At 36.7% G+C, this 144,179-nt stretch overlaps 1 protein-coding gene across 13 annotated transcripts; it reads right to left on the minus strand.

Annotated features, from left to right (window-relative positions):
- Nucleotides 1–10,944: 10,944 nt before the first annotated feature.
- Nucleotides 10,945–106,356, minus strand: C2CD5 (C2 calcium dependent domain containing 5). 13 transcript variants are annotated; one of them, XM_036250515.1, is made up of 28 exons: nucleotides 106,146–106,281; nucleotides 105,886–106,004; nucleotides 95,134–95,220; nucleotides 91,616–91,787; nucleotides 89,363–89,458; nucleotides 86,468–86,623; nucleotides 84,931–85,129; nucleotides 80,298–80,422; nucleotides 74,391–74,476; nucleotides 73,738–73,773; nucleotides 68,566–68,674; nucleotides 56,444–56,558; nucleotides 52,978–53,073; nucleotides 49,356–49,547; nucleotides 47,364–47,550; nucleotides 43,411–43,575; nucleotides 39,080–39,220; nucleotides 37,060–37,123; nucleotides 36,615–36,676; nucleotides 36,306–36,404; nucleotides 35,729–35,818; nucleotides 35,159–35,246; nucleotides 26,391–26,477; nucleotides 16,582–16,632; nucleotides 15,563–15,664; nucleotides 14,059–14,249; nucleotides 12,944–13,090; nucleotides 11,021–12,217 (listed from the first exon to the last, which is right to left on the minus strand). In XM_036250515.1, the coding sequence occupies exons 2-28, from the start codon at nucleotides 105,973–105,975 to the stop codon at nucleotides 12,089–12,091; spliced, it is 3,162 nt and encodes a 1,053-aa protein (XP_036106408.1). In that variant the 5' UTR covers nucleotides 105,976–106,004; nucleotides 106,146–106,281; the 3' UTR covers nucleotides 11,021–12,088. The 13 variants fall into 13 exon arrangements, with proteins under 13 accessions (XP_036106318.1, XP_036106346.1, XP_036106403.1 ...); XM_036250425.1 differs by lacking the exons at nucleotides 73,738–73,773; nucleotides 80,298–80,422 and adding an exon at nucleotides 79,174–79,325 and having other exon boundaries at nucleotides 10,945–12,217; nucleotides 106,146–106,356; XM_036250475.1 differs by lacking the exons at nucleotides 11,021–12,217; nucleotides 73,738–73,773; nucleotides 80,298–80,422 and adding exons at nucleotides 12,267–12,293; nucleotides 79,174–79,325 and having other exon boundaries at nucleotides 106,146–106,269.
- Nucleotides 106,357–144,179: the final 37,823 nt, after the last annotated feature.

The following is a 144,179-nucleotide window of genomic DNA, read 5'->3' on the forward strand; positions in this document are numbered from 1 at the left end:
TGGAAACGTGTGAGACTGAAATGGTACCGAGCTGTTAGAGACACACAAGCACTAACAGAATTAACTGGCTTTTAGCTTTATGCCTAAAAGCTTGTCTTGGGGCTTCCGGTCAAGATGGTGGCGTAGGTAAACGCAGTATCGCGTCCTCCCACAACCACATCCAAGTTACAACAAAACTACAGAACAACCATCATCCAAAACCGCCTGAAATCAAGCTGAATGGAAGTCCTACAACTACGGAATTTAAAAAAAAAAAAAAAGCAGCTACATCCAGACCGGTAGGAGGGGCGGCGGCAGCGGCGCGACGGGCTGGTCCCACACCCAAGTGTGGCGGATAAAAATCAGGAGGCTCCCGCGGCTGGGAAGGTCCTTCCTGAGGACTGAGGGGTCCCCGTCCCACACCAGGTGCCCCGCTCAGGGTTCCAGTGCCAGGAAGAGAATCCCCATAACTTCTGGCTGGAAAAACCAGCGGGAACTGAGGCTCAGGGAAGCTGAGGCGGCTGGAGCCCCAGGCAGCTCCCTAAAGGGCCCGCGCACGGACTTATCGGACTCTCTCCCTCTAAGCTCGGAGGGGAGGCAGCTCGAGGGGCACCAGAGACATACAGGGAAGAACTGAGCTGTTTGGCACTGGAGCGAGGGCTGGAGAGGGGGCTTCCTCGGGGACAAACGTGCTGTAAGAGGCCTTTGTTCCTTTGGTGAGCCCTTCACTGGGGCGGCAGACAGCCGCCATATCTGGGACTTCAGCAACCTGGCTCACACTGGTAGCTCCGCCCTGGTGACTCCCTGAGGCCCCGCCCCACCCCACCCAACTTTCAGGCCCACCCAACTTTCAGGCCCACCCAAGCTGTTGCCAGTTGCTTAACCATAGGATTGGCCTGTCTTGGATCCTGCTTCAGGTTTTTCCTAAATTCTTTCAAACGAGCAGCATCGGGTCTCAGCGAGCCCCATACCTCTCATTAAGTAATACACAGAAACAAACACAGGGAGGCAGCCAAAATGAGGATACAAAGAAACAGGTCCCAAATGAAAGAACAGAACAAAACCCCAAGAAAAGAACTAAGCGAAATGGAGATAAGCAACCTAACAGATGCTGAGTTCAAAATACTGCTTATAAGGATGCTCAATGAACTCAGTGAGGGCCTCAAGAGCATAAAAAAGGACCAGTCAGAAATGATCGCTGCACAGTTAGAAACGAAGGAGGCTTTAACTGAAATAAAGAATAATTTACATAGCTTCAATAATAGAGTACGTAAATCCAAGGAGCAAACCATCGATCTGGAATATAAGGAAGCAAAAAACGCCCAATCAGAACAGCAAAAAGAAAAAAGAATCCAAAAAAATGAGGATAGTGTAAGGAGCCTCTGGGACAACTTCAAGCGTGCTAACATTCGCATCTTGGGGGTGCCGGAAGGAGAAGAGAGAGAACAAGAAATCGAAAACCTGTTTGAAACAATAATGGCAGAAAACTTTCCTAACTTGGTGAAGGAAACAGACATACAAGTCCAGGAAGCACAGAGTCCCAAACAAGATGAACCCCAAGAGGCCCACACCAAGACACATCATCATCAAAATGCAAAAGGTTCAAGACAAAGAGAGAATCTTAAAAGCAGCAAGAGAAAGGCAGCTAGTTACCTACAAGGGAGTTCCCATTAGGCTGTCAGCTGATTTCTCAAAAGAAACTTTGCAGGCCAGAAGGGAGTGGCAAGAAATATTCAGGGTGATGAAAAGCAAGAACCTACAACCAAAATTACTCTATCCTGCAAAGCTGTCATTTAGAATCGATGGACATATAAAAACTTTCCCAGACAAGAAAAAGTTAAAGGAGTACATCACTACCAAACCGTTATTATATGAAATGACGAAGGGTCTTTTTAAAGAAAAAGATAAAATGTATGAACAAACAAAATGGCAATGAATACATATCTATCAACAATGGAATCTACAAACAAAATGAACAGGAAGAACAGAAACATTCTCATAGATACAGAGAACATTTTGTTGGTTGCCAGTTGGGAAGGGGGTTGGGGGAATGGGTGTAAAAGGTGAAGGGATTAAGAAGCACAAATTCATTGCTAGACTGACAAACCTCAAAGGGAAAGGGGTTGGGGGGGTGGGAAGAGATAAACCAAAGAACTTATATGCATAACCAATGGACATGGACAATAGTTTGGGAAAAGGTGGGAGGGGGGCGGGAGTGGGGAGGAGGGGGTTAATGGGGGAAAAATGTGGAACATCTGTAATACATTTTACATCCAACAATAAAGATGTGGGAAAAAAATAAATAAATAAAATAAAAATAAAAAATAAAATTAAATTTAAAAAAAAAAAAAAAAGCTTGTCTTGGACCCTGACCATAGCAGTTTAATTTTTTTAAAGGAAGAAATAAAAGCTTTTATTCATTTTACATGTAATAAATATTTATTCTGTCATTGTATACTGATTACTGTTCTAGTGGTGGTAGATCACTTCTTAACATGCCTAGATCAGCTGCAGCAATATAAAAGCATTATACACAGGTTATTAATAGTTTAAGACCTAACATTTGAGAGGTAATGTTCATCCCATTGAGTATCAGAGGAAATTGGTCTCTAGTTGAGACCGTTAAGTGGAACTCCCTTGCTTAGGTTCGTACCTCTGGAACATGATGAGAAGAAATACAAAGGGCCTTTCTGGAAAATGCCCATGAGGACGAATAGCAATCAGTCTGCAGAACCCAGCTGCCCTCCTCCTCCTTCCACCGTTAGGAATGGACGCTTCCGTTTTTAGTTCCACCATTATAATCACTTTGGTAAATGAGGTGTCTGTGTCAATGTGTGGAGGAAAACCTTACAGACCAATAAATATTTCTAATATATATACCTGGAGCCTATCATGGCTGAGTACTTTATTTCAAAGTAGAGAATTAGGAGACTGATCAATTTCAATTCTGAGGAGGCCCATCAAACGTAACTGAGTATGGCCAGGCAAAAGTAGAGATCATTTTCCCTCAGTTTCAGAGAGAGAAAGAGATGGGAATGACATCTGCAAATAGGTCAGCTTCTCTAAATAAGTCAACCAAGTACCACCCAAGGCAGGCAAGAATCATCTAACTAGATAAGTCTGCTTTTAAAACATGTATGTGTGCCTGGCTGGTGTGGCTCAGTGGTTGACCCATGCACCAAGAGGTCACCGGTTCGATTCCTTTTCTGGGCACATGCCCAGGTTGTGGGCCAAATCCCCAGTGGGGGGCATGCGGGAGGCAGCCAATCTATGTTCTCTCTCATCAATGTTCCTGTCTCTCTCTCCCTATCCCTTCCTCTCTCTCTAAAAACAGACAAACTATATATATATATATATATATATATATATATATATATATATTAAACATGTATGTGTGTGTTTGTATGTTGTAAGTATAGAAGAGTTGCCTTCATTTTTATGCCAAAAATAATCTATCTTGTTCCATCAACTTGACCTCTAGTAGTTTCTTTGAACATCTTATCTGTGAGAGTAAAATGTTGTGTGCGACTAATTGCAAAGCAGCAGGAGAAAAACTTTTCTAACCATTATAAATGCTGGGTCATTATTCATTTTAAGCTCTGTCATCTTCTCTACAGATCTAATCAATTACCTTAAACACTCTCAAATAAATAATTTCCTTTCAAGAAAACATTACTGCTAGAAATAACAAGTTTTCCAATTAATCATTTATACTTAAAGGTACTCCAAAAACCATCACAAGAAAGTACTATATTGCTACATTGGAGGAGAGCCTTCAAATATACAATATCTATTCTTGCTGCGGCAGTATTCCTTTTACTAATTAATATAATGAAATCCTACAAGAGTTACATCTGTGAAACAATTAAATAATTCTGTTTTTCAACACTGAAAAGCAAACCTTATCAAATATTCTGAATCATTTGCAAGACACATTATCAAACTCAATATGTGTATGTAGATTTAAATCAGTATTTTGGAAATGTTTCTCAGTTGATAATTATTTTACAATAATTAATTGATCTCTCAGAAATTACAAAATTTTACAATTAAAGAATTTTCTAATTCATTACTTCTTTTCATTTTTATTTTGAAACTCACAAGGGTGTTGTGAATTAGGGGGCAGATTATTATTTCTGTTTTCAAATAAGATCGTGTTAACTGGCTTTGTCAATGCAAACCTGTAATAAGTAGGAGATCTGGCATTTAAGGGCCATTCTCTGACCCCTAGTCCAGGATGATTTTCATTATTCTGTCCTTCTAATATCTGTAAGTCTCATTCATTCATTCATCCCTAGATGTCTGCTGCTGGACTTGGAACTGTGGCACAGATCTGAGGGGGGAAAAAGTATTGTGAACCAAGAATATACAATTACCTAGAGTGAAGGTGAAAGAAAGAAAGAAAGAAAGAAAGAAAGAAAGAAAGAAAGAAAGAAAGAAAGAAAGAAAGAAAGAAAGACCAATTTTAGACACATTCAGAACCTGAGTGATCTAACTTCTAATAAATATCCTTGAGATTCAAGAAGGAAAATGATCCTAAAAGAAAGAAATGGTTTGCAAAAAGTAATAAGTAGACATCAGGAAAGCACACTAGTGATCTAAATAAGTATTTACAATATAAAAACAATCACACAATTTGTGTATGTTTAAAAATGTTAGAATTGAAGATCATAGACAGAAACATAAAGTCTTTGTTTATTTGGAAGAACGATAGAGACACTCTAAGTTTAGACTTGTTAGAGATATGTTAAGAATATATAGTAGTCTGAATAATGGTCCCCAGTGATAGCCATGTCCTCATCCCCAGAACCTCTTTATAGTCTTTTACATGGCAAAGGAATATTGCAGAAGTGATTAAGGATCTTGAGATGGAAAGATTATCCTGGATTATCCAGGTGGGTTCTAACTAATCACAAGTGTTCTTATAAGAGACATGATCACAGCAGAGACAGAAGGCAAAGCAATGAGTGAAAAAGATGCTAAAACTTCCAGCTTTGAAGATGGAGAAAGGGACCAGCAGCCAAGCAATGTACAGAATGCGGTTCTAGAAGCTGGAAAAGAAAAGGAAACAGGTTCACGCCTGTTGTGAAAGGTCATCAAGAAGACAGGCCACCCTCTGTGTAATCAATATACTACATTCACCTCAGAAATGTTGTGCAAAGGAACAGATATAGTGGTAGAGATAGAGAAGACTTAATAATTTACTTAACAAGCTTGATTTTATAGATACATGATTATGGATGATAGATCACACAGCAATGTATAACATTGCATGTAACAAGTGAACAACACATTTCCTTTTAAAGTGGATATGAAATAGTTACACAAATTGAACAGAAAAGCAATCAGGAAATTTTCAGCAAATTCCAAAGTCTTTGATTTATTTATTTGTTTATTTTTGATCAAGATTCATGTACTGAAAACTATAAAATATTGATGAAATAAATCAAGCAAGACTAAATAGAGAAGCATATTTATGGATTATAAGACTCATTTTAAGTTGTAAATGCTCCCTGAAAGTATCTACAGATTCAACCTCAATTTTAAAAAATAATACGAGCAGATTTTCATATAAAAATTAACAAGCTATTCTAAAATTTATATTTAAAAAACTAGAATTTGTGTGTGTATCACGATTCAATTGACAGTCAAGTTGAATACTAGGACCCAAAACTTACCAGACTTTCTTGGATGGAATAGGCACGGTAAAAATAAGACTAACTGCTGGAGAATCCTGGAAATCTGTGTAGAGTCTTGGCCAGTTTTGGGTCATCACTGCCGAGGACCAGCATCTTCTGTTCTACTGTGTGGAACCCATTCCAACAGCGACGCCATGTGGCAATGAGAAGCAAATGCAACAGTGCACTAAAGAGATTCCTGTTGTCACAGGTTGGGTGTGGAAGCTGAACTGACCTTCTAGGGATTGCATCGAGCCCCTAGAGTTCTTGGACAATCAAAGTGAAGACGACCTCAAAGGCGGGAATTATGAATTTCTGCTAAGTAGCAGGTGTGTATTTAAAAAATTGAAAAAATAAAAGAGATAAGACTTCACTTGTACCCCGAGTTTATGGAACCATTTCGTATTCAGTGTCATCATAAATAGCACAACAATATGGTAACTTTATATATCTCTAGAATTTAAATTTTTAAGAATTTTATGTAGTATCCTTCTTTGTCTCTTACTATAGCTTTTGTTTTAAAATCTATTTTGCCAGATATAAGTATTGCTACCCCAGCTTTTTTTTCACTTCCATTTGCATGAAATATCTTTTTCAATACCTTTTTTTAATCCTCACCTCCTGAGGATATGTTTATTGATTTCAGAGAGAGGGGGAGGGAGGGAAAGAGAGAGAGAAAGTGAGAGAGAGAGAGAAACATTGATGTGAGACAGAAACACTGATTGGTTGCCTATACGCACCCCAACCAGGCATCTAACCTACAGTCTAGGTATGTACCCTGACCAAGAATTGAACCTGCAACCTTTTGGTGTATTTTCGGTGTATGGGATAATGCTGCAATCAACTGAGCTACTCAGCCAGGGCCATCTCTTTACTTGAAGTCTGTGTGATTTTTTGTTCTGAGGTGAGTCTCTTATAGACAGCATATATATGGGTCTTGTTTTCTTATCCATTCAGTTGCCCTATGTCTTTCTATTGGAGCATTTAAACCATTTACAGTCAAAGTGACTATTGATAGGAGGTATTTATTGCCATTTTATTATTTATAACTATGTTCTGTTTTCTCCTCCTCCTCCTTCTTTAGGAAGACCCTTTAACTTAATTTCTTGTAATACTGGTTTTGTGGTAATGTACTCCTTTAAGCTTTTCATTTTCTGGAAAGCTCTTTTATTTCCCCCTTTAAATGATAGCTTTGCTAGGTAAAGTAGTCTTGGTTGTAGGTCCTTGCTTTTCATCACTTGAAAATTCTTGCCAACCCCTTCTGGCCTGAAATGTTTCTTTGAGAAATCAGCTGACAGTCTTATGGAAGCTCCCTTGTATGTACCTGTCTTTCTCTTGCTGCTCTAAGATTCTCTTTATCATTAACCTTTGCCATTTTCATTATGATGTGTCTTGGTATGGGCCTCTTTAGGTTCATCTTGTTTGGGACTCTCTGCACTTCCTAAATTTGTGTGCCTTTTTTCTTCACCAGGTTAGGGAAGTTTTCAGACATTATGTCTTCAAATAGGTTCTTGACCCCTTGCTATCGCTCTTTTTCTGGTACCCCTATGATGCAGATATTGTTACACTTCATATTGTCCCAAAGATCCCTTAAACTATTCTCTTTTAATTCTTCTTGCTTCTTTGATTGGGTATTTTCTGCTATGTTGTCTTCCAAATCACTGATTCAGTCCTCTGCTTCATTCAACTTACTGTTTATTTCTTCTAGTGTATTTTGTTGTTGTTAATCCTCATCTGAGGATATTTTTTTCATTGCTTTTTGAAAGAGTAAATGGAGGAAGAGAGAGAGAGAGAAACATCCATGTGAGACACATCAATTGGCTGCCTCTTGCATGATCCCTGACCAGGGCTGAGGATCAAACCTGCAACCTAAGTACATGTCCTTGACCAGGAATCAAACCTGTGACCCTTTGGTGTATAGGCCAATGCTCTAACCACTGACCCACACTTGCCAGGGCCTTCTAGTATATTCTTCATTTCTGACTTATTCTTTTTTTTTTATGGTTTGTATGTCCCTTTTCATTCTGTTGAAATTCTCATTAAGTTTCCTTTAGCATTCTTACAAACTTTTTTTTTTTTTTTTAAACTCTATGCTAGTAAATTGCTTGCCGCCATTTCATTTAGCTCTTTTTCTCAGAGATTTCTCCTTTCCTTTCGTTTGGAGCATGTCTCTTTGTCTTCCCATTTTGGCTGCCGTTGTGTTTGTTTCTATGTATTAGGTAGATATAACAGTTTTGGTAGGGTGGCCTTATGTGGGAACCCAGTAGTATAGTCTCCTTGATCACCTGAGCTAGGTGCTCCAGGAATGTCCCTTGTGTGACTTATGTGAGCCCTCCTGTTGTAATTGAGTCTTGATTGTTATTGGTCCATTTGTGTGTGGCCGTCTGACAGTTTGGATTGACACTGACCATAGTGAATGAACTGCTGTGTAGGTGCTGACCACATAAAACAGAAATCTGCTTCAGCTGGCTCTGTTGCCTGCCTAGGTATCCCTTTGGATATGCTGCTTGTGAAGCTAATTGGATCCTTCTCTGATATTGTTTGAAGCTGACCACTGGGTGTGTCTGTTCTGGGGCCTTTTGGGAGAGACTCTGGTGCGGATCAATGTTAGATGCTTCCTGTGACTGGCCCTGGGCAACCTGTTTGGATCTACAAAGCAATTCAGTTTTTGGCTGTCTCCGCTGGGCTTTGGGGGGGGTGTGTGGTGGGGGAGGGGCGGGACCAAGTTATGCACCAAGCCTGGGGGACAGTGTAGTAAAAGGTGCCAGGCACCCGGAGATCCTCCTCCTCCTGCCTCTGCCTGGTGGCTGCCTGATAGGCCCAGTCATTGAAAGAGTCACCCAATCTTAACATTTTTGGCCTGGTTCCTTATTCCTCTTTATTGATCTTATACTAGATTTAGCCTGAGGTCAATGAAGGGGTTTCAGTAAACCTTCTGAAGTAGTGTGCAAAATTGTGTGTGTATGCTGTTCGTGGGGGAAGCTCCCGAGCTTAGGTGAGGTTCTCAAAGTAGTCTGTGAAGAGACTCCACCCTGAAGGGAAAAAACTACAAGTCTTTGTAAATAATTTCTTTGCTTTTAGACAACACACATTCTCATACTTCCACATTTTTATGCATTTGTTCTGTGAGACTGAGTGTGTCGTGGAAAGAGTATATGTAGGTTTTTTGTTTTCCCTCAGGTATCTGACTCAAGCTAATGCTGGCTAAGGAGTGATGGGATTTATCTAATAAGAAATAATGAAGTGTAGCAAATTTGATGGGGAGCCACTGAGATGAGAGTAATATAGGACATGTTATTGATGAACCTTCAAGATAGTAAAACAAATGAAGGGGAGAACAACTTAACTATGAGTAAGAAAGATTGTCCATAATAAAATTAAAAGCTTGGATATAATAAAAGCTACATAAAGTATTTGGATGGACAACAGAATAAGGGAAAATGGTCACACACATGGTACATTATTAACAAAAATTCAACCCCATAGAATAGAAATTCAATTTTCACAAAAAAATGCAAACTCAAAAAATAGCCTTATTTATAATAGCCCATATGCTGTTCATATGTGGATGTACCTAGAAAGCATCACACTAAGTGACAGTTACAAGCACACAATCCCATTTACACAGCAGTGTAGGTGGACCAAGTACAAACAGATACAAAGGTAATGGAATGTTACCTTGGTTACATGGCAGAATCTATTTATCAAAATTTCTTGAGGTGTACACTTAAGATACATTAATTTTATTGAATGAACATTATACCTCGTTAGAGGATTTTTTTTATATGCAAGGATACATACTAGGTTACAAACATTGGATTAGGAGGCATATGATGGGGAAGGACAAAAGGTAAAAAATAGAACTATTTAAAAATGTATGCATGGTCCTATTCATGCTGTCCAATACTGCAGTTCAACACTTGTGTCCTTGGCAGCTCAAATTCGGGGGCTGATCAGGAGATGGAAGCCTGAGGGTGCTGGACTATGAACGAGGAGGAGACGGAACAAGTGGGACAGTGAGTGCAGCAAACCTGACAAAGCACTGGTTACATCGTGTAGTTTACCTTTGGAGCAGCAATGAAGAATGAATGAGATGAGGCGTGATATAAATTAAGTTGCCTCAGTATTTCCAAAAGAGTAAGTCCCAGCACATCTGTTCACAATGATCACGTCTCTGAGAGAAGCCATCCTTGGGGAAACGGCAGCAGCTCTTGAGACACAGGGTGCAGTGGGTTTTCCAGAAGGAGCCAACCCTGTGAGCTGCTTTTGCTTCCAAGGCAGGCCTCCTGAGCGAACTCATGTGAGCAGTCAGACAGCAAACCTTGAGTGGTTAAGGAAACCCTAGCTTTCCTAGAAATCAGCCTGGGCCTCTGCTCAGTATACAGTTGTTCCTGCCAAAATGGAGATAATGCCACCCAGCTAGTTTTATATTTTAAGAATTAGTAATAATGTATATGCACAGGATATGACAGGATATGACACAAACAGGTATTCAACTAGTGACAGCTCTCTTATTCCCCTGCCTAGAGAGGGCTCTTGAACATATTGGCCAATCATAAAATAGCAGGTGGATGGATGAATGAAGAAATAAAACTATGAACACATAGTCAATTTCAGTGAACTGCCTATTTTTCCAGACAGAGCTTAACTATTATTATTTCCTTTGGGAAGCTACCAAGCTACCCTCATCCCAAGCTACAGACATTTTCTCACTGAACAGTGTAGGCATCAGAGCCACATGCCGGTGCTTGAGTCTTGGTTCCACTACTTACTGTGTCTTTGGGTGAACCACATACACTCTCCGCTGCCTCAGCTCTAAAATGGGCTTTAACAATAGTATCAACCTCATAGGGTTTCTGTAAAGGGTTAACACAAAAATGCATTTATTAGATTGTCTGGCACATAGTAAGCATTCAGTAAACAGCCATCGTTACATTGCTTTATACCACGTTTTACAAATTATTTTCTTGCATAGCTCATGAAAATAAACTCCACAAGAATAGGAACTTGGTTGTTTTGATCACTGTTTAAAATTCTGCCCTGGGATCTATAGGCCTCCAATAAATAGTGGTTGAATGAATACCTACCTACCAAAGACACAGAGTTCCACAGTTACATATATATATTTTCCCCAAAATTAAGATCAGTACTTTGCATATAGTAGGAACAAAATAGATGTTTGTTGACTGAACGAATGAATGGAAATGATGAAATGTAAAATGATTCCAGACCACTGATAGTACTGTAGCAATGCAAAAAAAGAGATTAAGGAATATTCCAGTTTATCTTTATAAACTTTTTATTTAAAAAATAAAATTATAAACAAAATACAGAAAAAATATTGACACCTGTGATAACAAGAAAATGACTCCTAATCTTTAGGGCAGTTTGTTATCCTGGGAAAGCAAAATCATGAGTTTTATAATGAAATTTCATTGTGCAAAGGAAGGATGTACTTTTTAAGATTCATCTCTAACAAGTATTTGGCATTGACAGAAAAAGTATTCCTATGTATACATTCAACATTTTGCAGCATATTTACGTTCAAGTTACATTTCCAAATTCTTTGCCAAATACAGTCTAACCTGCGATCAAAAATCCCTAAGATATTACTAAAATTCTATAAGGTAGAAGTGCATTATTATTTTATTAGAAAATAATCTTATGTTCCTATTAGATCAATTATATTTTAACTATTTCAAGAAAATTCTCTGACCTTTCTTTCCTATTGAAGCCAAGCCTCTTCTAGGAAATTAAGCACCAACTGAAATTGGACACTAATGATGTTATATAATAATTTACTTTCCTCCTTTCTTAGAGATATCATTAAAACTTTCAGTAAAAGGACACTGGCAATGATCATCTGTCTTCTTGTAAAGTAGCTTAGACAGATCGTGGACACAGGCTGCAGCATTTTAACTTCCTTTTCAAAGGTGGCTGAAACGCTGCTCCTTTTCAGCTGTGAACAAATTCCTCATCAAAATAAAACATATTAAGAAACCCACATCGTTTTCCGAAAACTTTTCTCCATTTTCCCACACATCCCTTGAATCAGACTATTTCTTCATTAACAATTTGTGAATACATTGCTTAGCTTTTCTAAGGTACACTAGGGTAGCTATCTTACTTTCATGATGATCTTTCAATTTCATTTTGTAAATTATGATTTTATTAAAATCAACATAAATTACAAATCTCTTCCACCTTTGCTGTAGTTCTCTGGGGCCTATCGAGGCTTGGCAAACAAAATGTCAAGATTAGAAAATTCTCATGCCTCCAAGAGATTCTAGACAAATCAAATCTACTCATAATGTATCAATTAGTTTTTAATTATCTCAAATTAAGTTCCACTTTTGTTTAAGTCTAGGAAGATAATGACAAAACAATGGAGACAGGTACATTTCATTGAGCTGAGCTCTTCCTGATTTACTTCAGGTTGTAACTTCTCCAGGACATGACGACTGGCAGTTGGCAGTAGGTTGCTGAGTTGATACCACTTCTAACTCAGATTCACGGACAAAAACCACTGCATCACCACTTACATTTATAAGACACTGTGCCTATAAGAACAATAGGACATGTTCAGTCACAAATTCAACAGTATGCTCATACTCTTCTGCTACATTAGGGGCACCACTGTCATAAGAGAAAAGATAGACAACAAAGAAAAATGAACAAAGGATACAAAGGCAATTCACAGGAAAGAAAACTAAAAAGAAAACAAAACAATTATTATTACAGTCATTTAATTTTAAAAAGAATCTTTAACAATTTTAACTGAGTTATAGCAACAAAAATGATAAATTTATTCTAAAATATACCCTAAGCAATACATCTTAGCCCCCCTTAACAGAATTTCATTACTTATTAAAAAAAAAAACAAAAAACCTAGTGTGGCCCCATTATAATGTACTCTTCACCAGAGTGGCAGTCAGAACCTGATGGCATAGTCCAACTAGACTACTAGAGGGTGCTTTTAACTCTCCTCAGTCAGCCATCACTGTATTCCAAAAACCCACCAAGAAGATGATGGAGAGAGTAGTAAATTAGGAGCAAAACTTGCAGAAGTATTTAGGAATAATAACCAGTCAGCTGGGATGTGCGAGCAGCATCTGAGCTATGTGTGGCCATGGTTATTAATAACACACTCTTTAGAACGTGTTCTAAGCACCGAGACTCGAGGAGCTCTATAAAGAGCAAACCTCTTTTGCAGGGGAGGGTGGCAGGTGAGGAGGCCATGAAGGAAGTTCGCAGGTTCCCAGTCAGGATCTTTACCTGCCACTTACCTGGTTCTTATTTGGATTCTCCATGAAGACACACTGCTTCATTATGTAGGAGACAACAGCATTCCCTCCTAACGCAGCAACGTGAGCTCTCACCATTGCGAACACTTCGGCGATAAAGGCATGGAGAAAACCACTGACTCCTCCTTCCTACACAATAATGCACAGGAAAATCAAAGGATAGACTTGCATACATAAATGCACATAAAATGTCAAAGAAGGTATTTAAACATCTTAAGTAATCAATGATGGACAATTTTAATGTCCTTTGTGAGGATCTGTTGCATGAATGAACAAACAAACCTTTATTGAACAGACTTCTATAATAGGGATTACCATCCTTACTTTACAGATGACACCGGAGCTCAGAGAATTTGTAACATGCCCACAACTAGCTATGATCACATGACTAGTAAGTAAATGGCAGAGAAGAATTTGAATTGTTCTTCCATCTTCAACAACTCCCTCTATCAAATTGCTCCCATCCTTATTTAAATAAATTGATGATACCTATAAACAATAAAACCTCCTTGCTATCCATATCTCCCCTTCTGAGCCATGTTCCAGTCACACTTGCCTTTTATCAGTTTCTCAAAAGTGTCAAGCACTTTTCCTGCCTCAAGGTTTTTGCATGGGCTATTCTGAAGGCCCCAAGGATAGTCATCACCCAATTTTCTACGAGAATAACTCTTATCCGGTTCTTTAAGTCCTGGCTGACATGGCACTTCCTCAGAGAGACCTTCCCTGACTGTCAAATCTAAAGCAAGTTCCCCATTATTTCTTCTGATGGCCTCTACTGCATTTCTTATATTACTTACTATCACTCACAAATACATAATTATTTGTTTAATGTCCACCTCACTCCCGTTCCACTAGCCTGTAAATTCCATCAGGTCAGGGGCTCCATCTGTTTTGTATAAGTCTTGTGATAATACTAGCTACTATATAAAATTTGGTAAATCTGATATAGAATATATTCAGACAGGTTATTGGGAGGAAAACAAAGATGTGTATGTGTGTTACTTTTTTGCAAAAAAAAATGAAACTTGTTTGGTTTTGTCACTAATATCTTCTATCACAGAAAATTCACAACAATGAAATAACATCTATAAAGTTACCTCACGTAAAGAAGTGGTTTCCCGAATAAAAAACATGTTAATTATCCCAAGATATTTAGTTATTTTTGCTCCAGGAATGAAAGAAAGAGGTGTCATCTTAACAACCCCAACTGTAGAATTTGCGCAAGGTGGAGCAGATCGATTCCGGAAATTTCCTTCACTCACTGGACTTGCTTTTTCAACTGTCACAGCTAAAATTGGAAAAAAAAAGAGAAAGTATCAAGATCAGATGCTAGCAACTCAATTATTCCCCAAGGTTTCCGAGTAAGTGGTGACAACATTCAGCTGTCTGTGAGGCTAAGCCATGTCATGAAAGAAAAGAAATTATCATGCACTGCATGCAATTAAAAAGAGAAAGAAAAACATAAGAGAAAAATGCTGGAATGGAATTCTTTTGGAAGAAAAATGGCATTCCTGCAAAAGAAAATGTTGATGCGGTGTAGCTACACATACAATGATCGTTATAAAGTGAAGAAAAAGAAAAAGCGGCAGAGCAATTAAAAATTATCTGCTGTAGGAACAAATTATTACAAAGAGAGTGTGAAAGTTGTATTTCCCAGTTTTTACCATCTTTTTTCACATGACTTCATCATTGTCAACTTGTAGATGAACCTTATGTTAACTAGTTATAATAGGTTTCTTTTCCAAACCATTTTGATCAAACTCATAATTTTAAACACGTATGACTGTTTAAAAGTTGACTATTTATAAAATAACATAAATAATAATCTACCACTAAATAAATAATTACTATAAGCCAGACATATATCTATATCTAATCCCTACAACAACCCAACAAGATAGGTATTATCATCCCCCATTTTCAACATGAGGAAACTGAGGCTCAGAGAAGTAACTTGCCCAAGGTCACACAGCTATTAAAATGGCACTTCTAGGATTCAAAACCAGCTCTGACTGGTTCCATATCCTGTGATCTTTCCTCTAAAACATAGTTTCTTCCCTTTTAATGCACTATGAACTCTGACACTCAAATACATTTACCCCAAATCTACCAAAACACATGGAATATAAAGAACATCTGATGATCTTGATTCTATCAGAATCAAGAGTTAAGTTATGAGTTAAGAGTTGCGATGAGTTAACTACTTTCTCTCCAGAAACAGCTCATTCTTTAAGCTCTCTGAATATCACACTTGGTAAACTGACACATGCCATATTCTCGATAGTACCTTGGGTTCTGGAAGAGTGTCTCTTCAATAAGAGAGTAGACAATTTCCTTCCACTAGAAGACTATATCTATCTACGTACTTTTAAGAATACCTTCACAAAAAGTGTGAAATTTTAAAAACAATTCTACAGTTAAAATGAACAAATCTACAGGCCCTTCAATAACTTCCACTAAACAACCGTTAGTCTGCAGCTTTCACACTCCAACGCAGGATTGATTGGCAATGTTGTTACTGGGTGGAAAAGTCTAGCCTTCACCATCGGGAAATCAGGGATAAGCTTCTCAGATCATAATGTGGTAGAAACATCCGCCTACTTGTCTTAATTGATCCGCGCCTTATGGTCTGAGCTTTCAGTTTAATGAGCTCTATCCAGCTGCTGCATCTGTCTGCAAAGGAACTGTAATCAACTGACGTTGCTGGAAACATAGACAGAAAACAAAAGAAAAAATATGTATGACGTCTCTTACTCGTCATAACACTCCTTCCGATGACATAATTTAACTGTAATACAGAAAAAGAATGGTCCTTTCAAGTTAGATAAAAGAGACAGTAAAGAGTCAAGCTTTAGACACTGATTTGTCCAAAACCAATTTCAGTGAGCTGGCTGAGCGTTTTTGGTGATGTCATAGTTGTGTGGACTCTTAGGGAAAACGGAAGTGGGGTTTCAGAGAAATATCAGTGAAAGGACCATATACTGTGTTTTAACTAACTTTCCCCCCATTCTTTTTACTTTACAATGTTTTAGCTGTTTACATTTTAGGACTTTAATTTACAATCCAAACTGTGTGAACTAGTTTCTACCCTAAAATCCCTATTTCTACCCTAAAATCAAAACTAGAAATAATGAGAATCAAAATGTTGAAGAACAGATGAAAAATATCACTAGTTGACTTATCTTTTATTAAAATATCTTCTTTCCACCATGAGCAACAGGAAAGCCAAAGGTCGCTTCTGTTCATATTTTCTTTCCACGTATAATTTTGGCAACAAAGTTTCTGATAACATAGGGTAGGATGGCAGGTGTGAGCCTAATAAGTTCGCCTTTAAAAGAATAACTTAAAACTACTACTGAGCTAGAAAAAAACAAAACAAAAAAACAAACCTACAAAAAAGCTAAAATTTATTTTTAGAAACTGGGAAACTATGAAAATGCTTTAAAATTTTTAAATATTAGTTTTATTAATATTTTTGAGTCACGTTCTAACTACAGTAAAGCCACATTTTGGTGTCCATTCCACTGTCCAGTGCATTTCTCCAATGTCTGTACGTTTATGCACCACCACACTAGAATTTCACACCTTTGGTGACTGTTTGCTTAATTAGATGAACTCACCTCTCTGTGCAGCTGGTATACCTGAGTTAGAACTTGCACTCTCCAGGTGTTCTAATAAGACAATATGAACAACATTAGCTGGAATGCTAAGTACAAGCCAGTTTCTCTTCTTTGCTGCTTGTAAATGCTGTCTATAAGCCAGATGAATAGGAGGAAATCTTTATAGCTTCATTGTAAAAGCAAACCAAATAGAAGTATTTAGGTTTAAAATGCAATTTCCATTGACATATGAAAACTAGTTCAGTTAATAAACACCATGTCAAGGAAGACTACTTGTTACTAGAACACAAAAAGAGTTTCAGAAACTTTAGAGGCATGAGAAAATATGAACACAGTAACAAATGTTAGTAGGATGAAAGCAGGATGTGAGAAAACTGAGCAGAGAAAAGGGTCAATGAATTGGTAAGAAAATCTGAAATGAAACATGGAAAGGAAATATTTGTGGGGGGAAGAACAGTAAGATTAAAAATTACAGACAAGGCAATGACCGCTGTCTCACAGATAAACACAAGCTCCTTGCCAGCCATAACTCTCCCCCTCACCACCAAGCCTTTCATTCAAGGTCTTCATTATCAACAACTTCCTCTGGTGGTATCAAGACTTTGCAGAGTGAGAAACTGACTGTTCTCTGTAGAAATAATCAGGAATATCAGTCACTTCCTTCTCATACCTCATAAAATTAGCATCCAGAATTTCCTCTATTTTATATTTTTATTATAGATATTTAAGGTAATGTAAAAATTTAAACAGTACTATAACAAATCATCTATTTCGAATGTTCAGACTCTATCCACCCTAGCATAATTGGATTTTATAAGTGAAGGAATAGTGTTGTCAATTTAGAAATAATAGGAAACTGAGAATTATTTGGGTCTGCCACTTTTTAAAAAAAAACTTAGGAACTAATTATATATTTTTGTCTCTGCCTAATATGTAGATCTTTTGATAATATTCTTAAATTAATAAAAGTTATACTTTTCAAAAGTAAGGTTTGTACAGAATGTTTCTGATAATTGGGTACAACGAAAGTATCTCTGTCACCCTCCTCCCCCATTTTGAGAGCTCAGGTGAGCACTAGCTAATACTGAGGATGTACAGTGACTGACAGTCCTACAATACAGGGTTGGTGAATAAACAGGGTCACTAGGTAGGGTACTATGCTGTGGACAGGCCCTGATAATCATGGTCTCAGACTGGAGACACAGGCAGGGAGAGTCCTCTGGATTTAGGACCCTGAGGGACACTGAAAGCCCAGACAGAACTGACATTCTGAGGCTGACCAAATCTCTAGGGACAGCTCAGCACAGAAACCGACCCAGTGCTGGGACAGCCGGAGGCCTCTATATCCCAGGAGGGTCGCAGGGCTTGCATATGCCCTTGACAAGTGCAGAATTATAGAAAATACAGTCAGCAAAAGGAATTCTGTGCAAGTTTTTTTTTCTTTATCCTCACCCGAGGACATTTTCTTTCATTTATCTTCAGATAGAGTGGGAGGGAGAAAGGGAGGAAGAGAGAGAGAGAAACATCGATGTGAGAGAGACACCCACACAACCCCAACTGGGGCTGGGGACAAACTGCAACCAAGGTACGTGCCCTTAGTGGGAGCTGAACCCGGGACTCTCTGGTCCGTGGGCCGACGCTCTAACCGCCGAGCCAAACCAGCCAGGGCTTTGTGCAAGTTTTTAAAATGTGGAGGCAGCAGGAGAAGCTACAAAATGTGAAAATCACTAAAATAAAATTATCTTCTATAACGTAATATTATCTGGGTAAAATGGGATTCCAGTAGCAATTATGTATAAGTTAATGGCAAATGCCCACAAAAAGAGCTCAAATGTAGAAAGTATATGTTCCCACCTCTAACTATATCAAATGAAAAGAACAAAGGTACACCATGTAAAATGTTAGTGCTTAAAACAAAGAAAAATATATGCCCTGGCTGGTGCCGCTCAGTGGTTAGAGCATCGAACCACACAGAGAAGGGTCGCAGGTTTGATTCCTGGTCAAGGGCACATACCTGGGTTGGTGGTTCAAGCCCCAGCTCCAGTCAGTGCAGGTGTGGGAGGCAACCAATTAATGTGTCTTTCTCACATCAATGTTTCTCTCTCGCTCTCCCTCCCTTCCTCCTTTCCTTCCTTTTGCTAAAAATCAGTGTTAAAAATATCCTTAGGTGAAGATTAACCAAAAAAAGAAAGAAAGAAAATTCTAGAGTGTCTTTGCAAAGACAGATAATGAGCTATTAAAAAGTAGTTCCCTCTTGGGAAGGAAAATGAAGGGAGAAGAATGCTTTATTGGACTATATGATTTTCTGGTAGGATTTGAATTTTTCACCATGTGCATTTACTACCTTTTCCACAAAATTTTAGGAAGGATGGGAAAGAGAAAAATAAAAGCAAGGGAAAATATTTATTCCTGGCCCTCAAGTGTGACTGTGTTGGAATTAAATCGGAAAAGAAAATGTTTTAAAATTGGAGACATTCTTAAGGGAAAGGGTGAGTGAGAAGATTTATTTTACTTAAGGAGAACAGGTTCTGTTAATATGCTTGCTATGTTCTCAACTTTTTTCTCTGAGAAAAGGTACAAGGTGAGCTGGTGCTGGTATCAGGTGAACATCGGCACCTCGGACTGGTGTGACCACCTCAAAGATCTCATGACCTCAGGCCCTCAGTCACACTGCTCCTTCTGACCACAATTTGCCTTCCCAAGGAATAGGCTTCTCAGAAGAGAAGGTACTATGAATATAAGCTGTCTGACTCCCTGACAAACTAGTAATTCTGGTTAAAAAGAAATAAAGTACATATGTAATCTCTACGCCAATACTAAAAAAAAAAAAAATAAGACAACGCTTCATATATAGGGAAAGAAATCTTATTAAAGTCTTTTGGGCTTTGTTTTTTTGTTTTTTGTTTTTTAATCCTCACCCGAGGACATTTTTCCATCGATGTGAAAAGGACACATCGAGTGGTTGCCACCCACACAACCCAACCAGGGCCGGGTACAAACTGCAACCGAGGTACCTGCCCTCAGCAGGAGTTGAACCCCAGTCTCTCTGGACCGCAGGCTGACGCTCTAACCAATGAGCCAAATGGGTCAGAGTTCTTTTGGGCTTTGTTAAGGGCAAATGCTTAGTTGTGGGCAATTTGCATATCTACATGGAAGAGTTTGAGACAAACACTTCTTATGTTAAGTCTCCATCTAGCTGCAGAGGTCTCAATCAAACCACATGGCAGCCTACTTCTTTTATGATTTTCTTTCCCACTAAATACAAGAAGATTACTTTGCTTTAAAAAAAAAAAAGCATGAACAGCCCTGGCCCGTTTGGCTCAGCAGTGGGAGTGTCGGCCCACAGACCTGAGTCTCAGGTCTGATTCTGGCCAGGGGCACGTACCTCGGTCTGATCCCCAGGCCTGGTTGGGGTCATGCGGGAGGAACCAATCGATGTGTCTTTCTCACATTGATGTTTCTCTCTCTCTCCCTCCCTCCCACTTTATCTGAAGATAAATGAAAAATATCCTCGGGTCAGGATTTTAAAAAAAGAAAGCAGCATGAATAAGTGATAACCCTGTTATCCCCAAATAAACAAGCCCGAAAGTTAGCATGGCACACAATACATGCGGTCTTCTTATTCTCTTAGTATATTCTAGCAATACTTAACAAGCCCTAATGGTGTGGGGAGGAAAAAAGCAGTTTAGTGAAAATGAGCAAATTGAAGACAGAAAGAAAAAAATGTGGCCAGGATTCTTCCTTCCTCAATTATACATGTTCCAATGCTTCTACAGTTTGAGGCTTCCCTATTCTCCTGAATAATTTTCATACCAATGACCAAAGTATTGATTACCTATGATAAAGTTCTACAGTGACCACTACCTCTTCCAACCACTTACTCACTTTATATCATTAGAATTTACAGCTCATCTTTGCCTTAATAATTTTAAAATATTTGTGACAATCTTATCTGGTCATCCTAAGAAAATTACTAAAATTGAAAAAAATCCCTACAAATTATGAAAAGATTCTCTGGCAGATTAAAATATATGCGATCTAGTTTTAAAATTCATGCTATATTTTCCTATTTAAACATTTTTAGTTTTAAGTTATTAAGACCAAAATTTGGATTTATGTTCCTTTAAGCATTTCCATCAATCTATAATGCACCAATTAGCTAAGTCTTATAACTATAAAATCTGGCTTAATGACCTAGTTAGATAAAGGATGTATCTGAACATTCAGTATAAATTCTGTCCATAATGATTTTCAAATATTGATGGATTGATAATAAAACTGCCATATTATAGTTAAAAATTATTAAGGCATAGAGAAAGATATAAATAGCTTCAATTTGGATAGTCCAGAAGGGAAACAAATTCAACTACAAAGGTAATACATACATTAGAGGACAAAGACGATTAATTCGTTTCTGTCTGGGTCATTAAAGCTTCCAACTAAAGGTATACAACGTCCTAAATCACTTGCCTTTTTTCTTCAATCCCCTTCTACTGCTTTCCAGCCTCCATTACCAGGTCTCCACTCCTCCACTCACAAGCATCCTGTATATTGTCTCCTCCAAAGAGTCCTGGTTGTCCATCAGTAGCTCAATTCCATTTTTCTTTGCTTTTTACCCTGATTCTAGATTTCACTATCCTCAATTTGCCTTCAAGAAGTTAAGATTCCTTAACCCTACTTCTCCATCAATTCTCTTTTCTTCCTTCTTTCCCATTTAATGGGTAAGTTTTGCACACATTTTCCTCTCTTCCGTTTCTATTTTCCTCTCATTCTCCTTTCCCTCAGCATCTCCCGCTTTCAGAATCTCCCATGAATTGTGGCATCAATAACATGGAGAACTCTTTATTGTTGATACCATTTGGTCATTGTGACAAAATATATTTTAAAATGAGAGAGAGAGAGAGAAAACAGACATGCAATGAATTGTTAATAAAGATATTTTAGTTAGTATAAAGAATTATATATACTTGTAAGAATTAAAAACCATTAGTTGGCAGGAAAAAAATAAAAGCTAAATGTAAAGTTTTTAGAGATTTCTATTTCTAATTGCTAGTTGAAAATAATGTGAGGCTAGTCATTAAATTTTAAAAGTTAAGCTACCTTTTAAAATCAAATTTGATTTAGCAAAAAGAAAAACTAATTCTTATAAGCCTACATAAAAACAAAGATTAAAAGAAAACTTCAGATGTGGATACCTAACTATGGAGTACAGCATTAAGGGAATAAACCAACTTGTTTTCTTTTAGACTGCAATCCAGATTTTGTCCTCTGCTCGTCACATTAGTCAGAAGCTGCTTGACGAAAAGAGGCATCTTGCCGGTGTACAGCTTATGCCACTGAGCATGAGTAATCACCCCAGCATAAAGCAAAATGAAAGCAGGAACAAGGTGGGTATAAAATTTTTTTCTTCTATACAGTTTTATCCAACAGTATATAAAAACTAATACTGACACCTGGCCAGTGTGGCTGGACGGATTGAGCCTCGTCCCTATTTGATTCCCAGTCAGGACACATGACCAGGTTGCAGGCTCAATCCCCAGTTGGGGGCATGCAGGAGGCAGCCAATCGATGTTTATATCTCTCTCTCCCTCTCCCTTCCTCTCTATCTAAAAATGAAAACATATTTTTTTAAGAAAATGAATATTGATAAACCTTTAAAGTCTTAAAAATATCAGAATTTTAATGAAAATAACTATCCTATTATAGATTAGATTTATAAAGCATTTGAGATTTATAATAGTATATAATTCATACACTTTCGTCACTTATGTAAGTTCTTAAAGTCCTACAATATGGTATCTAACATCTTAAGATTCATGTCTTTAGAAATGTATCTAAAGTAAAATGCTAACCTTTGATGAAAATTACATATATGAAATTCTTGAGATTAACTACTGTCTATGAGAAAAATTTTATTGACTTTTTACTCTTCACCCAGATTATATTCAATCAGATTCCTCATTTTTACTATATTTGATCTATTTTTTCTGTATATATAATTTTTAAAGTCTCTGGAAACTATTTCAGAGAAAAACTGAAGTGTAGATAGTAGTAGTTAGGAAAAACGCTGTGAAAGTGGTATAAAAATCTGCAGTAGGCATCTTTTTTTCCTCGTAACACTGCCTTATATGAAAATAAGTCATTTATGTCAATGCCACATCACCTATGATTCACAGTATTCATCAAAATATTTTGATGACCTTCACATGATAATGTCCTTTAAGAAATTACTTTAGCTCAGCACCTTTTAATATTTCAAATCAGAAAAATAAAGATAACTAGCAAGGTAACACCAAGTCAACCATAAATTTGAGAGATACCTCAAACTATTTTGTTACCTTGAGAAACAAAACCAAATATAACAAAAGATGAAAGGAAAATTGAACATGGATGGACAATTCAGGCCCAGGCTCACTCTATACACAGAATTAGGATACATATAATTGAAGCATCTTTTCTTCACATAATATTCACTCATTTCCAATAACACAAAAAGATAAGAAAAGATTTATCTACAAGTGAAAAGATGGAAGTATTAATAAACATACTGTACTTAACTTAGCTCTTGAAACTACTCTGTCAACATAAAAGAAAATGAAAATTTTAACAAATCATCCTATTTGTGATAAGAACATGAAAAATAAATTAGAATCCAAAATTTTCAGAATTAAAAAAAGAAAAAGCTCGCCCTGGCCGGTGTGACACAGTGGTTAGAGCATTGGCCTACACATGAAAAGGTTTCGGGTTCGATTCTTGGTCAAGGGCACATACCCGGGTTGCAGGTTCAATCCCTGGCCCTGGTCAAGGCGCATGCGGGAGGCAACCAATCGATGTCTCTCTCTTATATCAATGTTTCTCTTTTTCTCTCTTTCTCTCTCCCTCCCTCCCTCCCTCTCTCTCTTCCACTCTCTCTAAAAATCAATGTAAAAAATATCCTCAGGTGAGGATCAACACACACACACACACACACACACACACACACACACACTCACATATACACGAAAAAGCTCCATCGGCTTAGTTAACTAAACTAACAAAACTATAAAAACAATACATTTATTTACTTCTCAGTATCAGTAGTTGACTTTTAAGCCTCTTCTGGTTGCATGTAAGGAAGTAGAGACATCTTGCGCATCTATTCCTAGCACTCTTACCTTTCCCTCTCCTGCCTGTTTCCTCTAAATTGTTAAGCTTAACTTCCTAGATATTCCTATTCTCTGTTCAAAGCCTTTCTGCATGTTACAATGCCCAGTTACTACATTCACGTTGTAACACTCTAACATTTTTCGGACCTTTTCAAAACTCATCCTATCCTCAAATCTTCAAAAATATTTTCTTTAAGATAACTTTTTCAGGTATATTTGGTACAGCCCATGTCCTCCTAAAAAGACTTTGAGGGAGCGAAGACAATACATAAACATGCAACATAAGCACAACTTATAAAACTATTCTTAACAGGTACAGATAAACTTTTTAGTGTTTTCTGATGATTTTGAAATGTAGTACTAAAGGAAAAGCACATAGATTTTTCAGTTAAGCATTTAGCATAAAAAATTTCATATACACCGGTATTGGTTGTGATAATATTGATTATTATGAAGAGATGATGGTGATGGTGATGATAATAAAGGTGAAATGATCTGATTCAGTTCTTTTCCAACTTTGAAACCTTTCTTCAAATAAAATCTCACGTAGAAAACAGATCCATAAAAGCACACTGAATCAAAGCTGCTCTAGTTCAGAGGTAGGGTGGGAGGTCTAAAGACCTATCTGTTCCCCCTACTCCCGCCCTTAGCTCCCGCCCTTCCCACCCTCCCGGGAAGTTATAAGACACCTCTGAAGAAACACTATGGTTTAATAATTATTGGTTTAACTGAAAATTTTAAGCTTAGTGTGACCTTAGGCATAATTTAGTTTTTGATTTGTTTTTAGTAATAGGAGTATGTTAATAATTGAAGAACCACAAACTACAGAAATCCAGGGAATCAGAGAATTTTAAAGGCCAGAGGGAACCTTAATCCTTTCATTTTACAGATGAGGAACTGAGGTTTAAACTGGCCTACAGCTTCATACTTATCAGTAGGAGAACTGAGAAGAGATTCTAGGTCTGTTGCTTTATTACTCCACCCCATGGTCCCTTCTCTACACTCCTTAAATTGAATTGCAAATACTTTAGGTATTGTTCAGATATTACTTATTCCACTCAAATTCTTCTTTCCTTGTTCTTCAGTTCACACAGTATTTTGTACAAAATATACTAGTGACAAGAAATACTAGTTATAATTACCTTTGAAAACATCTGAAAGCTACAGCAGAGACTGTAAGTTATTACTACAGATAAGGCAAACTTACAGAGTTTAAATCTAATCTGTAGAACTCAGTAGCTATTAACAACATGGTAAAATATAGCTAACAGGAACCCCAAGTACACATATGTATTTCTACAGATTAGCAATTAATCAAATCTTTTTTTGTTGATTGCTTTATTTTGTCTCCCTCCTCCCCCCATTTCAGGGAAAGGATAAATAAAATGATTCCTACAAGTGGTTTGGAACTAACCTTGTGTTAAATACAAGTTTCTGTATAAAGTAAGTATTTTTTAAAAATCCAGTCTAGTCAGTTCAAGGGAGATTTTCAACAGTCCTACTTTTATTCTGGAAACTATATTTAATTTATAAAGTTGAACTCAGATTATATTTGGATTTTATTTTTCTTCTCTATTCTTTCTAGGAAGTTGAGGTATGCAAAAGTTCTCCATGGAGTTCTAAATTAGAATTTTAATTTTTTAGACAAAAAGAAAAAAGGACCACAGTTACCATGTTAGAAAGTTCAGAATGTGAAAGTAGCTCATTTTTTGTCTTCAAAATATGGGACAGGATCTATTTATCTACATGGACAGGATTTATACTGATTTGGTAAAGACTCTATTGAAATACATGCAATGTAAGTATAAAACTATTTTGTATTACATCTAATTTGGTATCAGATAATATAATTTACAAGTAGAAATCATGAAATAATTTCACTTCTATAAAATATAAAAATTAGAAAAGCTAATATGGTTTTAAATAACAAGTGCATCACTTCTCAGAATAAAACATTTAAAAATAAACATAAACTACATTTATCATATGTACAATGCTATGAAATAAAGTACAATAGTTCTGTAAATTTTATAATAAAAATTGCACTGAAATCAGAAGAAAAATGGAAAAAAAACTACCTTTTTCTCCAGAGTGTTATATCTAATAAGTAGATTTACTGTTACTAAGTTAAGAGACAATCATTTTATATTTGAAAAAATTGTAGCATCTTGTAAGTACCTAAAAATGTTCCTCAGTTGTACCCAAGGTACCTAAAAGACAAAAAACATATCCCTTTCTCGTGTGACTACTGCCATCCCAAACCTCTCTAAATACCTTCCAAAAAAGATAAGTAGTTTGTTGTCATTTTAAAAATAAAAATTTTTATAAAGGTTCAATTGTTGCTGAAAAAACTTACCAAATATAACATAAAGTTCAAAATATCATGTATAAATAATTACTTTGGGAAATCCAAATCTCTGAAAATAAAACTTTAATACATTTGATATATAAAAATAGAGTCTCATATGAAAAATTACCTTAATAATATAAGCTGAGATTACTTAAAAAATTAAAATAAGAACATTACTTTCTCCCCTTTATGAACATGAACATACAATGAGGAAATGAGGACTAAACCTTCATCTCAAGAATAAGATGACCTACAATAACAAAGCAAGTAAAAACAACTGGGATTTGTGTTTGCATCTCCCTTATTTAACCAACCTTTAGCTGGTGGAAAAGGATGAGAGGGAAGTGAATCTGAACAGAGTTCCAGTGGAAACTGCAGAAGTTCTTCATTATCTGTAGAGGCTTAAGAAGCAAGAAAAACACTCATTATTTAGTAATAATCTACTATCAATTTTTAAAAATTAAGACTCTGGGATAACATATATAATTCCCCCACCCCAATTTATTTGGTTATATTCTCTTTGGTTGCCACTTCCCTGATAGGACTGTTGTGAGATTAAGAAAGGATAATGTTAGTGAATCTCTCAGCACAGTGCCTTGTAAATAATAACTAGCGCTAAATGATTATTATTATCCTACTCTTTGTACCTTTTTCATTCTATGATGCTTAAACCAGTTATCTACCTTCTTTGATAAATACCTGAACACATCATTTTTCATAATTAAATATTATATATGTAGAATATAATCAACTTAAAAAATTTTAGATGAATCATTCTCTGACAGGCTTATATCAGAACAAAATAAACTAACAAAATAGGTCCAGAAGCAAGGAATCATGGAACAGACTGATGAATCTCAGAAGGAAGGGGGGAGGGGAGTTGGAAGAGATTAATCAAAGAACTCATGCATATATGTGTTGAGGTTGGTAAAGGCTAGGGGTGGGGTGGGAACTGGGTGGAAGGGAAAAAAGGTGTAACATCTGTAATATGCTCAACAATAAAGGTAAAAAAAAAACAAAAAAACAAAAACAACCCAGTAACCCCATTTCTAGTAAGAGAAAATTTTCTGTCATTTTGAGACTACATTATTAATGTGCTCTCCCAACTTGTTCCCATGCCTGTGGTCTCAACCTGACTTAGTCTTTATTTATTTATTTATTTTTTATCCTCACCCAAAAACATTTTTGCATTTATCTTCAGATAGAGCGGGAGGGAGAGAGAGAGGAAGAGAGAGAGAGAAAGATTGATGTGAGACAGATACATCGAGTGGTTCCCATCCACGACCCCAACAGGGGCCAGGGACAAACTGAAACCGAGGTACGTGCCCTTAGCGGAAACCGCACTCAGGACTCTCTGGTCCACGGGCCGAAGCTCCAACAGCTGAACCAAACCAAACAGGGCCTGACTTAGCCTTTAAATAAAATGATGCCAGAATAATTTTTGTAAAAACAAAAAACACTTTTTAGATGAATCATGAATATTTCATTCAGCCAATGAGTCACTGAACTTTAGAAAGTGTGCTACATCCTGCATCTTGACACTTGCAGAGGAGACAGCAGCAGAAGCCAAGCCTGTGGGTTTGAACAGGTTCAGGGAGCATCTATGACTGGCTTGGGGCTGGGGCCATTCCCCCCACTGTCCCAGGAACCTAATTGGTGCTCCCCACACACAGGAGAGCTGACAGAAACTCCTGGTTTCCAGCAGATCCCACTGGATTGCATACGAGGATTTCCACCTTGCCAAGGACAAGGAAATATTCTGAGACACTCTCAGAGGAATGGCTCTAGAACAGGGAAACACACACCATTTTCCCTGAGATCTGGATGGCAACTCCCCCTCATGGGAGAACCAGGTCTTACACTCCCAATTCCACCACAAGCCCTTTCAGAAACAGGCTTTTCAATGATTAAGACAGACAGCTGGCTGAAGGCGAAGGTGGCGGAGGTGGAGCCCAAGAAACCTGGGAAAGTTTGCTGACCTGTCCCTGGGCCCCCTGCGGCTAACAAACCAGCCTTAGAATGCAGCTTGGCCACTCCCACATGCAGCCAAGCCCTGTGGAGACATACATAAAGTGTGGATAACCTGAAGCTTCGAACAGGTTGCTGAAAGCCAAACATGGACAGCTTCTGACAGTGGCTAGCAACAAAGTACCTCCCAGGAGGCCCAGAATTGGAAGACAAAACAGTCAGCTCAGTCAACAGAAGAGCAGAATCCCAAGGGAGCTCCCAGGAAGCACTAAACTCTGCTGAGAGGAACTCTACTTCACTTTTTTTCATTATCTTCTTTATTTTTCTTCTTAATTGCTTTGTTGTTATTTTTGTCTCCCTCTTTTTCTTTCATATCTCTAATTTTCCTCTTCCCTTTTCCTACCCTATTTTTTTCTTCTTTCTCCTGCTTTCGCTTTTTTCCTTTTTAAATCTTTTGTCTTTCTTCTTTCTCATCTTTTTTCCTTTACATATATTTTCTTCCTTTTTTCTTTTATACTGTTTTCCTTCCCCTATTCTTTTTTAAAAAACATTTTTTTTATTGATTTTTTAGAGAGAAAGAGGAAGAAACAGAGAGATAGAAACATCAATGTGAGAGAGAAATATTAATAGGCCACCTCCTGCACACCTCCTTCTGGGCACTGAGTCCACAACCTGGGCATGTGCCCTGACCAGGAATCAAACTGGGACCTCTCAGTCCATGGACAACGCTCAATCCACTGAGCCACACCGGCTGGGCTCCCTCCTCTATTCTTTATTCTGCCCTTTCATATTCCTTTATATTCCCCTTTTTTTCCCTCTTGTTATTTTACTTTTCTTTTATTATTCCCATTATCTTTTCTCTTTCCTAATTCTCTTTTCTTTTGTGGTTGTTTTTGTTGTTGTAGGGGTCTTTTGTTGCTTCTTGTTTTGTTGTGTTGTGTTGTGTTTTGTTTTATTCTGACAGTACCTGCACAAAGCCTCATGTGACATGGTAGGGGGTAAGCCTCACAGTCAGCTAGCCTGAGAGGAAATACCACCCATGCACACGACTTCAACAATCAACACAATCACAACAGGACAGCCCAAATAACCTACACAAAGGACATTCCTAGAGCATCTGCACCACTGGGTCCCACAGAACACTTACTACGTAAGGCCACCCCATGAAGACTAGGAGGTATAGCAGTTTAATCTAATATATAGAAACAAATACAAAGGGACAGCAAAAATGGGGAGGCAAAGAAACAACCCCAAAATGAAAAAAACAAAACAAAAAAACTCCAGAAAAGAGCTAAATAAAATAGAGGTAAGAAATTTATCAGATATAGAGTTCACAGTAATGGTTACAAGGGTGCTCAAGACACATAGAATTACAAGGAACTTAGTAGGAACTACAACAGCATGAAACAAGAAATAGAAACCATGAACAAGAACTAGTTGGAAATGAAGGATAACATATCTGACACCAAGAATACACTGGAAGGAATCAAAGGTAGACTGAATAAGGCAGAAGACAGAATCAGTGATTTGGAAAACAAGGTAGTAAAAAACATTCAACCAGAGTAGCAAAAGGAACAATTAGTTAAAAAGCAGTTTGATAGTTTAAGGAAAATTTGGGATGACATGAAATGTAACAACATTTGCATCACAGGGGTAGCAGAAGGAGAAGACAGTGAGCAAGACATAGAGAACCTGTTTAAAGAAATAATGACTGAAACCTTCTCTCACCTGGTGAAGAAAACAGTCACACAAGTTCAGGAATCACAGAGAATTCCAATCAAGATGAACCCAAAGAGACCCACTCCAAGACACATCATAATTAAATGATAAATGTTAAAGGCCAAAAAAAAAGAGGAATCTTAAAGGATTCAAGAGAGACACTGAAAGTTATCTACAGGGGAGTACCCCATTAGACTGTCAGCTGATTTCTCAACAGTAAACTTCAGGCCAGAAAGGTCTGGCATGAAGCATTCAAAGTAATGGAAAGCAAGAACTTGAACCCAAGACTACTCTATCCAGTAAGGCTATCACTCAAATTGAAGGAAAAATAAAGAGCTTCCAGACAACAAAAACCTAAAGGAATCATTACCACAAATCAGTACTATAAGAAATGTTAAAGAGAGTGCTTTAAGAAGAAGAACCAGAGAGAGGAACATAGGTATAAAGAGAAAAAAAAGGCAATATAGAAGTACCTATCAATAATAACCTTAAATGTAAATGGACTAAATGCTCCAATCATAAGACACAGGGTAGATGAATAGATAAGGAAACATGACCCGTATATATGCTGTCTACAAGAGACCCACCCCAGAACAAAACATTCTCACAGACTGAAAGTGAAGGGATAAAAAAAAAAATATCCATGCAAATGGAAATGGAAAAAAAAGTTGGGATTGCAATACTCATAAATGACAAAATGGACTTCAAAACAAAGACCATAACAAGAAACAGGAAGGATACTATATAATACTAAAGCATTGTTCTAACAAGAAGATATAAACCTGGCAAACATATATGCACCAAATATAGGAGCAATTAAATATATTAAAAAGCTCTTAGAAGACTTTAAGGGAGAGATTGATAGCAATATAGTCACAGTATGGGACTTTAACACCCCACTGACATCACTGGATAGATCTTCCAGACAAAAAAAAAAATCACCAAGAAAACATTGGCCTTAAATGATACACTAGATCAGATGGATTTAATTGATATTTACAGAACATTTCATACCAAAGCAGCAAAATACACATTCTTCTGAAGTGCACGTGGATCATTCTCAAAGTTAGATCACATGTTAGTACACAAAATAAGTCTTAATAAATTCAAGAAGATTGAAATCATATAAAGGGTCACAATGTAATAAAACCAGAAATCATCTACAATTAAAAAAACACTCAAAAACATTCAAACATATGGAGACTAAATAGCTTGTTATTAAACAATGAATGGATTACCAATGAGATCAAGGCAGAAATAAAAAACATCCTAGAAACAAATGAAAATGAACATACAACAACCCAAAAATCTATGGGACATGGCAAAAACAGTCCTGAGAGGGGAGTTCATAGCATTACAGGCCTATAAGGAAAAGCTCAAATAAACAATCTAATCCTACACTAAAAGAATTAGAAAGAAAAAACAAAACAAGAAAAGACCATGGTAAGTAGAAGGAAGGAAATAATAAAGATCAGAGCAGAAATAAATGCATAGAGACTAAAAAATCAATACAAAAGATCAATAAAACCAAGACCTGGTTATCTGAAAAGATAAACAAGATTGATGAACCTTTAGCCAGAATCATTAAGAAATAAAGAGAGAGTACCCAAATAAATAAAATCAGAAATGAAAGAGGTGAAGTAACAACTGACATCACAGAAATACAAAGGATTGCAAGAAAATACTTTGACAACCAACAAACTGGATAACCTGGGCAAATGGACAAATCCTAGAAACATACAATCTGCCAAATCTCAATCAGAAAGAATCAAGAAACCTGAATAGGTTGATAATAACTAATGAAATTAAAGCAGTGATAAAAAAATTCTTATCAAACAAAGGCCTTGGACTGGATGGCTTTACAGGTAAGTTTTACCAAACATTCAAAGAATAATGAACAATCATCTTCCTTAAACTATTCTAAAAAATTCAAGAGGAAAGATTTCCAAGCTCTTTTTATGAAGCCTGCTTTATCCTAATTCCTAAACAAGATAAAGTCTCTACAAAGAAAGAAAATCACAGGCCAATATCCTTGATGAACATGGATGCTAAAATCCTTGACAAAATATTAGCAAATATGATCCAATAATACATTAAAAAGATCACACACCATGGCCAAATGGGATTTATTCCTGGAATGCAGGGATGGTTCAATATTCTCAAATCAATAAATATAATAAACCACACAAACAAAATGAAGGATAAAAATCATATTATCATATCAGTAGACACAGAAAACACATTCAACAAAATCCAGCACCCATTATTATTTTTCTTTCTTTCTTTTCTTTAATCCTCACCCAAGGACATTTTTCACTCTGTTCAGACAGAGTGAGAAGGGGAGAGAGCGAGAGAAACATCGACGTGAAAGGGACACATTGAGTGGCTGCCTCCTGCACAACCCCAACCAGGGCTGGGGACGAACTGCAACAAAGGTACATGCCCTTGACCGGAATCGAATCCGTAACTCATGGGTCTGCAGGCCAACGCTCTAACCCCTGAGCCAAACCAGCCAGGACCAGCACCCATTATTGATAAAAACTCTCAGCAAAGTGGGAATAGAGGGATCATAACTCAACATAATAAAGGCCATATATGGCAAACCTACAGTCAATATCATACTCAATCAGCAAAAACTAAAAGCATTTCCCTTAAGATCAGGAATAAGACAGGAATATCCACTTTCACCACTCTTATTCAATACAGTACTGGAAGTCCTAGCCACAGTAGTCAGACAAGAAGAAGAAATAAAAGGCATCCAAATTGGAAAGGAAGAAGTAAAACTGTCATTATTCACAGATGTCATGATATTGTACACAGAAAACCCTAAAGACTCTTCCCAAACCTGTTAGATTTAATAAATAAATTTGGCAAAACAGCAAGATACAAAATTAGCACCCAGAAATTGATGGCATTTTTATACACCAATAATGAACTCTCAGGAACAGAAAGTAAAAAATAAAAATTTCATTTCCCATTGCAACAACAAACATAAGAACCTGAGAATGAACTTAACCAAGGAGGTAAAATACATGTACTCAGAAAACTATAGGACATTGAAAAAAGAAATAGAGGAAGATACAAACAAGTGGAAGCATATATCATGTTTATGGATTAGAAGAATAAACATCATTAAAATGTCCATACTACCCAAAGCAATCTACAGATTCAACACAATCCTTATTAAAATACCAACTATATATTTCACAGATCTAGAACAAGTATTCCAAAAATTTATACGGGACCAAAAAAGACCCTGAATAGCCACAGCAGTCTTGAGAAATAAGAACAAAGTTGGAGGGATCACAATATCAGCTATCAAACTATACTACAAAGCCACTGTAATCAAAACAGCCTGGTACTGGCACCAGAACAGGCATATAAACCAATGGAACTGAACAGAGACTCCAGAAATCGACCCATACCAATATGGTCAATTAATATTTGACAAAGGAGGTAAGAACATACAATGGAGTAAAGACAGTATCTTCTATAAATGGTGTTGGGAAAATCAGACAGGTACATGCCAAAAAATGAAACTAGACCACCAACTTACACCATATGCAAGAATAAATTCAAAATGGATAAAAGACTTAAATGTAAGTCATGAAACCATAAAAATCTTAGGCAGTAAAATCTCAAATATCTCATGTAGCAGTATTTTCACTGATACATTGCCTAAGGCAAGGGAAACAAAGGAAAAAATAAATGAATGAGACTATATCAAACTAAAAAGTTTCTGCACAGCGAAAAGAACCATCCACAAAATGAAAGGAGAACCTACTGTAGAGAAAAATATATTCACCAATGACACATCTAAGAAGTGGTTAATTTCCAAAATATACAAACAATTCATACAATGCAACATCAGAAAACAAACAATCTAATTAAAAAATGGGCAGCCCAGCTGGTGTGGCTCAGCTGTTGAGCAGTGACCCACGTACCAAGAGGTCGCCGGTTCGATTCCCAGTCAGTGCACATGCCCAGGTTGTGGGCCTAGTCCCCAGCGGACTAGGAGGAGGCGGCCAGTTGATATTCTCTCTCATTGATGTTTCTGTCTCTCCCTCTCTAAAATCAATAAACTAAAAATATTAAAAAAAAAAAAAAAAAAAGGGCAAAGGACTTAAACAGACACTTCCTAAAGAGGACAATCATATGGCCAATAAACATAGAAAAAATGCTCAACGTCCCTAATCATCAGAGAGATGCAAATTAAAACGACAATGAGATATTACCTCACGCCTGCCAGAATGGCTAACATTAATAAATCAACAAACAACAAGTGCTGGCAAGGATGTAAAGAAAAGAGAACCCTAGTACACTGCTGGTGGGAATGCAGACTGGTGCAGCCACTGTGGAAACAGTTTGGAGATTCCTCAAAAAATTAAAGATGGAACTGCCATTTGACCCAGTGATCCCACTGTTAGGAATATATCCTAAGAATCCAGAAAGACCAATCAGAAAGAATGTACGCACCTCTACGTTCATAGCAGCATTATTTACAATTGCTAAGTTCTGAAAGCAGCCATGTGCCCATCAGTAGATGAGTAGAAAAGAAAGCTGTGGTACATTTACACAATGGAATACTATGTGGCTATAAAAAAGAAGGAACTCTTACCCTTCGGGACAGCATGGATGGACCTGGAGAGTATTATGCTAAGTGAAATAAGTCAGCTAGAGAAAGGCAAATAGTACATGGTCTCACTTATAGGTGGAATCTAATGAACAAAACAAATCTAATGACAAACAAAATAGGTCCAGAGGTATGGATGCATGGAACAGAATAACAGATCTTGGGGCTGGGGGTGGCAGACAGAAAGAGATTAACCAAAGAACATATATAAATATATGCATAACCCATGGACACAAACAATAGTATGGGGAAGGCCTGGTGTAGGGGTTAGATAGAGAGGGGGCAAAAAAGAAGAAAATGGGAGATATTTGAAATACTGTCAACAATTTTAAAATCCTACTTTTTACACCTAAAAAAAAATGATATTTCCTAAATTGTATTGGATAAATGACAACTCTGAGAATCTGTTGAATACCATGGAACCTTTCCTGAGAAAAACACATGATGCTTATATTAATAGTTTCTCCAATGCCTTGAGGACTTCCTTAGAGATACTGTAAATTATTGCAGAATTAATATGCTACAATTTAAGTCTATAAAACAACAGTATCTCTATGTAAATACCAACTGCCTATTCCTGTGTAAAAAGTATCAAGTCAGTCATATGCTTATCAACACCGTTACCCTGATAAAGATAACCAAAAAGTGGCAGATTCTTTTCAAGAAACAACTCATTTATTTAATCTACTTATTCTCTATATGTTATCACTGAATTATAATGTAGATAAACATGAACTATGATACCATGCATCATAGATTTACCTCTTTGCAATGACTTTTCAACATGTGCTTTTGTGGTGTGTAAAGCCTGATTTTTGTCAAAAGTTATTGCAACTGCTGTGACTGTAACCTAGAATCACAAAAATAATAATTAGCAAAATAATCATTGCCAAAATAAGTTTCTTACACATATTATTCAGTACCATAGAACAACTTATACTAATTGGCTAACCTGCCTTTCCTGGTTAAGATTCTCAGTTAGAATTATACATCAGCTCAGAAATTCAGACTACATACAACTAAACCTATCATGTATGCTTAAACAGATATTTCAGAAAGAGCTCAAGAACCTTGTCTAAAGGATAGATAGCAAATGGAGAAATCCCACATAAGTACAAATCCTACTGTATGTATGCTGGAGCACAAATGTGATTCCACCTTCAGCTAACTAGAGTTCAGAAAAATGAAATATGCACAGTCTGCTTCATACTAATGTTTCAAAATATTTTGAAGTAAAACAGTGTACACTTATTTAATTGTGGCATATTTATAATATAACAGATCAGATAAAAGCTAGAACTCATTTTTAGTAATAGACTGAATCTTAATTACCTGAATTAATTCATCTTCAGGCAGAGATACTGTAAAATTTACATGGCAAAGGCAGCAGGGAATCATAGACCGTAGTTTAAAATACAGGCTCTATATAATAGAAATATTAGTAATATCATTTCTTTTAATTTAAAAATCTACAAAAACTGATATTTTAATGTACATTATAGTATGGCAAATGGAAAGTTTAACGGATTAAAAGAAAGTTGGTCCACTTCTGTTTTGTCTATCTTTACATTAAGAATACATTTTTAATATTATGGCAGGTTTAATCATATTTATCAATGTCATAAAAATAATAAAAAAAGATATTTTAAATTTACGCATACTCAATAGATTTTTACGAAGTTTAAAGCTATGAGATAATTTAAAATGTCTTTATTTTATAGTATGGTAGATTAAGATGGAGAGGACAACCAGCATTTTACCTGATGGCAGAGTTAAGGTTGATATGTAAATAAAAATAATTCAGCCCATAACTATGTAAGGTTTTCCAGATAATAGATACACTTTTCATTTTTAATTTCATGACTATAAGGAGTTTTAACTAAAATATAGTTATTCAGAAGGTTCCTACCTTGAGTAAATTTTCACAGAGATCATTAAAGTTCTTATTGAGCGCTTGATTAGTCAGGTTAAGGCTGCTTAATCGGATTACTCTTACTGATGTGAACATCTAAATATGGGGAGATAGGACAGCATGTCATTTTATTATTTTGACCAATAACTAACAGTTAATAAACCTGCCAAATAATGAACAATAATGTGGTATGAAAAAGGGAAACATTTTCATTGCAATAAGGAGATAAAAAAGAAAACATAAAAGAAGGAACTTGCTAAAATCACTTATGTCATATTTGCTTAAAATTAAAAATGAAAGGTTCACCTGTATTTCAGATGTCCAATTATTTATGCCAGGCATAATTTCTGTATTGCAACTATAAAAGCCTGTCAAAAGAAATTATAGTTAAAATATATAATATTTCATTTCTTTTTGTGTTAAAAATAAGTTTTGTATTATTACATCAAGTTCTAACTGTAAGAACCATTCATTCTTTCTAAAACTTTATACCTTCAGAAAACTTCAGGCCATCTTAATAAATTATCAGTTTTTAAAAAAATGCATAACTATAATAGGATTAAAATCAGTTCGCCTACGTTCTAACGTAAGTATCTTAAAACTATGTTTTCAGCCTTGGAGCAGCAAAGCACATGACAGGATGTGACACTGATAAAGCCTTTAAAATAAAGTTAGTAACATAATTATGGACTAAAATACTGATGTGCAAAAAAGTGATAGTGTTATCTCAAAGATAATTTTTTCTATTTACCTGAAGGAGGAGGAACATCGGTAAGGAGAGAATGTACATCTTCCATAGCATCTGTGTCATCAATCTGAAAATAGAAAGATTAAAACTATTACATAAATAATATATAATCATTTTGAATTTTTAAAAGCAATTTATTTACTAAATGGTAAAAAACATAAGAGTCAGAAAAGTAGGGCCATTTTTCCCTAAGTTAAATACAAAACTTGTAATTTTTTTCAAATATCTGTATATTTCTCCACAGCAATAATTATAAATACGCCTAAGTGAAATATTTTATAAGTATATTTAGCTTCTTTTTAAATTAGCCTTTTCTCAATCCTTTATGAGGGCCTATTTCAAAAGAAGATGCCATAAGCAACCATTATCTCTATTTGTTTAAAAAACTATAGTGCAATTTAAAAAAAACAAAATCTTTTGACTAAATATCCAATTGCTTTAAAATAAAACTATGGCGGGATAAATTTAAAGGCATGTTTAATAAATATAAGTCCAAATCCTATATTTCTGATATTACAATATTCTATTGTGAATAATAAAGAGTGAAACTATCCAACAGGACATATATTGACCTTCATCTGTATATCAGGGGCCTAAGTCCTGACTCACACATTCAGCTTCCACTACTCACATCACCCCTGCAACTTCCAGAACCACCTTCATGTCCACTTGACCTTAGCTACCCAGTCATTCCCCAAACCATTCCACACCCAAATCTCAAGCACTCTCCCACCACAACCCCATCCTTTAGTCCTTTCTCCTACTGAATCTGTACCTTGCCCCCCCCCCAACCCCCCGCCTTCTGCCTACGTTTGAAGCACTTCTGTTCACTACTTAGCCAGGATCCCAGGATCAGAAATATCAATGGTGCTCTCCCTCAAACTTCAGGTAATGCTAAGAATCACCTGGACAGTTTGTTAAACAGATTCCTGGGTCCCACCATGAATTTTTCATTTACTAAGTCTGAAGCAAGGGCCCCAGAATTTGCATGTCTCACAAACTCCCAGAGAGAGCCGACAATACTGGTGCTCACTTCGAGTAGCACTGCTCTAAACAGTACCCTGGGTCCTTTCACCTCTTTAGCCTGACATATTCTTTACCAACTCACATTATTTTTCCCTTCTTCTCAAACTATAAAAAAAAAAAAATGAGAGAAAGCACAAATCCATATAGTTTTAGTTTTCTACAAATTAATACTCTTACCGCAGTTAAGCCTTATGCATCTCCCACGGCTAACATCCTGATCACATTCACAGAGACTGTTCTAGACTCTTCAGAACTCCAATCCCATTCCAACACAACAATTCTACCATCAGCTGCCTGCTTCACTGAGATCAAGGCATCTCACTTTTTCTCTCGACGGAACCTTACCAAAACATTTCTGAGCATCCTCATTTATTTTCCTTTCCTTCAATATCAAAGGAATCTACCTTTTTCAAAGCTAGCTGTTCTAGAGAAGAGGGCAGGGGAGCAGATTTGTGAGGAAGTAGGCTCCCTGAAACTTTTGTACCACATTTACTCTCTAGAAAAGCTAGTTCTGAGTGTATTTTTATAACGGAAGTTCAATGATATCCTCTGAATTCAGTAAGGAAACACTACATTCAGAATTCACAGTGCCTATATTATTACATGTAAAAAATGTTATAATTACAGTAAAATGTTATAACATGTAAAGGAGGGAATTATATAGTAAGTAAAAGAATAGCACTTTCATTTCTTATATAAATTCATCCAAGTTTACAAAAAATAGCTCCAAGAGTTTAATATTATTTTAATTTTATTTCAACCCATACATTAATTTTTCCAGAACCACCTGCATTATTGCTATCAGTCTTCTGGTGTTGAACAAAAAATATATTACTAAGTTCTGATATTTTCAAGTTAATTGTAATTTCTACAATATTATATTTTTTATATTTATAACAGCTGTAATGATACAAAAGAATCACATCAAATTAGAATTTGATTTGTAAAAATGCACATTTTCTAAAAACTTTAAGAGATTACTCCAATGTAATAATACCTCCAAAACAAAAGCATCTTTTTTCCCATGTGAAAGGTCCAATTCTGTAACTTCATCAGAGCTTTCTGATTGAGATCTTAAAAGCCTCGAGCGTTGTCGAGGTTCTGGGATGGGCGATCCTATAATCTCTTCAGATATCTCCTAAAAGAAATATAATTCTTTATATTATAGAAGACCATATTTTTTCAGTTTTTAAAAAATATGTATTTTTATTGATTTGAGAGAGAGAGAAAGGGAGAGGGGGAGAGAGAGAGAAACATCAATGTGAGAGAGAAACATCAATTGGCTGCCTCCTGCATGGCCCCTACCAGGGATCAGGGATTGGAGTCTGAAACCTGGGCATGTACCCTGACCGGTAACCAAACCAGCAACCTTGTGGTGCATGGAACCATGCTCAACAAACTGAGCCATACTGGCCAGGGTCAGTTTGTGTGGTTTTTTTGTAAACTGAAATCTTTTCTTTTTTTAAATTGAGGTATAATTGACATAAAACATTATATTAGTTTCAGGGGTACACATGATTTGATATTGCATACTTCAAATTGGTTTTAAATTTTATAACAAACATCTACCTGCAGGGTAGGGGGAAGTCTATAAAAATATTTAAAGTCTGTATTTAATTATAAACTTTATGACTAACCTTTTATAGAGTATGTATATGGATATTTCCTTTAACTGATAGCAGCAGCCTTGACATACTAATTCAAAAACATATATATGTCAAGACATAGCATGGCATTAGTGACATCTACTGTACAGAGAGGAAACTACGAGTAGGGAACAGGCAGTCCTACCTCATAAGGTATTTTCTGCTCAGCATGTAAAAGCCTTAATAGGCCATGGCGGTTAGGCTCAGAGGTTCAAGCATCAGCTTGCGGATGAAAGGGTCATGGGTTTGACTCCTGGTCAAGGGCACGTGCCTGGGCTGAGGGTTCAGTCCGTGGCCCCAGTCAGGGTGGTGAGGGAGGCAACCAATCGATATGTCTCTCTCACATCACTGTTTCTCTCTCCCTCTTTCACTTCCACTTTGTCTAAAACAGCGGTTCTCAACCTTCCTAGTGCCATGACCCTTTAATACAGTTCCTCATGCTGTGGTGACCCCCAACCATAAAATTATTTTTGTTGCTACTTCATAACTGTAATTTTTCTACTGTTACATCTTAGGTGACCCACAGGTTGAGAACCACTGGTCTAAAACATCAGTGGAAAAGTATCCTCAGGTGAGGATTAACCAAAAAAAATTAAAGAATTAAAAAATAAAAGTCCTAATTGTCCACAAAGAATTAAAGATTTATGTCTCCAAATATGATTCTACTCTTATATATCCTTTCTTATCCCGTAGTAGTTCTTCAAAGTTCCCCATAGTAAAATGAGGAATACGAATATATGTGTGTATGTATAAATAATACATATATTACCTATGTATTTGCTCTGTAACTTATTAAGCTATAGAAACTTTGGTAATTACAATAATGATCTTTTTGAGGTCAGTGTATGGTGCAATCCTATATGGGTTCATCAAACTTTTCCTATTACACAGCCAAAGATCAGAGCTAACTAGAGGTTCTAAATATCAGTTGGAAAAAAGGAATATTGGGAGAATGTGGATATGTGAGCACAAATGCAAAAGGCATCGCTTATTGTTAGTGTAGCATACTTACCCTTTTAAAAAACAAGTTATAGGAAAAAGCTTTTCCACAATGTAGCTTTAAATGTTCCTTGCTAGCACATACCTTACATAAGACTATCACCAGTTTCGTAACACAGCTATCTATAGAGTACTTTCGCAACCATTTATCTTGTTTGCACTCCAAATTAACCTGCCCTACATAGATTTGACAGGGTGCCTATCACAATGAATACAAATTGAGAAAGAGCTGCAGTTCAGAGGTAAAGCAGTTACCTAGGCTTGAAAACTATTCAGTGAAGAACTTGTCTGGATCAGTTTTTTGACTCCAGTGCAATGTTCTTCCCAACAGAAACCATCCTTTTAAAAATAATTTTATAGTAGTTTAAAATTCAGTTATGCCTCTGTTCATTGCATCATGGACCTAATAAATGTAACTATCTGAAATTGAATATAGCTTATAGCCATAATGAAGTTTCACCACTGGTACTGTTATTCCAAATAAAAGTTTTACACCTCATTTTGATACCTTTGATTGACTATCTCCAGTTAAGTGGGACTGCACCTCTGCATTAGAAATGTTGTTCAATGTGTTAAGAAAATCAAACAACAGTATTTACTTCAGCTGGGGCTACCTTCCTAAGATAAGGAACACTAATCCACATTTTCAGGGTGGCCATACATATTTTAGAAAATTGAAAACTCAAAACTGTAATATGAGTAGTGGCCTGGTACACTGACTTTTTCAAACAAATTCTGAGATGTTATACTAAAAGACTGTAATGTATTCAGTATCTGAAATTAGAAAAAACCATAGTAGAATACTAATAAATTGATTAGTCCTCTTGTAGAAATAGTCATATTCAACATATGAAATCCATATATGCTGATATTTTTAAACTCATAAAAGATGTATTCCTTCCTCTAAAATGTAACACTAAAATAGTAGCTCAATAAATATGTACTGAGTACATGAAGTAACTTAATTCACATTCTCTTAATATGTCTCCGTCTTCAAGGGGCTTGTCTTATAGTAAAGGAAGAGGGACATGTAAAAACTAAGTGCAATAATATGTAACAGGCACTATGACAAAAGCAAATACTGGTCCAAGAGAACCACAATGGAAGAGGCAGGTTCTGTGGGAGGTCAGGATAAGTACAGAACCGATAAACACTGATATACAAAAGTTCAGCTCATATCATTAGAACTGACACATGGAATCCTGAAGTATAGCTTTGCAAATCATTCTCCCCAACAGGAATAAACACTATTAATAAATGTTTAAATATTAAATATAATTATAAAAGAAAAATACTTATAGCAAACAAGCAGTCAATAAAGTGTTGTGCAGAAAACTTTTACAAAGCTTATATAAGTAATTATATTAACACATTCACATTTTCAATGAATTTAAAGAAGCTCTGTATCAAGCTGTAGCAAGCTTCATAGGTAATAATATAAAAAGATACAAATGTAACATGTAATCAATATAAAACATATCCAGAAGATAGTTTACATTCTTTTCCATTTACTAAGTCTTCAGAATCCAGTGTGTATTTTACACCTACAGTACTTCTCAGTTCAGACAAGCCACACATCAAGTGCTTAAGAGCCACATGTGACCAGTGCCTACCAAACTGAACTGTGTAGCTCCAGTCATATCCATAAAATTCCTTCCAGCTTAATAACTGCTAGAAAGCTCTAAGTTTGAAGCTGGAATTCAGGTGCACTGTTCCAGAAGAGCAACCAAAATTCAATAGCATATATGAAATAAAAGAATAAAAAAAACAACAATAATGTTATCCAAACACTTTCCTTTAACAGAAGTATTTCATTATCAGAGATTCATAAAAACAAGTAGTTTCATTCTAACTCCAACGCATCTTTCTTCCAATTCAGATTGAAGCATCTGTAGAGTAGGAGCGTTGTGATACCGAATGAAAAGTTGGAGAAGACTGACTATGGAAATGACTGGTATGAAAATTGTAAGAAAAATGCCAAAATTAAAAACTAAAACTCCATTCTTTACATTTTTACCACAGATAAACAATCTTTTTTTTTTTACTAAAAAAGAACATTTTAAGCCACTTATTGAGTCATTCAATAAGTACTTATCAAAAATACCAGAAGGAACTGTTTTAGGCATTAGGGTTACAGTCCTGATGGAACTTCATTCTACTGGGTGCAACACGCAATTGACAAAAAAGAAGGATAGGAAATAGTAAAAACTAATGAGAGAGTTACAATTTTTTTTTTTTTTTTATCCTTACCCGAGGACATTTTTCGATATTTTGTTCAGATAGAGTGGGAAGAAGAGAGAGAGAGAGAAACATCAACGTGAAAGGGAAACATCGAGTGGCTGCCACCCACACGACCCAACCAGGGCCGGGGACAAACTGCAACCGAGGTACGTGCCCTTAGCAGGAACCGAACCCGGGTCTCTCTGGACCGCAGGCCGACGCTCTAACCGCTGAGCCAAACCAGCCAGGGTGAGAGTTACAATTCTTAAATAAGGTGGTCAGAGTCAGCCTATCTAAAAATAAGACATTTGAGCACAGATGTAAAGGGAGGTAAAAGAATGAGTAATGAAGAGAACGTATGTAAACAGTGAAAAAAAATCTTTAATGTCTAAAGATAACCTAAAAATATACTAACATGTAAACAATAACTTATGTATTCAAAATGTAGATTTAGTTTACTTACTGGAGGATTGATTTCATATAACTCCTTATTCTTAGCAATTGTGTCATTTATCTTCTTTTGCATATGAGATATGTGCTGTTCGTAGGAGCCATCATTAGGAGTCTTCCCAGCAATCTGAATTCCACCAGGCATTGGTAATGCTGCTAAATATACACCTGTGGCCGACTTGTAAAAATAATGGGGAAATAATTTTTTAAAAATCAAAATAACAATCACCCTTAAGTTTTCATATTTAGGAATGTAGTCTTTGCTCTGTAGGAAAAAGGTCATTAACATTAGTGGATGCACAGGCCATATGTGAATGGGCACAGCAAAACCTAACTGCTAACAGCGGTTGGTTGCTTCGGGTGAGACCTAGGGTAAGTGGCAACAGCAGGGGAAGGAGGATTTACTTTCCACTGCATACCCAAGTGTACTATAACATTTTTATCTTATGGTTGAAAAAAAATAAATTGCATTGAAAAAGTTTAGGAAAGATAAAAAGTTGTTTAAAGTAGCCCTGGCCAGTGTGGCTCAGTTGGTTGAGCATCATCCCATGCACCGAAAGGTCACCAGTTCGATTCCCTGTCAGGGCACATACCCAGGTTGCGGGTTCCATCCCTGGTCAAGGGGCATATGGGAAGCAACCAATCAATGTTTCGCTTTCACATCGATGTTTCTCTCTCTCGCCCTCTCCCTTCCTCTCTCTCTCTCTCAAATATATATATATATTTGTATTACATGTATTAGAATTTGTTGAAAGTTAAGTTTTTCATCAATGAGTGGACAATTTACCTTTTCTGGGACAAAAGTAAAAGGGAAACTTTTGCAAAGCAAATGAAGATACTTAAGTGCAGAAAGAACAGGGAACTTACTCAAGATCACACTGTCAATAAATGTGGAGAAGAAACTTGAATCTATTTCTCACTCCAAAACCCAAGAACTTTTCACTATACCATGCTACCTCCATAACAGCCAAGAAAGAAAACTTTACCCGATACAGATTTATTTTATTTTATTTTATTGGTATGTGCCCCTAGCGGGAACCGAACCCAGGACTCTCTGGTCCACAGGCCAACGCTCCAACTGCTGAACCAAACCGGCCAGGGCCAGATTTATTTTAATTGTTTAATTAAAGAACTATTAATTTCTGACTCTGTAACAGTACTATATGCCATTGATACTAGAAAACTATTAGGGGAAATACAAAACAATACACACACACACACACACTACACACCTATGTGAATTTATGTTTACATATGCTTATATAAACAAAGCAAAAAAGATACATAGATGTATAAACATCAAATTGTTAACATCAAAGGAGTGAGTTAAGAGAAGACAATTTTTTAAACTCTGGATATTTGTGACCAGCCTGTGTGGCTTAGTGGATTGAGTATTGTCCCATGGACTGACTGAGAGGTTGGATTCCTAGTCAGGGCACATGCCCGGGTTGCAGGCTCAATCCTCAGTTGAGGGGGAGGATAGGTGGCAGATGATCGATGTTTCTCTCTCACATCAATGTTTCTATCTCTCCCTTCCTCTCTCTCTCTCTCTCTCCAAAAAACAAAAAAAAACAATAAAAATATATTTTTTTCTTTATTAATTTTAGAGAAAGGAAAGGAGATGGATAGAGAGATAGAAACATCAATGAGAGGGAACATCGACTGGCTGCCTCCTGCATGCTCTTCACTGGGGATCGGGCCCACAACCTGGGCATGTGCCCTGACTGAGAATCAAATCAGCAACCTCTAGGTGCATGGGTCAATGCTCAACCACTGAGCCATACCAGCTGGGCAATAAAAATATATTTTTAAACTCTGGATATTTGTGTATTTTGGATTGAGTTATTATTATGATTTCAAAATTAATCAATTGTCAATATTATAAAAGTCCATCCTCAAAAGTGTGTGCTATTCTATGATGAAATCTGGGAAGTAGATGAAATTGATCCTCAGAAGCTCTCCCTCCTGGTTTGTTTATTAGTGTCGATGACTGCACCTATGATCCAATTTCTGATGCTCAACCTCAGAATACCCTCTGTGCCATGTGACACCTTAGTGTACCATCTCTAACACTTTTGAACTACAGTGGCTAATAAGGCAACAGCCCACAATAGTTGAGAACACAGACTCGAACTAGACAGTCCTGGGCTTGAAACCCAGTTTCAGTACCTGTAACCATATCACTTTGGACAAGTCTCAACCTATCACAGCATATATTTTCTCCTCTTGTAAAGTAAAGATACTATTATAGTTCTTCTGGAGTAGCACAGTGCCAGACACTTAGTAGCACTCATCAGAGATGAACTATCATTGAAGCTACTCTTGGGACGTTGAGTGCACAAGCTAAAAACACACACAAATATCAAAATCTCAAACAGCTATAATTAGTGTCACTAATGATCAAGAAAAAAAAAGATTAGTAAGAATCAGAAAAGCAATATTCGAGTCAGGTATTAAAGAATTATACCAGGATCACACAATCGTTTCCTAGGGTTCAACCATCAAAAGTGTTTGACAGAGTTGGCACAATGTTTCTTAAACTTCTGACTATGAATCAAGCTTTTAGTTCCTACAGAAACCCACCAGTAACCACAGTTTTGTATTTAGCCTAATTTACACATTTATGTTAAGTCCTCACTAAGCATGTGAGTTTTTAGATGAATGAATTATAATGAATAATTTTTTCCTCAAGTTAATCTAAATAGCAAATATTTGAATATAAATCAGATTACTTTCATTAATCATTAAAAATTCCTCTAGGTAAAAAACTGCAATTACATAATTAATCATCATACAATTATCCTCTACAAACAGAAATTTCCATATTTGCTCTTATAGAAAAAAATGGATGAAGCAAGAAACAACGTGGCATTTTATGTACAAATGCATACTGAGAAAAAGGACCCAAATTCCATCAATTTCTTAAGTTAAATTTCTATGCATGTTCAAAAAGACAGCAGAGAATCCCAAATTAAAAAGTTCCAGTGACATAAAAATTCTGGCTAGCAAAAGTTATCTAGACTATGAGAGGATTTCCATAAGTACGTTGCTCAGATTCCATCTGATCAATATATATATTGCAGGCATCTCGTTCTCTGGGTTTCAGGCTATTTATAAAGGTAGCCCATGCTTTCCCATCAACAACTTTCTAGTCAGAACTTGTTTTCTAACAAGCAAAGGTAAACATTAGGCTGAGATAAAGAGCTTTCCACTGCCTCAGAATTTATCAGCACTTAAGAAACATTTTATTGCATATTCTACTGTCTTCTGACCATAGACGTACATTTACAATGAAACTTAATTCTCTGTCCAAAAGCAGGCAGTGCCTCACAGGTATTGTTTTACTTTCTCCATTAAAACTAAAGATTATTTTAGTCCTTTCCGACTCAGGAGTGATTTTGCCCCATAAAGGACATCTGGTAATATCTGAAGACACTTTTTGTTGTCACACTGGAGGGACATTAGCATCTAGTGGGCAGAGGTCAAGGATGCTGCTAAATATCCTACAATGAATGAGACAACCTGCTACAAGAAAGAGTTATCCGGCTCCAATTCTCAACAGTTCCAAGAAGGAAAAGCCCAGTTTTAGAAATGTATAAACAACAATCAAGTTCAGTACAAGGGGGGTCAACTTACTAAGCAAGCTGCACATGATAATTTTTAGAAATCGGACTACTGAAGTTATGGTCAGAATAAAAAAATATAATGACAACATAAATACCAATCAATCAATCAATAAATATTTTATATGATGATTAATTTAATTTAAAATAATATAGAATTTTATAATTACATATTTTAAAAAATATTTGAAAGCCTATGACCAGATTTGTTACTTCTTATATCTCCAACCCTTAAAACTCTTGATGCCAGTTTCTTTAGATAAGTCTTTTGAAAAGACTCTGAATCACATAAAAAAATCTGCTACAACTACAGGAATCACAAAAACAAAACATGCAAACTTACCGCTAAGCCCATCAACATGTTCTCACCCACTGTGATCTGTATTCTCAGTCCAAATAAAGCATTCATCCCTGTGAGTTTTAGTTTATTCATCAGCTGAGTATGCACTTCATATTCCATGAATGGCAACAGATTACTGATAGCAGTGGCGTTTGCTTCTGCCTGTGCCTTCTTTTTTAAGCGACATAACCTGTTAACAATGAATTTAGTCAGCGGATGGTATTCTTTTTTTGAAAAGTGTTATTCTTTTTTTAATCTTCACTCAAGGATATTTTTCCATTTATTTTTAGACAGAGTAGGAGGGAGAGGTAGAGAGAGAGAGAAGGAGAGAAACAGAGAAACACCGATGTGAGAGAGACACATCGCGGACCAGGGCCGGGAACCAAACTGCAACCGAGGTATGGCATTGAACCCATGACTCTAGTCCATGGGCCCATGCTCTAACTACCAAGTCAAACCAGCCAGGGCAGTGGATAGTATTCTTAGTACCATCTTAAGAAATGTCCAATTTTTTTTTTCATTGATTTTTAGACAGAGTAGAAGGAGGGAGGGAGTAGGAGAGACAAGGGAAGAGAGAGAGAGAGAGAGAGAAACACTGATGTGAGAGAGACATGTGAATGGTTGTCTCCTGCATGGTCCCTGACCAGAGCCTGGGATCAAACCTGAAACTCAGGTAGGTGCCCTTGACCAGGAATTGAACCCAAGACCTTTCCATGCACAGGCCGATGCTCTAATCACTGAACCACATCAGCCAGGGCAAAAAATGTCCAATTTTTAAGACTTTCTAAGAGTGTGTTTGAGAAATATTTACTTGTTTCAAATAGGCTTAATTAAGTTATATCAATAATCATTCTGTCATTTTTTTCACTGTATATGTTTTTGCTAAAAATCTATTTCGACAACAAAAAAAAAATCTCAAAATCTCTAGAAATGAAATAAATACTAATCACGGATATAATTTAAAATCTTAGTTTCATAACTCCATGTGATCATATGATGAATGGATAGCACAGAAAAATAGTTAATTTAGTCATTAAAAAAAATAAACTTATAAAAGTGTAAAACTTGAATATCAACCATGTGTCAGGCACTTTCCTAGGTGTTGAGCACGAATCAATGAAAACAATACAAAGTAAAGTCAATCAACAATTCATTTTGGAACAAGCATGAAATGTCTACGACACATCAAAATGAAACGTGAAACAGCAGGTAAGTATATGGGTCTGAAGCTCAGAAGTTCCAGACTGAAATGATAAACTTGGGAGTCACAGACATAGATAGCATATGAGTTCAACTACAGAGAATGTTCTGAGAAGAGGGTCTAGAGACCCATGGCTCTGAAGGATCAAGAAAGGAAGCAGAATCAATAAGAAGACTAGACACTATTCATAAAGATAGAAAAAAGCAGAAGGTATGGAGTTGTGACATTAAAGAAGTTTCTAAAAGGAGAAAAGGATCCACTGTATGACTCTGCTGAGATGTCAGGTAAGGTGAGGACAGAAATGCTCAATGGACTTGGTAACCTGGAAGTTGTTAGTAACCTAGACAATTAGAGCTGTTTCCTATATGCCTACCACAAGTTAGTATCTCCTACTCCATTACATTTTCAAAGGAACTCTTAACAGCTAAGTGACATAATAAGAGAAACAATACATAGCACTAAAGAAAAATGTCAACTTCCAAAATGTATTATATATTTAATGTCATTAAAGCATACTGAGTCACATCCCTAGCCTTCAACAGGTTAATAATCCTCATAATAATAAAAATATATATGGAATTTAAATGTTTAAAACTAATATAAACCTACTTAAGTTTTATAATGAGGGGATTTTCCTCCCAATTTTCCATAGGATAAAATACAAGGTTCAGCTGGAACTGCCCAGGCTGTCCAGGATTCCAGGTAGGAAAAGAGCAGATATCTGAAAATAGGTCTGTTTGGCTCCATACCCCATACTCTTTCAGGGACCCCAAATATTGTTTTCACAAACATACCTTGCTTGAATAAGACAACCTTTTCCAATAACTGTTGCATCTATTGGGAGGTCTATAGTTGTAAAGAGAACATCAGGAACTTTTTGTTTCCTGCAGTTATAGCAGTATGTGAGATGAGCTGGAAATGGCATATTCAGTTCATCATATGGTATATGGCAAAATCCACAGCCTGCAGGCAAGTTTTCTTCTAGCCTATATGAATACATTAAGAAAAATAAGGCATTCTTGAAAATTCTGCACTTTTCAAAAACAATTTTTATATTCATAGTACTTGTGTACAAACTATACCACAATTTTACTACAGTAGACTTTAAGAGTACCATTATAACTGATGAGAATTACAAATGACTATGAAATGAGAACCATATGAGAGAAAGCAGAACATCATTTTTCATCTATTTGTATCTGTGATGACTTACCACATGACTAAAACCACTATTATTCCAAAGTTTTTTCTTTGGGATACAACATAAAAACAAACAGTTAGACAATGAGGATGACATTTTCTTACTGTATGATAAATACAAATGTAATTTAAGAATTTCTAATAAAAACATCTTAACCAGAAAACCTAACAATATGAAAAAATCATGCTTAAAAGTGAAATAATTTAAGAAAAAAAATGAAAGTAAAAAATAGGCATACTTTAAATTTTCTAATTTCCAATGATTGTTTTTAATACCAATTTCATTAACAATATACATGTTACACATAAACCACAAATGAACAACCCACAACCTTCCCATTCATTGTAAAATGTTGTTGTAATATGTGGTTTACGAATTCATTTTAGAATGATTAAGTATTTTTTCACTCATTAAACCTGAGGAAATCAGGAGAATGAATACGGAAACAGAGAAAGCTCCACCGAGAACCCCAGAATTTCACCTAGACTTATCTTCTAAGGTTCTGGAAAGATATGGGTTATTAATTCTCCATAATCTAAAGCAACCCTTTAGCAGTTGAAACTTGGCAAGTAGACAAATTTTTAAAAGAAAAGGAAACTCATACTATACCTACAAGAAGTCAGGCTTTCTACAAAACCACTGTATATGTTATTTCACTGAATTTTCACAAAAACCCTCTAAATCAAATTAAATTACTTCCAGATATTATTCTTTTATTACTGAGATACCATTCTGGTATATTAGTGATAACAGGAAAATCAGCTATATCTGAGTGAAGCTGTGTTACCCTGAACAAGTTATTTCAGCTCTCAGAGCCTCCTCTATAAAACGGGAATAACAATATCTACCTAGAAAGGCTCTTTACATTTTTTTAAAGAGTAAGAAGAAAGCTGTAGGTAAACACACACACACACACACACACACACCCCCCCAAATAGTAATACCCAGGAGACAACAACAAAACTAGTTCCATCTGGCCTGAAACCAACATGAGATACTAAGTAACTTGCTCTGTCACACTAAGTAATCTGAAGCAGAGCTCAAAGTTTAGTGCCCATTAGTTTGAATCAAAAGCCCATGTGTTAATGGGGTGGGGTGGGGTGGGGGGACATATAAACTAGGGCAATTTTTAAATACCTTACGGAAATAGAAACATATATGGCACAACATCATAAGGCAAAAAAAAAATATATATATATATATATATATATATATATATATATATTAAAATTTAACAAAATAGGTCCAGAGGCATGGAACAGAATTACAGATCTCGATGGGGAGAGGGTTGGAGGAGACTGGAAGAGGTTAATCAAAGAATGTATATGCATAAATGCATAGCCCATGGGCACAGACAATAGTGTGGGAAAGGTTGGGTGTGGAGGGGGGTGAGTGGAAGGGGACAAAGGGGGCGAAAATGGGGAACATCTGTAATAATGCCAATAATAAATAAAAATTTATGAAAGCATTTAAAATATGAAATGTACAAAAGAGACTGTCCCTGAATATTGAGATCACAGGGAATTCTTTCCTCCTTCTACTCGATTTTTCAAATATTCTCTAGAAAGCAATAATAATTTTATATCAGAAGAAAAGAACATTTTTCTCTTTTACAAATAAAAGTATCTGTTGCATTGGACTGCCCTACACGAGAATTCACTGTATCCATCTAAGCCACACTACTGAAATAACCTACCTGCATGGGGAAGGTCATTTGTTATATTAGGTTTCTATCTACTCAAGAATAAAATCTACTGACGTGTAAGAACTATATTGTAGCACTGAGAGAACTCACTGGCAAAATTAATTTTCTCAACAGAACATTCCAATTGTTTAATATATTTCAAATGTCCCACCTTCACTTTCCTACTTATGATTTTTTTTTATTGTTGACAGTATTACAGATGTCCCCCATTCCCTGCCCCCGGCCACCTTCCACCCTACTACTGTCTGTGTCCATGGGCTGTTAATACTAAATCCATTTTAATACTAACCAAAAGACACTGACCAAGGTATTCTGTGTGCCTACCAGAGCTAGAATATTCTTTGTTACATAGACACTTAGAAAATTTATACTAAATTTGATCACATATAGGATTTTTTTATTTTTATTTTTTTGCTTACTTCCTTAACATGTACTAATACAGGGTGGGGCAAAGGTATATCTACAGTTGTTTGTATAGAAAATACAATAATGAATAAACACTGTGTTTCATATACTCACAACTGTAAATATACTTTTGCCCCACCCTTATTAATGCTGAAAAAAGTTTTGAAAAGCAAATACACATACTGTGGGGAAAGGGTTAATTAAAATTTATATTATCCAAGCAAACTCTGGTACCAAACTAACAGTCTTCTTGCATATATATTTGATGATTTCATCTGTTTATGAAAAATATTTCTGACATTTATGGAAGCTAACAGATTACAGGGACTGATAATCAAATAACCCAGAAAGTAATCTTATTTTACCTAATGCTTTCACTTATGCTTTCTCTTTTACATATACTAATAAGTTATATTTCACTTTCCATGAAGCTGTTATATATAATTTTGGTATAATATAGTGTTTTTATGGTTTTATAAATAAATAATTGTCATTATGAAAATTGTTTCATGACTTTTTTTCTGTTTTAGAGGTTAGACAATTTTAAAAAGAAAAAAATCAAATAAAATAAATTATTTCTACAATGTAACAAACAAAAAATTGTCTCTCTGAAATTTCTCAATTGGTAGTCATACATGTCACTCATCAAGATACTAGAAATAGCCCTGGCCAATTTGGCTCCGTGGTTAGAGCGTAGGCCCGCTGCAGTCCAGAGAGACCAGGTTCGGTTCCCGCCAAGGGCACGTACCTCGGTTGCAGTTTTTCCCGGCCCTGGTTGGAGTCGTGTGGGTGGCAACCAGCTGATGTGTCTCTTTCACATCGATGTTTCTCTCTCTCTTTCCCGCTCTGTCTGAAGATAAATGCAAAAAATGTCCTTAGGTGAGGATAAAAAAAACATACTAGAAATGTATAATGTGTCACACAGTGCAGATCCCAATACTTGTTGTTTGAGTTGGGTGAAAATCAGTGAAGTGCCTGGTCCTGATTTCAACACTGTCCCACTACAATCCACCCTCATAGAGAAGCCCTATCCCAGCTTTGACAGAAAAAAGTCAACCTCTCCCTTCTTTGCCCTTATGGAAAATAAGCCAGCTGCCATGACAACCTCTGTTCCAAACAGCTCTCCACGGTGCCATCCTGCAGAAATCTAGGGTTCAGTACAGCTGCCGTGCCAGATGCAGATAAAATACAGACCTCTTCACTATAAAAAAAGAAGGAAAACAAAAACAAGTTAATATTTTCAGGCAATCTAAGTTTGGAAAATGTTAAATATCAGAGCGATTACAAGACAATTTAAATTCAGGTTAGACTCTACTAAATATTAATAATATCACAGGATTACCTCCTAAACCTAGGAGAGAAAATAGAGGTAATGTAATGTTACTAAAATGGAGAGGGCAAGAATTCTTTATAAGTTAAAAATTGTAAAAGATAAAGTATAATATTAATGATAGTAGATTCCTTTAAAATATGGTAAAGCGCCCTAACCGGTTTGGGTCAGTGGTTAGAGCATTGGTCTGTAGATCAAAGAGTCACGGGTTCGATTCTGGTCAAGGGCATGTACCTCAGTTGCAGTTCGGTCCCTAGGCTTGGTTGGGGTCATGTGGGAAGCAGCCAATTGATTTGTCTCTCTCATATCGATGTCTCTCTCTTTCTCTATCTCTCCCTCCCACTCTGTCTGAAAATAAATGAAAAAATATCCTCAGGTAAGGATTTAAAATAAAATAAAATAAAATGTGCCCTGGCAAGTTTTGCTCAGTGGTTAGAGCATCGGCCCACAGTCTAGAGAGACCTGGGTTCAGTTTCTGCCGGGGCACATACCTCGGCAGCAGTTTGTCCCCAGCCCCAGCTGGGGTTGTGTGGGTGGCAGCCAATCGATGTGTCTCTCTCACATTGATGTTTCTCTCTCACTCTTCCTCTCTCTCTCTTGCTCTATCTGAAGATGAATGCAAAAAGTGTCCTCAGATGAGGATAAAAAATAAATAAATAAATAAATAAATAAATAAATGTGGTAAAGCTGATGAAGACTGAACTGTTTCAAAATAAAACTAGTAACAAACTATATTGTTGAATCAGACAATAACTCATTAAAATATATTAAAATCCTCTTTAACTTTTATTTAAACTTTTCTAAAAGCAAACTATTTAAATATCTGACACAAACTGTAGTTTAATATAAACTTAATAATAAAAAGGTGTCTGAAAAAAATACTAAATGGAGCTTAAACAACATGATTTTATATATCTGCTAAAAATTGATATTCAAAAGAATTCTTTGAATGTCTTTACTACATATTGCCAATTTGAAAGCCAAAAAAGTAAACAATCAACAGAATTATTGAAAGAGTTCACAAAGCAAATGAGAAAAATAGCAGCCTAGGGACAAAAGGCTGGAAACAAAGTGTAAATGAACCGGAAGCCTAAAAGGACATGAAAGAAATGGTCACTGGAGGAGAGAAAGACCAGGCTTAAAATGTTTACGTGGGTACTGGGAATGTCAAAAAGAATAACACAGAGTCACTAGCAGGCACTGGATCAAGGAGCTACAAGAGAAGTGATATTTCAAGGAGTTTAACACAGTAATAGTAAGTTGGATGGGTTAAAACAGAATAAATTAGTAAAGATGGGATTTAATACAAAGACTTTTTGAGGTCTAGAGGAATAGAGAAGTTTGTGTCAGATGAATTCAAGCTCTAAGTAAATAAATTGGACTCATGTCTGTGGATCTTGCATCTGTGACCTATCTCCAGCCACAATGAATCCACACCTCTGGCCTTCTCCACATGTTCTTATTTTAGCCTTGAACACCTCCCCATGCTTCTTCTCTTCATTTATATATTTTATACTCATCCCCTGAGATTCAGTTCAATCTTCAAGGTTCAGTTACTTCACTGACACTTCCTTCCAATCATACCTCTAGTCTCCAACCCTATGGGATCCCAAAGCATCCTGGGACATCTCTGTTATAAAATATATACTAATCATAATTCTCTAGTAGAATGTGAATCTGATAACAAGAACTATGTCTTTTAAAACCATATCCTTACGACTGTGACACTAAATCCATGAATGAAGCAAGACTATATATTGGGGAGTAAGGCAGGATAAGCATAATAAAGTTAGTAGTTTAACAAGAGTAGGACAACTACAATGAAAACAGAACAGTTCAAGAGAAGAATACATGGACTGCAAAAGATAAAATAGGCATGGCTCTTTAATGTCCACATTTACTACAATCTAATAATTTTTCTCTAACAATAATAATCACCACAACTGCAAGAGAATTATCCATGTAATAATTCCAGTAAGAATTATTTAAGAACAGAAGGTAGAAAATAAATAGCAAAAGGTCAAACCATTTCTAGATGATATCTATTATGAAACTTTTGAAGGAGCTGACAGTAGGGTTCAAAGATGGCAGATAATAAGTAAAGTCAGAACCTAAAGAACTAGAAAAATTCTTGGTTAAGATACAGGCCCAAACAAACCAGGGGTACATGAGCAAATGGTGTGAATGGGAAAATATTGTGATCCAAGAATGAAATCTTACAGTTTCAAATTTTTAAGAGGCAACAGTTTTGAGTGACAATGAAGTCAAAGTATGGATAAAAGTCAAGAGGGGATAGAAGACTTAATAATGAGAAAGTACAATGCTAGGGTGATTGAAGGGAGATAATCACATTTAACTGGAGGAGATGGCAGAGGAATTAAGACTGGCAGAAGATTGTTTTGGAGATAGAAAAGTCTATTATTATTATTATTTTTTTAATCCTCACCTGAGGACATTTCTCCATTTTTTGTACAGATAGAGTGGGAGGAAGAGAGAGGAAGAGAGAGAGAGAGAGAAACATCGATGTGAAGGGACACATCGAGTGGCTGCCACCCGCAGGACCAACCAGGGCCGGGGACAAACTGCAACCGAAGTACGTGCCCTTAGCGGGAACCGAACCCGGGTCTCTCCGGACCGCAGGCTGACGCTCTAACCGCTGAGCCAAACCGGCCAGGGCGAGATAGAAAAGTCTAAACTGGAGCAGCATGGACTTTAAAAGAGAAGAGGTTGTTCAAATGAAAGGCGGGAAAAAATGGTTTTGAGAATTAAGGGTATAGAAGTCCCTTAATTACCTGGCAGAGTTAGGGAGGATGATTTGTTAGCAGGAGAAAGTTAAGTAACACTTAGTAAAAAGAAAGTAAAAAGAGTTTCGAGATAAGCTTTAAAGACTCAAGGCAGTTCATTTACAATAGGTCAAGGGCTCCAAAGATCCCAGAGGAAGAAGTTAGCAGAGTCACAAAATGGAATAAAATTAGTCTAGAGTTAATACTTGCTATGTGCCAGTATTATATTCTCAGTCAATGTACAAGTTGAGGCTCAGAGCAGAAGAGTAACTTTCTCAAAGTTTCACAGCAATTCAGTGGCAAGATGGCATTTGATCCTCAGGCTGACGTACGCTAAAGCCCAAGCTCCTGGATCACTCTGCTATTCTTCTCTCTATATTTGAATGAAGCTTTTCCCCTTTGTGATGACAATCTGTAACTTACAGCATCTAGAAAAGCAAGTTGTTGTTATCATTTACCAGATGCTAGTTGATTCACTGTAGCCCACTACAGCATGACAGCCTAATGCTTTAGCATGTGATTTTATTTCTTGTCTGATTTCTGCCCACCACGCATCGCGAGTTTCTGGTTCATCTGAAAAATAAATTTTAAATCAGTTTACTACTCAACAGCACATTGTCTATATGAACAAGGAATGTTTAAAATAAACATACTCTGGAAAGCAAGAAAGTACCATTCCATAATAGATTTTAAAACTTCACATTTTTAAAATACTACTTCTCAAAAGCTTACCATTATAATTTAATGTTACTTCTCAAAAAGTTTAACATTTTAAACTTGATTGCTAGAAAATAAACCACCTAGTTCTATTTGCTTTATTACTTTAAGGGACATCTACAGGGATATATTTTATTAGATACAACTTAAAATGTAGACCAGACTTTTCAGATTCAAATCTTAAACTGAGAGGATATCCTATATCACACCTCACTGGGAGAATACATCATGAGTCATATCCATAAATTTAATTTACATTCAGATTTCATTTCCTGGAACCTATTTTTTATAACCCACTATATTCTGGATTCTCTCCAAGGCAAAGATTTGTCAATGTTAAAAAAAGAGGGATAGAAAACCATCTCTAGCTATGCTTCTAAAGAGACTTGGGTCCTAAAGCAGAGACCAAAATATAAGGGGACTAGCCAACTCAAAATTGAGGGGGGTGGGGAACATTTAAAAGATTAATACAAATAATTTGGTCGCTGTATATAGGGACAAATTTCAGACAGAACATTAAAATTTCACATATGGTTCTGTAATTAAGAAAATGCCGTAAAATCACAGAACTGCATTTTATTACCATAGAGGAATGGAATATTGCTTTGTAATGGAGCATTATAAATGGAGCATCTGTCACACATACTTCCTAATCACTTGCACTGAGCTGCAAACTACTGGTGAACAGCAGCTGCAAATTATAGTAACTTTTTATGTATAAAGATGTTAAAAACAGAAACAATCTATAAAATTTGTTTCTTTTTGTTGCCAATTCTGTTGGGATAGAAAAAAACTTAACCAACTCTAAATAGGAAGCTAAGCTCTTATTGTAAATTTTCTAAATATAAGGCACTATTAAAACTGAAAATAAAACAATCCCCCAAATTTCTGCTTTGAATTTCAGTACATAACCATTTTCAAAGTATGTTTTGCAAAATAAGAATAAGTAGAATTATACTCACTAGTGAAACGCTGAAGACAGCAAAGTAAAGGAAGGTTAAAAGGCTTACTGTGGCCCACACTCCTATGGTGTAATTTTGTTTCCTCCACCGGGAGGAAGGAGATCAACAAAAGGGAGAAATGAGGAGATAAAGGCCAGAACTACCTACCAATGATGCCAGCCACTTCTTGAATTAAAGTTTTGGCTCCAAGACAAAGCTACCCTAAAACTTTCTTTCAGAGGAAAAGGAAAAAAAAAAAAAAAATGCAGACTCCAGGAAACTGAGAAAAAGATCAAAGTATGAGAAAAATAAAGAAGGAAAAGAAATAGAAAAGACTACAGTATGGTGTTAGCAACCAATATTATGAATATTAGAAATGTGTCTGAGAAAATTAGGAGGCCCTATTTTGCACATATGCTATTATGTTTAAGAATTTCTTCATATTTCTAACTGAACTGCAGACATAAACGGCACAAAACACTTTCAAATACATTCTCTTTTTCTTTTTAAGACATACATGTTTCCAGACCAATTTGGACTTCTATTTAACATCCTCCTTTCCTAATAGGGAATTTTTATATTGTAAGACAAACTTAAACACTCAAGTAATTGCACAATCTATCAAATTATTTATTCTCTGAAAACAGATATCATAAATAATAATATAAATATTTCTGTTTAGAAAATAATTTTTCTGAAAAATTGTATAAAGTAAAAAGTCTAACTTTTCTTAAATGCACTAGTAGGGCCTGCTATTTACTTTTTATATCTTTCTGCAAATTTAAACTATTATTTGCTAAAACAAATTATACACTATGTTTTTATAAACATATATTTTGTCACATTAGGTGTGCCTATATCTGTGCCACAAGTAATACATGGTAGCTTTTCTATTTTTAAATGAATTTTACAAGTAATCCATAACATTGTTTTTTAATTAATGAAAATGGAGGAAGCCACTTAAAGTCCAAGATATATTTATTGAGAAATAGGCAGCATATCTAAATGGAAAAGTATGCAATAATAATTACTATGAGATACATGTAATCACATAGAATACAAAGTTTATTTACATCAAACTTACCTTGGTATAACACATGAAATAATCAGATAATTAAACCAAACACTATGAGAGAATAGGTGGCTGATTAAAAAAAAAAAAAAAAAAAAAAAAAGCTGAATGCAGCACAAGTGGAGCATTCATATTCTTCTGACAAGTTCACAAGCAGCCTTTATTTTGACACACGAGCCACACAGTTGCACATGGGGATGCCACTGTTGTAATTATTTACAAGTTCAATAAAAGCTAACAAGTTACATAACATGGGAGCTAAGGAAGCAAATGGCATATGTCCACACTCCAAAGAATTTCTTAAATTTGGTTTTTGGCTAAAGCAAAAGCTCAAAGAACAAAGGGTTTTGCAAAGCGGATTCAGCCGACAGGAGCCAGAAACAGTGGATATTTTGGCGCATGCTTGGATCAGGTGACAGTACAGACCGAAAACTATGGCAGCTCACTGAAATGGTTACAGAAAGTAATGGCCCTAGACTCTCGGTGAAAGCAAGGCAAGCATACAGTAGGGAGCACTTAATCACAAACTAGTCGTTGAAGTAACAATAATTATCTACAACTGTAAGCAAAAAGCCAAAGGATGATTTTTTTTTTTTGGCTATTAAATTTAGGGGTTGCTTAATTAAAATAAAACTAAGGTTAATCAATTTATTTAATATTAAAGAAAAATTAATCTTCAACACCTACATCATACTTATACCAGAGAAGAGCCAGAGAATATTGAGAAGTAGTAATTATGATTCAGCCTAACTTATTACAACTAAAAATTCACAAATTATAGTATTTAACTGCTACAATGGAATTTTGAAAGCTTAAAAACTACTAGCTAACATTCTTATAGAAAACACATTAGTGAATTTCAATTGTTTTATTCATCCTTCATAACTCAAAAATTAAGGATCTACTATATTTATATAAACAGCAGAACAAAGCGTCTGGCTTAAAAATTTATGGCAACTATATATGCCATACATAAAACTAAATACAATTTAGTCATCTGAGGATGTACACCTGAGATGTTAAATTGATGACATTTCAAAGATGTTAAGAAAAACATATCTTCACTAGAAATACCATGTTCCTCTCAATAATCTATATAATTATTTATAATTATAAAGATATCATTTTAGGAGATAAAAATTTATTTATTATACAAGTTATATTTCATACTATTTTGTTTGTCTTCTATTAGTCAAACTTCATAGATAATATCATAAATCTTTTACTATATCTTTTTAATTGTAGGCACAAACTCAGCTCTAGATTAGTATCTCACTGATCCCTTTTTTAAAAGTAATGTCTGCACACTTGGGTTGACATCGCAATGATTTCATTTTGCTGCTGTTACTTTCTAGAGTATACCAATAGCTTGATATCTTGCCATCTTTTTTGCATTTTATCTTGTTTCTGAAGTGTAGGTGAAACTGGTGAAGGTTCCTAATATTACAGCAATAGTTTGTATCTTAGGAAGTAAAAAGGTAAACAACTCAACACAACATGCCTTTGTAAAACTTAATCCCTTTGAGATTTTAGGCAATCATGCACTTGCAACTAAGAAATCAATAACTACCTAAACAGTTAAATTTAGTTCTATTTTTACATAGCTCTGGAAAAATTCTGCCCTTAAGAATCTTTTCATCTGGTTGAAAGAATAAAGAAAATGGACAGTTATTCAATCTAGTTTTTAAATGAACAAACAAATTGTTAGGTAGGATCAAATATAAGTTTGTAATGCATTTATGTTCTATCTTGTAAGTGGACAGCATAAAATGCTACATTCTCAAATACCTGAAAGAAATATTCTAACCCAAAACAATCTTTGAAGAGGATAGATTTTCCCTAATGAAACAGCAAAGAGAGTTGAGGTTCAAGGGAGTATACAACCTCAAATTGGGTAGGGATTCAGTTCCAGACCAGGAAGAAGTGTCTTACTATAAAGAGAGTGATGTGCAAATTCAGAACAAACATCAAGATGTAGTAATTTAGGATGTTAGGAGGTAAAATTAAACTGGAGTTCCTTATTATTTGTAAAAGAACAAGTCATAAATGTAATCTTCTCTTTAATTGTGAAATTAAACTCTTCATATATAAAGACCAATTATATTATATATAGAAAGAGAAGATCATACTAATGTAATGAATATCCAGTTGTATTATTATACATATAAAAAGTGAAATTTCACAATTAAGATTACCTAATTTTTATAGACAATAAAAAATGGATAGTAATAAATATTGAGTGACATTATATATAGAGAAAATTACATATACATTTATATGCTACTTTATATATGAAGAAAAGTTCACAAAGCATACATGCTATATTTATGCCTTCTTGAATTCTACAGGGTGGGGCAAAACTGGGTTGACAGTTGTGAATACACAAAACATAGAGTTTATTCTTGTATTATTATTTATTAGTTATTGTATTATTTTCCATATGAACAACTATAAACCTACTTTTGCCCCACCCTGTATATATCTACTTCCTAAAAACCTTATTAAAATACTAAAAACTTAAAGCTGCTTAACTACTTTAGTTAGGCTTAATTTGCACATCTACTCATGTACACCTCTCAGATGTAGTAGTAAGAGTAATTGCTGAGATCATCAGTAGAATTCAATTTCCAACAAAGCTATCTCCATTTAACTAATACACACGCGCGCACGCGCGCGCGCACACACACACACACACACACACACACAAAGCAAAACAGTATAAAAAGTAGCCTAGACTCTGTCAATAGGATCTCTGGCTGAAGAATGGTGCTCCCAATCTCTAACACTGTGCATAAGACATGGCAAGCACTCCATGACTATCCACTAAATTAAAAGGCTTTTATTTAAAATTGTAAAAAAAAAAAGTTGGATGATCAGACTGATATGTATAGTCTATAACTATTTCCTTAAACATCACCTGTCTCACAATAATTTCAAACAACATTGCATACTACTTTATATTTGTCTGTCACTTCCTGAAAAAAAAAAACTAAGCTGACATTCATCCTATATAAAGAAAGAAGAAGAAATTTTCCTTAACTACACTAACACTATTACCAATTAGTTATTTGCATGAGCTATTCAGAAATACTTTAAGTGGTAAACTTAGAAGAAAGAAAGAAAAAAGATCAATCATAGCCATCTGAGAAACAAAGAAATAGGACTATTAAAACCTACTCAAAGTATTTTTACAACTCCACTTTCAAACAGACTTGAGCACAGGATAATCATGATCTATCAGTCTCTCATTCTCAGCTAACAGTTGCCAACAGCCTGTTTCACTCACCACTTTCTATGAATTACCAAATCCTGCTAATTTTACATCCTAAGTATTTTGAAAATTGACAGTGACGAGTTAAGCCCTGAAACCAGAGAAGTAAGGTTTAATTTGGCTCAACCAGTTTGTATTTTACCTTGGAAAAATTGCTGTTTCATTTTGCTCATCTACAAAGGGCAATAGTGCCTGCCTCAGGGTTGTGTTGTGTGGATTAAACAAGCAAGAGTGCCTGACACACAGTGAGCTCTCCTGCCACCACCAAGGCCTAGGTCACTTATTTGGGCAGAACTATTACAGTCTGCTTACTGGTTTCCCTGTCTCTAGTCTTGCTAAATCCCTTCTCTATACTATAGTCAAAGACCTAACGCAAATGTGACCACTAGGGAACCCCTGTTCCTGGCATGTCACACACAAGATCTGCAAATGTTGCATCTTCCTTCTTAGCAGCAAGAGTCATCTTGTCTTTCTTTCTCAAAGTCTGTTACCAGGCCAGAAACATAAAAAGCAAGATAATAAAAGGTAATGTTTTAAAAATAAATTCTCAGATATTGAGTTCCCTTCTTCCTGCTCTATAAAAATAGTTTCTGTCCTGGGTGGTTTGGCTCAGCAGTTAGAGCATCCGCCAGCGGATCAGAGTCTTGGGTTTGATTCCAGTCAAGGGCATATACCTTGGTTGTGGTTCAGTCCCTGGCCCTGGTTGGGGCTGTGCAGGAGGCAGCCAATCTATGTGTCTTTCTCACATCGATGTGTGTGTGTGTGTGTGTGTATGTGTCTCCCCCTCCCTCCCACTCTGACTGAAGATAAATGGAGAAAGTATCCTGGGTGAGGATTTTAAAAAAAAGTTTCCATCACTCTAGTTAACACAAACTAAGATAGTGAAGCAGGAGAAAAGAGAACAGAAAAAAAAGCTAAACCAACAAAGACATTTTGCACTCAATGGCAAAAAACGTAAGTATGAAATAAGTAACATAACCAAATGAGTACTGGCTAGGATATTATTTTGCAAATGCTGGAGGTTTCGGAACTACATTCAAAGGATGTACATTAACATGGCTCCAAAAACACTGTCTAAAATATAAATATACATGAATCTCCTCTATATCCTTCAAAAACTGAGCTCAAGCCCTGGCCAGTTTGGCTCAGCGGTTAAAGCGTTGGCCTGTGGTCCAGAGAGACCAGGGTTCGGTTCCCGCTAAAGGCATGTACCTCGGTTGCAGTTTGTCCCAGGCCCTGGTTGGTTTGTGCAGGTAGCAGCCACTCGATGTGTCCCTTTCACATCGATATTTCTCTCTCTCTCTCTCTCTCTCTCTCTCTCTCTCTCTCTCTCTCTCTCTCTCTCTCTCCCCCACCCCTCTCTCCCTCTCTCTCCCTCCCACTCTATCTGAACAAAAAATGGAAAAATGTCCTTAGGTGAGGATAAAAAAAACAAAACTGAGCTCAAGAATTACCACCTCCATAAGCTTCCTTACCACATGGAGTTAGTCATGCCTTCCTCTTTAACACTGTATCTTGAATACACCAGACCACACAGTAAACCACTTACATATTTTTCAGGCCATGGCATCTTTGCACACCTATTATCTAACAAACTGCATGGCACAAAATAAATTCTAGTAAATGCTTGCATGATAAATTATATTTCACAAAATATTGTTGTGTAACATAAAATGTTTTCCTATATCTTTCCATGTTTTAATGTTAGTGAATTAAGAATGTCTAATAATTAATAAGTATATTTAAGATGGTAGTTTCTCTTTTTTTCTTGGAAGGTTATTACTAAATTGATGACACATCATATAATACATGGTATAAGAGATTCCAGAAAATACACTGATAGATGAATAATTTTTAGTATTAATAGAAACCATATCAACAATTAGTTTTCTCACTGACATGGTCAATTCTTGATTCTCTATGGTAATACAGGACAGCAGTAATCCCTAATTACAGAGAAAAATATAGAAATAATTTTAACAGATTTACCAAATATATCACTTTTTTTTCAGAATTATTGTTATTTTATCAAAATCAGGCTGATGTCTGAATATGTACCAGCTGTTATCATAATAATTCTAATACCTCAATCAAAAGCATACAACTATGAGAACATTAAATGACAGTCATCTTTTATGTTCTTTTAATATTCTATAACTTATATCCATCTTTTTTCCTCCATACACTTATAACCTGATTTATTCTAAATGATGGTAAGATATACTGCTTCCTCAACCAGGTTTCTTCTTGCCAAACTCTGTAATTCTGCTTACATGGGACAAAGTCTTTCTTATGTCTATAGGATTTATCTTTTGCTTTTTCCGCTTTCCAGGACTGTTCTATCATCTAACACACACATCTCACCCTTAAACATCTTTGCCCTGACAAGGTTTCAGCTCTTTAAATTAAATTATTAATGATCAATCTGCTCTCAATGCTCTTTTCTTATCTAATAAGACTTCTTTCTTCCTACTATACTAATCTGCCTAATGTAAAAATATATTTTCATTTATTAAAGAAATCAGAGTATTTTTAATTCCTTAATAAAAACTAAGTATACAGTATGACATTAGAAATGATTGTTTTAATTCTAATCAATGTGAGAACATGCTGGCAAAAACTGCCAACAGAGGTAATTACCCTAAAGATTTACCAATTCATATCAGTCTAAATCTGCTAAGGTTGGACCTGATCAGATTGTTTACTAGACTGAATTTAGGTAAATCTTCATGATGAACAAGTTACTTCATAATCAAACATGCATTACTTACATCAGAACTTACATCCTGGACTCCTGAGAACAAAAAAAGTTTGCAATATTGAAAAGATTATAGGATATTATCTAAAATGCTGAGCCTCTAAGTGTTTGTTTTTGTTTTTCTGTGAAGAGATACATTTTCTGGCACAAAGTACTGAAAAGATTCTTAAGGCAAAATAATAGCTTCTGATACTGAATCAAGATGATTCTATTGTTTAATTTAATTCTAACATATAAATGACATCAATATTAAGATATCTGTATTATTAACAGAATATGCTTTTATCAAAAAGAAAAACAGAATATTAAGCTAAGTAAAATCAGTCAGTCAGAAAAAGCTAAAAAGCATATGATCTCTCATATGTGGGATATAAAACTAAATCTCGTGGACACAGACAACAGTGTGGTGGGTGCCAGAGGGAAGGGGGGCAGGGGATGGGGGTGGAGAGGCCTAATATGGTGAAAGAAGATGGTTTGACTTTGGATAGTGAGCACACACAGTGCAATATACAGATCTTGTATCGTAGAAATGTGTACTTGAAACTGATATGATCCTATTAACCAATGTCACCCCAATAAATTTAATTAAAAAAAAAAAAAGAGCCCTGGCCAGTTTGGCTCAGCAGTTAGAGTGTTGGCCTGAGGACCGAAGGGTCATGGGTTCAATTCCTGGTCACGGTAACGTACCTGGGTTGCAGATTCGATCCTCGTCCCCATCGGGGAGCATGTGAGAGGCAACCAATCGATGTTTCTCTCTCTCTCTCTCCCTTCCCTCCCTTCCACTCTGTCTCTAAATCAATGGGGGGAAAAATCCTTGGGTGAGGATCAGCAAAAATAAAGAAAGAAAGAAAGACAATTTAAAGAAAAGAAAGAAAAATTAACTGGCTTTGACTCTAAACCACATCATCATCTGTAAAGTTTAGTTTAGTTTCTTTAAAAGCTACAAACAATATCTGTATGTAAAAATACTTAAAAAGAAAAATTATATTCTCATGTAGAAGGGGAATGAGAAAAGCTTATAAAAGCTGTTAATCTCCTCAAAATCTGTTCTTACCAAATTTTGGAACACTTTTAGAATTATAAATAAAAATGCTAATAGTTACATTTTTATAGTATTTACACAACACTAAATACATTATATTCAAATGTAGATTGAAATTTAAATATACTTTAAAATTATCAAACTAGTTATTTAATACTTATAATGTTTAGGAAATATTTCCTTAATCATAAAGCTAATGTGTCACTGACCTGATATAAAAAAAAAGGTCCAAAACATAATTTAAAATTATTATTCTGAAGGTTAGACAAAAGTCATTCATAATTTATGATATTTCTATGGTTTTGATTAATTCGTTTTAGTTAACACATTTTTATATTTGCATTTCCATGGAAATTATAAGAGTTGGAACATATGTATTGAAGAATGTATCAACATAACTGAATTCACATTAAACCTATTTAATCTAAAACATTCTAAAAACTTCACTGAGCTGCCATAATTTTTGTCAGCATATGTAGTACTGAATGACCATTAAAATACCTGAATTGAAACTATTCCAGTCTAGCAGTTTGTAAGATCTTGTGTTACCCATAATTCCGACAAAGGCTGAGTTCAAAACAGCAAATTAGAAGATCAGTTTTAGGTGCAGAATAGTAGGAAAAAAAAAAAAACTACAAACAAGAACACAATTGACAACACCACTCGACAGGAACTGGAAAGACACAGACAGCAGAGTTAATAAGAAGTTGAAATAGAGAAGAAGGAGCATGCTATCATAATCTAACATTAACTAAAGTTTAATTATTTAAGATAATTACCTTGATTTTTAAAACCACCCCATTCTTTCCTTTGTTATATGATCCTATTTGCTAAACTTTTAACAAAGGAGCAAGTTCTAAAAGAAATAATTCCAAAATAATAATCCGTAGAATTAGCAGGTGGTAGTGGTTTTAAAACGAGATTTTTTTCCCTTCTACGCTCACTGTCAAATGCAAATTTCCCATATTCACTTGTCAAAAAATAGTTGCAGAATTCATTTGAGAGGGCAAACACAGCACTTTTAACATTAGCACATGTATCTCAATTCACCCTAAGTTTTTCTCAGCACTTAGTGTCATTAAATTAATACAACATCGTTATGGTAGATGCTAATCTAAAGTTTCGTTTTAACATTCAGTTTTTGTCAACAAACTGAAATGTTTTCATAAATAATTATTTAAGGGCCCTGAAGATTAATAAAATGTTATTTTTTAAAGCATAAAAGATTTATTAAGCAATCCAAAAACTGTGATATTTATATAAAACTAATATTGGAACCATGAGAGTATATAATTGGTTTGTATTTAACTGAAAACAAATTAAAATATTACTTATATGTCATTAAAAGCACTTATTTGTTTATGCCCATAATCATTTGGGAAATAGTCCATTATTAACTAAGAACTTCTATATGTGAATTGACAAAATATTCAGAAAGGGAAGAAAGGAAGAAAATGGATGAGCTGGTTAATTACAATATACAGAATATATTCTTAATAAGGGTTCCTGTTTTCTTCTCTGGACCTGGATTCTTATATTTCTTACATACCTAGAATAAACTGGCAAGCACGATAATACCCACAAAACAGTTTTTTTTTGTACAAAATAATACAATCTTAAATATAGCTCACTGCTTAAACTTATTTAAGTAACTTTCACTTGTTCTCCCAGACTCTACAGCTTACTTGGAGTACATGGAAGCAACAATAAAAGTGTTTTCAGTAAATAAAAGACATTACAATAATTGAATAAATTCCTAAAACCATTTTTTGAAGTTATTATACCAGTGTGTGCCATCTATCAAAATATCTGAGTCAGTGGTCCATAGAAATACAGGCAACTAGCCTTGGGTCACATAGTTAATATGAGATAGCTTAACCCAGTATTTCCTTGTACTTTCCAAATAATTTAAGTTCCTAAATTAAGGTTTTAAGGTCTCAATACATTAAACTGGCATCAGCCTAAATTTGCCTTTAATTATTTCAGGATATACAAACACTACATGAAAAAAAAAAAAAGATCTTGAATTGACCAGAAAAATGAAAAACAGGGGGAAAAAATAACAAATCATAGAAGAAAAGGAAGACTGATGCTTAAAAGATGCACTCACTCAGCTTTAGAGTTTTTATAAATAATCCTAGCTAGTACTGCTTCTCTGAAATCTTGTTCAGAATCTAAAAAACTCCATTGTTTCTCTGTAATTATTAACTCAAAACAAATGACATCAAACCACAAGGCACAGATTAATTTTTTAATTTAAAAGAATAGTAATATTATGTATTCTCAAAATCATTATCTATAATGTTTGGCATATAATAATTTCAAAGCATTTCACTTTTTATAGTCATCAGCACAGGCCTCAGGAAGAGGTTAATGGAAGTGACGATTTAAAATTTTCAAAAATCTATATGTATATATGCCAAATAAGAATATCAATATAATATTAATATAATATTAATTAATATAATTTTAGGCCTGGCTCAAGGAAAATAGCCAACTCAAAAGTTACTTAATATTCCCTCAAAATGATTCCTTGGCCAAAAGTGAATCAAGATTTGTATTTTTATTTTGTATAAAAATATAACTAAAGTATACTTCTTCTTAGTTTGATTCTTTTTAATTAAGATCACTACAAATATATTATAACTACAGTTTATACTCTAGTGTTCATTTCTTTTTCAGATAAATTTGGCTTAAAAAACAACATTATAAAAATCAAATTTAATAATCATAATCTAAAATAAATAAAGCATTGATAACAAACTTTTAAAGAACATACCAGGATTGTGGATCCGATCCAAAAGCTTCACAGAGCGTGCACTAACAACACCCCCGACATGCACAAGAAATCCAGGAGGAAACGCCGTCAAGGTGAAAAAGGGAAATTCCTAGTAGAAAGAATGAGGAAAAATATAACTGACCGTGTGTAAAGTACAAAAAATTTGCTTATTAAAAAGCTTGTTACAAGGAAATTAATTCCATCCCTTAACAAAAGGTTACTAAATATACATTACACATGCTTTGTAATTAAGTTTCCTTGGATGTTTACAATTCTGAATCCATTTTCCCACATATATCATGTTATATAGAATCCAAGCACTCTTTTTATCAATTCTCAGTGAAAAAAATGTTCCCAGAGTTCCAATTTGAGGAATAGTTACACTCTTCCTTCCTCTCAATCTCCTACTCTGACCATGACTTCAAAATGGCATGAGGGGATCCCCCTCTACCCCATACCTACTTCCTTTTGGCATAGACTCCCCCTCACAGACACAGCCAATTCCAGGCTACTTGTAAAGACTCTCAAAGCCTGGAGTTTGAGATCTAAGACTGTGGGACTGAGGGAGTGGGAGGGAGAGGATGAATGTACGTATGTGTTAAGAAATACATAGAGCCTAGCCGGCTCAGTGGATTGACTGTTGTCCCAGTTCAAATCTGGGTCAGGGCACATTCCCGGGTTGCAGGCTCAATCCCCAGTAGGGGCTGTGCAGGAGGCAGCCAATGGATGTTTCTATCTCTCTCTCTCCATTTCTCTCTCTCTAAAAAAAAAAATCAATAAAAAGAAAGAGAGAAATACGTAAAAATGTGCAGATAGGGCAAAAAGATAGATTCAGGTGTATAGAGAATCACTTTATGAGATTATTACTCTATCAACACCAGGGCGGCAGGAGAAAGGAGAGAGATAAGTAGGTGACAGCAAGGAAGGCAACAGAATTCCACATGTTCTTCAAAGCTTTATTCTTCCCTTCTCTCTCAAGGAGATCAACCTCATCAATTTAGAGAAGCATGCAAGAGAAAAATGGTAAAAAAAAAAAAAAAATGAAATTCACTGAAATAGTAACCAGGAAGGAAAGGGAGCCCTGTAGCTGCCAAATACAGAGGTCTCTCACATTATACAAATTGCATGCGGGTCAGGGAAACTAAATATCTGACTTGTCTGGCTCCAAGATTAATGTAGCTCACATAACCAGAAATCACTTACCAGTAGACTCAGCTATTAAGAACCTAACTGAGAACTGCAAAATAAGTAAAACAGGGCTCTTAGCAGTAAAAAAAAAAAAAAAAACCCTGTTACAGTTTATGTACTTTATTCATAAGAGATCCCCACAGATCATACTCCTAGTAGGGCATATAGTAATTATAAGTATATAACTTTAGGGTCATATTCTAAAATCTATCAGTATCTTTTTTCTAGACCACAGCAGATTAAATGCAGCAAATAAAAGCTGGAAGATAAAGAGATACAGAATACTACTAGAAGCAGGTACATTAAAAGCAGCAAGATTACTGACTGGAGAATTCAGACTTAAAGCATGAAGAATACAAACTCACCAAAGCATAACTCACAAAGCATAACAATTTGGAGTCATTCAGCACAAAGGCAAACAGTCTGGTACACCTCAGTAACCCATGAATATATAGTATAAAAAATATAGATATACATATATATGTATGTATGTGTACATATGTGTCTGTGTATATATATAATTATAAGTTAATTCAGTTAGAATTTAAAAGTAATTTTTAAATTAATAAGGACAAGAAAACCTAGGCTATGTAAAGAAGAGTAAAAAAACAGTCTATGGAAGTGGGTAGGTATAGCCCAGATGATAGGCAGAAGACAAGGAAGACAAGAGAGGAGAAAGATGGGGAATTTCACTTAAATATATTATAAAATATTTAGTCAAAATGCCTCCTCATTGCCACCTGAACTTAAAATTGTTTTCAATTTTAAGAACCTACATTTTTAATTTCCTCAAAATACAGAGGCATAGTATTTTTTTTTAAAAATTTTAAATTTACTTTGTATACTTAAATATTTTAAATATTCTGGACAAGAGACACTGAAAATAAGTTTTGTAAGCAAATGAAAAGTAGTATTTCCTTCTAAAACAAGATAAATAAATTAGGTAAATTGACCTATTAAAAACATGTGCATATAAGATCTGAGGAATGAAAAAATGAACCAAAATGCTTTCCCTATTTGGAATTCTTTGACTCTTATCCCCAAATTTCAGAAGTTAGGATAAATGGACAAGAGGAAAAGCTTCGAGGGTCATGGCAGAAAAAGGGCATAACTGCCCAAAGAGGCAGAGGCCCACTGTGCCAACATCACCTCTGTCCCACGTGTCCCCAGTTCATCCAGTCAGCACACCCACACTCACTTTAACACACATACTTTATCAGAGTAAATAACAAGGTATTGCTATACAACTAAAAGTTATATCTTCAGACAACCTTCTCAAAAGAGCTATTGCTCATATCTACAGCCTAACAGTATATATGAGGTTCAATACCTACCATCTCCATCACCATCACCAGTGAGTTGCTATAGAGTACACACAATGTGCCAGCCCTTGCAAAGTATCTTAAAACTATGCCTTCTAATCTTTCCCATATCCTAAGAGGGAAGTACTATTATCTCCAGGTTTAGGGTGAAAAACTTGAGTTCAAAAGGGCCTAGAATCTTACTGAGCAACAAACCTTATCATATGGTTTCTTGCTACTTCTGGTTAAAACATTAAGTTAAAGAGCTGATTTTAATCTCTAGTCTGTTATTACACTTGATGAATTTATAGGTTCTCTGTTCTATAAGGAGAGCTACCTTAGGATCAGCCCAAGCACACCCTACTTTCAATGGTCAGATGAGACTTTCAGGAACTGTAGAAGACATTTTCTCTGGAAAGTCCTCATATCTAACATATCTTGTCCTGTGGTACCTAGTAACACTTTCATATATTGATGCTTTGACATAAGCCAAGTGCATGCAGCATAAATCTATTTATGTTCCTCACTAACATATATTTAAATGAAAGATTCCATGGTAAAATACATTAAAAAAAAAACACTAGGTTAACCTAAGTCAACTAGGTTTCTTTATTGAAAAATATACATCTCAGAATTAACAAAAGTAATTTCATTCTTCTTACAGGTAAAAAAAAAAGTCATATTGAGAAATATATCAATTTGCCTTACATTAAAGAGTTCATAGGCAAAACCTCAATCTAAATAAAACTTTTAACTATAATTCTCATCTCCCAGTAAAATGACACTTGTTACCAAGATCTTGTCAACTTATTTTTTAATGCTTTTGTGAGAGGGAAAAAATAACACTTATTTTTGAGAATTGCTACTTGAATAACCCATTAAATAAAGGTATTTGAAAAATAAAAATTTTCTTTTCCTCAAGAAAAAAAATCCATATAATTTATTAAGGGTGGCAAGGGGTAGAAATAAATATTTTTAAGTGAATATATAAAAATTGATACAAGTAGCCTATGTTCAAATTGATCCAGTGTTTAACTTGGCAGATTAAGGCATGTCTGAACACATATGGGGAGAATTTCTTCATACTTTTGCACAAATACTTCCCAGAACAAAACCACACTACTAGCAGCCACAGATGAATGGGAAAGCCAAAGATGATGGTTTTTTCTATTTATCTTGTACACAGGGTAGAGAGGCAGTCTCATAAACTCAAGTAACTGATACTGCAAAGTTAAGTTATGTAAATATATTGCTAACTCGGGTTTTACAAAGTTGTACATGAAAACTATAGTTCTCCACCCCTTTGCTGTTAATTCCATGAGGAGTATCTAGTAGTGTATGCCCAATGTGTTAATGTGTCCAAAATTTTAAGAATGTTTAAAAGCATATTTGAAAAGATAAATTTTATCGAAACCAAACCCAAAACAATTTTCATTGATTAGAATATTTTGTATTTTTTTTTTTTATCCTCACCCGAGGACATTTTTTTTTTTCCATTTTTTGCACAGATAGAGTGGGAGGGAGAGAGAGGAAGAGAGAGAGAGAGAGAAACATCGACGTGAAAGGGACACATCGAGTGGCTGCCACCCGCACGACCAACCAAGGCCGGGGACAAACTGCAACCGAGGTACATGCCCTTAGCGGGAACTGAACCCGGGTCTCTCCGGACCACAGGCCGATGCTCTAACCGCTGAGCCAAACCGGCCAGGGCGAATATTTTGTATTTTAAGGCTAGATGCTTTTAAACGTTCTTAGTACAGAGGTAAAGCCACAGGCATAACATACAGGCAAAATCTCATTATATCAAACGTCAAGGCAACACAAGTTTTCCTGCTTTTGTGAATTCCAGAAGGGTAATCAGATTATAGGACAAATTCCTAGTGAAAGGGACTCTGTAGAGAAGGAAGGAGGTAAGAACGTTCTGGACTAAAAAATGAGAAGTGGGCACATACACACCTTCACTCTGACCCTCTTCTCCATAGTTTTAGTCATTCTCTAGGTTTGATTCCAATGGATGGTTATGTTTAGGCGGGCTGCTTACGCCTGCAGGCTGTGAGAGCAGCTCAAAGGCAACTGCTGCCTGATGTGGTATAAAGCCAAGAACTGAGTACAGCTCAAGTCTCATCACTCTGCTTAGCTCAGCTCTGATCTCTCAAGCCTGTCTAAAGGCAAACAGTGCACACACAGACACTCTCATCACAAGGAAAGAAAATCTAAAAGAAATAAATTGTACTGTTTGTAATAATAGGATCTGAAAAACACTAGTATTCTCAAAAAGCCAACCTCTAGGAAAAAAATACCTCTGATTTATAAAGTGCATCCTTTTATAGGTATCTGCTGTTGTATGTTTTGTTTTGTTTTTTAATGCTAGTATAAAATGGAACTTGTAAAAGAAAATTCTGTAAATGGTTACAACTTCCAAATCAGACATAATAACAGCTATGGAACTACGCATTAAAATAACTGATGTGATGTAAAATCATGCACTGTATTAGTTAAGAAGGAAAAAAAAACAAACCAAGAGCCTCATAGTGCTATTAAATTAAAAAACAAACTGCGTAACAAAAAGAAAAAAAGCTGGCAACACTTGTTAAAAGCTTAAATAAAACTACAATGATCAAGATTAAAACTAGAAAAGCTACCAATACAAGAAATAGGCTCTCACACATGTTTAGGAACATACCCGCCGCCTTCTACAGAACCTATGAGGCGATCCTCCCTTAGCATTGAAGTTTATAAAAACATAAAAATAAAAAGAGAAAAATCATCCAAAAACTTTAACTATTCATTTTTCCATTTAACAGATTCAATAAAACATTAAACTTATAATATTTAAAAGAGATGTACTCAAATACTGAACAATCACATTATTTATGTTAATCTGTATAATACGGAATCTGTGCATTTCTTACCCCTAGCAGATTGGCCAGTGATAAAAATAATCTCAGCAAATAAAAATATTGATATTAAAGAATTACTTTTAATATTCAATAACTAAAATATTCTTCTGGAAAAATATCTATTATTTCCTTTTATATATTATAATTTTAATGTAAAATTAGAAATAATTTCACTATTCAATGGATATTTGCACACAGACTATTTCTAATAAAAGGCTGGAGGACAAAACAAAAATAGTTATATAATTATTCCAAATTAAAAGTAATTATTCATAAACAAATTACTTTGATACCTTAAATAGAGTTTGGACTTTGAAATTACAATAGTACAGATATGTGACCAAACTCAGTATGGAAATAAGTTATAAGTAGAGGGAAGATTGATAATACAATCACATTACCAGTATGAGAATAAAGAACGTTAAATGACTCTTACCCTTTGTTCCAATGCTGACTGAGTCTGTTGTCGTAAAAGAGCTTTAAATGGCCCCCCTTCTTTTCCAGCACTACCACTTCCCATTCCTATAGAACATCAGTACACAAATAACCAAAAAAAACAACTATAGAAGCAGAAAGATTAATTGCATTCATCTTCATAAGTATCATGAGTCAAAATTGTTAAAATGATCCAAACATTTAAAATATTTGAGATGGCAACTAAGCACATATTTTATTCTATTTTAGAAGAAATATGTCAAAGTTGTACAGATCACAGCTAGTTTTAGACTTAATTTGTTCTAAAAATTATTTTTAAATTAAGTTACTGAATTTTTGTATTAATATTCATTTTTTTAAAATTGAATCTTCTAATAAAAATAATCATGTAATACCAATTACTTGTGCTAATAATTTAAGACTACTAAAAAAATAAGAGAAACATTAAATATTTGTCTAAATTAAGCATAGAAAGGAAAAGCACTAATTGTGCTTACTTAAAATATTCCAAGCAATTTTAAAATACAGTAAAATATACTTTCTGATAAGTTCCCATTCCTAAACATAACATTAATGTCAAAACAGTATTAATATCCATAGTTTTTCACGCTCATTTGCAAAAATCAACATAAAATTTGTTAAAAAAACTAAAAACCACAAACATATAATAGACACATCACATGTGTTATGAATGAAAGAATTATATTTCCCAAGTTCTTATATGTATTTTTTAAAGGCTTAATTTTAAATTTCTTTCCCTATCTCATTTTATTCTTTTGATAATACCAAAAGACCAACTATGGTCAAAGAATTCTAAAAAGCAGGAGACAGGTAAGAAGCCAGTTCTCTACAAACTAGAGTCACTAGGTTCAATCTCATCCTTTCAAACTGAAGAAACATACAGCCATATTCACTATAATGACTTTTACATTTTTAGCTGTTCTTGGATAAGGAAACAAAGGTTAGCATATGTATAGTCCCATTCTGTTCTTTTGTTTTTAAATTTATTTTTCTTATGACATAAACATGATTTTTAGAGACTATACAATACCAAACATAAAAATTAAACTAAGGTCTTTACATGAAGCATACTGAAAACCATAAAATAAAATGTAATTTTTTAGAGATAAATGAAATATCAGAAAATACAGCAGAATAATTTGAAAATTAAAGCAATGGACAGAAAAAATTGTGGATAATGAAAGAATATTGCCAACATGAGACTTAAACTGATTCAAACAGAATAATTTACTAATGTAACCACATGGTTTAGCAACATGATGGTACAGGTCCAATGTGAATAGAGTTGGTATGAAGGGAAAGAAAGTAAAACATCTAAAACAGAAACTCTAGTAATGAGAACCTAATAATAATGGGAAATATGCGTATCTATGTCCTTAGACATATTACTTTTTAATGTATAATTTCAGCAGAATATTCACAATTATCTCTCAAGTAATCCTCAATCGTGCCCTCATGATAATTCGAATCACTTAAATATGTTTGCCAATAAGAAAAATAAGAAGTACATCCTGCATAAAATACCCACTACTTCTTTGTAGTATCAAAAAATGATTCAAAATACAGGGATTAAAAAGCTGACATAAGGTGATCCTACCAGAAGCAGCCAGGAACAACTCTTCACTGAAAGAAACACTTTTCCTCAGAACTGGGCTGACAAGGCTAGAATGATGAGGGGCAAGGCTAGATTCCGAGAGGAGGAGACGGGACTTTTTAAGATGAAGGGAACCACAAGAGAGAGAGGGGGAGCTGGGATACAGGAAAATCCTACGACCCTGTGGGTAAGGTGCTGTGGAGGAAAGTAGCAGAGAAAAAGATGTAGTTTCAGAAGATGATTAGAAAATGCAGGATAAGGAAAGCAATGATGAACCAAAACATAACAGTAAAATGAATTTAAAATGCATACACAAATTACACTAAGCTTATGAAGTCATTAGCAAGACATCTACCCAACATAATATAAATAGAAGACAGTCTAAAACTTAACAAAACCTTTACAAACTTAGCATTCATCAAAATTTTTAAATCACTAACATAAGATTTTATGCCATTCTAATAATTTTTGGTTATTGATTTCTTTTGGTTTTGATTTCTTTAAAATAATTAAATTACTTGCCTTCTTTTGCTTAAGAATATGTAAGATTAAAATGTACCACATTTTACTAATTTTTAAAGCCAGAAACGTTTAGCCTATAAACCATGTTTTTAAAGTGGTAAAGTACAGCTCTTCAAATGTTACTAAAAAAACCAAAACATATTCTTTATGTGTATTTAAATTGAATACCCATAAAAAGGTCAAACAAGACCACATTAAGCTGTTGCCATTATTAATTTTAAATAAATAACATATTAAGTTACTTCTGTCCAGCTTCAAGATATATGTTAATATTTTTGTTTTTCCCCTAAAATTTAAATACTCAAATTTGACCACAGTGCTATTTGCATTTACAAAGGTTTGAGTACCTGAAGGCCAAATACCCTCTCTATACAGGGTTAAAAGCTGACTTAACAAAGTGAAAATGAGCTTCAGTTAGGTGTCAAATCAATATACTAACACTAACTTTCTAAACTTCTACTGTAACTAATTGAATACTTGGAAAAAATGTGAAAATAAAATCTTATAAAATGTCAAAAATTAGAATCAATAGAATAAATCAATACAAATCTGTTTTTTAAAAATCAAGTTCTATCTGAAAAAACAGGTGATAACTTTAACTACAAATGGAAAAAACAACTTTCTCAATCTTAGGTTCACTAACTTCATTCTATTTTGGCTCCCCAGTTTATATATAATAAATCAATAACAATCAGCTTATCTATTCTCACTATTTCTCAAGAGACTGATTTTGGATCTAGGTAAATCAGAAGGCAAAGAAGTACAAAATACATACTGAATTATAGTTTTAGAAATTTTAGAACAATCACATTTTACCATTTTAAATCTCCATGAAAAATGAGAATGCTACCCTGGCCAGTGTGGTTCAGTTGGTTGAAGGGCCGTCCCTCACACCAAAAGGTGGCAGGTTCAATTTCTATTCAGGACACATACCGGGCTTCAAGTTCAGTCCCAGGTTGGGGCATGTGTGGGAGGATGCACATCGATGTTTCTCTCATATCAATGTCTTCCCCCCACTCCCGCTTCCTCTCTCTAAAATTTAAAAAAAAAAAAAAAAAAAATGGAATGAGAATGCTCCTGAGGAATATTTGAAGATAATTCAGGGAATTATGATAAAGCCAAAGGATTAAAAAATGGCTAATATCCTATAAATATGCCATAGGCAAAACAAAATAATTTATTTAGAGGTAGCTTATAAATACAAAAATATAAGAGAATACCTCTATTATAAATAAATTTTTTTTTTTTTTTAATCCTCATCCGAGGACATTTTTCCATTTTTTGTACAGACAGAGTGGGAGGGAGAGAGAGGAAGAGAGAGAGAGGGAAACATCGATGTGAAAGGGACACATCTAGTGGCTGCCACCCGCACAACCAACCAGGGCCGGGGACAAACTGCAACCGAGGTACATGCCCTTAGCGGGAACCGAACCCGGGCCTCTCCGGACCGCAGGCGGACGCTCTAACCGCTGAGCCGAACCGGCCAGGGCTATAAATAAAAATTTTAAAACTAAAAAGTTGGAGCTAGAAAATAAAATACAAAACCCATTTGAATGATTCCATTTTTTGTCATGAATACGGTTAAAATGCTACATGCCAACATATTACTATCACATAGCAATTACTTTTGGATGTTACTCATAATTATGTATATGTAAAAATAAAGCTATTCTTTTCAAAGAATTAGGTGCTCATATAAATGGTTATATTTATAAAAGTAGATATTAAATCTATAGGCTTTTTAAAAATACCTTTACTTTGGCAGTAGCACTGGTTCTAGAATTATATTCTTTACATTGTCTTTATAAAATGTGGAGTCATTTTATAAATTTCTTTCCTAACACAAAAATAAAGTTATTAAAGATAAATTTAAAATAACACAAATAAGAATTATGCAAAATGTTTCATTAATCTGGCAAGAAAACTGCCAGATAAAAATAATGTTTACAAAAGTTGCAAACTATTAACTTTTATATGTTTTATTTTTCTTGAGAATAATAAGTTAAATCTATTTTATAGAGTAGAAAACTAATTTAAATTTTAATCAATTTTGTCATATTAATAAAAACTCAGATTATCAAAACACACATAGGAGAGGAAAAAATTATAAATTCATACACTGAGACATATGCAAGAATAAGTAAAGCAAAACTGCTATTTTCTAATCTAGAAAATAAGAAAAAAATCAAACATTTTAAATAACAAAAAGTTAACAGATATATTTCAAAATAACCATTTTAGTTTTTTTCATAATAAAATCTTACAAATAAATTCAGAAATTCAAAATGCTTATACTGCGTAAGGAATTCAACTGCAAGCTATTAGTGTTACTTTTTATTCAAATGATTTAAGATATTATTCCCCTTAATTTGAGCACAAAATGAAAATTATCTACATGCAAAAATAAATCCTGGACTTTGTATCTACACTATGATTAAACCAATAAAATGCAGATCTCTGAACACATTAATTTCTGAACTACACAAAATTTTCATAATTTAATTGTAGTAACTGAAAATGATCACTATTCACATTATCTTTTAACTTAAATGCCAAAAAAACAGGAGAAAAGGCTTGGATGGAAAGCTAACAAGGAACAGAAACAAACTTGAAAAAATAAAATAAAAGGTGGGTGGAAGCGCCTTACCAGTTTTGGGTGTCAAACTCAAATCTGTGTCAGAAGAAGAGGACTGTCGACTGTAGGACTTGGAAGGTGAAAAGGAATAAGTTTGGTTTTTCAGAGGGGTGGAGGGTCCTGATGAGTGAGTATTGGGGTTGGGATCTTCATTGAAGGGAATCCTGCCAGAAGAAGGTGGAGAAATATTAAGTAATCATGTGCCAAAGGACTTGACAGAAGGCAGCATGATCCAAACACCAGGAAAGTACTGGGGCAGGGCCAGCAGTCATTTCTTAAATGTGGAGCTGGGTATGAGGCCAAAGTCAACCAACTGCTGTTTAGCCATTCATCATTCTTCAGATAAATAATTATCTGCATTGAAACAGTTAATAAGCCAAGTAAAAAAGCAAAAAAGCATGAAATGACAGACTAAGGGGGGCAAAAAATATTAAAAGGAGAAATAAACAAAAAGAATAAATACATGACTGAAAATACTTTCAAATAAACAATGCTTTTTTTAAGTTACCAAAGAAATAATGATGACTGCAAATGGTGTGTGTAAATATTCACAATTGTTTTTATATTTGCACACACAGAGATATTGTCAAAAGAAAAATGTTTCCTTATCCTATAGCATCAAGAGTGCCACAGCTAAAAACACAGCAAGAGGAAAATGAATATAACTAGAGAGAAACATTGCATTTTATGCAGAATAGCTGCTTACCTGTTTTCCAAAAGCTCTCTTCCACAGAATCAAACAGACCCTACTATAACAAGTTTTGTAGAAGCTTTGGTAGCTATTTTGTTTAGAATTCAATCATCAATTTTTTTTCCCTAACCAAATGTAGTTGTAATGGCAAGAATACATACTGGAGAATTCTAATAAAAACTCAGAGTACACACACACAAGACAGGGTTCTTAGAGGATCTATGGAAGAGACTTTGGAAACTGAAAGAACACTTTCACTTCCATGTAGTTAGAGCCTCTACTGAGGCTAAATACAGGATTTCTTCACTGCAGGTGGACTTCGAGTGAGAAAAGGAAGAAGCCAAGACTTGTGGTACCTGCCTACACTGCCTGCCTGCCTGCCCTCTGCAGGCCACTCTGCCTGTGGCCTGCCTTCCCCAGCTCTGGAGTCTGAGCAGTCTCGTACCAGTATAGATGAGAGTGGGAACAGACACAGAGAAGTTCTGAGTAAGTCGTGAGCCAGTAGCAGTGTGAATTGGGCTGTTGTGAGTCGAGCGGCATCCATGGCTTGGAGGATGAACCAGCGGAGACCTGAGGGAATTTGTGGTCAAAGTGGAAGAAAAGAAAACAATACATACAACAGATAGCAAAGTTATGTTAAAATAATCTCAAAGAAGCTTTAGTTAAGGGAGAGGAACTATATTTTTAATCCCTAGCATGCAAAAAACAAGTTAAAAATAGCTAGATATTCATTCATTCATTAGGATATAGTTATAGTTTTAAAGGATCAGATTAATAAATTAGGACTGTGAATATGAAAAATAGCAGACAAAATTGTCAGTGGAATTAAAAATTTAAAAAAATAAAACACTAAGATTTGGATTTAAGTTGCTTTATAATGTTTGTTATTATTTTCATCACCACAGAGGTCACTACACAGTATTTTAGGGAGAAAACACCCATAAAAGTAAAAAGTCAAATATAAGTTCTTATATTACCTTTGAAACTGAGATATAAATAATTGCTGATATATTTTCCATAAAGAAAGTTTAACTAACAAAATTGTTTCTGTCTAGAATCTTGAGACAGGGGTACTTAAAAATAAGAAAAATGACAGCGTAAAGAGAAATTACTGCACAGAATGGACATAAGCAGATATAAACATTGCATATTTTAGCACACGAAGTATACAGCTTAAACCCAAGTTATACTGGGAACAAAACAAAGCAAGGAAACACCGCTTTTGAAAACACAATGCAAATTATTTTTGTCTAGCTCTCTCTCAAACAGAATATATTATTTAAATGTAAACAGATTAAACTACATTCTGAATTGAAATTTTTTAAGACATTAATTTATATCTTGTAAAGACCAGATCATGCACATGTACGGATATATTTAGATCAGACATACAGGTATATATATTCATATACAACATTTCAAATTTTCATCAAGAAATTTGGCTAAAAGGTTATAGTTAGCCCTGGCCAGTTTGGCTCAGCGGTTAGAGCGTCGGCCTGCGGTCCGGAGAGACCCGGGTTCGGTTCCCGCTAAGGGCACGTACTTCGGTTGCAGTTTGTCCCCGGCCCTGGTTGGTCGTGCGGGTGGCAGCCACTCGATGTGTCCCTTCACGTCGATGTTTCTCTCTCTCCCTTCCTCTCTCTCCCTCCCTCTCTATCTGTACAAAAAAAAAATGGAAAAATATCCTCGGGTGAGGATAAAAAAAATAAAAAAAATAAAAGGTCATAGTTACATTGGATGAGGGAAAAAAGTATATTATAGAATTAAGAATCCTAAACTTCATATTAGCAATTATTTCACTATGTAATGCCTTCGCTTATGCACAAGGAGGTGAAAAGAATTCTTGTATACACTCTGGAAAACTATCATATCACCATTTATTTTAGAATTGAAATTAAAAGCAGGCCAAGAGCCCAACTTTTCCTGTTTTTTTTCTCTTTTCCATTGCCCACTGGACATTCCCAACAATCACAATCTATCAAGGTTCAAACATGAGCTATCTATCATTGATCAGCAAAAATGGTCTACAGACTATTTTCTGAAAATATCACTGATTTTACAACAAGACAAATGTTTTTGTTGCTAGTTTAAATTTAAAATGTGTTTAATATAACTGATAAAAATCAAAACATCTCATTGGTGATTTATTTGTATACAAAATAAGTAAGGTTTTATTTTTGTTTTTTCTTTCTCTGTTGAAGTGACTAATGAACTTAAAAAGTTCATTAAAAAGAGGAGGAATTACGACTGAAGTCTTTAGAAAGTACTTTTTTTCCTAAAATAGACAAGCAATAAATCATATATATTTTTTTATCCTTACCCGAGGACATTTTTTTTTTTTTGATATTTTGTTCAGATAGAGTGGGAGGGAGAGAGACAGAGAGAGAGAGAGAAACATCGACGTGAAAGGGACACATCGAGTAGTCGCCACCCGCACAACCCAACCAGGGCCGGGGACAAACTGCAACCGAGATATGTGTCCTTAGCAGATACCGAACCCGGGTCTCTCGGGACCGCAGGCCGACGCTCCAGCCGCTGAGCCAAACCAACCAGGGCTAAATCATATTTAAATGCACTTTTCTATCATCAAGATAATTCAGCTAAGAAACACCAAAAAGATTTATATTGTGCATTACATTAAACATCTAAAAGGAAAAAAAAAACCTGATGGAATAGGACACACCATTAATAAAGGTAAAATGAAATGAATACAATAAGATGAACATTGTAAAATGTTCAAATTATGACATCACATTAAAATGCAAATATACTGCAGCATCATCATAATGTATTCTTGGAGTTCTAATTCTTATCAACCTCCTTGCATGAAAGGTTGCCTTATAATAATACCCTAGTGGCACTTCTAATATCAAATCCATTCAGGAAGGAACATAATCCAAACTACCTTTATCAAAATCCTGTCTAAAATCAACAATGTTATCATTAAATACCAAAATAATTATAATCAACTGAATCATAAAACAACTTTAAGCTAGCACTCAAATTGATTCATTATAAAAAATACAAAGAAGTGCCCTGGCCTGTTTGGCTCAGTGGTTGGAGCATCGGCCTGCGGAACAGAGAGTCCTGGGTTTGGTTCCCGCTAGGGGCACGTACCAAAAAAAAAAAAAAAAAAAAAAAACAAAGAAGCTAGTGGAAATAAAGCAGCCTGAGTATTAAGGGTTTTTGGTTTTTAGGTAGTAAGATGTCTTCCAGAAAATCTTAATGAAGCAACTTACATTCTTCATGGTGTGACTATTTGACAATTTAAGGCAAATGGCTACAACAATATTAGAAAAGGAGAAAATTTACCCAATCCCAGAAGATTTACATTATTGTAACACTTCCTGAATACAAACAAATCGCATTCCCCTACTACTCATACATACATCATTCTAAAACACCAATGGCTAATCTAGCTTTCTCTTTCCATTAATAATTTAGTGAAAAGAGGAAAACTTCAGACATCACAGCTGCAAAGCCAGACCCCTTAAGGCAGTATAGATAAAGATGGAGGGTGGCAGGGGGAGGGACCCAGGTCCTTAAACTTGCTATGGAAAGAGAAAAAAAATCTGAGTTCCACCCCCTAAATCTCTACCCCTGCAATCTGACTTTACCTGTAGCAACAGGCAGTTGATATATTTTTAAGACACATCTTAAATGGAATATAAAGCAAATTCTCTCTTCCAATTTATTTTAAACAATTATTTCACTTGTAATGTATTTCCAAATAAAATTAGGCAATATATATGCTCCCTCTTGTGACTAAAATGTAATCCGAATAACTAAAGGCCAGCAAAAAGGAAATAATTAAACAAAGAGAATAAACTTAAGATAAAGTGAAAATCTTTTTTAAAAAGATTGTTTTTAAAAACAGATTATGATTGGTTTCTAGTCAACCTCTCTTGACTACTGCTGAACTAGGAAACACTTCAGGTTTTCTGACTCCCTAATGATACAGCAAAGGTGTCATCAAATCAAACACTACAGGCTAAATCTATCCTGCCATCTGTTTTGTGAGGAAGTAAATTTTATTGGAACACAACCATACTCCTTAATTTGCATACTGTTAGATTGCTGCTTTCACACAACAGCATCAGAGCTGAGAAGCTGCTGTTAGCAAAGACTAAATTATTTACCTGTACCTTTTGGTTATTTACAGAAAAAGTTTGTTGATCCTTGATCTAGAAGAATTTTGAGACCAGTGAGTCTCACTGGAAGTACTACTGGCATTTAGGATGGAAAAAGTTTTCATAGCAGAGTTTTTGCTTGCTGTGTACAATAGTCCACATTTCTAATCTCCAACAGGATCGTCTCCCTCACCCCAATCATTATGACAGTTTGTTTCAAACATTCCCTTTTGATAGTACCTGCGCCACCATGTTGAACAATGACACACAGGCTGAATCCAGCCAACAAAGGTGTTTTCTTGAATCACACGTACTTTTTAAAAAATGTGTGAGCCTAAACTCCTTTAGATCAGGATCAGCAAACTCCTTTTTTTTAGTAAACAAAGATAGAAACCATCCAGCTAGTGTCTGCAATATTTACTATCTGGCCTTTTACAGAAAAAGTTTGCCGACATCTGCTTTATACAGTCCCCAGTATTACCTGTTTAATTATACCCAATTATTTATAAACACTGCTTGGCCTCTGTAGACATTCAAGTTTGAGACCCCGGCACAAGTCAATCTTTCCTGCTCTCTATAGTATGTTACTAATAACAAGCATAATTAAGTTATCAGGTATAGAGTTTTAAACATTCCCCAGAGAATAAGTAGAATTCCACACAAAGCATAAATAATTCATTTTATGCTTTAGATATACAGTGTTTAAAGATCCGGATAAGTTTAATTTTATGTTACTTTATTTGAATTTCATATTAAGAGTATAAATAAAATATCAGGAATATCTACATAGTTTTAAGCTTCAAATGTTGACAGTCATCTCTGATAAAAAAAAAAATCACTTAGGAACAAATATGTTGAACACCACCATTAAATTGTTTCAAATCCAATGAAAATGTATAGGTAAAAGATAAAAAGTTCCTTAAGAACAATTCATTGATTCATACTTACTCCTTCATTTCTTTGGATGGGGAATTACATGCAGGAAGGAATGCTGCTGGGCTACTTAATTTATCCAGTGTACACGCTGTTCCTATGGCTCGTACCACTAAACCAGATTCGCCTTCTAGATCAAAACATTGTAAATACCCAACAACTGCATTTCCTCTCATCTCAAGCACTTTCAAGCCAATCTTCCTCTGCAGTTCACCTACGAAAAAGGAAGAAAACTCATTCTGCTTTACCTCTCCACAATAAATGAAACAAAACTGGATATGGTAGTAATACAAGAGTCTAAAAAGACATGGATTTTTAGAACTTGAAAGGAACCTGCTTTCAGGGAGGTAAGACATTATTAGCTACGTTCTACAGATGTGGCAGGTAAGGTTCACTTATTCATGCATTCATTTACCAAATAACTGTTGGTCGTGTGCTATGTGCCTGGTATTCCCCCTTTTTTCTTTTTTGGTACGTGCCCCTAGCGGGAACAGAACCCGGGACTCTCTGGTCCGCAGGGTGACACTCCAACCGCTGAGCCAAACAGGCCAGGGCCCCCTTTCTTCTAAGGGCTAGATATACAGAGATAACCTAGAAGAGTAAAACCCCAATGTAGTGGAGTTTACATAATGTAAGTGAAACAAACAAAAAAACAACAAATATAAACATTACATATAACATATACAACACATAGCACATAATATAGTCTAATATAATTATATATGTTATGTATTATATATGATTACATATCATATAACACAAATATGTAGAATAAATATAATACAAATATAATTAAGTGTATTATTTAATATATTAAGTATAATAGATATATGAATATATTTATAATTATTTAAAATATGAATTACATAATTAATTTAATAATATATAAGTATAAATATATTTATAAGTATAAAATTATAAGTATAATTTAAAATACAAATATATACTTATAAATAATATAAGTATAAATGTAATTAATTTAGTAGTAATATATTAGTATATATACTTAAAATATATACATTTATTACATATAAATATTTATACTTATTTATTATATAGTATATATGTATGAATGTGTGTGTATATAGACACACACATATATACGTATAAACATACATTTTAGATGATAAATAAGTTCTTCAAAGAAAATAAGAAAAGTAACTGGGCAAGAATGGCAGGGAGAGGTAGGAGCTATAAATTGTCAGAGGAGCACTATGAAAAGGCAGCATTTGAACAGAAAGCATTAGCAAGATTACCTAAATCTGACTACAAACAAATGCTAAAGAGAAAAAACCAGAACCCAGTTTCCCACCTCCTTGCTAAGGGCACTTTCCACTATACCACTGTACAAGCAGTTTCCTTTTATTGCCTAGTTAAGAAGGAATTATAACCTTCTGATTAGATTTCTTCTTGTTATAAGATGAAAATTCATGTGGGAATCAGTCACTTATAACAGTTTTCATTGCAAAATTTGAGGTAGTATGTCAAAAGGAAGTGAAAAATTTAGGAGTATTAAGTCAATCCCTAATGAAGTTTTTTTTAAAAAAAATACCTGACATTAAAGAAATGAGTCTCTGTCTGGCCTCATTTGATGCCCTTGGTGTACGAATTCGATCAATCCATTGATATTCTGGGTCTTCATTGACCACAAGTTCTTCTACAAATCCATGAATTATTACAGCTCTATAGCACTTTGGAATAGATGTTGCTGTTAAAAGAAATAGTCTATTATGCTTCTTTATCACAAGATTAAATTAGATTATTTTTTAAATGTACAACTAAGTTCTTACCTTTTGGGTATATAGTACAAGATATATCTTTAACTGTGATAATTTAAATGTAATTATAATAATACTCTCAAACAGTCTTCTAAGTTCTATTTTATTCTTACAAATAATTTCTTTCACAAGACCTCTCATCTTTCCCACATAAGCATAATGAATATAAATTGTACTTTTTAAAATATGTTTTTATTGATTTTCTTTTTTAAGAGAGAGGAAAGGAGAGAGAGAAGCATCAATGTGAGTTTCTCAATCAATCAGCTGCCTCCTGCACGCTCCCCACTGGGGAACGAGCCCCAAACCCCGGCATGTACCCTGACCGGGAATTGAATTGGGACCTCTCAGTCCATGGGATGACACTCAGTCCACTAAGCCACACCAGCGGGGCTATAAATTGTACTTTCATAATTTAGAAAATAGCTAAGACTTCTTAAGTAGCAATCACTACAAAGCATAAAAATCAAAATTAAAGCCATCTAGATGATTATTATCTAAATACATGAAAAGCAGATAATTAATACAAAAGACTTTATTTACTCAAAGCTCTGTGAAAAAGTTCTGTACACTAGCCCCAGCCTCAAAAATCAAACCTTCTAACACAATCTAAGGAGTAATACAGCTCTGCAGTTTCTAATAATCCATGACCATATGGCCAATGGTTCAGTAGTCACCCTACTTAACAGACTCATTTAATGTGTCTAAATGTCATTGGATTTAACTAAAATCTGGTCAGATTCAAAAAAGGAAGAACCTGAGAACATCTACATCAAACTAGTTTCTTAAAATAGACATTCATGCCTTGAAGCTAACACACTGAGGAATTTTCAACCCTATTAATCCAATCAGGTTATGAATTGCCAGATCTGCCCAATTCTGACCCATGCTGTATGGTGTTCATGGGACTCCATACCTGTAGAACAGAACCCTATGTAATTTAAGATAGCACCATAGTGCTTGGCTATAGTGCTCTACTCCTATCTTTCAGAGCCCTCTACTAGAGTAAAATACTGCTGGATTTTTTTTCTTTTTGATAGTTATACTAAGTTTAATATAGTCATATCTTTTACACATTTGACAAAAGTAACTTGTTCTAACTTATGAAAATAAATTTAATAGGCAATAAAATAATAAAATGAAAGTAATAAAGCAAGTATGTGACAGTTATTTTTAACCTTGTTTTTCATAGATGTTGACCTACTGGCACAAGAGTAAAACCTGTGTGAGATGAGTGTCCACAAGCTTCTCCATAAGTTGGTGTCCAATAATTATGGTTTTTAAGGCCACTGGAGACTTCTGCAAGATACACACATACATCTACCACAAAGGGCTCCACATCTGTATTTAGTTTTAGATGTCCCATCTGAATGAAGTCTGAATATGCCACACATGTAGCCTCATCAAATTTGTTTCCCCAAATACAGATATTAGAGAGTATGGTATTTATTTCCACTGACTGAGAAAGTGCAGCAGGTCCTTCTGCCTCTGTGTTGTTGCTGACTAATGACAACCAGTGGACATCAAGGTAACATAGGCTACTCTTCAGATACAGTACATTACCTGTTTTATATCACAATTTTTATATGTTTACACATATGTAGTTCAATAAGGCAGGAATTTTCTTTCAACATGTGGCCTAGACAAGCTGTAGAGTCTTTCTGTTTGTCATACAGTATAGGTTGGTTTAGGTTTATTCCCTTAGTTATTTGGTGTTGAGTTAGGGCTGTAGCAAATGTTATCATACTTTATATTCTCAAATGAAAGGCACCCAGATCTAATTTCTCTAAGGATAAATTAATTTGTAGCATCGCAGCAAAAAAATATTCCACCTTTGTTTTCAATCTTGTTTCCAGTCATTCTTAGGTATCTCAGAATGTTATTCTTATATAGTGCTTTAACAATCAATTCTCCACCTTTGGGCCCAATATCCATGAAACAAGGTTTAAAAGTAAATGAGAATGCCCGGCCAATGTGGCTAAGTTGGTTGGGTGTTGTCCCGTGCACGGAAAGATCGCTGGTTCAATTACTGGTCGGCACATGCCCAGGTCATGGGCTCTATCCCCAATAGGGGGCGTGCACTAGGCAGCCAGTAGATGTTTCATTTTCACATTGATGTTTCTCTCTCTCTCTCCCTCTTCTTCCTCTCTCTCTAAAACTCAATTAAAAATCTTTAAAAATTAAAAAAGTAAATGAGATCAAGTTGTTTCATTAATATATGGATCCTTTAAAATTCTAGGAAAACTCCAAAAATCTTCACCTGGTACTCTTTCTACTGGCATTAAGTGGCTCTTATCGGCAATGTTTAATGTTATTCCTTCTAATCATGCTCATAGTCCGAGCTAGAGACTGGAATAGGATCTGGAGAAGGGGCCAGAGTTGAGGTAGGCTGGGTACAGCCTCCCTGTGGGCCATTGGCATTGTCATGACGACCACATGCACACATGTGCCCCACTGAATTTTTTTAATAAAAATTTTCATTTAATTTAAAATCAGATAAGTAGTCCCCAGAGATACAGCTATTGTTTCTGAAAAATTAACAATTTTCTCTTTGGCATTAAAACTAAAGCATAATAGATTTTCCATTAGCCTTCTAAAATAGTAATTTGATTTCCCATATTTATCAATTATTAAAATTCCCGTGAAATGAGTAATAAAATGTATTTACTTACTGCAAAAGAATTTGACTCCACATGATGACTGCCTAAATCGATTTAAATCATTAAAGAGGTCTACTTTGACAACTACATTGATTTCCCCACGAATACCTATAATTTCAAAAAGAATATCATGTTTCTACCTTTTAAAAAAAGTATAATTAAACAATCAAATGCCAATTAATGATTTTAAAATAATATATCAATCACAACAGCAATGCTAACTTTGTTTCCTAATTATTTTCATTCTAAGCAGTTTATTACATTTTCTAAAGAACACGTTTGCATTAAAGAATGAATAATATTCATTTTTACCACAAGTCTCTACTAACTTGAACCAATCTAACTAGAAAGGAATACCATTTAAATTGATGATGATAACATTGGCTGAACACTGATAACATTCTAAATACTTTATAAGTAGTATCTCCTACTGCTCACACCAACCAAGTAAGGTAATTTCTGTAGTATTAGAATCCCCATTTCAGAGGAAAAAAATTAAAGTTTAATAAAAGTTCAATAATTTGCATAGTGTCAGTAGTTAGTAAATGATGAAGCCAGGATTAAAAGTCAGATCTTTATTATCCTGGAGTAAATGTTCTTAACAATTATGCAAGAATCTGCTTTAACACAAAAGAACTTTAATTCTTTTCAATGAACATAGAGTAAACAGTTAAAATAAGCTAACTAAGAAATTCTAAGATAAAACGTTTTCAGAAGATTCTCTAACAAATAAAAATGGCCCAGCCTCTATCTAAACATTTACTAAATATTTTTATTTGACTGTCCTGACTTCCTGTCAAATACATACTTATGGAAGAACTCTTCTAAGAAGAGTGACTTGCACATTTACCCAATGAACTAATAGATTATGTTCCTAACAAAGAGCCCATGTAACATATTAAACCAACTATATGCAATATTCAATATAATATGTGTAAAAAATTCATTTATTCATACAGTTACCGCCTTTAATCCAAGCCCAGATTAATTCTCCAGTGGCTATTTTTATTGGTAATATAACATAAATCAGGATTTTATTTTTTGATTAAAAAGATGGTACAGACAGGGTGGGGCATAAGTAGGTTTACAGTTGTGAGCACGTGAAACAGTTCATTCTCGTATTACTTTTAATTATAGTATTATTGTCCTTATAAACAACTGTAATCTACTTTTGCCTCAACTTGTATACAACTGCATAAAGTATGAAAAAAGGTAAAAGAGGAAAAATAGAATTATAGTCCAGAATTAAAACTATCTAAGGATAAACATTTTTATCACATATTCTGCCAATTTAGCCAACAGCATTAGATATATGCAATTCCCTTGTTTCTAAACAAATTTGGGATCATCCAATAATGTTTTATAATCTGGATTTTGCAATTCATAATACATCATGCACATTTCCTTATGCCACTGTATTATGAAAACATTCTTTTAGTTCTGACTGTGTAACTTATGGTCTATATGTGCTCTAAATTATTTAAGTAAATCCTACTTTCCAACTTATTTGTACCAATTTAAACATTACTAAATAATAATAGAATATAAGTAACAATAAAATAAATATACATAAATCTCAGCAAACATCTTATTTTCTTATAAATATGACTATCAATGGAATTGCCAGGTCAAAAATGTAAAACAGGCAGAAAGACGCAAGACTGCAGATAGAAAAATCTGCCAGTTCCTTTTGGGTCCATTTACCATTCTAAAAATACGGCTAGCAGTTCTCAAACTTTTTTGATCACAGGACCCTTTTCAATCTTAAAAATTATTGAGGACTTCAAAGAGTTTTTGTATATGTGACTCATATCTATCAATGTTTACCATATTATAAATTAAAATTGAAAATTTAAAAAAATATTGGCTTATTGTTCTATTTAAAGTAATAATAAGTCTATGTTAATATATGCAATGCTTTTTATATAAAAATAACTACATTTGGAAAAATAAGAGTGGCATTGGGTTACATTTTTGCAAATCTCTGTAAAGTCTAGCTTAATGGAATACAGTTTGAAAGTATGTTTTGGAACATAGAGTACAAATGTGAAACAATTTTTAAATAATGCATTTACTAACTACACTGTAAAAATTTAACTCAGAAAAGTTTTTCAAATTATGTTCAGAAAAGAAACAATTCTACCAACAATACTTTACTAAATCTAAATAGAAGACATTTAAAGATATATATTTTAAAACCAAGGGTAGGTAATATTCTTTAAGGATAAAAGATTGTGATTTATTTTCTTAAAATATACTCCTTACCATGTATGGTATCATAAATTGGAAACCATCCTGAAATGACTGTTGCAGCTTCACTGTAGAGTAAAGGATCGATATCAATGTACACTTTACCAATGGCATCATTTGCACTATAAGTATCGTGGTCAAGAACTGTGATCTGTAGAGGTTCATCTTGTAAATCTTCATCATCCACCTAAAAGTATACCTTAAAATTAAATCTTGTAATTTAAAAATCTTCATTACCATAAATGTATATATATACCAAATGTAAAAGATTAGTTATTTCAGGGGGGGTGGTCCAATTAATATACAAACAAAAAGTTGTAACTCCATTTTCTATACAAGATGGCAAGTTTCTGGGGGAAAAAAGTAGTTTACCTCAAGCACAAAGTTAGGATAATTAACACACACAAAGAGTTGTGATTCCTTTTCTATATATTATTCTGTGTTTTACTACTCTACAAATGGTTTCTAGCAAAAATGCTTTAGAAATGTCATAACAGAGTCCATATATTATCTACACAGTAAGGATACTAAAGAGCACAATGACACCATAATTTCTAAGCACAATTTCAGAGAAAACTGTAAGTAAAACTAACACTATTTGTAAGAAAAAAACAACTTAAGTTCATGAATTTAGTTTATGAAATAAATGTCTACCCTCTCTCTCTCTTTTTGCTTACTCGTTATCAACTACTTAACACATGCCAAGCACTGTGCCAAAGAGAGGGACTACAATAGAGAATGCAATGGACTAAATGTTTGTGTCCCCACAAAATACAATGTTGATGCCCTGATACCTAACATGATGGTATTGGGAAATGGGGGCCTTTAGGAGGTAATTAGGTCATGAAGATGAAGCCCTTATGAATGAGATTAGTACCCTTATTAGTAAAGACAGGGAAAGATGAGTTCTTGCCCCATCATGTAAGGGTACAACAAGAAAATGGCCATCTGCAAATTAGAAAGAGGGTCCTCACCAGAACCCAACAATGATGGCACCCTGATCTCAGACTTCCCATCATCCAGAACTGTGATGAATAAAATGCTATTGTTTAAGCCACGTAGTCTACGGTATTCTCTTACAGCAACCTAAACTGACTAAAACAGAGAAAAAGAAAAAAAAATTATCTCTCATGGAAGACACATTCACTGTTTTGGCTGCCATTCTCTAATTTGCCAGTACTCCTCATCAAACATAGTGGCTAATTTTCTGGCACCTTGATCTTTAGACTTCTTCCCTCCAGAATTGTGAGAAAATATTTTCTGTTTATGCTAAAACAAACAAACAAACAAACAAAAATATATATAGTGGCTAGATGGAACACAATATTATAGATAGTAATAAGTCTAGGACAGCATACAAAAGGAGCATTTCCTGTAACTAAAATACTATACTTTTTAAATGAAGTCTATGAATGCTTGTTGTTACAGCAGATATACCATACTGCTAATGAAGACTGAGTTTGTAGTTAACTAAAATGTCTGTATGTTTCTTATATACGCTTTGATCAAGCAACATCTATGCAATCCCAACACTTTGGTTAAATTTTTAAACTTAATTATGAAACATTATGCCTTTCTTCATTCCCTGTTTAATTTCTTATTGATTTTAGGTTAACAATCCAGCCTCTGAAGATTATTATAAGAATTAAAATACATTACTTGATGACTTGTTTTTAAAAAGGGGTATTTCTCTCTAAGACAGACATAATTAAAATTTTTATGGATAAAATTGCATAATATTTTTATTTGCCTTTAAATATTCCTGCACCACTTCCCCCAAAAAAACTGGAGGGTTTGGTAACAAATAAAACAAGAATAGCAAAATGTAAACAACTTTGGTAAGTAAAAGTAAAGATAGGTGATGGATAAGTAGCTCAATATACTAATCTATCTACTTCTGTGCATATTTGAAAATTTCCATTAATAAAATGTTAAATTGCCCTGGCTAGTTTGGCTCAGCAGTTGGAGCATCAGCCTGTGGACCAGAGTCCCGGGTTCCGTTCCCGCTAGGGGCATGTACCAAAAAAAAAAAGTTAAATAAAACGATCATTTTGTGTTCCAATCCATTCTGATTCATCAATGGCATTCTCTCTACCACTACTGCATTATCTATATATTTAATGAAAAGAAAATAATAATAAATTAAGCCATTAACCATTCCTCCAAAGATGTCCCTCCAATTTCTAACTACATTGATAACATTTTTTGTTTACACTTATTTTACATACACTCATTCACCTATGAGTACTATCATCTTATCTCATAGAATATAAGGTATCCCTTACCTGACATTATAGGACTCTATACTAACTGCCTAGAAATAATTCATGATATATACATAGATAGCTAATAATGTGAATAGTCTGAATAGAGAAGTTTGGGAATTAATTTTAATTGATTGAGAGTTTCTCAGAAATGTTTGTTTAAAAATTTTAGCTGTACAGAAAGATACCCAGCCAAAAGACTACCCTTCCTAGCCTCCTTTGCAAGTAGAAATATAAGCATAAGTCATTACATAGAGCTAGATAGGTGGGTTCACAATTGTGTGATTTATAAGATATTTGGTCTTACTCCACAATTCCTAGCTCATGGTTCCCAAAACCCCTAGAATTTCCTAAGAAGTGAGAGTGATAAAGGTGCTATGTTAATAAGGTGACTTCTGGACCCCACTCAAGAGTAGGGGTTGGTTGCCAGGAAAACCAACCAAGTGACTAGAGGTTTGGAATTTTCATTTCCAAATGCTATCCCCCCACCTCTTCGGAGGGGAAAGGGTCTGGAGATTGTGTTCAGTTGCCAATGGCCAAGACTTAGTCAATCATGATTATGTAATGAAGCCTCCATAACAAACCCAAGAGGACAGCTCCTTGGTCCTTTAACGGAGAGCTTCCATGTTGGGGAACAAGAAGAGCTTCCACATGCCACAATGCTGGGCCCCAGCTCCATAAGGACAGACACTCCTTTGATCGAGACCTCACATTATATATTTCTTCATTTGGCTATTGATTCATATCCTTTGTAATAAATTGGTAATCTAGTAACATGTTTCTCTGAGTTCTGAAAGCCGTTCTAGCAAATTAATTGAACCCGAGGAGAAAGGATCGTGGGAACCTCCAATCTATAACCAGTTGGTCAGAAACACAGGTAAGAGCCTGGGCTTGTGGCTGGTGTCTGAAATGGAGGGCAGTCTATAGTTGAGTGTGCACCTAGAGGTCACTGGTTCAATTTCCAGTCAGGACACATGCCAAGGTTTCAGGCTCAATCACCAGTACAGGGTATGCAGGAGGCAGCCTATCGATGTTTGTTTCTCTCTCATGAATGTTTCTCTCTCTTCCTCTCCCATCCTCTCTCTAAAAGCAATAAAAACATATTTTTAAAAATAAAATAATAAAAAATAAAAATGCAATATTCCTGAGAAATATTGGTATGGTATAGAAAAACTACTTATATCTGAAATAAAAGGTATTCTTATCATTCCTATGGAATGGGTCACCTCAAAAACACACACTAAAAAATTTTAACATTTAAAAACTTACCTCAAATTTAAACCATTCCGAGTTCCACTGAGGGTTGAGGGATTTGAGATATACATCTGTTTTAAAAGTAGTATTACCAAATTTTACCTAAAAACAAATAAAAATAATCAAATACAGGTAACAAATATGTGAATACAAATAAAATTTAATGTCAGCAAAGCAAAGGGAGGATTAACCCTGGAGAGGAAAACAAACTACTATCCCCGAAGCCAAAAAGAAGAAAGTATAATATGGTTCCAGGTAAATTTATAGACTATACCTGGTACAAGAGATTACCCCCGTTCTGCTTGTCTAGCTCTACAAGAAAATTAAAACATAGACCATTATGTCAGTATGGAGAAAGGAATCAGTATGCCCTTCACTAAACAGGAGGTCAGACAAAAGGGAAAGTTTTAAGGGTGGAGGATAAGCAAAAACAAAAACAGAAGGTGAAAGGCCATCTCAGCAAGGGAATCCAGAACTACAACGCATTATTACAAAAACTCAGTAATATATTCTTGTTGTATTTTCTAACTTCCCATACGTATTTTAAATTTCTTATCTGTGCACACATGGTGATCAACAATAAACCATGGTCATTAAAGGTTTTATGTTCTAATCTTTAAGGATAATGAAAGCAGTTGGATGGAAAGACTATTGTATTTGATAGTACTTGTGGCAAACACTAAATCACAAAGATCCAAAAATAAGTAAATAAGAAAGCAAAGATGGTGGAAAGCAGGCTAAATCCTTGGGACTTGCTTCCAGTCAAGAATAGAGATTGTGAAACCCCAGACGACTTAAGAAGTGGTCAGGAAGCTTAGGAGCAGAAGAACTAGGAAACTACTTTAATTTTCCTAAATGTAATCTTTTCAACTCTTCCCTAATTCTATCAGTTATCCCATAGACCTTTCCTAACCTCAGAATTCACTGAAGGTTATATCCCCTTTATTACAATACCCAGTACAGAGTTTTGCATACTACAGGTACTTAGGAATGCTGGTTCAATCAGATAATCTATAAAACCTCCTTTCTTTCTTGACCTACAATCCCACTTATGGTATTATAATACTTTTAGATATTAATGCTTAATTGGTCCAGGAAATTTTCTAAAAGCAAAATATCCAGAACTATTTTTTTATCTTCTGTATATTTTTCTAGTTATTATATCATTCAACTGGAATTATCAGGAATGATAGCAACCATGTGGTATCTAAGTTGTGTGGTTAGAGGATGAAAGTTTTTTAAAATTACATAAAAATAATAACTTCTTGCATGATAAAGAATTTGATAAAATTAAAGATAAATAAGAAACTGCGGAAAGCATTAACTAAATACATCAAAAAACTAATTTACTCAATTTTTAATAAGTTCCTATAAACCAATAAGAAAAAGATCAACAAACCAACAGAAAAATGGGCAAGGGACATGAACAGACAATTCAAAGAAATGGAAAAAGAGATGTCTTAAATGTGTCAAGAGATGATCAATGAGTTTAAATTACAACAATCTTGACATACTAGTTTGACAATATATATCAAAATTTTAAATGCCAAGTTCAGATGTACAGTGGATATACAATGCACACAAGCAACATTAGAGTAGCAAAAGATCTGGAAAAATCTAGGTGTCCATCAGTTTGGAACTGGTTAAATTAAATATCGTAAAGCCATACAAGGCAGTCCTGAATAGAAAAATGAAGCAGTTCTCCAAGCAATGGTATGGAACAATGGCCAAAATATATCTTGCTAGTCCAGAACAGTGTGTATGGTATAATTTTATATAGAGAAATATGACAAAATGTTATAAGACATATAACATATGCTTTTATATGCACAGATTATTTCTAGAAGGAAATACAAGAAATGTTAATAGTGGCCACTACAAAGAACAGAACAGACTGCTTTGTTATAGGAAAGGTGATGAGAGGCTGACTCATTTTGTACCTTTTGGATTTTGAACCATGCACGTATATTACCTACTTTTTTTCTCCATTATGTATCTCAGTGGTATACAGGATACAAATGCACGTACATATAGGCATTTGATTAAGGTGGCAGATAAAACATAGTACTTCCAGTTATATTTGAATTTCAAATAAGCAATGAACTTTTAAAATATATTTCGAATATTGCATGGGACATACTTATGTTAAAAATATGAAATACAAATTGAACTGGTGTCCTATATTGTTATCTGCTAAATCGAGCAACCCTACACTCAGGGTGTGTTGAATGAAAAAAAAAATGAATGAACACTCTCATAATTTTATATTTGTTATTATATTTTGTAAATATATTTATCATCAGACAGGAAATTTTTTTCTCATTTTTTAATACTTAATTTGTTAAATATTTTTTATTACAGATGTCCCTCCTTTTCCCCCCTTTCATACCCTCCTCCCCGCTCCCCCTCTACTCTGCCTTCACTGTACTGTTCTCTATGTTCATTGGCTATGCATGTGTGCATATAAGTTCCTATTTTTCAAACATATTATTTTAAAATTAAAATAAAATCCACATGATAAAACCTTTATTTTTATTTGAATTACAGAATTCTGGATTGCCCTGGCCGGTTTGGTTCAGCAGTTAGAGCATCGACCTGCGGTCCTGAGAGACCCGGGTTCGGTTTCCGCTAAGGGCACGTACCTCGGTTGCAGTTTGTCCCCGGCCCTGGTTGGTCGTGCGGGTGGCAGCCACTCGATGTGTTCCTTTCACATCGATGTCTCTCTCTCTCTCTCTCTGTTCCTCTCTCTCCCTCCCACTCTATCTGAACAAAAAATGGGAAGATGTCCTCGGGTGAGGATAAAAAAATAAAAATAAATAAAAAAAAGAATTCAGGATCCACTTCCAGGATTTCGTCCTAAAGCACTTTGACATAAGGCCTCCTCCCCTAGAAATATACAATAAACTAAATAGTCATTCAACAGGAAAGTGACTAAATTAATAAATAATGAATGGAGTTGATTATACACACTGTCATGGGAAAATGTTGATGACATAACTGAAAAACCAAGTAGTAGAATATGTAACAGACAGCAATTACCTATGAAGAAAGGACTGGCAGGGTGTAGGTTATACAGTCCAGTGTGGCAAGAAAGAAGGAGCTTTCAAATCTTTTGTAATGGGAGCTGTTTGAGCATTTCCTGGATAGTCTTTAAAAATTTTAAATCATAAATGTTAAAAAAATTTAACTGAATAGGGCAACAAACAACCCAATTAAGAAATGGGCAAAGGACCTGCAGACACTTCTCCAGGGGACATACGGATGGCAAACAGACATATGGAAAAGTACTCAATGTCACTAATCATCAGAGAGATGCAAAGTAAAACTACAATGAGATATCACCTCACACCTGTCAGAATGGCTACCATCAACAAATCAACAAACAAGTGCTTGTGAGGATGTAGAGAAAAGGGAGAACCCTCGTATACTGTTAATAGGAATGCAGACTAGTGCAGCCACTGTGGAAAACAGTATGGAATTTCCTCAAAAAATTAAAAATTGAACTGCCTTTTGATCCAGCAATCCCACTTCTGGGAATATATCCAAAGAATCACAAATTACCAGTTTGAAAGAATGTACACACCCCTATGTTCATAGCTGTGTTATTTACAATAGCCAAGACCTGGAAACAGCCCAAGTATGCTTCAATAGATGAGTAGATAAAACAGCTGTGGTACATTTATACAATAGAATACTACTTGGCCATTAAAAAGAAGAAAATCTTACCTTTTGTGACAGTGTGGACGGACCATGGAGATTATTATGCTAAGTGAAATAAGTCAGTCAGAGAAAGACAAATACCATATGATCTCCCTTATATGTGGAATCTAATACACAAAATAGAAAGAGGCATAGATACATAGAACACAGTGACAGCTGTCAGAGAAGAGAGGGTCTGGGGGGCTGGATGAAAGGTGAAAGGATTAAGCAAAAACAAATATATATATATATATATACATATACATATATACATATATATGTGTGTATATATATATATATATATACATATACATATATATATGAAACACATAGTCACAGACAATAGTGTGGGGATAGCCAGAGGGAAAGGGAGTTGGGGCTAGGTAGAGGTGGGCATGGAGAGACTTTGTTTTGGGCAATGAGCGCACGATGCCATGTGCAGATTGTTTTGTTGAGTTTTACACTTGAAACCTGCATAGTTTTGTGACCCCAATAAATTCAATTAAAAAAAAAAAAGAAATTTGCCCTGGCCAGTTTGGCTCAGCGGTTAGAGCGTAGGCCTGCGGTCCGGAGAGACCCGGGTTCGGTTCCCGCTAAGGGCACGTACTTCGGTTGCAGTTTGTCCCCGGCCCTGGTTGGTCGTGCGGGTGGCAGCCACTCGATGTGTCCCTTCACGTCGACGTTTCTCACTCTCTCTCCCTTCCTCTCTCTCCCTCCCATTCTATCTGTACAAAAAATGGAAAAATATCCTCGGGTGAGGATAAAAAAAAAAAAGAAATTTAATGCAGGAAGAGAAACCTAGAGAGAAGTTACTACTCATTTACTAATTTAATTTTCATTATATTTCAAAATTAAAAATATCAAAGAAATACTTAATGTCTAATTTAACTTAAAACTGCTTTATTTGAAGTAAAATGTAGTTAGGATTTATAAAACCATTCAAAAGCCAAATGTACTTAAGGGTTTTGGCTCAATTGCCAAAAATAGCATATCATTTTTTAAGTTATAATTTAAAACCCCCTTCAGTTTTATCCCACTATATTATAGCATTATATTGTACTTTTGTTTTCTTTTTTGGTCAACTGTCCATTCTAGACACAGTAAAGATATGATAGTCCCCATACTGCATTAAACAAAGAAAAAACCAGTATTTTAAAAAAGGTTAGAGTGTATTCTGCCAACACTGTGATGACTCCCCTTCTACTAAAGAAGAATCACAGTCTATTTGGTCTTATTTAATTCAAAGGAGATTTTATTACTCAGCAATTAAGTGAATGCCTTACAATTTTATTAAAGAACATCAGGGATTTTAATGAGATTACCTAGTAAAGTACAAGCATTCTCTTTCCCCACTCATTAGCTAAATTACCTTGAGAAAGTTATTTAACCTGTTATTTAAGGCTGCTTCCTCCTCTGAAAAGGGGTGTTGCTGTGAGCATTACATGCAATAATGCATGGACAGACCTAGCAAAATGTCTCACACAGAGAAATACTCATTTAATATTAATTTCTTTTCCTCTCCCTGTTCCCTCAAAGGCTCCTGGATAAACACAAAATGATAATGTAGTCTAGCAGAACAGTTTGTAGCATGCACATTAACACTTCCTCAACCCATCCCATTCATCCTTAAAATTCCTGCAAGAATAATCACCTTTAAATACTACTGGGTCTTCACTAGCTTCCTATATGCCTCATATCATATATTGTAGAAATTCTTTCAACCGATTGATTAATCAAATAACTTTGTTAAATCAGAGAATCGTTAAAAATGAAACAAACAGTAAACCTTAAGATAAAACATAAATATTCATTCCTCTACCTTCTAATGTAAAACTGAGTAAGGGTCGGTTCTTTAGAGTCAGTTGTACATCATCTTTTTTTGCACAAACAACACCCATAATGTATTGTCTGTAACTGCCGGTTTGGGTGTCCTTAAAATGCGGTGGTAGAATTTAAAATCGCTTTTTTAAAACCATGAACATAGAATCCTAGATTTTTTACAATCTTCATTTAATTTAAGAGTAATTTTTAGTGACTGTATCCATAAGTCTTTACATAGCATTATCAGCTTATTCACACATTTCACCAATTTATAGGTTTAAATAAATTACAATATAGAATTCGCATAGACAACTGCCTCTTGGTAGAGTACATCAGCCAACTGATTGGAGAAGGAGGCACACAGGTACTGGAGAATAACCTAACTGTATGGGGTATTGAAGAATGTGCTCAGGAAGGAATGCAGAGCACTGGGGACTGTGACAAGTCAGTTAATGGAATGGGTAAGAGAACTTCTACTGCAGAGACTCTTCCCCCTAGCTTTCAGACCACTCGGTGGTCTGTATCCCCACCTACTTGCCAAATTTTATTTCCCACTTCTATTTAACAAGAACTCTGCCTTCAATTACATTTGCTCTATCCTGCCTTTGCTTTTAGCAAGTTTGTCCTATTCATCTAAAAAATGCCCCCTTTTCCTTTCTGCCTGTGGAAATTTTACCATTCTTCAACCTAGTATAAAGATGTCTCATCACCAGGACAGGCTTCATTATGTCCCCCTCCTGTAAGCTTACAAAGTACTTATATTCTACATCATATAATTTATCCCTATATTAAGTTACAATCTTTCATTATCCCCTTTTTCCTGCATTAATCTTTCCCTTTCTGCTGGATTATTCCTATTAGCACATACATGTGTTCTATTTTCTTATTTTTTTTAAGCACCAAAAGCTCTGTACTCCCCCAAATACCAAATTATTTCTCCTTTCCCCTTCACAACCGCATTTCCTGAAACAATTGCCTATTCATACCATTCCCACTTCCTCATCTTCCCTCTAACTCACCAGAGTATGGGCTTCTGTCCTTAATCACTCCTCTAGTCAGGATAACAATCTCCATGTCGTGCAATCTAGTGATGTCTTTGTCCTTACTTGACCTCTCAGTGCCACCAACTGAGGGGTTTCTCTTTCAAGAAACTTCCTCTCTTTCTTGCTGAGACATTACTCTCCTGATTTATCATCTACCCAACTGGCTGATAATCTCAGCTTCCTTTCCCCAGTCCTCTACTTCTAAAAAATACTTAATGTCAAGTTTTTCAAGAATCCATCCCTCTTCTCTCTCCCAACCCCCCAAGTCAGAGATTTGCAAAATGGACAGAACTAACTTCTAAGAAAACTTAGACATTTCTAGGGGTGTCTGGAGGGCATACTATTTAATGAGGAAGGTCCAAGATGGTAGTGTCCTCCAATGCAAGAGATGGTCCCCCACAATGAAGTCTTGTCTCCTGCCATGACTTTCAAATGTCCCACCAGATAGTCACATGGGTAGAAAATCTACCTAGAACCTAACTTAACTCAGTTTTACAGAGAAAAGTAGTGTGATGAGGTTTTAATATATGTAATTATCAAGAAATACAACCATCATGTAAATTAAGGGATAACTCTCTGTTTTCCCATGAGTTGACTATTTTGGAAAATCATATAGCCAATGGCAATGAAGGCCTGAGATGCCCAAACTACACAACTGTCTCACTGTCCAAGGAGCAGTCATACTCATGTGATTTTATATGTAGGTCAGGCACTCCATTACCCTGCATTCCTGCTGTATTTTTCCTCCACATGGGGAACTTCTCACCATCTGGCATACTTTATCTTTTACTTAATTATCTTCTTTATGAACTCCTTACTCCTACTAAAATGTAAGTTCTATGCCAAAAAAAATTTTTTGTTTTATTTATTATTGTATCCCAAGTATACTGTACAATATCCAGTACACTTTCTGATATACAAAGACTCAATAAATATTCATAGGTTCAGTTTGAGTTCAGTTTGACTACTTCATATCTTCTACTGGGATCGTGAACAAGTACCTCCATATTAAAATATATATTTAAAAATAATTTTATTTTTCTTATTACAGTTAGAGCATTATATTGATTTTTTAATTGAGCATGGACAGGTTATATTAGTTATTAATATCATGCCAAGATATGTAAAGGGTAGATTTCAAAATACCTGCATCAGCTCTTTCCCCTCTTCAGTCCATTCTCCAAACAAAAGTGCTCATCTTAACAACTGCTTCCCATTGAATTTAGAATAAAATCCAATCTCCTAACCATGGCCTTTAAGATCCTACAAGATTGGCTCCCTGACTAACTCTCCAACTTTATCTTACACACTTTCCTCTTCACTCACAATATGCCAACCATACACATCTTCCTTCTTTTTTTTAATCCTCACCCGAGGACACTTTTGCATTTATACTCAGATAGAGTGGGAGGGAGGGAGGAAGAGAGAGAGAGAAACATTGATGTGAGAGAGACACATTGACTCGCTGCCACCCACACGACCCCAATGGGGACCAGGGACAAACTGCAATCGAGATAAAGCAAATCTCCTTAGGATCTTCCCTCGGCTGAGACTCTCTCCTCCTCCAGCTTCTCCTGTTCCAAACTCCCCTACACACACACATATATCCCCTGGGCAGCTAGCACCTCCTTCTCATCCAGCAGGTCTTTGCCTAATTCACACCTCCCCATAGGCCTCCCCTGATTTCTCAACCTAAAGTAGATGTTCCCTATTATTCTCTCCCTATTGTTTTCTTTCAGACACTCATCACAACTTGTAATTATATACTTAGTCATTTATTATTTTTTAAAAGCTGTTTTTAATAATTTTTTTTTACTGATTTTAGAGAGAAGAATGGAGATGGAGAGAGAGAGAGAAACATCAATCTGTTGCCTCCAGCACAAGCCCCAAGTGGGGATCATACCCACAACTCAGGTATATGCCCTGACCATGAATCAAACACACCACCCCTTGGTATACAAGTCAATGCTCCAACCAAGCCACACTGGCGAGTCATTTCTTTATTTTTTAATGTCTGTCCCACCAAAATATAAAGTTCATAAAACCACGTCACTTTTGTTCACCATTAGATGTGCATCATCTAGGTCAATGACTGGCGTGGGGCCTGGCAAATATGGGACACTCAATAACTATTTGATGAAAGAAGGAATTAATGACTCACTCTTGAATTCAACCTCTCCCTCACCAGCAAAACAGTCTTTGTTACCAAAGCCTGACAATTTTATCTAAGAAATGCTCCTCAAATCTTACTCTTTTAATCCATTCCCATTCTATACATGCACATATTGCCTAGATAATTTTACCACTTTCCAAACTGTTGTCCTTGCCTCATCCTTGCCCATCATGCAAGTCATCCTAGAAAGAAACAACCTAATACAAACATGATCTTACTTCATTTCTACTTAAAAAGCTCCCTTGGCTAACCCCCTCAATAGAGAATAAAGGAAAAGTTCTTTAGTATAGAAAATGAGGCTTAGCTCCAACCTACCTTTCCAGCCTTATCACCCATGACCTCCATTATCCACATATCCTCTTTTACTCCAGACACATTTCAAACTTCCTAAACATACCATGTATCCCATTCTGTGCCTTTGATGTTCCCTCTGCCTGGTAAAATCCTGAGTGTCCCTCAAGACTCAGCTCAAATGTCACTATCTTAGGAAGCCTCCCTAAACCTTCAGAGACAGAATTAAATTTCCACATTCTATAACAACACTTATCTTGCTTGGAAAGGCAGTATTAGCTCAGTCACTAACAGACAAGGCTACAGAGATTTACAAGGTTAAGTAACCTTAGGCAAATTATTTACTGTTCCCAGGCCTCAGTTACCTCAGTTGTAATGTGGGATAATAACAATACAATAGCAAGACTGTTTTTTGTTTTTTTGTTTTTTAATCATCATCCCCGAATATATTTACTGATTTTAGAGAGGAAGGGAAAGAGAGAAACATCAATCAGTTTGCCTCACATAAGCAACCAAATGGTAGGATCGAACCCACAACCTAGGTATGTGCCTTGATCAGGAATTAAACCTGAAACCTTTGGTACCAGACACTCCAACCAACTGAGCGACAAGCCAGGCTAGGGCTGTTATGAGAACTAATTAAAAAATACTTAGCATAGACTTGGCAATAAAAAGACTCAATACATGTTAGTTATTAGTTATTAACCTAAGCTGTAGGGCAGTCTCTGAGCTACCTGAAAGCAAAGATTATGCCGTGGAAATCTGTGTATCCCCATTACCTAACATCTGGCCCAAGAACATACTCAGTAACTGCTTCCCAAATGAAGTTGGTCTTTAAAATTACCATAGTTGTGTTTGGGGACAAAACTGCAGACAAAACTGCAGTTATTAGGTTAGAGAACCTTTATGGATCATCAAGAATATTCTATACTGAGATAAAATCAAGCTATATATTATTATGTATCTATTAAATCTATGCATTAATAGGTCAAATGATTACTGTTTTAAACCTCTGGCTCATCATGTCAATTTTTATTATAATTTTTACTTGGCTTCTTTCATACAGTGGGGTATTACTTTCCGGGGCCCTAGGCCTGTGACAATTTGCATGAGTTATAAACTAATCATTAAATTTAAAAGGCAATTTTGCAATTTAAATATCCATGGCACTTAACTGACTTCCTACCCCAAGGCACTAAATTATCCCAAACGGCTCTTCAGACCTACCAGTCCAGACAAGAGCAGGAAATGTTACAATTGTGTTTTAGAACGTATACACTGACGATTCAGAAAATGGTAAAGTGGGTCTCCCAGCCTTGTAGGTCTCCAAAGTGCCCACTGTACTGTATCTACAGTCAACATCACCACCACTCTGGAGTGAAGAGCCACCCCTCCCCAAAAGAAAGGCGTGTGCGTGCGTGTGTCTCTCGGCGGCCCCGTGGCCGCGCCTTGAGATCTGACTGGCAGGTGGCCTGCTATGAGCCCTGACATCAGGGTCACCCCAGCATGCAGAGCAGTAACAGGCTCCCGGCGCGGTGCAGTGTGCCGCGGACGCCGGCGAGCCGCACGGCCATCACTCGGCTGCCGTCTCGGCAGGCGGCCCTCCAGGGAGGGCTGGGCAAGCAAGGCACGCGGGGCTGTCGGCAGGGGAACGGGCTGAGGGTCTGGGGCCGAGATGGGTGGGATCCATCACAGGGCTTGGCGCTCCCTGGGTTTTGAGCAGCAGGACCTTGCACCAACCTCCACGAAGGCGTCAGTCAGGTCACTAGCTCGGTCCATCACTGGCAAATGGCGCCCGGCCACGATTTTCACCTTCAGCTTCCCAGGCATGGTCTCGGCTTAGGCCTCTCCTTAAGCTCCTGCAGAAAGAAAACAATCGAGTCTGCGCCGGGCGCCAAGCCTGGCGGGGAGGGCGGGGGCGCGCGGGGAGGGCGGGGGCGCGCGGGGTAACTGACAGCGGAGAGCGCGCGGGGGCGTGCCGCCCGCCGGCCGTCACTCACTGCTGGAGGAAGGGGTCCGTGCGGCGGGAGAGCTGAGGCCTCATGCCGGAGAGGCAGCCGGAGGAGTGGCCGCGGTGGGTTCTTCTGTCCCGGTCCCACAGGGCTGCCAAGAGAAGCAGAAGCCTGTCAACATCCCGTGGAGCCTTTGCGGCCGTTCCTGCGGTTTCTCCGCCCCGCAAAATGGCGGCCTTCGGGGATGCGGAGGGAGCATCGATCACTCGGCGCTCGGCCCACTTCGCCGCGGAGGAATGAAATCGGCGAAGTCCTCTGAAGGGGGCGGGGCGGACTTGGAGGGAGCCGGTGGGCAGGGAAAGGGAGTGAGCCCTGAATCATCCACCGAGTCGGGGCTGGAGGGCAGAGCCGGGCAGCGTCCCGGAGGAGAAGCGGCTCGTCTGGGCGAAGCGTCGGCGCCTTCCCAGCTGCAGTGACGAGACGGCTGGAGCAGCGACTTCAGTCGGCACCTAACGACCCGTTCGTGGTTCGTAACGTCAGTTCAGCTGGTTTCTACCTGGAAGGGGTGACGTTCTTCTGTGAATAGAATAAGAAATTTCGGGGAATGTCGGATAGTTGACCAACATTTTTTATTCAGTCATATGCACCTGTACTGTGTACTCGGTTACATATGTTACAGTAGGTCTTGGGCGAAACAGCAACAACGAACGCAGCAACCTTGAAATCCAAAGCCACTGTTTATAGGAGTTTGCCCTGTCGTCGTAGATCTTATCAGTGTACTTGCAAATCTAAAGATAAGATTTACATAGCTGGCAGGAGTCCAGGATTTCCATATATGTATGTGTATATATATGTGTATATATACACACACACATACACACACACATATATGCACACTAAAATGAATAATCTATAGGCTCAGACCAGCAGGAAAAGAGTAGGGATATTGAGGAATACGCACAGGATGTATCAGATCACTCCATTACCAGATACAAAAACAGCCTTACAATACATGCCATATCATATACAAAATCATCATTAATAATTCCAGTGGAAAGATTATACCTTGGGTTCATCAGGAATGGAAAATTGCTACATGAAGGTATCAACATGATGATCTTAACTTCAAAAACACGGGTTAAATTAAGTACTCCAGGCAGCAGTGACCCAGAATTATCTTTTCAAGGCAAAAAATCCTTCAACAGAGGGAATAGTGTCCATATAAGTGAGAAGTTGAACTCTTCCAAAAAGAAAAGACACTCTTGGTCGTGATCTCCCTGAAATACTCTTCCTCTTGGTATTCAGACACCATGTTTCTCTTATTTACTCAGCTATATATATCTTCCAAGCTTGCTCACTGCCCTTAACAAATGGGTTTTTCTCAGGGTTCAGTTCTTGGCCATTTTCTCTTCTAACTATACTCTCTCCCCAAGTGATCTCATCCATGCCCATAAATTCAATTTCTGTCTGTTTAGCTAAGGATTCTGACATTTTGACCTTTAGCTCACAACTTTCTTCTGCAATCTGGACCCATATGTGCAACTGTCTAGTTCCTATTTCCACTTGGAGTAGAAAGCAACCTTTAAGTCAACATATCCGAAACTGAACTTGACCTCTCTCGCAAAAGCGATAACAGCAATTATAATAAGAATAAGAACTTAAAAAGCCTGCTCCTCCTCCACTATGTTCCCCATCTCAAACAGTAGCAACACCAGCTACATAGTCAAGTGCTCAAGGCGGGAAACTCACTGATTTAAGTTTGAGGGTGTGTGCAAATGACAACTTAAACTTAGTTCGATTACTTTTGCTTTGATTTACTTCTAAAGCAGCAAATCAGCTGAGTAAAAGGTAAAAATGAGCTACATAGACAGCTGGGCAGCATTTTATTATTGGTTCCCTTGTACCTTATAAAGGTGTTTCTGATGTACAATGGACAAAATGGCCAGACTGAGTAAAATATTCTCCAGATTAGAATATAATTCAAGTGGAACACACTGCACTTTGTATCAGTACCCATTAATGCAGCTCTGCCACGTGGTGTAATTACACCCAGTTGTAATGGGCAGGTTATAGGCCTAGGCTTTCTTATTGTGCCAACACGGACAAACTTTCTTTTTGGTGCTTATACTGCAAAGCCTGGAGATTTTCCACTTACATCTACTTAAGGCCTTTGTGGAAAATTCTAGCCACGTTCAACAATTATCTTTGACTCTTCCTGTTCCTTACCCTTGACTTGCAACTAATCACTAAGTCCTATTTATAACTCCTGAAGATCAAATTCATCTAATTTGCACCATTATCACCTGGAAGACTGGTATTCCCCACTTCCACTCTTGCTTTCCTCTAATCCATTCACCATAAAGCAGCCCAAGTGATCTTTTTAAATAGCAAATAAATTTGTATCACTCTGTTTGGGGGGAATTTTTTGCTCAAGATCAGGGGACACTCCCTTATTATCAGACCATTTTCTTTATAAGAAAGTAAAAATTTTCAGAAATTCAAGAGAGATACGAGGGTAAGAAGTGGGTTTGTAATTTTAGTTTCGCTTTGTTGAGTTTGAAGTCAAACTATGACTTCTCCAGACTTCTCCACCTTGTTACACTATAACCTGGTGCTAGATTGTTTCATTTCAACTGAATTGTTGTTCAAATGAATTGTTCCTTTTCAGTATCTACAGACTGAAGTAGGTCCCAATTCACCTCAGTTTATGGAATCCAAGTTATATGCACGATCCTTAAAAGTTTTAACCCAACACTGTTTTCTCTTATGTACACCATTTTTCCTTTGCCAATTAGGTGGCACTAATAGAGTTTTATGATCCTGTTATCTTCACAGAGACACCAACCACAACATTAATTGGATAAATCGCATTGACATAATTTCCCGATCCCTTTGTTAATTTTCAGTCTTTTCCTATTGTTAGAGGAGTAATACAGTGATGTATACACTGTTCCTTGGAAAGCAAATCTAGATATAAGCTGGATGTACATTAGTCAAAGGAGGGATGCTGATAAGTGGGGAAAACAAAAGTGAGCTGATTCCAAGGCTACTACCCCTGTACAACTTACTGTGACATGATACCTATTCAGTCTGTTCCAGACAGCATAAGGAATTTCTAAACCTGCTATTGGTTGTGTTGCTTAACCACAGGAGGGAGTAGTTTCACACAGTACGGGTACCATTCATGCATGCAGCTACTGCAATTCATAGGGGTTCACTCCAAGATGTACTTCTATGGTATGTGGATTATTTTGAGCTAAAGGCAATTGAGGCTTTGCAGGCTCAAGAGAAACTTTTCCCCCCTTAATTACCTTGAAGAATTTAAATTAGGGGTGTTGCCCATAATAAGAGATTAATCTCCACCTGCAATGTGTGGTGGAAGCAGAACGGTGAGAGTCTGTTATTTCCTTTTCAAAATTTAGATTAGCAGGAGAAAATGTTTGTGAAAATAGTTTATTTAGCTTAGCGACTTGTGATTATTTGGTGTGAGTACTCATGGGTTTTGTTAATTCTGTATTTCTCTACCTGGTTTCTCTTCTTTCATCGTCATATGTCGTCCTTAGAGCATGGCCTTTATGACCAGTGAAAATATTTCTTCTCTGGCCTCTACCATGCAGAGGGTGTACTTGCCAGGATGCACCTACCTCTCTGTCCAGCCATGCCAAGCTATCAAGGGAGTTTTCTGTGTCTATCCATTTCTTCCCAGAAATGGTAAAAACAGGGCCCTTCATTCTCGTTTTTCACTAGTCAGAGGGCGCATATGCATCTGGCGGCAGCCAAGTAGGCTGTAGATCTAAGTGTAGTGAATCTAGACACCCCATTAAAAAATGGAGAGGGGACGTGATTCCCTGTGCTTTGGAATGGCTATTTATAACTCTGGAATGAACTTTATCTTGTGAGGGTTGTATCTTTTAGCACTCTGTTTTGGGGATACATCTTGCAGCCGTAGTTCTTACTGGTTTGAGTTGCTATCCTACTTGTCAAGCCAGATAATGGGCCCTTTGAATTGGAAAAACTTCTAAATTGTAAAGAAGAAAAAAATTTAGAGAGCTCTTACATTGTTATAATAGCTAGACATCAAAGTTCCTTAAGATGGAAGGACAGAAATTAGAAAAAAGTCAAATTCTACTCAAACTGATAGTGGACACTAAACAGGTCTGAAGCCGCCTGTCACTACTTGAGCCAAATTAAACAGATACAGGGTTGAATCATTTATGAGCATTTATTCAAATAATACCAACAGTATGGGAAGAGCAGTAGGTCATCCTGAAAATTCTGCTCTGACCCCTTTGCCAGCTGTCTGATTATATATGGGTGAGGGAGAAGATAACTACATGCAGCAGTGAGCTGCTAGTGTAACAGGGAAAGGGGAGGGGAGAGTGTGCATTCTGGCCTTCAAGAGCTCAAAGTCTGATAACAAGGTGGCTAATCTGTGATGTTACAGACAGCTCAGCCCATTCCTGGGACCAGAGAATGGTCAGCATTTCTGAGGCAAACTCCTGGAGAAGGTCAGGGTCCGGGCACAGCAACCAAGTCAAAGTGTGTGCTGACCTTGGTCTGCTTTTAATATGTATTTTATTTTCACAGTAATGGACTCATCTGGGCTTCTAGGCATCTTATCTTTTTACAGCCCAGTTTTTCTTCTTGTAGCACATCCTCCATTTTCTCAGGGTCTGTAAGAAAACCTCTTATCTGTAGTTAGTAAGATGAATAATCAGTAAACAACTGTGTTTCCATTCTTATGTGCCCCTCCCCCATCAAGACCCCTTTCCTATTTGCCTTCAGACATTGCAGATTTTATATATATATCAGTGGCATTGGAAGTACAACTGCCTTGCATTTAAGAAGAAGGAAAGGAAAATAATGGCAAAATCTTAATAAAAAATAACCTAAAAATGTTATATCCTAAGAACTCAGCTTGGTAGCTGTCAGGTTGGAAGTTCCAAAATGTGCACTAAGCTCCATTTACAGCTAGGGTCCTACCAAACTGCTACCAGCCTTCAAGGAAATTATAGCCTAAGATTACAATGTATTTTATGAGGAACTTTCCAATTAGATTAGATCATTCAAAACTATATGTAGCCCTGGCCAGTTTTGCTCAGTGGTTAGAGCGTTGGCCTGCAGTCCAGAGAGACCGGGGTTCGGTTCCCACTAAGGGCACATACCTCAGTGGCACTTTGTCTCTGGTCCTGGTTGGGATCGTATGGGTGGCAACCAGTCTATGTGTCTCTCTCACATCAAAGTTTCTCTCTCTCTCTCTCCCTCCTGCTTTATCTGAGGATAAGTGAAAAAAAAAAAAAAAAAGTATCCTTGGGCGAGGATAAAAAACAAACAAACTATATGTAAAAAGCAAGGGCTGATAAATAAACAGAATGTGATACCTTTTTAAAATATAGGTATAACACAAACAGAAAAAAAGAAAGGAAAGTCACAGGACTCATTCCAGCAAGATAGAAATCTTTAGATGGTTACTTTTTAAATTGGTATAAAGAACATTAATTGGATTAAAACAAAGTTGTGTCTGTTTTTAATTTAATTTTTTTTTTTTTTTGATAGAGAGAAGAAGGGAAGGAGAGAGATAGAAACATTGATGTGAGACAGATACATTGATCAGTTGCCTCCTACATGCCCCTTACTGAGGATTGAGCCCAAAACCCGGGCATGTGCCCTGAGCACAAATTGAACCAGGTCCTCTCAGTCCATGGAATGATGCTCAATCCACTGAGCCATACCAGCCACACAAAAACGAAGGTTTGAATGACTAAGGTTAGGTGAGCCAAAAAGTCCCCTTCTTGGTCCCCCAACATTAAAGGGCCCTGAACAAGTCTGCTCTATTTATCCTAGTTTTGAGATATTTCAAAAGGTGGGAGACAGAGATTAATTACAATGAGAAAACCTGACCAGCAGTCGTTTGGGACAACAATTTGGCAAGTAAATCAAGTTAAAGTTTGACAACAGGGCCAAGGTGTCTTGGTGAGATCCCTCTCTGAGGACCCAAATCCTTTTTACACAAGAGTGGGTAAAATGATTAGGGGATAGAAAAGAGAAATTTCCAGGACTCTTTGTCATGGGACTTCCATGAACTATGGTGCCAAAACCCACTGGGGAAGCCTTGACTCCGGCTACAATTAGATTAAAAGAATATGGAAATGTAAGGATTGATAAAATTATGAAAATTGGAATTTGTGACGTCTTAAATAAAGAAGTTATGTCAACTTTACCTGAATGTTTAATGGGAATGGTCATTATAGCTGTCTGGGTACATATCTCCTACCTAGTATTATAAAACCCAAACTTACTGATAAAGTCCTAATGGAGGCTACAGTTAAGAATGTAAGAGTTGGATTTCCAGTCAAGATGGCGGCATAGGTAATCACAATATTCACCTCCTCCCACAACCACATCAAAATTACAGTTAAACTACAGCACAACCATCATTCAGAACTGCCTGACATGGAGCTGAATGGAAGTCTTACAACTACAAAATTAAACAAGCAGCCACACCAAGACTGGTAGGAGGGGTAGAGGTGCAGACAGGCTGGTCCCACACCCATGTGTGGTGGATAAAAATCAGAAGGGACACCTTAGCTGGGCAGGTCCTCCCTGAGGAGTGAGGGGTCCCCCTCCCACACCAGGTGCCAAGCTCAGGGTTCCAGTGCCAGGAAGAGAAGTCCCCATAACTTTGGGCTGAAAAACCAGTGGGAACGGAGGCTGAGGGACAGCGAGGCTGCTGGAACCCCAGGCAGCTCCTCTTAAAGGGCCCATGCACAGACTTACTCGGACTTGATCCCTCTAAGCTCGGAGGGGAGGCAGTTTGAAAGCCACCAGAGACATACAGGGAAGAAGTGGACTGTTTGGCCTCCGGAAGAAGGCTGGAGAGGCAGCTTTCTCCTGGACAGATGTGGTAGCGGAGGCTGATGTTCCTTTGGTGAGCCCTTCCCTGGGGCGGCAGACGGGCGCCATATCTGAAACTCCGGCAACCTGGCTCACATTGTTTGCCCTATTCTAGTGATTCCCTGAGGTCCCACCCAACTTTCGGGCCTACCCAAGCTGTTTCCAAAGGCTTTACCCTAGGATTGGCCTGTCTTGGATCCTGCTTCAGAGTTTTCTAAAATCACTCAAATAAGCATCATCTGGTCTCAGTGAACCCCATACCTCTCATTAAGTGGCCCCAGGCCTGGCACTAGAAGCAGCCAGCCTTGGTTCACAACTTGGCTTTTCCTGGGCACCTCCAAGCCCAGCACAAGAAGCAGCCATCTGCAGATCACTTTGTAGCTTATGCCGGGTGGCCCTGGATAGAACACAGGCACTGGCTGACCTTACCCCGGAGCCAACACACCCAGTGGACAGCTTCAGACCACATCAAAACACCACCACTCAACCACCTCCACAAGTCACACACTCAATGAGTGGACTCAGTGGGTACCAGAGCCCTGATGAAGTAAGTCTTGCTCTGTGTGGTGGATCCCTACACAGCTAATCCTTCGAGGTAGTCAAAGGCCAGTGATCAGTGGGCACAGCCAGTCCTTACAGCTGATCAGCCTGAATAAATGCCTCCTATTGATGTGCCAACAGCAGTCAAGACTCAATTAGAACAGAAGGGTATATAGTCCACACTAGGAGTGTAACTCGAAGCCCAGCTGGGGTGATCAGGGAGGCTATTCCACTGGATCCTACAGGACACCTACAACAATAGGTCACTCTAAGAAGTCTAGGAGACATAGCAGCTCTACCTAATACATAGAAACAATCACAGGGAAGCAGCCAAAATGAGGAGACAAAGAAACATGTCCCAAGTGAAATAAAAGAACAAAATTCCAGGAAAAGAACTAAACAAAATGGAGATAAGCACTCAATCAGATGCAGAATTTAATACACTGGTTATAAGGTCGCTCAAGGAACTTGATGAGACATTCAAGGAACTTAAGGAGACCTCCAAGGAATTTAGTGAGAACATCAACAACATAAAAAAGGACCAGTCAGAAATGAAGGATACACTAACTGAAATAAAGAATAATTTACAGGGAATCAATAGTAGAGTAGGTAAAACCAAGAAGCAAACCATCGATTTGGAATATAAGGAAGCAAAAAAAATACCCTATCATAACAGCAAAACGAAAAAAAAAAAATCCAAAAAAATTAGGATAGTGTAAGGAGCCTCTGGGAGCATTTCAAGCGTGCCAACATTCGCATCATAGGAGTGCCAGAAGGAGAAGAGAGACAGCAAGAAATTGAAAACCTATTTGAAACAATAATAACAGAAAACTTTTCTAGCTTAGTAAAGGAAACACATATAAATCCAGGAAGCACAGAGAATCCCAAACAAGATGAACCCAGGGAGGTCCACACCAAGACACATTATCATCAAAATGCCAATGACTCAAGACAAAGAGAGAATCTTAAAAGCAGCAAGAGAAAAGCAGTTCATTACCCAGAAAGGAGTTCCCATGAGACTGTCGGCTGATTTATCAAAAGAAACTTTGTAGGCCAGAAAGGAAAGGCAAGAGATATTCAAGGTGATGAAAAGCAAAGACCTATAACCAAGATTACTCTATCCTGCAAAGCTATCACTTAAAATAGATGGACACATCAAGAGTTTCCCAGACAAGAAAAAGCTAAGGAGTTCATCACCACCAAACCAGTATTATATGAAATGTGGAATAGTCTTCTTGAAGGAGAAGAAGTACAAAAATATGAACAATAAAATGGCAATACATATATATCTATCAACAACTGAATCTATAAACAGAATGAGTAAGCAGAACAGAAACAGACTCATAGATACAGAGAACTTTTTGTTGCTTGCCGAATAGGCAGGTGCTGGAGGGATGGGTGAAAAAGATGAAGAAATTAAGAAGTACAAATTGGTTGTTAGACTGATGAACCTCAAAGAGGACGGGGAGGGAGAGTGGGATGAGATAAACCAAAGAACTTCTATGCATATGTGTATAACCAATGGACACTGACAATAGTGTGGGGAAGATAGGAGGGGGGCAGGTTTGGGGAGGAGGGGTCAATGAGGGAAAAAAGGGGAGACATCAATAATACATTCAACAATAAAGATGAGTTAAAAAAATAAAATAAATAGCCATGGCTGGTTTTGCTCAGTGGTTAGAGCGTTGGCCCGTGAGCCAGAGAGTCCCAGGTTCTGTTCCCGCTAAGGGCACGTACTTTGGTTGCAGTTTGTCCCTGGCCCTGGTTGGGGTCATGTGGGTGGCAGCCACTCCATGTGTCTCTTGATGCTTCTCTCTCTCTCTTCCTCCCTCTCTCCCTCCCACTCTATCTGAAGATAAGTGCAAAAAATGTCCTTGGGTAAGGATAAAAAAATAAAATTAAATAAATAAATAAAAACATTTAAAAATAAATAAAATGAAATCAATCAATCAATAAAAATATGATGGACTGCCTTGGCCAGTGTGGCTCAGTTGGTTGGGCATCATTTTGTATACTGAAAGGTTGCCATTCGATTCCTGGTCAGTACACATGCCTAGATTGTAGGCTTGAGCCTCGTAGAGGGCATGCAGGAGGCAGCCGATTGATGTTTCATTCCCACATTGATGTTTCTCTCTCCCCCTCTCCCTTTCTCTCTAAAAGTCAATTTTTAGAATCTTTAAAAAATATAAAATATAATGTATTGACTCCTAAAAAGAATGTAAGAATTGATGAAATTAAGGTCAAAGTTCATAGGTGAATGGGTAAAAATTTGTTTTTACTTTTTTTTCTTTATTGATTTAGAGAGAGGAAAGGAGAATAAAAGACAGATAGAAACATCGATGAGAGAGAACATCAATTGGCCGCCTTCTGCAGGCCCCTCACTGGGGATGTCCACAACCTGGACATGTGCCCTGACCAGGAATCGAACTGGCAACCTCTTGGTGCAATCAATCAATAAAAATATGATGGACTGCCTTGGCCAGTGTGGCTCAGTTCGTTGGGCATCATTTTGTATACTGAGCCACACTGGCCGGGCGAGTGGGTAAATTTTGAACGGACTTTATCTGAAGTATCTCTTTTATTTTATTGTATTGTGGAAATAGATGAACATCCCCTGCCTAATATTTTAATATTATAAAACAGAAGACATATATATCCTTCCTTCAAGCAATATTTATTAGATATGCTAAACAGAAAAAAATTATAGTTTCATTGAAAGATTTGTTGCAAAAGGCTTGAAGTGTTAAAGAGATAAAAGGTAACTTAAACCAAAGGCTCTAAAACTGGTGTTATTTCTTAAGGGTGATTGTCCTCAGGTATTTTCTCCTTGGTCTAAAGCCAATATAAGTGCTATGAATAGAGGATTTCTTAAAACCAGGGAAGATTCTCAAAAGTTTTTGTAAATAGACTGTCTCTTATGAGATAATTTTATTTCCAGTGGGGGGGGGGATAAAATTTTACATATTCCCTTCTTTCCCAATCTAAACCAACTGGTTAGTGATTCTTTTTCTTCCAGTGCTATTGCCTGTGTCCTAGGAGTGGGTGTGGCTTTCCGCCTGGCTGGGAATTGCAGGTGGTCAATTCTTTTGGCTGTCAGAGGGAATGACTCTGGGAAGTAAACTGCACCCTCTTAAGTCAATTTATTTAATGCTTCCAGAAACTTACTGAAATCTCACAAGACAGTTAAAAGAATTTAATTACCATTTTATCAGAAATTTGGCAAATTTGGAAGCTGATGATTCAGAGTTTGATAGGAATTTTTTTAAAGCCTTCTCCCATAAACTAAAATAAAACTATGTACCCAGAGGAACAGTCAAATTAGGAATTATGTAGTTGGACTGATAGATAAATCTATAATGTCACTTAAGTTACAACCCAATTCTTTGAGGAACTGAGAACAGTTGTTCTTATCCTACAAATCTTTGTAAAACCAGAAATGCAGCTCTATAAATAGTTCAAAGCCCACCTATCTTTAACATTCTCAGTTCCTAAGACTGAAGGAAAAAAGGGGTTGGAGGTTAAGTTGCTGCTGCTGCTGCTGTTGTTTTTTAAGTGCAAATGGCTATAGAGACACTCTTGTGCAGTATCTAGCTGTAGCTTCCATAAGATTATTTTCTCCATAATATTAATAAGAAAAGGCATTAGCTATCTAAGCAGGTAACCTTAATGTATTACATCTCCCAGAAACAGTTTGAATCCAACTGCTCTTTTTTATTATCATACCCATCTCATGAGAATCATTTTAAAACAAAGACTTTGAGATCTTAGGAAAACACTTATGTTTACCAAGCATTTAAAGACTATGATAAAGGATACAAATGAATAGTTAGGTGAAAAGATACATAGGGAGACGTCTAGGAGGGTCCCAAGTACAAGAGCTTCTGTCCCCATGATGTTGGAGTGTATCACACTCCCGGTACGTGATGTGTTCACAGACCTGGAAGGTCTCTGAACTACTGAGATTTTTTTTTTTCTATTTATCTTCAGATAGAGTGGGAGGGGGAGAGAAAGAGAGAAAGAGAGAGAAACATTGATGTGAGAGAGAGACACATCAACTGGCTGCCTCCTGCACAACCCCGACCAGGGCTGGGGATGAACCACGAACCAAGGTATGTGCCCTTGACCAGAAATGAACCGTTAACTCATTGGTCCGTGGGCCAAAGCTGTAACTGCTGAGCCAACAGCCAGGGCTGAACTATTGGGATTTTTATGTAGGCTTTATTTTGTAGGCATGATCAATCATTAACTTCATTTTTAGCCCTTCTCCCTCTTAAGAGAATGGGGCGCAGGACTGAAAACTTCAAGCTTTTAATTATGGCTTGGTTATTCCACTGACCAGCCCTCATCCAGGAACCATCCAGAAGTCCACCTGTAACAAGATAGCAAGAAACTAAGAAAGTTCCAGGGCAGGAGGAATAGGGAAATTGAGACAAGAAAATTAAACAAGGCCAAACAGTTGAGGCAGCCTTCAGACAGCTTGTAAACAGCAAGCCCTTATCTTCCCCAACCAAGGATGCTTGAAAACAAATGGTTAATGTCTCTCCTCCCTAACTAGAGAATACAGAGCTTAAATCACCTGGAACTGCTAAGGCAGAATAGGGGGTGGGGGGAGAAGAGGAGGGGAAATTTTTATCTCACTCCTTAAACAGATAAGTCAGCAGTCTCAGGGCTTGTCAAGATAAAATTGCCAGAAGCTTCTCAAATTCTGGGAGAACCATAAAAAGTACAAGAGAGACCTTGAGATCAAGTCTGTACCAAGATATCGGGCAGAGGAATTTTTTTTCTTTTTATTATTTATTTATTTTTGTTACAGATGTCTCCTTTTCCCCCCATTGACACCCTCCTCTCTCTCCCTCCCCGCCCCGTCCCCAGCTTTGTTGTCCATGTCCATTGGTTATGCACACATGCATATAAGTTCTGTGGTTTAGCTCCCCCCGCCTCTTCTGGGGATTGTCAGTCTGTACCCTACTTCCACGTCTCTGGGACTACCCTGTTCTTCAGACTGTTATGTTCATTATATTCTACAAATAAATGAGATCATATGATATTTATCTTTCTCTGCTTGGCTTATTTTGCTTAGGATAATACTTTCCAGGTCCCGCCATGTTGTCTCAAAGGATACCAGATTTTCCTTTCTTAACATCTGCATAGTACTCCACTGTGTATATGTACCACAGCTTTTTTATCCATTCGTCTACTGATGGACACTTAGGCTATTTCTGAAGAAATGCTCAACATCACTAATCATCAGAAAGATGCAAATTAAAACAACAATGAGGTATCACCTCACACAACAAAGCATCAAACAACAAGTGTTGGCGAGGGTGTGGAGAAAAGGGGACTCTAGTACCCTGCTGGTGGGAATGCAGACTGGTGCAGCCACTATGGAAAACACTGTGGTGTTACCTCAAAAAATTAAAAATTGAATTGCCATTTGACGCAGTGATCCCACTTCTAGGAATATACCCTAAGAAGCCTGAACCACCAATCAGAAAGAATATATGCATCCCCATGTTCAGACAGAGGAATTTTAAAATCTGTAGACAGATGCAGTCCTTATACTAGTCTAATGCTTTGTCATAATGTCTACTGCATTCCCCTTACTTTATTTCATCACATAGGCATTGTGTCATCTCACATCATCACAAGAAGGGTGAGTACAGTACAATAAAATATTTTGAAACCACGTTCATATAACTTTTATTAGAGTATAATTGTTTAATGACTTATTGTTAATTTCTTACTATGCCTAATATATAAATTAAGCTTTATCATAGGTGTGTATATATAGGAAAAAACAGTGTGTATGAGATTGTTACTGTCCATGGTTTCAGGTTTCTACTGGGGGTCTTGGAACATATTCCCAACAGATAAGGAGGGACTATTCTACATAGAAGTATATAACAATTGTTAACTATTATTTAGTTATCATTTATTCATAAACTGTTCAGGGAACCAGAGATTTCATGTGAATGAGAAAAGTGATATCCCTGTCCTCATGGAATACTTTTAGTAGGGTAGAAATTAATAAACAAATGAATAATATAATGTTGGGCAAATATATATACTATAAAGAGTAAGTCTGGCCAGTGTGGTTCAGTGGTTGAGTGTCAACCCACGCACCAACAGGTCGCCAGTTCGATTCCCAGTCAGGACAAATGCCCAGGTTGTGGGCCCAATCCCCAGTGGAGGGCATGCAGGAAGTGGCCAGTTGATGTTCTCTCTCATCAATGTTTCTGTCTCTCTCTCCCTCTCACTTCCTCTCTCTCTAAAATCAAGAAAGGGAAATTTTTTTAAAGAATATGAACGCTATTTTAAATGAAATAACTTGAAAATAACTCTCTGAGGAGATATCTGAAAAAAGCAAGGGAATGAGTATTGCAAAGAAAGATGTAGGGATAAAGGGGATGGTAAAAAATTTAGCTTTCCCACTACTATGATTGTGGATTTATTTTTCATTATAGTTCCGTCAGATTTTTTTGCTTTAAATATATTGAGGTTGGCCCAGCCAGTGTGGTTCAGTGGATTGAGCATCATCTCATGGACTGAGAGGTCCTGGTTTGATTGCTGGTCAGGACACGGGCTGGGGTTGCGGGCTGGATCCCCAGTAGGGGACATGCAGGAGGCAGCTGATCAGTGTATCTCTATAACATTGATGTTTCTATCTTTCTCTCCCTTCCTCTCTCTTGAAAAAATAAATAAAAACATATAAAAAATTAAATTAATTGAGGCTGTTATTCAGAGCATATGGAAATAAAATTGTGACATCTTCCTGATGAATTAAGTATTTCAACATTATGAAGTGACCTAGTAGTAATATTTTTGCCTTAAAGTATATTTCATTTATATTAATATAGCTATACCAGCCATCCTTTGGTCAGTATTTTCCTACTTTTGTGTATATAATTTCTGTTTATTGTTTATTGTGAGGCATGTTTCCCTTAAGAAAATGCTAATCTCAGAGTGGGCACTTAGAATATTTGCTGAATAAATGAATTTGTTGAATGAAGACGGCACTATGTCAGTTGTTGGAAAAAGTTAAGATCTTCCTTTAATGGTAGTTTCAGTGTTTCACTTGACCAGCTGTGTGACCTTTTCAAATATATGCAAACAGTACCCCTTTCAAAGAGCTCTTAGAAACTTCTGACTACAGAGCTCTCCCTTCCCCCACCCTGCTCTGTGTTATGGTGCATTTCCTCCTGTGCTAACCACAAGGCAACTGGGGAGTGGGAGGAGGGAGGGACTTAGGTATAAAGTAGATCCTGTAATTTTATATGTTCAGAAACTGGGGTATGATGGTAATTTGCCCACAGTTAGTGAACACTCCCTCTATTTCCTTCCTGCAACACAGTTCTTAAAAACAACAAAGTAATATTAAAATTCTATTTCAGTGATCATATTTTCCACAAGTGTAAAAGTCCTGAGGCAAAACAAACCATGCATGTTCTCACTTGCTTCTCCTGTTCCTCTAGAATGACTCTTCTCTCCCCACCTACCCAAATCTTACTGCCTCCTTCAACACCCAAGCAAGGCATGATATTGTCATGAACAGGGGAGCGTCCCACACAGGTGCCACTCATACAAGGTAGTGTCTTTTCACAATGCTAGGTTTATTAGGGGAGACCACCCCAATAAGCCAAAATAGGCACATGCAAATTACGTGGAGAGGGAAGGGGAGTTTATGCAATTGAATGGAATAGAGTGAAGATCCAGCACGAAGTCCTAGTCACTCCTCGTCCACAGGTGAAGAGGTGGGCTTTATTCTTCAGCCAGGCAGCTGCAATGGCAGCATGTGTCCAGGAGAGTGCAAATCTGGCAGGGCTCTGAGAGTAACCCTGTGACACAGCCAAGCTCTGGTGCTGGGTGGTGGGAGCCCTCAAGGGGTGGAGGTCCCACTCATATCGGTGTTCTGATGGAGTCTTCATCCAAGTATCCAGACTTGTGGTTTGCAGCATTCTAGGACCTTCCTAAGGGCGTTCTCATTAGACTTCATTACCTTAGTCTTGACGTAGCAATTAACAAAACTGTCATGGCTGACTAATGCCATATTGGATTGTCAAAAGTGTCCCAAAAGTCTGCTCTGTTCTTGCTCTGTACAGCTAGGGACCTTGATTGCCAGAATGTTGCAGTTTAGGTGTGTGGATAAAACATTTATACATGAGCCCTGGCCAGTTTGGCTCAGCGGTTAGAGCATTGGCCTGCGGTCCGGAGAGACCCGGGTTCGGTTCCCGCTAAGGGCACGTACTTCGGTTGCAGTTTGTCCCCGGCCCTGGTTGGTCGTGCGGGTGGCAGCCACTCGATGTGTCCCTTCACGTTGATGTTTCTCTCTCTCCCTTCCTTTCTCTCCCTCCCACTCTATCTGTACAAAAAATGGAAAAATATCCTCGGGTGAGGATAAAAAAAAAACCCAAAAAACATTTATACATGAAAAATGTAACTGTAGTAAATGACTAAATAGTGGGTGTTAACTGAATGATTTGGACAATAAAAGTTTTAAAAAATCTAGGAATAATTATGGAAGAAGCGTCATATAGAAGGTAGAATTTGAATTGGACATTTTTGAATGAACAAGATCTAGATAGTGGGAATTTACTTGGGAAAAAAAATCAAGAGCAAAAGTATTAAAGAAAGCATGCTGTCCAGCAGGTGTGGTTCAGTGGTCGACCCATGCAGCAGGAGGTCGCTGGTTCAATTCATGGTCAGGGCACATGCCCAGGTTGTGGGCCCGATCCCCATTGGGAGGCATGCAGGAGGCGGCCAATCGATGTTCTCTCTCATTGATATTTCTCTCTCTCTTCCTCTTTCACTTCCTCTCTCTAAAATGAATAAAGGAAAAAAAAATTTTTTTAAATAAAAAATAGTCCAGCTGGTGTGGCTTAGTGGTTGAGTGCTGACCTATGCACTAAGAGGTCACCAGTTAGATTCCTGGTCAGGACACATGCCCAGGTTGTGGGCCTGATCCCAGTGGGGGGCATGCAGGAGGCGGCCAATCAATGTTCTCTCTCATTGATGTTTCTATCTCTTTCTCCCTGTCACTTACTCTCTCTCTAGAATCAATAAAGGAAAATTGTTTTTTTAATAAAATAAAAATAAAAAACAAAGAAAGCATGCTTATGGTATAGTCTAGAAACAATGACTAGGCTAATATGGCGGCAGTTGGGATTTTGAAGAAAAGTCATAACTTGAAAAATACGATGGGTTATGTCTGGAAATATACATTGACACCAGAATTGGGAAGAACGTTTTTATTAAATAAGACGTTATCATGTAGCCAAAGGAAGACATTTAAGAATTGTGTGTGTGTGTGTAAAGAAGTATAATTAGAGCCATATTTAACTACAATGACAGTTACATGAGGATTCAGAGACATTGTATATCAGGGACAGGGAACTAAAGAAAATGAAAAAAACATCTTTCTGTTTCAAAACAGAATAAAAGACATGGTGGTGCTATTACTATAAAAAGTGAAATCTGAAAGTCAAGAAAAATGAATTGAGTTTTGTGCACGTTGAGTTCCATGAAGTCTCTTCCTCAAAACAAGGTGACTTAACAAGAATTTATTATCCACACAGTTCTGTGGGCTTGTTGGATGACTCCTCTTCATTTTGCTGGGCCCACTTATGTAGCTGCGTATGTGGTTGGCTAGGCTGGAATGCTGGCTGTCAACAAGGAGACTCAGGTGTCTCTTCTGCATGCCTGATAAGTTGGCTCTAATGTGGTGGTCTGAGGCAACATTCCAACAGGGCAAATTCTATCTGCTGGTAAAATTTCTTGCTGTACTTGTTTTCAAAGTGTGAAAAGTACATCAATAATCAGGACCCATTGTCATGACATAATTACTTTTCTTGCAAAGTGACCTTGATGCCTAAAATGATATCAAATTAAAATGTTTATCTATATTTAGGGCCTTCAAAGGTGGGCTCCCTTTAGTTAAAGTATTACATGCATACAAAAATTCTCATGATATAGAGTAAGATACAAAAACAAAAATATCTTTTCTACTCTTTATGTATTGAGAATCAAATAATCCTAGCTTTGGGGTATCTTGAACATCTAATGACAGTGTATCAAATCCATCTCTTTCCAGATAAAAGAGAGATTGAACTTGAAAGTATTATGCTAAACGAAATAAGCTAATCAGAGAAAGACAAATACCACATGATCTCACTTATTTGTGGAATATAATGAACAAGGTGGGCTGATGAATGAAACAGACCTAGAGACATACAAAGGAGTATAGTTCAGACTGACAAACTTCAGGGGGGTGGAGGGAGATGGATGAGATAAACCAAAGAACTTATATGCATGTATGCCTAACCAATGACATAGACAACAATGCTGAAGGGGTGGGGGTGGGGGGTGGGGTGGGGAGGAGGGTGTCTCGGGAGGAAAAAGGAGAAACATCTGGAACAAAAATAAATTAATAAAAATTGAAAAAATTAAATAAATAAGGAAAACACACACACACACACGCACACACGCGCACGCGCACACACACACACACACACACACACAAAAGAGATTGTTCATGGCCCATGTTGAAGTCTAAGGTTCCTATAGTCCATGCCATCCACAACTTTCTTCACTTTCTGTTTTTCTGACTCAGAAATAGAATTGATAGTTTGAGATATTCCTGGAAGATTAGTTATTTTTTATTATTATTTTTTTTTAAGTTAAGCTGATAGGTTCTATTTCCAATGGGTTCTAGTTTCCAGTAGGTTTTATTTATTTATTTAATCCTCACCAGAGGACATTTTTTCATCTTTTGTTCAGATAGAGTGGGAGGGAGAGGGAAGAAGAAAGAGAGAGAGAAACATAGACGTGAAAGGGACACATCGAGTGGCTGCCACCTGCACAACCCATTCAGGGCCGGGGACAAACTGCAACCAAGGTCAAACTGCAACCAAGGTACGCGCCCTTAGCGGGAATCGAACCCCGGTCTCTCCTGACCACAGGCAGACACTCTAACCGCTGAGCCAAACCGGCCAGGGCTGGAAGATTAGTTATTTGTGGAAAATAAGCAGAGATTAGTGAGTACACCTTAGTCAATGACCTCAATTATTACAGGCTTAGAGTAACAACATATGAGGATTTAATAACTAAAAAATAGCTGATGGGCCCTGGCCGGTTTGGCTCAGCGGTCGGAGCGTCGGCCTGCAGTACGGAGAGACGCGGGTTCGGTTCCCGCTAAGGGCACGTACCTCTGTTGCAGTTTGTCCCCGGCCCTGGTTGGTCGTGCAGGTGGCAGCCACTCGATGTGTCCCTTCACATCGATGTTTCTCTCTCTCTCTCTTCCTCTCTCTCCCTCCCGCTCTATCTGAACAAAAAATGGAAAAATGTCCTTGGGTGAGGATAAAAAAAAAATAGCTGATGTATGGCATCTGGAACTTTACTGGAAAATTTTGTTTGGCATCAAATAGAATAAGTAAGTTAGAGATTGAAGTCAATTATAGAATATAGTACTTTTATTTAGATATTTTATTATGTGACAAGATAATATTTAAGTTACTTTTAAATACTTTTTGTAGAAATCACAATTGACTGAATCAAAGGCCATTTCAACTCTCTTCTTACCTTGCCAGAGTGTAGTGTAGAGAAGAACATGTTGATGGCCTTCCTTGTCACATGGTGGGTGTCTGGAATTACAAAAACAGTGTCTAGTAGAAAATAGGTACCTCAGCCCTGGCCAGTTTGGCTCAGCGGTTGGAGCATCAGCCTGTGGACTAGAGAGTCCCTGGTTCGGTTCCCACTAGGTACCAAAAAAAAATAGGTACCTCACTTTTTGGGGACTTTAAATATTTTTATCATTCTCTACTAAGTGCTTACAAAAGTAAAAAAAAAAAAAAAAAAAAAAAAAAGGATATTTTTTAAATTAAACATTTAAATTTCAGATGAAATTTGTAGATTCACATGTGGTTGTAAGAGGTAATATACAGGGAAATCCTAGATACCCTTTACTCTGTTTCCTCCACTGGTAACATCTTGTAGAGCTCTGGTATAATAACACAATTACCACGTGCTATTTATTATGTATTGTGAATCAAATAATCCTAGCTTTGGGGTATGTTAAATGTCTAATGACAGTGTATCTGCAGAAAAACACTTTGTTGCTTATGGATTAGCTAAGTCACTTAAACTCATGGGCCAGCAGGGGTAGCCTGCACAGGCTGTGTAAACAATAGAAGTTAAGAGTCATGCTGGAAAAATTGGATCAGTCCTATTAATCACACTAAATGAAACTAATTACAAATTTAATTTCATTAAAGGAGTCATTCTCTATGGGAATGTGGGGAAAGGTACTAAAAAAAAAAAAAAAAAAAAACCTTACGTGTGTTTTATTTGTTTATTTGTTGGGTTGTTTTCAAAATATACTCCCTCTTCCCATTCTGATAACCTTTCATGGGTAGTGATATGGTGGGCAGATTTCTAAAATGGTCCCCAGATTTCCCAGCCGTATGTTCTACATGCCTTGATAATCCCTGGGATTGAATAGCCAGAAGTGACCTTAAAATAAGAGATTACTGGATGGGCCTGACCTAATTATATGAACTCTTTAAAAGTAGAGAGTTTTCTCTGGCTAGTTGAAGAATGGAAAGCTTGAGAACTGTGCTGTGACTGGCCTTAAAGAACGCAAACATGCATGTTGGAAAGTGACAGTGGTGGAAAGTGACAACGGGGAAAGGACCTCAGAGCAGCCTCTAGTTGCTTGGAGCAGCTCTTGACTGACAACCGGAATATACACAAGACTTCAGTCCTTCAACTGCAAGCAAATGAATTCTGCCAACTACACCTATGAGCTTGGAAGGGAACTTTTTCCCACAGCCTTCAGACAAAAAAAACATAGTCAGCTGACACTGATTTGAGCCTTGTGATGTCAAGAGCAGAGAACCCAGCTACATCTTATCTTGCCAGACTTATGAACAACTGGCAAAGTGGAGGAGGGGAGAGAAACTCCGGTGACTCTGTAATGACCCCACACAATTCTGAAATGACTTCTCCCTTTGAGAATCTACATACTAAAATTACATTATAAAACTAGAGCATAACAAATATTTACAACAAAAAGAAACTAGGAATAAATAAAGTATCATGTTGCCCCGTTTCAGCTTGGAGTCATTTAGTAGCAGCAAGCCCAGCGCAGCCACTTTCAATTCACCATTGTCATGAATAAGAACTGGTAGCCGGCATATATATCATGTCTAAGTATCTTATATGTAAAAAGTGTAGAAGTCCTGTTAAATCTCAAATTTTCTTAATGTTTCACTCTCGTTTGCTTTGCTGCTTCATTTGTTTCTGCGAGGAAAGCAGGTTTCTCATTGTTGGCAATGTAACCATTCCTTCTATCTGTGTTCATGGGACGTTTAGGAAAAAGCCCGCTCGATGCCTTTTTTATTTTTATTTTTGCCAGTAAGACAAATTAAGTTGCAGTTTAAACTGAATTAACTGCATGTGATTTTAGTATAAACACAAAATCTCAACCCTCTTTGATTGAGAAGTCACATTCATTTATTCACTCAACAAATGTCATTTGAGCTGCAGCTGTGTATCTTTAAGTTAGGCTCTGGGAATGCAAAGGAACTACAGGGTCCTTGTCAGAGGAACCTACTGTCTAGAGGTAGAGAAGGGCTTCTCACCAGGAAAAGCAATGCAGTAAGGCAAGTGCTGTGAGAGAGGCAAGGACAGGGAATTGGGGGAACTTTGGGGAGGAACAGCTAACTCAGTTTGGTGGCAGGTGCGGGAGGTGAGGTGGAGACTTCCCTGAAAAAGTGTTTCCTATTGCTGCTGCAACAAATTGCCACAAATTTAGTGCCCTAGAACAAGACACATTTGTACAAAATGGTAACTATAGTTAATAATACTGTGCTATATATTTAAAAGTTGTTAAGAGAGTAGATCTTAAACATCCTCATCACCAGAAAAATAATTGTTAACTACATGTGGTGATGGATGTTAACTAGACTTATCGTGGTGATCATTTCACAATATATGCATATATCAAATCATTATGTTGTACATCTGAAACTAATATAATGTGATATGCCAATTATATCTTAGTTAAAAACAGTAACAACACTAATTTATTGTCTTGCAGTTCTGGACACTGGAGGTTCAAAATCAAGGTGTGGGCAGGGCTGTAACCCTGAATGTTCCAGGGGAGAATCTGTTCCTTGCCCTTTCCTGCTTCCCTAGGCCCTCTACATTCCATGGCTCATGGCCCGCTTCCAGCAATGACATCACTCTGACCTCTACTTCCACGCCACATCTTCTCTCTCACTCTGATCTCCTGCCTCCCTCTTACGATTACTTTGGACCCACTCAGATAATTCAGGATAAATTCATCCATTTCATTCATCCAGGATAATTCATCTCAAAATTCTAAACCTAACCACATCTGCAAAATCTCTTTTACCATGTAAGGTAACAGGTTCCAGGGATTATAATGTGGATATCTTTGGGAGGCCATTATTCAGCCTACCACAGGAACTAATCCCAGAAGGAGATTGGAGTCCTCCAGACACTGCAAACATGTGGAAAAGCCTAAAAGAGACCTATAGGAGGGAGTTGTGGAACTTTATAGCTTAGTGCCATGGCTACAAAATAATATATAAATAACACAGTGTAATTGTATTTACTCCACCTCATCAGATAGGGTGAGGTAATATGTGTAAAGTTCTAAGAACAGTGTGTTTATTGTGTGCTCATACATTATGTTATCCATGGTGATGACGAGTAAAGGAGGGAGGAATTCAGAAGAGAGGCTAAAATGCTAAGTCTCTTTGAGGTCTTGTGGAATTAACCTGAGAGGAGTCCATGGGAAAATTAAGCAGAAATGTGGCATGTTTATATGTGTATTTTAGTTGACCATCATTGCTGATTGAAAACAAATTGCAGGAGCTAAAACTAGAAGTAGTAAGTAGGGCTGGGACAAGTCTGAAGTGAATGAAGCACTTGGTTTGTACTCACAATTTGAGGAGGCACCAAAAGACTCAGTCAATAAGATAAATGATACTTTTTAAAATATCGAAATTAATGCAAAAAAATTATGATGAGAAACTTATGAAAAGTTTAAATAAAGGCAGGGTTATTAGGGAAATCACTGAAAGGGTGTTTAATGATCTAGGTGAGAGATGATGAGAGCCTTAAGCAGAGGAGTAGCACTGGATATAAAGACAGCTGGATGGATGAAAGGAAAACTAGGGAGTTGTGTGGAAGAATTGTTGATACCTTTTCCTAAGAGGATATACTCACAGGGAGGCAAAAGTTTCGATAGGGGAGATGGTCAAGTACGTCCTGGAGAAAACTAAGTTCTGTTTGGGACATATTGCACCAAGAAGCCAGCGATACATTCCGCTGCAGACATCAATAGGCAATTGAAATATATGAATATAATGAAGCAAAAATTGCTACCCCAGTTTTCCTGCTCCCTCACCTGTTAGTCTCTAAATTTTTTCACTATAGTTTCCCTTCCAGACCAGTTCTTTAGAAAGAAACAAAAGGATCTTGTTGATCCTAATTTCTTGGGACATAGGAGTAAAAAGTTGGGAGCTCATTTTTGGATAAGAGATGACCAGGGAGTGCCAGGCATGTGGTAGACCAACTGATGGATCTTCCCTTTGTCCCAGACCATTCTCAGGTCATTACATTTTCACTCTCACTGTCCTTTATCGTTCATGCCATCAATTGCATCAATCTGTAACCTTTGTTGATGCTGTCACTTATTGACAACTTGGTCATTTCCTCTTTCTCATTGAATACTTTAACCCCTGGATTAGCCACACACATCCTGTTGTTACCTGGAACTCTATTACTCTAAAATCTTAAATGCAAACATACCACTCTAGGACTTTAACCTTCCTTCCAACTCTCCCCTCTGTCACTCCTATTATCAGTTCTCTGAGCTCATCAAGACTCAAGGGCCCTTGACCTCCTGGGCTGGGTGTCTGTCAGCCCCTTTCCACCTTCACTTACATTCCTGTCCAGGTTGCACTGCAGTAGTGCATTACTTCAACCATTTTTGCACCAGTATCCCAAATATTTCTTCTTATATCATCTTGTTATTGATGGAAGTAGAGTTCTTGGAATACCAAAGGTAAATTATTTCCAGAGGTCCCCATGGGAAGATGAGGTTTCATGGAAAGCTTTATTGATGATGTAAAATTAAGGGGGTTCCCCTCCAAAGTCCCATCTCTGTCCGTCTCACCATGGAAGAAGTCCAATCTTGTCTTCAGCAGGGCCAGAATAAAGGTCACTGCCCATAGTTTCTGCTCCATACTGAAGTCCAGTCCAGCATCCTGTGTTTGGGGTTCACATAGCCATGGTCCATGTAGCTGCTTAAAGCCACATAGTTATGAAGATAGAACAGGTGAGCACACAGACCAGTGCAGGTTATGGAGTGAGAGACAGCAGGAGAACAAGAGAAGTAAGCAAGAAAGACGGAACTCTTTGTCTGGAGATTTTAACCAGGAGCTTCTTCAGACTAGCCAATTAACTTCTGATGGGGTCCACCCCCTAGCCAATCCATTGTTCCCCAGGCTAAACTGACAGGTACCTCCCCTGCACCACCCCAACTTCTACAGCGCATATGCCTATCTCCCCCTTTTCTCCCCAACAATCCATTACCAGATGGGGGAAGGGAGGGCTATTAATGCCCTTGGAGGAACAATGCTGTGTAGCCCTCTGGCTAAGTAGAAGAAACCAGCTAATGGGTAGCTAAGTTCAATTGCAGTCCTGTTCACTGGGAGACTGAGCAGCCTATTATCTGGGAAACCTACAATGAGTTCTCTGGGCCTCTTTTGGACATTCCTGCTTATTGCAGAACAGTACTCAAAAAAAATTTTTTTTAATTTCTTTTTACCCCGGCCAGTGTGGCTCAATGGTTGAGCGTCAATCCATGCACCAAGAGGTCGCAGGTTCAATTCCCAGTCAGGGCATATGCCCAAGTTGTGGGCCTAATCCCCAGTGGGGGGCAAACAGGAGGTGGCCAATCAATGTTCTCTCATTGATGTTTCTATCTCTCTCTCCCTCTCCCTTCCTCTCTCTAAAAAATCAATAAAGAAAAAAAAATTTTTAATCTCTTTTTAGCAATTTATTAAAATATTTAAACATTCAAATTGTTTTAGAAATGTGAATTTTAGTCATTAAATTAAACAAGTAGAAAAACAAAGCAAAAGAACACACATACATATATACACACACATGCACACATACAAGGTATCATATTCTTCTTTTTCAACAAAGGCTATACCTGACATTGATGAACTCTCGACCCACATTATGTCAATGAGAATATTTCGGTGTCCTTGACAGTGACTAAAACAAAGATTACTTCAGGTTATTAAAACTAATGTTTGACTTACTAAAGTTAAAAATGTAGCCCTGGCCGGTTTGGCTCAGCGGTTAGAGCGTCGGCCTGCGGTCCCGAGAGACCCGGGTTCGGTTCCCGCTAAGGGCATGTACCTCGGTTGCAGTTTGTCCCCGGCCCTGGTCGGTTGTGCGGGTGGCAGCCACTCGATGTGTCCCTTTCACATCGATGTTTCTCTCTCTCTCTCTGTTCCTCTCTCTCCCTCCCACTCTACCTGAACAAAAAGTGGAAAAATGTCCTCGGGTGAGGATAAAAAAAAAAAAAAAAAAGTTAAAAATGTAAAAACATTTCTTTTTAAGCTTTTAACTTCACTTATAAACCAAATTACTAATTTATAAATCTGAAAAATTTTAACAATTACTTTTAAGAAGCCTTTGATTAATATTTGGCGCCACTTATACTTTTACTTCAATATTCCAATTGTCTGGCAAAACTGTCCAAGTATTTAAATAACTCATAAATCTAAAAAATTAAATATGTATATATTTACATTGAATCTCAAGTTATTTGAAAAGTTATAATGTGCCCTGACCTGTTTGGCTCAGTAGTTAGAGCATCGGCCTGCAGTCCAGAGAGACCCAGGTTCGATTCCCGCTAAGGGCGCGTACCTTGGTTGCAGTTTGTCCCCGGACCTGGTTGGTGGTGTGGGTGTCAGCCACTCGATGTGTCCCGTTCACGTCGATGTTTCTCTCTCTCTCTCTCTCTCTCTCCCTCCCTCCCTCCCTCTCTCTCCCCCCCACTCTATCTGAACAAAATATCAAAAAATGTCCTGGGGTGAGGATAAAAAAAAAAGTTATACTATTTGTAAACATTAAAAAATCATTATACACCTTTAAATATGTCTTATGCTTTAATATTGCAAACCTAGTCCTGCCAGTGTGGCTGAGTGTTTGATCATCAACCCATGCACCAAGAGGTTGCCAGTTCAATTCCTGGTCAGGACACATGCCCAGGTTGTGGGCCCAATCCCAGGACAGTGTAGAGCATGCAGGAGGTGGCCAATTGATGTTCTCTCTCCTCGATGTTTCTCTCTCTCTCTCTCTCTCTCTCTCTCTCTCTCTCTCTCTCTCCTTTCCTCTCTAAAATCAATAAAGAAAAAAATAATTTTTTTAAATAAAATAAAATTTCAAACCTAAATCAATGAAACATTTTATATTGGAATCATAAGGACAATCTATAAAATATTAAATATGTCAAACTGATACCATTGTAATTAACCTACTTATTAATAACTGGAAAGGTGCAAAAGAAAGACAAAATATTATAACCATGTCATTTGAGCAGCTTCACCAGGAAGCTACAACTTTATACTCCCTAAGGGTTCAGCAAAGAGAAGATAGGTGCATGCCCAGTAAAGTTGGGGAGACTAGCAAAGGTTCTTGCCTGTCAGTCACAGCTGGGAACAGGTCATTGGTCGGCATAGGCATGGCCACTGCATGGGAGTGAAATTTGGGATATTTAATTCTCTAAACAAAGGAGTTCTCTTTCTTGGTTCGCTCCTGGTGCTCCTGGTTCTCTTGGGACTCTTGTTGCAGGGAGAGCATTCTCATGGCTCTCCTGCATTCGCCCACATGGCACAGGGCCATGTGGACCCCCGCACACACAATGGACTAATGGACTACAACCAGCTGATGCTGAGCTGGACCATGCTGCAACATAAACTGGAAACTCTGGACACTGGCTTCGCTTCTAGCTCTACTAAAGCCCCAATTACACTTCTTCCAGGACCGGATTAAAGGAAATGGGGCTTTGGAAACACAGAGATATAATTCCACGCAAATAAAAATCACTCATCATCCCATGTGAGTCTCAGTAAATTCTTTTTCTCGAGATATCATAAAGATACCACCCCAGCACTTAGTGGGGAAAAGAATACCCCAACTTCCCTGGCAACAAAACTCCTTAAAGCATGAAAACATTAAAATATACCAAAGATAAACAGCCTATTCCCAAACCTACCTTTAAAATACTAATATTATGATTTTGGTTTGCTATATCATCTTGTCGGAGCCCAGATGGTATATTGATTATTTTGTACTAAAATCACCTGAGAGGCTGCAAGAGCAGGACGAGCACCTCTCTAACTGTCCTCTGTCCCCCTAAAAGCAGGAAGTAAATCTCCATGATAGGTACTCTCCCTGCTCCGGGAAATCTGAGACAGCCTTATCACAAGAGTTATAAAATCCAGAGTTGAAAAACGTGCATAAATAAAGCTTGTATCACCTTTACTAATTTACTACCGAAGCCCAAACTTTCGTTTCCTCACTAACGAACATCCAAATCTGCTTAGATTCTTGTCATAATGAGCTCTCACTTTCTTTGTCCTATCAATTTTTCACAAATTTATTGTTTTGTTATCAAATATGTATAAAAAGATGCTATTTTGAACATTTCTTTGAGCCTTTTTATGATCTGAGTATCATACTGTGATTCTTCCATGAACACAGATTTTTTTTCTCCTGTTAATTTATCTAGTCTTGTGTCAATTTTATAATTAGTTTATCCATAAGAACGAAAGAAGGTTAGAGTGAGGGAATTCTCTCTCACTCTCCAACAATCTTAATATGTATTTCTTAATGGAATTCTGCATTCTCATCATGAAAGGACTATAATTTCTATATATATTGAAATTATATTATAATAAACGTTAGTACATTTGTCAGAATCTGGTCTATGACTTACTTTTTTTTAGAAAAATAGACCTTTTATAATTGATTTTTAGATAGAGAGGAAGGGAGAGGGAAAGAGAGAGAGAAAAACATCATGAGAGAGATTATCAATCAGCTGCCTCCTCCATGCCCCCTATCAGGGATCGAGCCCACAACCCGGGCATGTGCACTGACTGGGAACTGAACCAGTAACTTTTTTGGTGCACAGGATGAAACCCAACCAACTAAGCCACACTGGCCAGAGCATGACTTACTTTTATTGTAAGATACCACTGACATCAAGGCTATTGGGAATTGGGGGTGGGGGAATGGAGAAATAGCCCCTCCTACCTTTAATTGCTAGAAGCTACCAATATTTACAAAAACTTTCTGAAAACTGCTAACTGGCTAAATAAATTTAAGTCATCTCGAAACACATTGTCTTTCAATCGCTAGCACAGTGTCTAGCACATAAGAGATTTTCAGTAAATAGTTGTTGGAGAAATCAGTGCTTAAAGTATTATATAAATGTATATCCTATTTTAGTCTTCTGAAAGGTGTTATAAGTTCAACAGCACAACATTTCTGATTATATATATACCATTATATCCCACTCGAATCACAAATTCAACATAGTTGAATCCCTAAATTATTAAATCACTCTGTTTCCCTAAATGTGTTCCACCACACCCAAAAGGTTCTCAAGCACCCTGTTTTAGTTATCTATTGTTACATAATAAGCCACCCCAATAATGTAGTGGCTTTTAAAAGCAATTATTTATTTGTTCATTAGTCCAAAATTTTTGCAGGGCTCAGTAGCAATGGTTCATCGTCTCATATAGTGTCAGCTGAAACCATTTATGTAGTATCTGGAAGCTAAACTGGTCTGAAAATATCCAGGATAGTTTCTCTCATGTCCTGAGCCTTGGAAGCACCGAAAGCCTGGACTTCTCTCTTGAAGTCCCTGCTCTTTCACTATTTTGTAGCCTAGCCCAAGTTTATTTATAAGGCAACTGGACCCCCCCCCCCAAAAAAAAACAGAAGTTTCTTAAGGCCTGTGCTTAGCTGTTTTAGAATATCACTAGTTACCATTCTGACCGGCAAGAGGTGATATCTCATTGTGGCTTTAACTTGCTTTTCTGTGACAATTAGTGATATTCTCATCTTTTCACATTCAATATTATTTTGTATTAATTTCAGAGGTATGTCTAGTGGTTAGACAATCACATACCCTACAAAGTGTTCCCCCTTTATTTCAAGCACTCACCTGGCACCATACATAATCATCACAACAATACTGACCACATTCCCTATGCTGCACCTCACATCTCTGTGACAGTTTTGTGACTACCAATCCATACTTCCTAGTCCTTTTACCTTTTTCACCCAGCCCCTTCAATCCCTTCCCATTTGGTAACTAGCAGTCTGTTCTCTGTATCTCTGAGTTTTTATTTTGTTTACTCATTTATTGTTTTTTAGATTCCACATATAAGTGAAATCATGTGGTATTTGTCTCTGTATGACTTATTTCACTTAAGATAATACCCTTTAGGTCCATCCATGCTGTTGCAAATGGTAAGATTTCATTCTTTTTTATGGCTGAGTAATATTCCATTGCGTATTTGTACCACCACTTTTTATCTACTTGTCTATTGGTGGGCACTTGGTTCGCTTCTGTATATTGGCTATTTTAAATAATGCTGCAAAGAACATGTGGGTGCAAATATTCTTTAGAATTAGTGTTTTGGATCCCTTCAGATATATACACCCAGAAGTGGAATTACTGAGCCATAAGGCAATTCTGTTTTTAATTTTTTGAGAAATCCTCATACTGTTTTTCATAGTGGCTAGACCAATCTGTATCCTCACCAACAGTGCACAAGTGTTCCCTTTTCTTCACATCCTCACCAACATTTGTTGATTTATTGATGATAGATTGATGATAGCCATTCTTTTTTTTTTCTTTTTAGTCTCACCCAAGGACATTTTTGCATTTATCTTCAGATAGAGCAGGAGGGAGAGAGGGGGAAAGAGAGAGAGAAACATCAATGTGAGAGAGACACATCGACTGGCTGCCACCCACATGACCCCAACCAGGACCAGGGACAAACTGCAACCAAGGTACGTGCCCTTAGCGGAAACCAAACTCAGGATTCTCTGGTCTGCTGGCTGACCCTCCAACCGCAGAACCAAACTGGCCAGGACGCTGATAGCCATTCTGATAGGTAAAAGATGATATCTCATTGTTATTTTAATTTACATTTCTGTGATAATTAATGACATTGAGCACCTTTTCATATGTTTATATGTCCTCTTTGGAAAAGTATCTTAGAAAATCACTTTTGCCCTGGCCAATTTGGCTCAGCGGTTAGAGCATCGGCCTGCGGTCTGGAGAGACTTGGGTTCGGTTCCCGCTAAGGGCACGTACCTCGGTTGCAGTTTGTCCCTGGCCCTGGTTGGGTCGTGGGGGTGGCAATCACTCGATGTGTCCCTTTCACGTCGATGTTTCTCACTCTCTCTCTCCCTCCCACTCTATCTGAACAAAATATCAAAAATGTCCTCAGGTGAGGATTAAAAGAAAATCACTTTTAACACATTCTGTAGGACAAAGCAAATCACAATCCAGCCCAAATTTTGGGGGGAGGAGAATTAAATTCTACCTTTTTATAAAAATTCATTTTTAGAGAGAGGAAGGGAGAGAGAAAGAAAAAACATTGATTTGTCGTTCTACTTATTTATGCATTCATTGGTTGACTCTTGAATTTGCCCTGAGCAAGGATGGAACACACCATCTTGTCATATCAGGATGATGCTCTAACCAACTGTGCTGTCCAACCAGGGCTTAGATTCTGCCTTTTGATCGGTGGAGTGACATACATATGCAGAGATGGCAGGAATTGTTGGTGGTTATCTTTGGAAACAATCGACCACAGTTTATCCTATAGAATTTGTCTTCTTTACACACACAAAATGCATTAATCTCTGCCACTGCCCCCAGATCTCATCCCATTTCTCTGCTCACTCAAAGTCCAAGATCTTGTCATTTGTATTAGGTCCAGATTTGGATGAGATTCCTCAGGTTCAGTTCATCTTGATCTGAGGATGTGTGAGTTAAAAACATCTGTCTCCCCACCTCCCCACAACCCAATATACATTGGTGAGAAAAGGATAGGATAACTGCAAGAAAAACTTACGTTCTAAAAGGGGGAGATGAAAGACACACAGTAGTTTCTAGTCCATAACAATCTGAAATCGGGCCAGTATGAGTGATCTATTCCCCAAACTCCAGAAATGGGTCCCAGTTCTGTACTCTGGGAGTTTTCCAAATTCATTGTTCTGTTGATTCTTGGTTTTGACCTCTGTGAGATCTTTGCTCTACCTACGTTATCATTTCTTTCCCATAAGTAATCCTCACGGCCTTCTTTCTGCCATTATAATTTGGGGGCATAGAGTCTTAACTGTGTGTGTCTCTGAGTGTGAGATGATATTGCTTTTACCACAGCAATTCTCTTAACGATTTGAAAGTTTTATATAAATCTATTTGGGGTTCATTCTATGCCTGAAAAGCCATACTGATAATTCTTTAAAACAGCCCTCTCTCTATTTGAAGCATATTAGTCTGCAATGGGACAATGCTTTTTATGAGTCTCAGAAGCCCTTCTGTGGAACTATAAGGATCCACAAGACACTTCTGTAAATGGTATTGAGGTTTAACAAAGGACCTTACAGATACATGCTTGACTAGGTCTCGACTGTGTTCTTCTGGCAGATGGTGGGTTTTAACTTTGCACTGAAGACATTTCTTTTTTTTTGACATTTTAATTTTTTTATTTTTTATAAATTTTTTATTTATTTTATTGTTACATAAAATTTATTTATGTTTATTTTTACCCCATTGGCACCCCCCTCCTCGCCGCACCCCCGCTCCATCCCCGGCTTAGTTGTCCATGTCCATTGGTCATGCATACATGCATATAAGTTCTGTGGTTTATCTCTTCCCACCACCCCCACCCCCTCTTCTGAGGGATGTCAGTAGTTGCCCTACTTCCATGTTTCTGGGTCTACTGTATTCCTCAGACTGTTATGTTCATTATATTCCGTATATAAGTGAGATCATGTGGTATTTGTCTTTTTCTGCTTGGCTTCTTTCACTTAGGATAATACTTTCCAGGTCCCTCCATGTAGTCTCAAAGGATAAGAGATCTTTCTATCTTACCACTGCATAGTACTCCATTGTGTATATGTACCACAGCTTCTTTATCCATTCGTCTACTGATGGACACTTGGGCTGTTTCCAGATCTTAGCTATTGTAAATAGTGCTGCTATGAACATGGGGGTACATATATTCTTCCTGATTGGTGTTTCAGGCTTCTTAGGGTATATTCCTAGCAGTGGGATCACTGGGTCAAATGGAAGTTCAATTTTTAATTTTTTGAGATATCACCATATTGTTTTCCACAGCGGCTGCACCCGTCTGCATTCCCACCAGCAGTGTATTAGAGTCCCCTTTTCTCCACACCCTCGCCAACATTTGTTGTTTGATGATTTGTTGATGGCGGCCATTCTGACAGGTGTGAGGTGATACCTCATTGTTGTTTTAATTTGCATCTCTCTGATGATTAGTGATGTTGAGCATTTCTTCATATGTCTTTTGGCCATTTGTATGTTCTGTTTGGAGAGGTGTTTATTCAGCTCCTCGGCCCATTTTTTAATTGGGTTCTTTGTCTTCCTTTTGTTGAGTTGTATGAGCACTCTCTATATATTGGAAATTAACCCCTTATGTGATACATCATTGGCAATGATGTTCTCCCATACAGTGGGTTGCCTTTCCATTTTGATGATTGTTTCTATTGCTGTGCAGAAGCTTTTGAGTTTGATGTAGTCCCATGTGTTCATTTTTTCCTTTGTTTCTGTTGCTTTAGGTGATGTATCAGTGAAAATTCTGCTCCGTATGATGTCCTAAATTTTGTTGCCTACATTTTCTTCTAGAATTTTTATGGATTCACGGGTCACATTTAAGTCTTTTATCCATTTTGAGTTTATTTTTGTGTATGGTGTAAGTTGATGGTCTAGTTTCATTTTTTTGCATGTAGCTGTCCAATTTTCCCAACACTATTTATTAAAGGGGCTGTCTTTACTCCACTGTATGCTCTTGCCACCTTTGTCAAATATTAATTGAGCGTATTGCCTTGGGTCCATTTCTGGGTTTTAAGTTCTATTGCACTGGTCTATATGCCTGTTCTTGTGCCAGTACCAGGCTGTTTTGGTTACAGTCACTTTGTAGTATAACCTGATATCTGGTATTGTGATCCCACCTACTTTGTTCTTCTTTTTCAAGATTGCTGTGGCTATTCGGGGTCTTTTTTGGTTCCATATGAACTTTTGAAGTATTTGTTCTAGTTCTATGAAATATGTCGTTGGTATTTTGATGGGGATTGCATTGAATCTATAGATTGCTTTGGGTACTATGGACATTTTAATGATGTTAATTCTTCCAATCCATGAACAGGGTATGTGCTTCCACTTTTTTATATCTTCCTCTATTTCTTTTTTCAATGACCTGTAGTTTTCTATAAATAGGTCCTTTACTTCTTTGGTTAAGTTTATTCCTAGGTATCTTAATTTTTTTGGCGCGATGGTAAATGGGATTGTTTTTTCAGTTTCTCTTTCTGTGAGTTCATCATTGGTGTACAAGAATGCCGTCGATTTCTTGACGTTAATTTTGTATCCTGCTACTTTGCCAAATTCATTTATTAAGTCTAGTGGATTTTGGATGGAGTCTTTAGGGTTTTCTATGTATATTATCATGTCATCTGCAAATAATGACAGTTTCACTTCCTCCTTTCCAATTTGGATCCCTTTTATTTTTTCTTCATGTCTGATTGCTGTGGCTAAGACTTCCAGTACAATGTTAAATAAGAGTGGCGAAAGTGGACATCCCTGCCTTGTTCCTGCTCTTAATGGAAATGTTTTTAGTTTCTGTCCATTTAGTATTATGTTGGCTGTAGGTCTTTCATATATGGCCTTTATTATGTCTAGATATGATCCCTCTATTCCTACACTGCTGAGCGTTTTTATCAGAAATGGATGCTGGATTTTGTCGAAGGCTTTTTCAGCATCTATTGATATGATCATGTGGTTTTTATTCTTCATTTTGTTTATGTGGTGTATCACGTTTATTGATTTGCAAATATTGTACCAGCCTTGCATCCCTGGGATGTATCCCACTTGGTCATGGTGAATAATTTTTTTGATGTATTTCTGGATCCGATTTGCTAATATTTTGTTCAGGATTTTGGCGTCTATGTTCATCAGGGATATTGGCCTGTAGTTTTCTTTCTTTTAGTGTCTTTTTCTGGTTTTGGAATTAGAATTATGCTGGCCTCATAGAACGTGTTTGGAAGTCTTCCTTCTTCTTGAATTTTTTGAAATAGTTTGAGGAGAATGGGTGTTAGTTCTTTTTTGAATGTACGGTAGAACTCCCCTGTGAAGCCATCTGGGCCTGGGCTTTTGTTTGCTGGGAGAGTCTTGATTACCTCTTCAATTTCCTTAGTTGTTATTGGTCTGTTCAAGTTTTCTATCTCTTCCGGGTCTAGTTTTGGGAGACTGTGTGTTTCTAGAAATTTGTCCATTTCGCTTAGATTGTCGAATTTGTTGCCATATAGTTGTTCATAGTAGTTGTTAACGATCTTTTGTATTTCCGTGGTGTTGGTTGTTACTTCGCCTCTTTCATTTCTGATTTTGTGTATTTGGGTTCTCTCTCTTTGTTTCTTGGTGAGTCTAGCTAAGGGTCCATCAATCTTGTTTATCTTTTCGAAAAACCAGCTCTTTGTTTCATCGATCCTTTGAATTGTTTTTTTTTTGTCTCTATGTCATTTATTTCTGCTCTGATCTTTACTATTTCCTTCCTTCTACTTGCTCTGGGGTTTTCTTTTTGTTTGCTTTCTAATTCTTTAAGTTGTGAGGTTAGACAGTCAATTAGAAATTTTTCTTGTTTCTTGAGGTAGGCCTGTAGTGCTATGAACTTCCCTCTCAGAACTGCTTTCGCTGCATCCCATAGATTTTGTGTTGTTGTGTGTTCATTTTCATTGGTTTCCAGGAAGTTTTTAATTTCTTCCTTGATCTCCTCGGTGACCCATTCATTGTTTAATAACATGCTATTTAGCCTCCATGTGTTAAAATGTCTTTGCATGTTCTTATTGCAATTGATATCTAGTTTCATGCCACTGTGATCTGAGAAGATGCTTGATATGATTTCAATCTTCTTGAACTTGTAGAGATTTAGTTTGTGTCCTATCATGTGGTCTATCTTTGAGAATGTCCCATGTGCACTTGAGAAGAATGTGTATTCTGTAGTTTTGGGGTGTAATTCTCTGTAGATATCTATTAAATCCATTTTTTCTAGTGCTTCATTTATAGTCTCTGTTTCCTTGCTAATTTTTTGCCTAGAGGATCTATCCAGTGCTGTCAACGGGGTGTTGAAGTCCCCTGCTATGATTGTATTGTTGTTGATTTCTCCTTGGAAGTCCTCCAGAAGATTTTTAATATATTTTGGTGCTCCTATATTGGGTGCATATATGTTTATCAAGGTTATATCTTCCTGTTGGATAGATGCTTTCAATATTATGTAGTGGCCTTCTTTGTCTCTAGTTATAGTCTTCATTTTGAAATCTATTTTATCAGATATGAGAATTGCTACCCCAGCTTTTTTTTGCTTTCCATTTGCTTGGAAAATTTTTTTCCATCCCTTCACTTTCAATCTATGTGAGCCTTTTGTTGTGAGGTGGGTCTCTTGTAAACAACATATAGATGAGTCATGCTTTCTTATCCAATCAGCTACTCTGTGTCTTTTTATGGGAGCATTCAATCCATTTATGTTTAAGGTGATTATTGATATGTACTTATTTATTGCCATTTTTGTTTAGTGTGGTTCTATTTTTCTTCCCATTTCTACTGCTAATTACAGCAGTCCTTTTAACATTTCTTGCAGTGCTGGTTTGGTGCTAATGTATTCCCTTAGCCTTTTTTTTGTCTGGGAAGCTCTTTATTTGACCTTCTATTTTGAATGATAGCCTTGCTGGGTAGAGTAGTCTTGGATTTAGATTCTTGTTTTTCATGACTTTGATTACTTCATGCCATTCCCTTCTGGCCTGTAGTGTTTCTTGTGAGAAGTCAGCTGAGAGCCTTATGGGGTTTCCTTTGTAGGTAACCTGTTGCTTATCTCTTGCTGTTTTTAGGATTCTCTCTTTGTCTTTAATTTTTGGCATTTTAATTGCTATGTGTCTTGGTGTGGTCCTGTTTGGGTTCTTCTTACTTGGGACTCTCTGTGCTTTTTGAACTTGAATGCCTTCTTCCTTCACCAAATTAGGGAAGTTTTCTGTCACTATTTTTTTGAATATATTCTCTATCCCTTGCTCATTTTCTTCTTCTTTGGGGACTCCTATGATGCAAATATTATTACATTTCCAGTTGTCCCATAGTTCTCTTAAGCTGTCTTTCTGTTTTTTAATAGTTTTTTCCTTTTGTTTTTCTGATTGGTTGATTTTTTCTACCCTGTCTTCTAATTCACTGATCCGGTCCTCAGCTTCCTCTACTCTGCTTTTTAAACCTTCCAATGTGTTTTTCATTTCTGATATGTCATTTTTTATCTCTTCTTGATGGTTTTTAATTTCCAGTTGGCTTATTTTCAGTGTCTCTATGTCCTTACTCATGCTGTTCAGCTTCCTCAAGATCATGGCTCTGAATTCTAGCTCTGTTAACATGCCTAATTGCTCCACATTGATCTCATCTTTAGTGGAGGTCTCTTGCTCTTTCATTTGGCTTCTGTTTCTGTGTTTCACCATTTTGGCTATCACTGGGGGCTTTGGAGCCTGTCAAGTTTTTCCTGTGGGTGTTGGTGTTCTGCTGTTTGTGGCTCCCTCTCCTGTGTTTAGATGAGCGAGGGGGGACCCACGTTAAACACCACTGTCAAGTCTTACTTTCCTGGTTAAAGTTGCCAACCCAGGAAAGGTACTGTTATCCTCTAGCTTTTTGCCTGGAGTCTAGCAGTCGAGGTTACTTGATGAGTTTTGGGTTGTCAGGTGATTGAAAAGCTCCCTCAGGTGCTCAGCACAAGGGGCTTTCATGAGGGTGGGGCAGATGCTGGTCGTTAGTGAGCCTCAATTAGCACTTCAATGGCCCACAGGATGGGGTTGGATCTCCGAGGGAGGGGCTGCTGCCTCTCTCAGAGCCCTGGGAAGGAGCAATGTGGCCACCATCCTGAGTGGCTGCCACTCAGCCAAAGCTCTGAGAGCCCTACAAACCCCGAGTGTCCCGACACAGTTCCAGTCCAGTCTGCCCTTCCTCTGCCGGAGCCCAAGGTGAGTGGCTGTGGCTGTTTCAGCCTCTGTCCCGGCTGCGCTGTGGGGCCGCCTGGGAGTGTAACCCGAGGGCGCTGCTCCCAGCTGAGGCCGCTGCCGAGCTGCCGACCGTGGGCTCCCAGCCCCGTCTCGCGCCTTCTCAAGCCTACCGGGATGGAGTCAGTGTCCCTCCTTATATGGTCCTCGCAAGCTGCTTTTCTGTTGGTTTTTTCCTCGATTTGTCTGTGTTATAGTTGTAATTCCAGTTTGGTTCTGGGAGACGGTCTGTGTAGCTTCGTTCACTCCGCCGCCATTTTTCCTCTGAAGACATTTCTTGATTTGAGAATTTTTTGCTTTCTAGAAAGACTGCCCCAGGCTCTCTGTGTGTCTGTCCTCTTAATTCCACTTGAAAACTGAACAATCTCTTTATTTACCTCAACTTCCTCTTATAGTACTTTATCATATGTTGTTGCTAAAAGAAACCAATTGACATTTTAAATGTTCTGTCTGGAGGTCTCCATAAACAAATCTATATGTTCACTGAGTACTTTTCCTCTTCCAAGTTACTCCAGAGGGCAGGCTTGCTGAGTGTTCTGCCACTCCATACTTTGGGTTCCCCTTTGCTAGTCTCCAACAATAATTTCATCATGGCCTTTCCAGTCTTCCTCAACTGTTATTTTTGCTGTTTCTCCAGCCTTCCTTAGCAGCCTCCTCCCTGCTTTTCCAGCCTTCCTCAATGGTCTCCTTGTATCCTTTTCTTCTCTGACCACCACTCAGTCCAAAACCCAATGCTGTATATTTTAAGGTTTTCGCTGTGACTGAACTTCATGCCCAATACCAACATCTTTCTGAGTTATCTATTACTGAGTACCAAACTATCCCAATAGTTTGTTTTAATGACTTAAAAACAGCTATTTATAATTTCTCATGATTCTTTGAGTTAGTTGGCTAAGCTCAGCTGAATGGTAACTGCTAAGACTGCCAACATAGTGTTGACTAGTTACTCATATAGCTGCATACTGCTGGGAGTTCATTGAGGGCCAAAATGTTCAAGATGACATCTTAAAGGAAAGACCCATCACTGCAAAATATAACTGCACATTTTAGCTCCTGCCATACTTCATTGGTTGAAACAAGTCACAAGGCAGTCTGGATAAGAGGAGCAGCATTGGTTATACAGGATAAAAAGGAAATTTCTGGCAGTCATTTTTGGAGATTAAGGTTGTGCACTCAATTCCAATGTATGGGAATTTTCCCTACACCAAACAATTCTCTGACACCAGCTGGGTGCCCTTCAAT

The sequence above is a fragment of the Molossus molossus genome, unplaced genomic scaffold (genome assembly GCF_014108415.1).
Source record: "Molossus molossus isolate mMolMol1 unplaced genomic scaffold, mMolMol1.p scaffold_m16_p_10, whole genome shotgun sequence".
Classification (NCBI taxonomy): Eukaryota; Metazoa; Chordata; class Mammalia; order Chiroptera; family Molossidae; genus Molossus; species Molossus molossus.

Coding starts and splice junctions, on each gene's coding strand:
- C2CD5 (XM_036250515.1), bottom strand. CDS start 105,975: ATGCCTGGGAAGCTGAAGGTGAAAATCGTGGCCGGGCGCCATTTGCCA. Junction 89,459..91,615: donor AATTTATGATACCATACATG/GTAAGGAGTATA, acceptor TTGAAATTATAG/GTATTCGTGGGGAAATCAAT. Junction 36,405..36,614: donor ATTGGACATCTGAAATACAG/GTGAACCTTTCA, acceptor CCCCATATTTAG/ATGTTCACATCAGTAAGAGT.